General features: G+C 50.9%; 6 protein-coding genes and 1 pseudogene across 22 annotated transcripts; 5 read left to right on the forward strand and 2 right to left on the reverse strand.

Moving 5' to 3' along the window:
* Window positions 1–631: 631 nt before the first annotated feature.
* Window positions 632–5,563, forward strand: TEKT2 (tektin 2). 2 transcript variants are annotated; one of them, XM_053576546.1, is made up of 11 exons: window positions 632–799; window positions 1,506–1,693; window positions 2,089–2,214; window positions 2,388–2,593; window positions 3,635–3,778; window positions 3,860–3,974; window positions 4,148–4,255; window positions 4,384–4,527; window positions 4,696–4,775; window positions 4,894–5,035; window positions 5,236–5,563. In XM_053576546.1, exons 2-11 carry the CDS (start codon window positions 1,535–1,537, stop codon window positions 5,437–5,439), a joined length of 1,428 nt encoding a protein of 475 aa, XP_053432521.1. In that variant the 5' UTR covers window positions 632–799; window positions 1,506–1,534; the 3' UTR covers window positions 5,440–5,563. The 2 variants fall into 2 exon arrangements, with proteins under 2 accessions (XP_053432521.1, XP_053432522.1); XM_053576547.1 differs by lacking the exon at window positions 5,236–5,563 and having other exon boundaries at window positions 637–799; window positions 4,894–5,171.
* An 87-nt stretch (window positions 5,564–5,650) lies between these two features.
* Window positions 5,651–12,990, forward strand: ADPRS (ADP-ribosylserine hydrolase). 2 transcript variants are annotated; one of them, XM_053576549.1, is made up of 6 exons: window positions 5,651–5,929; window positions 10,366–10,462; window positions 10,715–10,922; window positions 11,065–11,183; window positions 11,516–11,616; window positions 12,167–12,990. In XM_053576549.1, the coding sequence occupies exons 1-6, from the start codon at window positions 5,713–5,715 to the stop codon at window positions 12,457–12,459; spliced, it is 1,035 nt and encodes a 344-aa protein (XP_053432524.1). In that variant the 5' UTR covers window positions 5,651–5,712; the 3' UTR covers window positions 12,460–12,990. The 2 variants fall into 2 exon arrangements, with proteins under 2 accessions (XP_053432524.1, XP_053432523.1); XM_053576548.1 differs by having other exon boundaries at window positions 5,654–5,929; window positions 10,999–11,183.
* A 1,179-nt stretch (window positions 12,991–14,169) lies between these two features.
* On the reverse strand, window positions 14,170–42,174 carry COL8A2 (collagen type VIII alpha 2 chain). Of its 4 annotated transcripts, none has more exons than XR_008376935.1 (5): window positions 42,068–42,174; window positions 32,715–32,759; window positions 18,906–19,102; window positions 15,746–18,340; window positions 14,170–14,325 (listed from the first exon to the last, which is right to left on the reverse strand). XR_008376935.1 is itself a non-coding variant. In XM_053576551.1 (5 exons), the coding sequence occupies exons 3-5, from the start codon at window positions 19,084–19,086 to the stop codon at window positions 15,888–15,890; spliced, it is 2,025 nt and encodes a 674-aa protein (XP_053432526.1). In that variant the 5' UTR covers window positions 19,087–19,102; window positions 32,715–32,759; window positions 42,068–42,174; the 3' UTR covers window positions 15,502–15,887. The 4 variants fall into 4 exon arrangements, 3 of the variants coding, with proteins under 3 accessions (XP_053432526.1, XP_053432527.1, XP_053432525.1); XM_053576551.1 differs by lacking the exon at window positions 14,170–14,325 and having other exon boundaries at window positions 15,502–15,908; window positions 16,518–18,340; XM_053576552.1 differs by lacking the exon at window positions 14,170–14,325 and having other exon boundaries at window positions 16,284–16,768; window positions 16,886–18,340.
* A 9,921-nt stretch (window positions 42,175–52,095) lies between these two features.
* Window positions 52,096–52,371, forward strand: LOC128574682 (ragulator complex protein LAMTOR5-like). The gene has a single exon (XM_053575540.1). It carries the CDS (start codon window positions 52,096–52,098, stop codon window positions 52,369–52,371), a length of 276 nt encoding a protein of 91 aa, XP_053431515.1.
* An 824-nt stretch (window positions 52,372–53,195) lies between these two features.
* On the reverse strand, window positions 53,196–74,436 carry TRAPPC3 (trafficking protein particle complex subunit 3). Of its 3 annotated transcripts, XM_053576389.1 has the most exons (6): window positions 66,483–66,647; window positions 63,457–63,571; window positions 56,367–56,464; window positions 56,016–56,115; window positions 54,399–54,581; window positions 53,196–53,937 (listed from the first exon to the last, which is right to left on the reverse strand). In XM_053576389.1, coding segments are annotated over exons 3-6 (405 nt in total). In that variant the 5' UTR covers window positions 56,369–56,464; window positions 63,457–63,571; window positions 66,483–66,647; the 3' UTR covers window positions 53,196–53,817. The 3 variants fall into 3 exon arrangements, with proteins under 3 accessions (XP_053432364.1, XP_053432365.1, XP_053432363.1); XM_053576390.1 differs by lacking the exons at window positions 63,457–63,571; window positions 66,483–66,647 and adding an exon at window positions 74,209–74,436; XM_053576388.1 differs by lacking the exon at window positions 63,457–63,571 and having other exon boundaries at window positions 66,483–66,677.
* LOC128575702 (uncharacterized) lies at window positions 60,045–60,165 on the forward strand (annotated as a pseudogene).
* On the forward strand, window positions 73,592–98,977 carry MAP7D1 (MAP7 domain containing 1). Of its 10 annotated transcripts, none has more exons than XM_053576360.1 (18): window positions 73,645–73,993; window positions 89,586–89,930; window positions 90,107–90,175; window positions 91,152–91,315; window positions 92,061–92,175; window positions 93,587–93,697; window positions 94,847–94,969; window positions 95,066–95,223; window positions 95,336–95,475; window positions 96,010–96,338; window positions 96,626–96,803; window positions 96,883–97,021; window positions 97,117–97,221; window positions 97,467–97,520; window positions 97,644–97,725; window positions 97,833–97,923; window positions 98,052–98,245; window positions 98,377–98,977. In XM_053576360.1, exons 1-18 carry the CDS (start codon window positions 73,948–73,950, stop codon window positions 98,385–98,387), a joined length of 2,454 nt encoding a protein of 817 aa, XP_053432335.1. In that variant the 5' UTR covers window positions 73,645–73,947; the 3' UTR covers window positions 98,388–98,977. The 10 variants fall into 10 exon arrangements, with proteins under 10 accessions (XP_053432338.1, XP_053432332.1, XP_053432335.1 ...); XM_053576361.1 differs by having other exon boundaries at window positions 73,647–73,993; window positions 95,330–95,475; window positions 96,653–96,803; XM_053576359.1 differs by having other exon boundaries at window positions 73,648–73,993; window positions 95,330–95,475.
* The last annotated feature ends 30,811 nt before the right edge of the window (window positions 98,978–129,788 follow it).

The raw sequence follows: 129,788 nt of genomic DNA on the forward strand, positions 1-129,788 counted from the left end.
GCTCAGGCTGGTCTCCTCAGGCTCCTCAGCTCAAGCGATCCTCCCACCTCGGATTCCCAAGTACTTGGGACACAGGCGTGAGCCCCAGCCCAAGCGCTTTGAGCTTTGAGGCACAAAGCCTGCAAGCGCTTGTGAACATACCAACGGCCCATCTCTCTGCATCTTCCAGCAGGTCTGGTAAGGGAGAGGTGGGCCGAGCTGAGCAAACCCTCCAGGCTTCCTTGTTTTTTGTTTTTCTATCATGTCGATGCACAACTCTTTTTTTTTTTTTTTTTTTTTGTAGAGACAGAGTCTCACTTTATGGCCCTCGGTAGAGTGCCGTGGCCTCACACAGCTCACAGCAACCTCCAACTCCTGGGCTTAAGCGATTCTCTTGCCTCAGCCTCCCGAGTAGCTGGGACTACAGGCGCCCGCCACAACGCCCAGCTATTTTTTGGTTGCAGTTTGGCCGGGGCCAGGTTTGAACCCGCAACCCTCGGTATATGGGGCCGGCGCCTTACCGACTGAGCCACAGGCGCCGCCCGATGCACAACTCTTATCAAAATAAAAATGTTAAATTTGTAAACCAAATGAATGGGCTACCCCACGCTCTCCTCCTCACGCACTCCCGCACTCTCGGCCAGCAGCCCCTCGCCTACCCTAGAGGCCTCTGCGGAGGTGGCCCAGGACGCCACGCTGGTCGCCGGACTCAGCCAGAAGGCCGGTCGTGACCGCGCGGGGAGCCGGGGTTGCCTAGCAACCGGGAGCGTTAAACAGAGGCGCCGGGAGACCGCCGCCCCGGTGCAGTCCGGGAAAGAAGGTAGGAAGGCCAGGGGAGGGCCAGGGAAGGCGGTAGGGGCTCCCGTGAGCGCTTCACCTCTCCCTCCCTCCTCGAGGCTTCCTGGGCACTAGGGCCCGGGGCATTGATATAAAACACAGATGATTTTCCTGCCGACGGCGGGCTTCGCGGGGAACCAGACTGACCCCAGCTCCTCCCACCCGGTCCCCTGCACGCCCGCGCCACCGCCTCCTACAGAAGGCGGAGGGAGGGAGCGCGATGACCACGTGGGGAGGAGACAGCGGGCCCCCCCTTCTCCCCGTGCCAACCCCATGCGCCTTGGAGAGAGAAGTGGGCTACTTCACTGAGACTCCCCATGGGGCCTGGCCCACAGAGTGGGAAGAGAAAGCTGAACTAGACTAGACGTGGTTGCTGAAAGTTTTGGGTGGAAACTGGATTAAGGGCTATGTTTCCTGCCAATTCCCCCACCCCAGGCATTTGGCACTACACATACGCCAAAGGACTGCATTAACACCTTTTATCTGCTCCAGGACCTGAAGGGTCCAGGGTTTTGTCCCTGCAGGTGGACGGGGTGGAGGAAACTCAGTTAATGCCTCACACAAAGTTGAGTAAAGCAAGGGCTGTTCCCAAGCAGACTTCTGGCAGGAAGGGCTCAGAGCAAAATGAGCCCGTCCTGCAGGGGGCAGGAGGAGAAGTTGTCTCCTGCAGCCTTGTTTTCCTTCTGCAGGTGGTGTGTTTGACCCTTCCAGTTCCTGCATGATGGCCACGCTGAGTGCCAAGCCCAGTCAGCGCTTCCGGCTGCCGGACTGGCACACCAATAGCCACCTGCTGTCCACCAATGCTGAGCGGCAGCGAGATGCCTCTCACCAAATCCGCCAGGAGGCCCGCGTCCTCCGGAACGAGACCAATAACCAGGTTTGGGGCAAGAGCCCAGTTGGGTGGGTGAAGGGCTAGCCCCTACCGCTGACCTCTTTTTTCTTTCTTTCTTTCTTTTTTTTTTTTTTTTTATTGAGACGGAGTCTCACTTTGTCACCTTCTGTAGGAAGGCCGTGGCATCATAGCTTACAGCAACCTCCAACTCTTGGGCTCAAGCAAATCTCTTGCCTCAGCCTGCATAGCAGCTGGGACTACAGGCGCCCACCATGGGATGGGCAGCTATTTCTTTTCTTTTCTTTTTTTTTTTGTCTTGTTTAGCAGGCCCAGGCAGTTTCAAACCTACCAGCCCCTGGAGCATGTGGCTGGCACCCTAACCATTGAGCTATGAGCGCCACCTCACTGACACCCTCTTTATCTGGCTCTGTCTTTTCCAGACCATTTGGGATGAATATGACAATAAAACTCGACTGGCAGAGAGGATCGATACTGTCAACCGGTGGAAGGAGATGCTGGACAAGTGTCTGACGGATTTAGATGCTGAGATCGATTCCCTGGCACAGGCAGGGAGCTAGAGCTGGGGGCCAGGAAACTCGGCTGCAAAGACCCACTCCTCCTTCCCCACTTCTGGATGGGGGTCATGAGTGGCAGGACAGTCACTGGCCCCTTGGCTAAAGTGGGGTAAGAGCTACTTCTGCGATGGCTCCACCAGCCTCCTGTGTCCTCTCTTTTCTAGATGAAGGAGTCAGCAGAGCAAAACCTGCAGGCCAAGAACCTGCCTCTGGATGTGGCCATTGAGTGTCTGACCCTGCGGGAGAGTCGGCGGGACATTGATGTGGTGAAGGACCCTGTGGAGGATGAGCTGCATAAAGAGGTGGAGGTCATTGAGGCCACCAAGAGGTCCTTGCAACAGAAGATCAGCCAGGCCTTCGAGCAGCTCTGGTAAGGGAGAGATGGGCCATTGGTATGTTCACAAGCACTTGCAGGCTTTGTGCCTCAAAAGGGGAACACAGCAGGGTGGTGCCTGTGGCTCAAGGAGTAGGGTGGCAGCCCCATATACCGAAGGTAGCAGGTTCAAACCTGGCCACAGCCAAAAACTGCAAAAAAAAAAAAAAGGGTGGGGGTGGGGAAACACAGGCATTATGGATAATGGTAACTGGCTTTTGTGCTACCAGTGACAGAAGCCATTGTGCCCATGACAGAAACTAGTGAGTGATTATAGTGCTTTTTCCACTGCCTAGACATAATCTCAGAGTACATCTCACACATAACCCTGCTCTAGGCATCCAGGATCAATGGACTGAAAGTGTAAGCGATAAAACCCATCGGCCAGCGCCCCTGAGTACCTTATTATATGTACATTGATAGGTAAAAATTGAAAAAGAGCAGATCAGAACCCTTGAGACCAAAGTGTCACAAAGGCAGCATTGTTTATTTTGAAACTTGGGTCCAAGTGGCTAAAATCTAAAGAATATTAGTGGGGATTTAGAGAGGGAGAGAGGTCTCCTATAGCTGGCCGAGGACAAGCTGGTTTCTACCAAGGACCACCAAACTGCTGTTTCCATCAAGACATCAAAGATGTTATCTTATTATGGGGCTGTCTTGGCAGGTTCTTCTTGTCAGAGTGTCAACATATTTCTTTCGGGTGAGTCTGTAATTGGGCCAGTGCAAGGACAAGCCTGAAGTATGTCTCTTTTATCTGAGTTATGTCCACCTATAACAATCTCACAGAATGGCTTTTCAAGATGGGGGTTGGCCAACCTAACATACATGTGAGTCTTTCTGCCCCCATAGGTATGTGTGAGCACTTGGCATCATCATTTGGTCTGTGGGAATCTCATCTTGATGTGCTGGTCTTTGTTTCAGTTGCAGCAGTTCCAGTGTCTTCTGCTGGGAAGAGTCACCCTAGCCTCCTCACCCCTCAGTGCCCTTTAGTCCAGTGAGGCCTGCATCCTGGGCCTGACTGAGTTTGCATTCTCCCAGCCTCCTGCAGGAAGTCCGCCAGCAGCTCAACTCTGACCATCGGGGCAAAATGGAGACACTGGAGATTGACAGAGGTTGTCTCTCTCTCAACCTCATGTCCCCAAACATCTCTCTGAAGATCAATCCCACACGTGTCCCCAGTGGGTAAGAGGAGTGTTCAGTCTGTCTCACCTCCTCCTTCCGTGGCCTATACCCTTAGGACCCATTATTTCCTGCCGCCTGCAGCTCCACCACACTCCAGCAGTGGGATGACTTCAGTCAGTTCAACAAGGACCGATCAGAGGCAGAGATGAAAGCAGCCATCGAGCTGAGGGAGGCTATCGCCCTGACTATTGCTGAGGTGACCATTAACCCCCCCAGCCAGCTCCACCTCCACCGCTAAGGGGTGCCCAAGTGCATACCCAGCCATTATTTTTTGTTCCTGGTTGACCAGGTGGCACCCTTCCCCTCATTTAAGCAACAACCCCATGTGACCATGTGCTTATACTCATACCCTCTCCTTGCCTTGCCTAGACCAACAATGAACTCGAAGCCCAGAGGGTCGCCACAGAATTTGCCTTCAGGAAACGGTTGCAGGAGATGGAGAAAGTGTACAATGAGCTCAAGTGGCAGGAGAAGAATGTGAGCCTTCTCCCTGGGCCTGGACTTGCTGCTGTGCCATGAGGCGCCAGATCCCTGGCCATGAAGCCCTGGAGTGGGTGCCCTGTGGTGAGTTCAGCTGGTGGATACAGTCACCCTGTCCCCTGCAGACCTTGGAGGAGATCGCTGAGCTGCAGGAGGACATCCGGCAGCTGGAGGAGGATCTGCGCAGAAAGTTACTGAGCTTGAAGCTGTCCCATACCCGGCTAGAGGCCAGAACCTACCGGCCCAACGTGGAACTCTGCCGGGACCAGGTGCGAGGGTGTCCCAGTGGGGCACGGGCCCCTTGCTAAAGTTCCCTCAGGATCACCCCCCAGTACACATTCCTGGTGGAGCAAGGGCACTGCCACAGGGCAGCACTCAGGTCTGGGGCAAAGGACTGCACAGCTGATCAGCACTCCACCCCAACCCCCTGCCTCCAGGCCCAGTATGGCCTCACCGATGAGGTTCACCAGTTAGAGGCAACCATTGCCAGCCTGAAGCAGAAGCTGGCACAAGCACAGTAGGTCTGGGGAGTGGGCAGGAGGGACAGGGAGAACGCCCTCCAGTGGAGCCTCTTGCTGCCTGCCGGTTCCCTGGCCTCATGCAGGGGTGGTGGGTTGTCAATGCCTCCTTCCCAGGGATGCACTGGACGCCCTGTACAAGCACCTGGCCCGGCTGCAGGCAGATATTGCCTGCAAGGCTAACTCCATGCTGCTGGACAGCAAGTGCATGGACACGCGACGCAAGCTGACCGTGCCTGCTGAGAAGTTTGTGCCTGAGGTAGACACCTTCACCCGCACTACAAACCGCACCTTGAGCCCTCTCAAAAGCTGCCAGCTGCAGCTGGCCTAGCCTTGGAGGGCTGAGGGCGGAGGGAAACTGAAGCTTGGGTGGGAAATGGAAGTGGCAGGAGAGACTAAGTCTAATAATAAATGTGCATGTTCTCAAACCACACTGTTTTTTGCTACTCCCACACGTAGCTCGCAGGAGGCAGAAGGTTCTTGAACTGCCCGCCTGTGTATGGAGGAGTAAAGATGAGAAACGTCATCGCACCAACCCCCACATTTCAAATCCGTTCCTTCACCCTCAGGGAACCCAGAGGCCTACAGCCCAAGGCTTTAGCAGTGGTGCCTCTACCTAGCTCTGCCCCTGCTCCAGCTGGCCCCTTTGGGGGAGAGGCCTAAGGGAAGTTGAGAGGAGGCCAGGATCACAGCGGGAGGTCATAGTGGGGGGGGGTGTCTGAGCCAGAATCGGGGACCCTTTAGTGGCTGTCCCACCCGCTTATGAAGGCTTTTCACGAGTGAGAACGGGGGGGCTGCGCAGCGCCTCCGGGCCGCTGGGGGCGCTGGGGGCCGGGGAGCGGGGCGCGGGCTCCAGGCCACTGGGAGGCGATGTGAGGTCGGAGAGGAGGGAAGCGGCGCCAGCGGCACCGGAAGTGGGGACTGGCCTGCGCGCGGATGGCTGCGGCTGCGGCGGTGATGACGGCTGCGGGCAGTGGCGGGGCCGGCGCGGCCCGTTCCCTCTCGCGCTTCCGAGGCTGCCTGGCTGGCGCGCTACTCGGGGACTGCGTGGGCGCCTTGTACGAGGCCCACGACACCGTCGACCTGACGTCAGTCCTGCGTCACGTCCAGAGCCTGGAGCCCGAGCCCGGCACGCCGGGGAGCGCGCGGACAGGTGGGCGCGGCCGGGCACACGAGGGGAGCTGGGTGGAGGGGACAGAGTCCGGGGTGTGAACTGGTCGGGCTCTGAGATGAGGCTGCTGAGGGCGGCGGGGCCAGAGCCGGAGCCTGATGACCCGGAGACTCCTCGGACTCGCGGGTCCAGGTCTGAACTACTTTTTACTCTTTCGCTCCGATCATTCACCTGCTCGGGACATGGCGACACCAGCGTCCCTACTGTGCAAGCCGGAAATCTGGGCGTTATTCTCTTGGATCGCGCCTGGTCCACTATACAGATGCCCTCGATTTATGATGGCGTAACCTCCCGATGAACCTGTAATAAGCTGAAAATACCTTAAGTCAAAAGTGCGTTTTCAACTTGCAGTGGTTTTTATCTGGACTTAGCCCCATCTTAAGTCGAGGAGCTTACTGAAGGCGTATTGTTTTAGCGCCATTGTAAAGTCAGAGATTTGTAAGTTGGACCATTGCAAGTCGGGAACCCTTTGTATATCCCTTACCTTGCAGATTTGACCTGTCTTATCCAGTTCTTTGGAGTCAGTACACACCAGGGAGTGCTCATCTCAAAGCATAAATCTCATTCGTCCTCCCTGGCATAAAACCTTGCTGTGATTTCACATTATCCTTAGGATAGAGCCAAATTCCTTAACACATCCTACCTGGCCCACTGCCCTCCTGTATCTGCGATTTCGTCTCATGCCACCCTTGGCCTTGCTTTCTGCTCTTTGCACCATACTTCCTGTAGCGCGGTTGTACCATGCTGCCCCTTGGCAGGAAAGCTAACTCCCTTTCCCTTTTCCTAACCTTGTGTAGTCATCTCATCACCCAGATCTCAGCTCAGGTGGCAGGTTTCAGGTCAAGCAGAGATATGAGTCTTCCTGGAGCCACAGTCAGAACCCTGGAAAACACCCATATTTAAGAGGATCACAGAGGAGGTTGTAAGAGAGCTCACAAAGGAAACAGTCTGATAGGAGGAGAAACAAGAGGTGTCATTTCAGGGAAGAATTTCAAGATGAAGATGCCAGTCCTTGATGTCATGCTATAGCGGAGGAAATCTGGACTTGGAAAAGCATTTTCAGTAGGTTAAGGAGATGGAAAATGAGAAAATAGTATGGTTTGGTATGAAGGGAAGGAGAGAGATGAGTTCTAGTTGTAAAGATAAGATGGAGGGATGGTTTTTAATTTCATTTTTGGTTTGATGTGAAGATGAGAAAAAAACATTATTTTAGGCTAAGAGGTGTTTTAGAACTTTTGGGTGCAAGGAACAGAAAGCCCAACGCAAAATGGCCCAAGTGAAAAGGGAATATAGTGGCTGACATAACTGAAAAGTCCAGAGATCGGTCTGGCTTCAAGCAGAGCTGAATCTGGGGACACAAATAATTTCCCCAAGGCTCTGTTCCTCTCTGTTGTTCAGATTTGCTTTCTTCTGGTTGGGCTTCACTCAGGCTGGCAGACCTTTCCTGTGGGATGGCCCCCAGAAGCTCCTAGTGAGGTGATGGCTCCCAGCTCAGCAACCCCAGCAGAGGAAGAGTTTCCCTTTGCAGCATTCCCCCCCAAAAGCCAAAATTGGGTCTCAGTGGCCTGGCCTAGGTCATATGTCCATCCCCAAACAAGGAAATAAAGGGTTCTATTTGATTGGGGCAGTAGTGGGGGTTAGCACCATGCCCTAGTCAGCTGCAATGAAAATGCAGAAAGGTGGTTGGTGGGGAGAGAGGGCACAGTGACCAAATGAAAAGAGAACAGATGCTGTTCCGCCACAGAGGGAGAGGTTGAGGATACAGGAGAGAAGGACAAAGTAGAGCAAAGTCCTGGACCTAGGGAGACTCCCTCCCTCTGAGGGGCACTGGGGGTGCAACTGCAGATAAGATAGCTGTTAGCTCCTCTTACTGGTGAAGGAGGAGGTAAGGGCCACCCAGGAGTGAAAAGGGAAGAGGAAAGCAGGGCTTGGGGATCTAGACCCTGCCAAGAGGGGTATAGTAACCATGCAAGAAATGGGAAAGGGGCTTCTTCAGGGGTCTGCTTCATTCTCTGTAAGGAGCTCTTCCACAAATAGGACTCTCCCTGGCAGGCTCAGAGCCCATCTGAGCATTCACAAATAAGCTGTATTTCAGCGTCAGAAGTGCCAGAGCATTCTGAGGAAAAGGAGGTGAGCAGCTGGAGGACGAGAGTGGACCTAGCAGGGAGGAACCTGATCCTGACCCCCACAATGGGGGGATGTGTAGGAAGGGGCTAGACAGGAAAGGCTTTGAATGGCAAGGCCTTGAATTTGGACCTTATCCTGAAGACAGTATAGTGCCATTTGAACAGGCAAGTGAGGTGAGGAAGGTGGTCATCTACTTTCAGGAGAAATTGTCAAGCATGTATAGATTGGATTGAAGGGTGGGACATGTGAAGGTCGTATTAAGACTGGAGCTGCAGGGGAGGCAGCCGACAGGGTTGGATGGTTTTCCTTCAGAAATCAGTGGGACATGGTGATTCATGGGGACATGAGTCAGAATAAAGAATTGCTGAGGAACCTGGGGCTGAAATTGTAGGGCTTCCCAAAAGCCTGGACAGGAATAAGAGACTGACTAAGCTCATTGCAGATGTGGTAACTTTAAAAAGAATGAGCATCTAGCTGGCACCTGTGGCTCAAAGGAGTAGGGCGCCAGCCCCATATGCTGGAGATGACAGGTTCAAACCCAGCCCCTGCCAGAAACTGCAAAAAAAAAAAAGAATGAGCATCGGGCGGTGCCTATGGCTCAGTGAGTAGGGTGCCGGCCCCATATACCAAGGGTGGTAGGTTCAAACCGAGCCCTGGCCAAACTGCAACAAAAAAATAGCCAGGCATTGTGGCAGGCACCTGTAGTCCCAGCTACTCCGGAGGCTGAGGCAAGAGAATCGCCTAAACCCAGGAGTTGGAGGTTGCTGTGAGCTGTGATGCTATGGGACTCTACTGAGGGTGATAGGATGACACTCTGTCTCTACAAAAAATAAATAATTAATTAATTAAAAAAAACAGAATGAGCATCAAACTAAAAAGCTTCTCCACAGCCAAGAACACAGTAAGTAAAGCAGACAGCCCTCAGAATGGGAGATGATATTTACAGGTTATGTCTCTGACAAAGGTTTAATAACCAGAATCCACAGAGAACTCAAACGTATTAGCAAGAAAAGAACAAGTGACCCCATCTCAGGGTGGGCAAGGGACTTGAAGAGAAACTTCTCTGAAGTAGATAGGCACACGGCCTACAGACATGAAAAAATGCTCATCATCCATAATCATCAGAGAAATGCAAATCAAAACTACTTTGAGATCTAACTAATCTAACTCCAATAAGATTAGCTCACATCACAAAATCCCAAAACCAGAGATGTTGGCGTGGATGTGGAGAAAAGGGAACACCGCTACACTGCTGTGGGAATGCAAACAAATACTTTCCTTTTGGAAAGATGTTTGGAGAACACTTAGCGATCTAAAAATAGACTTGCCATTCAGTCCTACAATTCCTCTACTAGGTATATATCCAGAAGACCAAAAATCACATTATAACAAAGATATTTGTACCAGAATGTTTATCGCAGCCCAATTCATAATTGCTAAGTCATGGAAGAAGCCCAAGTGCCCATCAACCCACGAATGGTTAATAAATTGTGGTATATGTACACCATGGAATATTATGCAGCCTTAAAGAAAGATGGAGACTTTACCTCTTTCATGTTTACATGGATGGAGCTGGAACATATTCTTCTTAGCAAAGTATCTCAAGAATTGGAGAAAAAGTATCCAATGTACTGCCCTACTATGAAACCAATTTACAGCTTTCATATGAAAGCTATAGCCCAATTATAGCCCAAGGAGAAGGGGAAAGGGGATAGGGAGGGGAGGGAGGGTACTTGGTGGGACCACACCTACAATGCATCTTACAACGGTAAATGTGAAAATTTACTGAGTGTAGAATATAAATGTCTTAACACAATAACTAAGAAAATGCCACAAAGGCTATGTTAAACAGTTTGATGAAAATATTTCAAATTGTATATAAAACCAGCACATGGTAACCCATGATTGCATTAATGCACACAGCTATGATTTAATTAAAAAAAAAAAAAAAGGAGGACAGCGCTTGTAGCTCAAGTGAGTTGGGCGCCGGCCCCATATGCCGAGGGTGGTGGGTTCAAACTTGGCCCTGGCCAAACTGCAACAAAAAATAGCCAGGCGTTATGGTGAGCACCTGTAGTCGGTGCCTGTAGTCAGCTACTCGGGAGGCTGAGGCAAGAGAATCACCTAAGCCCAAGAGCTGGAGGTTGCTGTAAGCTGTGATGCCGTAGCACTCTACTGAGGGCGACAAAGTGAAACTCTGCCTCTAAAAAAAAGAGGAAAAAAAAGAAATGAACAGATGCCTTCACCCTGGAGCCTTGCAGCTCACTCCCACCCCTGTCCTCTCCCCACAGAAGCACTGTACTACACAGATGACACAGCCATGGCCAGGGCCCTGGTGCAGTCCCTGCTAGCTAAGGAGGCCTTCGATGAGGTGGACATGGCTCACAGGTAAGGGGAGGTGGTCCTGGTAAGCAGAGTTATACCCCTTGACTAGAGGAATGTGTGCATGCCCAGGACCACCCCTCTTAGCAGGACCCTGTGTCTAAGGCTGACACAGCTTCCCAAACTAAAAATGACAGCACTGCTGGTACATCCTTAGATCCCTAAAACTTCCTCTTTTTCCATACCAGCCCAGTTTTCATTCCCAACTCTGAGAGGCATCTTTTGAACTCCAGTTCTATCTCCTTTTCCCTCCCCTAGATTTGCTCAGGAGTACAAGAAAGACCCTGACAGGGGGTATGGTGCTGGAGTGATCACTGTCTTCAAGAAGCTCCTCAACCCCAAGTGTCATGATGTCTATGAGCCTGCCCGGGCCCAGTTTAATGGAAAAGGCTCCTATGGGAATGGGGGTGCCATGCGGGTGGCTGGCATCTCTCTGGCCTATAATAGCATCCAGGACGTGCAGAAGGTATTTGAGGTGGACTGGCTTCTGGGCTTCCTCTTGTGAGCAGAGGTTCTGTAACAGCAGGTTTTCTTCTCCCTAGTTTGCTCGGCTCTCAGCCCAGCTGACACATGCCTCCTCCCTGGGTTACAATGGTGCCATCCTACAGGCCCTGGCTGTGCACCTGGCTTTGCAGGGTGAGTCTTCCAGTGAGCACTTCCTCGAGCAACTCCTGGGCCACATGGAGGAGCTGGAGGGTGATGCCCAGTCTGTCTTGGATGCCAGGGAGTGAGTATGGGGCTAGAGGTGTGTGGTGTGTGGGTGCAGGTGGTGGGATGGGGGCCCCTGGCATTGCAACAAGCTGAAACCTCTCTTCTTTAATTGCAGAACCTGGGGGGTGGGGTGGGTGGGAAGAAGCCCCTTTGCCTTGTCTTGTGTTTCAGGATTCTCAGAGTCCCAGACAACAAAATTACCTACTCACTCGCACAGTACCCTCCCACTTCTCAGGGCACACGTGTGGGCCATCAGCCTGACCACACCCCTGCTCACTGTCACGCACAGCCCCTGGCAGCTACACCCTGCTAACTTTGACCTCCCTAAATCTCTCCCCTAACCCACAGGCTGGGCATGGAGGAGCGTCCGTACTCCAGCCGCCTGAAGAAGATTGGAGAGCTTCTAGACCAGGACTCAGTGTCCAGAGAGGAAGTGGTGTCTGAACTAGGTGGGTGGACCTGCCTGATTTGTTCCCCCTTTTGTCCTTGAGGGTTGAGTCTTGGGCTCAGGTAGCTGGGGGCACGTGGAGTCATTTTGCCATGGCCATGCTCTGTAGATTCTTGGAAGGGTTGTGTAGGATCCTTGGCAGAGTCGTGAGTTCCCAGTCCTTCGGCCTTATGGAAAGGGACGCCAGCCACCAGGTAATGATGATAACAGATACTTACTGTACCTAGCACCTGTACTGGGCACTGTGCAGAGTGCTTACAGACATGATCTCACTTTGTCCTCACAACAGCCCCATGAAAGAGTTACTAACTTTATTCACTCTCTGCACTGAGTTGTCGAATCCAAGAGCAGGAATCTTAGTATTTAGGTAACTCCCCCAGTCACAGAGCCCTTATGTAGTGGAGTCAGGACTTGAACCCAGGTGGTCTCACTCTCAGCCTGTGATCTCAATCACAGACCTGACTGAAACTGAGGGTGTTGACTTATGGCAAACAGCAAGAAACCTAGGGCTCAGGGCACAAGGCAAGCCCCTGTCATTGGCTTCCCCACAGGGAATGGTATTGCTGCCTTTGAGTCTGTGCCCACTGCCATCTACTGCTTCCTGCGCTGCATGGAGCCGGACCCCGAGATCCCTTCTGCCTTCAACAGCCTCCAAAGGACTCTCATCTATTCCATCTCACTTGGTGGGGACACAGACACCATTGCCACCATGGCTGGAGCCATTGCTGGTGCCTACTATGGGATGGATCAGGTTCCAGAAAGCTGGCAGCAAAGCTGTGAAGGCTATGAGGAGACAGATGTCCTGGCCCAGAGCCTACACCGAGTCTTCCAGAAGAGTCTGTGAGGGCCACAGCTGCTGGGACTATGTCCCGTCTAGTGAGACCAGCTGCAGTTCAGACTGGAAACTCTGAAGCTCCTCAAGCTTGGCTCCCCTGCCTCAGTCTTCTTGTGTGGGATTGGGGTCTTCCTTGCGGGAGGTCATTGGAGCAGCAAGTGAGGGGCTGGTGCCTCCCTCATTCTGGGTCCTGGCTTGCTGCAGAGCTGTAGGGCATTCCCTGGCTCCTCAGTGGGACATGAGGGACCAGAGCAGTTTTGTTCTGGAGGAATACTTAGGGCATTTTCCTTTGTTATCTGGGACATGGGATTTGGGGAAGTGGAAATGATCTGCAGTAGCATCATTTCTCCCTGTTGCGTTTTAGCCAGTTTGCCAGCAAGCCTGCCCTTGAACTGGGCAGGGTACTTGAGCGACAGGTTTTGTGGATTGAGGGACAAGGACTTGCATCCAGCTGATGTAGTCCACACCACCCTTGTCTGTCGTGGAGCTTACTAACAGCTTCCAGCAGAAGTCATAGCAATAAATAGTTTTTGGTAAATCCCACCATTGTTTTCCTGTTTGTGTTCTGTGAATGAATCTGTCTCCCCTGGGAACTTGACCTTCTTGAGCTTAGTGCCTATCTGGGCTGCTTTTTCCTAGGAGCTGGGACCCCAAAGTAATGAGCTGCTACGTTGCCAGGCAAATTCCTCTCATTCTTCCAGCCAGCTGCATGTTCTGCCGGGTAGGGCAGAACAGGCATGGTTTGGTGACTCTTCCTGTTAGAAATCAAGCACAGTGGCCCAGGCAGCTAGGCCAAGTGCTTTGCCAGAGGCAGTGAGCAGGAACAAGCAGATTTTTCTGCTCTCAAAGCCTAACTTCTCCAAAGAGCCCAGCTCACACAGAAACAGGAACCCTGAAGGACCCCTTCTATCACCAGACTGCCAACCTGAGTCGGGAGGGCGTGCCATTGCAGGTGCCCTGGGTAGACTGCACGCCTCCTCTATCTTGGGGCTCAAAGGCCTTGCCCCACAAGGAAGTTTTTGCACAGCGTCCATTCTGAAGAAAGGAAAATTGAAAGGGAAGAAACACCTGTCCTAACACAGCCGGGACATTCTTTGAGCATCCTTCCAGCCTCAGTGGAAAGACAAGCATACACAGTCTGCAGCTGGCCTGAGGCTTGAAGACTGTTGGGCCACATTCAGCCAAGGTGGGGCTCTGCCAGGGGACTTTTCAGGGCATGGATCATTTCAGGTTGTCTACCCAGATACCAGAGCCAGGGACAGATTCTTGCTGCTGAGCATGGTGAGCAGTAAGCAGGTGCTTTCTGCCCAGGATAGCTCCCTCCAGCCCTGTCTTCAGCTTTAGGGCTGGTACTAGCCCAGCCCTCAGGAGCAAAGATTCATAATTTCATTCATAATTTGTATCAGATGTTGAAATTTGGCCTTTGGGGGCCTGAGCCAGCTGTCATGCTCCACTACCCCTGAGAGTTTATAGGAATGTTCCGTGAAGCGCGATCCGTCTCCCCCAGCTCCAGCCACTGCTTTCTTCTGGTTTCTTAAAATGGCTCTTGGCATTTGTTTGGTATACGGCCTCAGCAGCTTAGAGTGTCAAACATCTCTGATGCGGTGACAGAAACCTGGGCTGGGGAGCTGGCGAGGAATGTGTGCTCCCTGAGAGGGTGGGCACACAAGAGCCCCAGATGCCTTATGAAATCCAGAGCCTCGTTTCGGCACAGCACCATTTTATACAACAAATTTATTGAAGTTGTGTCAATACAGTCAATACGGTGGTTTTTCTTTTCAAAAAGAAGTCCCATTTTGTTTGATTCCCCAGTGCATTTTTCCCGAATCTTCTGTGACACAGGGCACATGATAAATATGTAGAGAACTAAGCTTCCTATACCAAGTAAGAAAAGAAGTTACTAATGGAAAACATTTAACCTTAATCTTTAAAAAATTAGGAATCAGAGTATAAAAATGCACAAGGTAATGTATTTTTCATAGTTAAATTCTGACATTGTTTATCAAAGCTGGTCAGTTAAGTGGACACCTGCAACTCAGATCCCATAAACATTTCAGAAACGCCAATCAGCCCTCCCTAAAGGCTTCAGGAATGAAATTTGGCAGAAGCTCAGCTCTGTGAAACAGCTTTTGGGGGGGCTCCCTGGTATCCTGCTTAGTCCCTTGTGTTCCTAGTGGGAGCCAATTAGTTTCTGTCAATCAAAACTTGTCCCTAACACATCAGATTCTAGTGGCTTTGACCCAAGGAAGTGAGTTGAGCAAAGGTATGGTTTGAAACACCAAGTTCTCTGGGGCATCAGGGGGTTAGAAATAATCAAGTGTCACTGGGGCAGATTTGGGCTTTCATTTCTCCTTTCGAAAGTTAAAGTTAATTAACAGCCTGCTCTGGAGAAGTGGTGGGCAGGGGTGGAGTTCTGCCAGTGAGCCTGAGGGAAGCACAGCTGAATGAGTCAACAGTCATCCTCTGTTTTCAACATGGACAGTCTGGGGACGGCCAGAGTTGGAGCAGTGCAACAAGGCCACATCTTGAGAGACCCTGGTTCATACTTGGTGGGCTGGCCTGGTCAGGGCTAAGGCAAGGCCTCTTGCCCCACTAGGCAAGAATGTCCACCATCCCCCAAACTGATCCTCTCAGCTTTACCAACTCAGCTTGAGCTAGGGAGTGAGGGATGGGGAGGGGGGGGGTCTGTCCCCTGCAGAGGAGCTCTGACTGGGGATAATGGCAGAAAGAGCCAGAGCCGACTCATTCCAGAGAGGCCTGTTGGCATCCTTTCTCTCAAAGCCTGGGCCTCCTGAGCCCTAATCCTGCTTAAAACAGGAAATTGGAACCAGAGGGTGGAAGAAGAGGAAGCCCCCACAGATTAACCCCTCTAGTATACACACCCACCCACCACATGGTTCTTATTAAGGAGAAGCAAGTGGGATGCTTCTCCAGCCCCGAGCTTGTGCGCACCTTGTTCAGAGAGCCAAACAAGAGGCTCTCTGCTTTGGGGATACCTGGGTTAGGGGTGACAAGCATCCCCTTACATTGTTGTATGAGAAAATCTGCCCCACTCTCCACAGGGCACACTTACGCTTGCTGATTATCAGCCCCGCCTCCTGCTGTCATCTGCACTACACACTACTAGACGCTTCAGAGAGTTTTATCTTTCAGGGCTGTGGCAGTCCCCTGCAGCCTATGCGGCTGCCCTCATGCCAGACCAAGCTGGAGCTGAAGGGGACAACCCTAGAGACAGGGATGGGTGTGCAGATCCACCGCCTGCCCAGGATGCATGCCCCGACCCCTCACAGACTACCTTCCATGGCTGCAGCTGAAGCCGTGCAAGGGAGGTGACCCCTTCCAGGAACATGCAGACAGCTACACAGCAGGCCTGATGCCACAGCATTGCCACTGGGGTTGCAGTCCTCACAGGGTGTCTACACTGGCCGCCTCGATGCTCACTCTCCTCTCCCTTTCCCCTGAAGGGAAACAAAAACTCCAGGGAACCCCACTGTCTTATGCTGTGGGACCTGGAGGAGCTGGGAGAGCCCCAGCTAAGGACTGTGAGGGAGGCCATGCCCCATTCCTTGAGCAAGTGCCATCTGGGGGCCAGCAGGAAGGGCTGTCCCCCAGGGGATGGGTGGCAGAGCTCAGCCTCCTCTCAGCTCCTTCAAGGCCCAGCAGAGTCCAGGACTCACACAGGTGGGCTACATGCCCTAGGGCCCTGCCTGTAGGCAGGGCAGGGATGGGGTGCAAGCCCAACACTGCATAGACATTTAGGGGAAAGGAACTCAGGCCAGCCCCTTCTGGTGACAATCTCAGCCTACACGTAGAGAAAGCAAGTCAGTCTCCTGGGGCCAAGGCCGTGGCCGCTCTGTGGCTGCCTTTGTTCATCCTGATTTTTTTTTTCTTTAAATGGAGATTCTTGGTAACTGAAAAGGTCACTCTACCACTAAAGAGGAGGAGGCCAGGGCAGCAGGGGCCCCCATGGGTTATGTGGGGCAGAGCAAGAATCCTGAAAAGGAAGAGTGGATGTACTCAGTGGAGTAGAGGCCATTGGCCTGGTCCGAGGGCATCTGTACCCAGACCTGGTCGTTGGGCCGCAGCTGGAGCACAGCCCCGCCAGATGCCTGGTCCAGGTAGCCCTTCTTGTACTCATCGTAGGTGTAGGTAGCTGGCACATTGTTCTTGTACAGGGCCACCCACACGTTGGTGCCCTTGACATGCACATGGTAAGCGAAGTAGTAGACGCCGCCCACAGGGCAGGTGAAGATGCCAGTGGCTGGGTTGTAGCCACTGTGGCCGTTGTAGAGAGTCCGGTCAAATTTAACAGGCATGCCTGATGCAGGGAAGGGCGAGGTGAGCACTGCGGTGAAGGCTGGCATGGCGTGGGCTGACAGCTCGCCCAACCCAAACTGAGGCTTGCCACCCTTGCCCAACACGGCACCCTCCACACCTCCATTGGGCAGGTGTAAGCCTGCGATGCCAGTCTCATCGAGGGTCCCAGGGGCGCCAGGGGGTCCAGGAGGCCCTGGAGGCCCAGGAGGGCCTGTGAGTCCTGGGGAGCCGGGGACCCCAGGGGGCCCCGTGGGTCCAACTGTGCCGGGTTCCCCCACTTTCCCCTCCCCAGGGGGCCCTGGCAGGCCAGGTTCACCCTTTAAGCCTGGCAGACCCTGGGGTCCAATAGGACCAGCTGGGCCCTGGAGTCCTGGGATTCCTGAGGGGCCCCTCAGGCCAGGCTGCCCAGGGAGCCCCAAGTCACCCTTCTGCCCCAGGGCCCCTGCCACCCCTGGTCCTCCAGGGCGGCCTGTGGAACCTGGCTCACCTTTGGGCCCAGTTGGTCCAGGGGGTCCATGGGCTCCAGGAAGTCCCCTCTCACCTGGGAGCCCAGGTTTCCCAGCCAGGCCACTAGGCCCCTGGTCACCCCGAAGTCCAGGTATTCCTGGGGGTCCTTCAGCCCCTGCCTCCCCCTTAGGTCCAGGCAGCCCACGTCTGCCAGGGAGCCCTGCAGAGCCAGGAAGTCCAGGGGGCCCACCAAGGCCCTGTGGGCCCTGCTCCCCTGGCTCCCCATCCTCACCTGGCTCACCCCTATCCCCCAAAAGCCCTGGGACCCCAGCTGGGCCCCTGTCCCCTTTGGGGCCTGGCAATCCTGGCATCCCATAGCCAGTGGGACCTATCAGCCCAGGGGGACCCCGGGCTCCTGGCTCCCCTTTTGCCCCTGCTGGGCCCTGTGGTCCTGGCACCCCTGCTGCCCCCGGCATCCCCACACCATCTACTCCAGCGGGTCCTTTAGGGCCCACAGCTCCTGGCTCCCCTCTGGGGCCCAGAACCCCAGGAGGCCCAGGCTCACCTTTGTCTCCGGGGGCCCCAGGAAGCCCATCCAAACCAGGTTTGCCTAAGCCAACTGGGCCAGGGAGGCCAGGAGGTCCAGGGGCACCCCCCTGCCCTGGTGGCCCAGGCAGCCCTGGCTGGCCCACTCCATTATCCCCCTTGAGGCCTCGATCGCCTGGGGGCCCAGGCTCCCCCTGGAGCCCTGGCTCCCCTGGGAACCCTGGGGGCCCTGGCACCCCTGGGGCACCTGGTTTTCCAGGAACAGTAATGCCTGAGGGGCCAGGTAAGCCAGGGGGCCCTGGAGGCCCATGGAGGCCCTGGTCCCCTCGTATTCCTGGCTCTCCCCGAGGCCCAGGCTGCCCTGGTGGTCCAACCTTGCCTGGGAGCCCTGGGGGACCAGACTTGCCCATCCGGGAGAAGCCAGGGGGGCCAGCAGGGCCAGGCAGCCCATGGAGCCCAGGCTTTCCAGTACCCGGTTTTCCTGGGAAGCCAGGAGGGCCAGGCGGGCCCCGAGGCCCAGGCTTCCCTGGGGGGCCGGGCTCTCCTTTCAGGTCCATTGGCAGCAACGGTAGAGGCATTTCTGAGAGAAAGAGAGAAGGAGGCAGTCAGGAGCCTGGACAGTGGAGACAGAGCACCATTCTACCCATCCCCTGCACTTGCTTCTGCTCATGAAGGCCACTCCCAGCTGCTCCTACGCCATGCCACCTGCTCTCATGGAAGGCGGAGTTTAGAGGTGGTCCAGCAGCCATCTTGGGGGCTATAAGGTCGTTACCAAGGGCCCCTAGCACCCAACCTACTCAGGCTGGGCCTTCCCCATGACCTTGGTATGACTGGGGCAGGGAGGGGGTTCTGGCCGGGGGAGAGGACGGAGTGGCCACTAGGTGGCATCAGCAGCCCACCGTAGAGACAGCTGGAGCAGGCCTATCCCCACCACCACCCTTGCCTCCACATTTACCTCCCTGCCCCTCCCTGCTTGGAAGACCCAAGGCCCCCTGGGTCATCAGAAAGTAAAGTGGAGATAGGAAGATCTTTGGTGGGGATTGAGGGGCTGCGTGGACCCCCAGTGAAATCTGATGGGGATCAAGGAGGCAGGAAGTTCAGCGGTTAGGAGCTGTTTGAGGCACTGTAAGGGGGGGAGCTCTCACCCAGGTACTGGCCCTTGCCCTCTCTGAAGGGCGGTCCCACAGGTCCCTTTTGCATGGGTTGCATGTACTTCACTGGGGCATAGCCTGCTCCCCCGCCACCAGCGGATGCCCTTGGCCCGCACCCCAGCAGCAGCAGCAGTAGCAGCAACAGCCAAGACCAGGGCAACAGAGACCCCCACATGATGTCCGTGGGCGTGCTGCAGGGAGGAACAGAGAGGGGTTGTCAAGCCAGCCCTTGGGTGGTTTGGCTTCAGGCCCAGGGCTCACAAAAAGATCAGAATTTAGATATTACACTTGATCTTGACCAAAAGGCTGAGAAGTGATTCAGAATTTAGATATTATTCACAGGCAATTCCCAAAGTTATAGAGGTCTGCAGAAGCTACCTCCCAAGCCTCTTGCGACCCTCCCAGTGGCTATCCATCCCCACCACCATCTCCCAGGCCTGGCCTTCCCAGGACAACAGCCTCCCCCAATCCAGTCACTCTGTACTGCCAGACATGCCTTCTAGAGTGCAATCTGACCTTCTCCGCTAAAACCCTTTGATGATAACATCCACTGCCCTTTGCTGGGCCAAGCTCTCTGCCAGGCTCCAACTGGGCTGAACTTTTTAGAGATATGAACTCACTTAATCCTTACAACATTTAAATTAGGTATTATTATTATCACCCCCATTTACCAGATGATAAAATAAAAGCAAAGGTCTCTAGGAAGCAGAACTGGGATTCTACTTAAGTCTGTCTGCCTCCATGTTGTCGATGCCCTTCTGGGCTGCCAGTGCCTTCAGGGTCAAGTTCAAGGTGCTTACACAGCATTCAAGCCCTTTCTAATCTACTCTGTGCCTATGTCTCCAGCCCTATCCTTCACCCCTTTCTTTGCCCTCCCCACCCCCACATCTACACCCTGTTTATAGCCCAGACCCCAGCGGGCTCGCTCTTCTGGAGCTTTGCATCTGCTGCTTCTCTGCTCCTCTTACATGCATCCCTCAAGGGAAGCTTCCCCAGGGAAGCTGTCAGCTCTTCCTCTATAAAGCCTCACTTCTTTGTGCCCTGACCTGACCTATCCCTGTGCCAGCACTGAGTTTGGCCCAGTAAACAGGGTGTACGTGGAGGAGCACTGGCTCTAGATCCAGATAGTCAGCCTGAGTCTCCCACTCAGCTCCTGGGGGAGCTGGGCAAGAGGTTTCTTTATCTGTAAAATGGGATCACTTGAACATGGGGGTGGCGCCTGTGGCTCAGTGAGTAGGGCGCCGGCCCCATATGCCGAGGGTGGAGGGTTCAAACCCAGCCCCGGCCAAACTGCAACAAAAAATAGCCGGGCATTGTGGCGGGCGCCTGTAGTCCCAGCTGCTAGGGAGGCTGAGGCAAGAGAATCGCTTAAGCCCAAGAGTTAGAGGTTGCTGTGAGCCGTGTGATGCCACGGCACTCTACCCGAGGGCAGTACAGTGAGACAAAAAAAAAAAAAAAAAGAAAAACTTGAACATGACTGCTGATGACAGCAATATTCTTTTTTTTTTTTTTTTTGAGACAGAGTCTCACTATGTCACCTACAATAGTGTTGTGGCATCACAGCTCACAGCAACCTCAAACTCTTGGACTTGGGTGGTGCCTGTGGCTCAGTGGGTAGGGTGCTGGCCCCATATACTGAGAGTGGCGGGTTTAAACTGCAACAAAAAAATAGCCAGGCATTGTGGCAGATGCCTGTAGTCCCAGCTACTTGGGAGGCTGAGGCAAGAGAATCGCCTAAGCCCAGGAGTTGGAGGTTGCTGTCAGCTGTGACGCCACGGCACTCTACCAAGGGTGATAAAGTGAGACTCTTGTCTCTACAAAAAAAAAAAGAAAAAAAAATACTCTTGGATTTAAGCAATTTTCTTGCCTCAGCCTTCTTAGTAGCTGGGACTACAGGCACCCTCCACAACGCCTGGCTATTTTTTGGTTGCAGTTGTCATTGTTGTTTAGCAGGCCCAGGCTGGATTCGAACCCACCAGCCCCAATGTATGTTACCGGCGCCCTACCCACTGAGCTACAGGCACCACCCAACAGCAATATTCTTTTTTTTTTTTTTTTAGAGATAGAGTCTCACTTCATCGCCCTCGGTAGAGTGCCGTGGCATCACACAGCTCACAGCAACCTCAACCTCCAACTCCTGGGCTTAGGTGATTCTCTTGCCTCAGCCTCCTGAGCAGCTGGGACTACAGGCGCCCACCACAACACCCAGCTATTTTTTTGTTGCAGTTTGGTCAGGCCAGGTTTGAACCCATCACCCTCGGTATATGGGGCCCGCACCCTATCCACTGAGCCACAGGTGCCGCCCCAGCAATATTCTTAATAGCCTAAAAAGTAGGGATGACCCAAATATCAATCAAGTGAAGAGTGGATAAATGAAGAGCCGTATATCCACACAATGGACTATTACTTGGCAATAAAAATGAATGAAATACAAGCATTCTAGTCCCAGCTACTTGGGAGATTGAAGGAGGAGGATCACTTGAGCCTAGAGTTTGAAAAGGCTAGCCTGGGCAACATAGTGAGACCCAATCTTCAATAAAAAATTAAAATTATAGGCTCGGCACCTGTGGCTCAAGCTGCTAAGGCGCCAGCCACATACACCTGAGCTGGCAGGTTCGAATCCAGCCCCGGCCCACCAAACAATGGCTGCAGCTAAAAAATAGCTGGGCGTTGTGGCGGGTGCCTGTAGTCCCAGCTACTTGGGAGGCAGAGGCAGGAGAATCACTTGAGCCCAGGAGTTGGAGATTGCTGTGAGCTGTGATGCCATGGCATTCTAACCAGGGCGACAGCTTGAGGCTCTGTCTCAAAAAGAAAAAAAATTCTAGACCAGGCACAGTGGCTCACTCCTATAGTCATAGCACTTTGGGGAGGCCAAGGCAGGTGGTTTGCCTGAGCTCAGGCGTTCTCGAGCAACCTGAGCAAAAGCAAGACATCCCCTCATATCCAACCTCCTCACCCCTGTCTCTACTAGAAATAGAAAAATTAACTGGGCATTGTGGCAGCACCTGTATTCCCAGCTCTTTGGGAGGCTGAAGCAGGAGGATCATTTGAGCCCAGGCTGACGCCGCCGCTGCACTCTACCCAGGGCGACAGAGAGAGACTCTGTCTTAACAACAACCGAAAAAGTAGCAGCTGAAGGGAATTGGGGTGATCAATAAGTTAAATATGTAAACTGAATTTATACGAATAGTCTATAAGTTCTAAATAAAGTTACTTGGAACAGAAAAAATAAATAAAAATTAAAAGAAATTTAAAATTATCATTTTTTACATTTTTTCAATAACCCAAGAATTTATTTTCGCCTTCTCTTTGTGAGAAACCTAATTCTTTTTTTTTTTTCAGTGTCACAAAACAATGTTTTATTTTCTTTAAATACTTTTTAGACAGGGTGCAGGATGGTCTCCTGGGCTCGGGCAACCCTCAGTAATGCTCATCCGTGCAGAAGGCTTATGGGTTGGGGTGGGGGAGACTGGCAGGTAACAGCAGAGGAGACCCAGGCCAGACCTGAGTGATGCTCAGGAGGTCGGAATGGCAGGCTGTTTGGGGGAATGACTGATGAGCGCATCTTTGTAAGTGGAAACAAGTTGCTCTGACGATGCCTTTCTCAAGCGGTGGAGAAACCTAATTCTTATCATCTGTTCTAAAACATTTACCTATTTGTGCAATTTTAGTACAGTTTCAGAATCACTAATCCATACTCCTGTGAGAAATACATTTGTTGTACAGATGACAGCATTTATGTACAATTCTTTTTGTCTTTAACATTATCCAGTCAAGATGGCTTTTTCCAACCACTTACATTAGTTGTTTCTTTCCCATACCCTTCAGTGACACTCCCTAACTCATTCCTACTACCCAGTTTCCACTCTCCCTTTCTTTGCATCCCTCTCCCAGGGGTTATCTTTGTCTCCACAGGTTACCAATCACTTTAGCTTCTGGTTTATGTTTCCCATGTTCATTTTGTGCAAATGACAGCATACTTGTGTATTGTCTTATGTCCACTTTCTTCCTACATAAGAGATAGACAGTAGAACCTAAGGGACGAGGCCTGCTGTGCTGCTACAGACACGTGATGCAAGTCATTTTTTACATTTTTTTAAGTTGGTTCCAAAGAAATTTAAATTTTTAAAAAGCAGTGAAGCACTGGTACATGTCACAATACAGACTGACCTTGAAGACCTTAAGCCAATGAAAGAAACCAAAGACGAAGGGCGCAGTGTGTGACTCCATATACATGCCCTGTCCAGAATAGGCAAACCCATGCAGACAGAAAGTAGACCAGGGGTTGCCTAAGGCCAGGAGGAGGAGGAAATAGGGAGTGACTGCTAATGGGAGCAGAGCTTCTTGTAAGGGTGATTAAAATGTTCTACAATTGGGGCGGCGCCTGTGGCTCAGTCGGTAGGGCGCCGGCCCCATGTACCGAGGGTGATGGGTTCAAACCCGGCCCCATGTACCGAGGGTGATGGGTTCAAACCCGGCCCCATGTACCGAGGGTGATGGGTTCAAACCCGGCCCCGGCTGAACTGCAACCAAAAAATAGCCGGGCGTTGTGGGGGGTGCCTGTAGTCCCAGCTACTCGGGAGGCTGAGGCAGGAGAATCGCTTAAGCCCAGGAGTTGGAGGTTGCTGTGAGCTGTGTGATGCCATCGCACTCTACCGAGGGCCATAAAGTGAGACTCTGTCTCTACAAAAAAAAAGCCAAACGAACAAAAAAAAAAATGTTCTACAATTGATTGAGGTAATGGTTGACAACTCTGTGCATGGAGTCGAAAACTATCGAATTGTACATTTAAATAGGCTGATTGCATGATGTGCGAATTATATCTCAATAGAGCTTGGAAGTTTGAGGGGGTTTTTGTTTGTTTTATTTTGTTTTTTGAGACAGGGTCTCATTCTGTCTGCAGTGCTGTGCCCTGACCATAGTTCAAGGCAGTCTCAAATTCCTGGGCTCAGGCAATTCTCCTGCCTCAGCCTCCCAAGTATGTGGGACTACAAGCTCATACCACCATGCCCAGCTAATTTTTAAATTTTTTTGTAGAGATAGGGTCTTCTTGTGTTGCCCAGGCTTGTCTTGAATTCCTGGGCTCAAGCAAGTCCTCTGGTCTTGGCCTCCCAACGTGCTGGGATTATAGGTATAAGCCATCATGCTCAGCCAAAGCTGTTTTGTTGTCGTTTGTTTGTTTGTTTGTTTTTGAGACAGAGTCTCACTGTCGCCCTGGGTAGAGTGCCATGGCATCATCATAGCTCACAGCAGCCTCAATTTCTTGGGCTCAGGCAATCCTCTTGCCTCACCCTGCCAAGTAGCTGGAACTACAGGCACTCACCCCAATGCCCAGCTAGTTTTTCTATCTTTTTAGTAGAGACAGAGGTCTCATTCTTGTTCAGACTGGTCTTGAACTCCCCAGCTCAAGCAATCCACCCACTTCAGCCTCCTCGGAGTGCTGGGATTACAGGCATGAGCCACTGTGCCCAGCCCAAAGCTGTTACTTTTTAAAGGTGGCTAAAAGCTGCTTCTCAGGGCTGCTGTGATAAGTACAGATATTATGACTGGCTCAGAGTGGGCTTCCATTATTTGAAAGAGGTTCTATTTGTCATTTTTCTCACCCAAACAAAGTCCCACTTCTCTTCACATCCCTGATCTGGGCTCCCTCACCCCACTCAGAGGTCTCTCTGCACCTGGGGGCAGGTAAGGTAGGGGGTGAGTTGTGGCATCTCAGGATGCATGTGGAGAGTAAAGCCCTCCCTGGGGCCAGGCTGGGTCTGACCTTCCTCCAAACTCAGGATCCTACAGATCTGCGCAGGAATGAATTGCAGGGCTCTAGGGAAGGTTCGTGGAGCTGCCAAGCCAGCTCTTGGGTTTGAATCTCAGCTCTGCCCTGACCCGTTCTGTAACCTCAGACAGACCCTTTAAACCTTAGAGGTTTAACCTCAAACTTTTAAGCTCCAGCATAATAGCAACATCCACTGCTTATCGGCCCTCTGTGCCAGGCAGTAATCCAGGCCTCAAAGGCCTCATCTCACTTTAATCCTCTCAAAGAACCTCTTAAAGCTCATGCAATTCTTACCCCCATTTTATAGGTGTAGAAATGGAAGATTAGACTGTAAGAATCTTGACTAGGACACATGACTCTCAAGTGTCAAAGCTGAGGCCCATCCAGAAGCTGCCCTCAGCACAGGCCTCCTGCCTTACCTTGCCCGGACTGATGCCAGGACTCAGCAAGGCTGCACTGCCCTACTGTTTACAGGTAATCCTCATACAAGCCTGCGAGGCATGTAATCCCTGCGTAGAGATGAAGAAATCAGAATGACGTTGCTTACAGACAGCACCATAGTCAGACTCCTAACCTGGCAGTCTGAGTCTTGACCCCCAGCGTCTGAGCACATACCATCCACCACCCTTGAGCAGGGCAGGGCCCTTCTGCACCGCCTGGTGGGAGGCAGGGGGATGGGGAGGGCAGAGTGTGGAGCAAAAACGGGGAGCTCCTGGCCCTGGGGAAACCCAGCCCTCTCCCCACAGTGGGGGATGGGCAGTGCTGGAGGGTCCAGCTTTGAGGGTGCTCAGGACAAGGCCTGCAGAGACACACAGGTGGACAGGACACCAAAGGAAGAGCTCCTGGTCTAGCCATGAGCCTGAGTGGGCCCCCTAGCAGGTTGCCCACCTTCCAGTCCTCCTTGGTGATGGAGGCCCTGCAGGAAACATCCCTTAACCACCCCCTGTGACTGCCTGAACTTGCCCCAACCTGGTCCCTCCCACCCCACTGTGTCCTCCCTGAAGGCAGGTTGAATGTCAGCACCCCAGAGTAGGTGTTTCCACCAGCTAGGGAAGTGTGAATGAAGCTCACAGTTCAAGGACCCCATTTCAGGCAGATGCCTTACACTCAGTATGTGACTTAATCCCCACAGTGTCCCAGGGCAAGAGGCTGGTGTACAGGTGAAGGCACCAAAACTCATGGCGGCAGAGCGCTGTGCACCAGGCAAGGGTGAGCTGGGTTTGCGCAGAGGTCTGTGAAGAGCCTGAGCTCTTAGTCGTGGGGAAGGCTGAGGAGAGAGGGCAGGCTGAAGAGCCAGACAGGGAGGGACAGGCCATCTGAGGGACTCTCCTCCAGCTCCCCCCGCCTGTGGGTTTGAGCAGGGCAAGCTCACCCTGGCTCTCAGAGCAGGAGGCTGGTTCGCTCCAGGCTGGTGCGGCTGAGGTGGAAGGGAGCGCAGTGGTGGGAAGGGTGTGCTGAGTCTGTCCGAGGGCTGCAAAGAAAAATGATGCCTCTGGAAGGGGACACCCTGGCAGCCCAGGTGGGGCAGCTCGTCCCCTACTCCACCACCATCAGAGCCACTGGGCACCTCTGAGCTTCTGCTTTCCGCTGTCAACCCTTCTGCCTCCCAGACAGGCGCACACAGGCGCACACACGTGGGCGCGCACTTGCCAGGCTCCCCGAGGCTCCCTGGCCTCCGCACATTTTGTTCCCAATGTTCGGGACACCTACTGGACGCCCGTGGGTCCCTGTCACAGCTCTTGCTCCACTGCTGTTCTCCTCCTCTCTCCCACATGCCCCAAGCACGGGGCTTGGCAGCCATCAGTGATTGTCCAGAACGTTTGGTGAACTCAATTCACCATCAGATTTAAAGAGCACACAACAAACTCACTGACTCTTTTTCTCAGACTTAGTTTTTGGCTTTTTTTTTTTTTGGCAGAGTCTCACTTGGTCTCCCTGGTTACAGTGCCGAGGTATTACAGCTCACAGCAACCTCAAACTTCTGAGCCCAAGTGATTCTCTTGCCTCAGCCTCCCCAGTAGCTGGACTACAGGAGCCTGCCATAATGCCCGGATAGTTTTCCTATTTTTATTTTTATTTATTTATTTATTTTTTTTTTGAGAGAGAGTCTCAAGCTGTTGCCCTGGGTAGACTGCCAGGCAGCATAGCTCACAGCAACATCTAACTCAGGCTCGAGTGATCCTCTTGCCTCGGTTTTTCTATTTTTAGTAGAGACAGGGTCTCACTCTTGCTCAGACTGGTCTCAAACTTATGAGCTCAAGGGATCCACCTGCCTCAGCCTCCAGAGTGCTGGGATTATAGGCATGAGCCACCATGCCTGGCCCTTTTCTCAGACTTTGAATAGATACGTTACCCACCACCAGGGATCCCCCTCCTCAGGCCAGAGGGCTCATCTGGGCTAGAATAGGAAGATGTGGGAACATTCAGCTGGCCTCAATCAAAGGACTTCAGCTCAGAATAATCCGCTCCAGAATAGAGGTGCAAAGGAAAAGACAATTCATTTGCTTCTTGTTCTCCCCATGGAGATGCTGGCCAAGCAGGGGTCAGAGGTCAGAAGAGGACTCTGAGGCTCAAGCTGGGCTCTGCACATGACTGGCTGTGTGGCCCTAGGCAAGACGTCACCCTCTCTGGTGACCTCTTGGGAAGGGAAGACAGGAAGGGTGCAGGGCTGGCAGGGGCACAGAGCCCGAGGTGGGCGCACCAGGAGGTGCTGATTCAGAGGATTGAGCAGTGGCAGCAGCAGGGTGGACGGGGTGTTTGGACAGCTGCAAGTCCTTAATAGGGATTTCCCCCCTTTTCAACAAATCCCCGTAAAACAGCATTTCGTCCAAGTCAGCGTTTTGTGGCAGCCCGGGCCTCCTCCCAGGGAGGCCGAGGAGACTGTCTGGGAGTGAGGAGTGCTCTAGGGTCTTTGAGATCCACGGGGGGCAGGTGGCCCCAGTGGAAAGACTTGGCATAAAGCAGACCCTTGTCCCCTGGAAACGCAGGCCAGGGAAGGGGCATCAACTAACAGTGACACTTCCTACAGGTCCCCTCTCTCAAAGGGTCCTGTGTCTAGGAGACTAGCAGAGGGGTCCCCAGCGGATCCCACGCAACTGAAAGGCCTTTCCACCCCCATCCCATTTCATAGATGCTCTCAGAGGTCCAGATGAAAGGGTGCCCGAAGGAGGAGCCCTGGGCCCCAGCCGCCCTGCCCCAGGTTCCCACTGGACCACAGCCCCCGCACCTGGGGCACTGGGGGGATGTACAGGGCCCTGCAAAGGCTCCTGTAGCTCCAAGCCCCCCACCCACCCCCAATGGGCGGCTGCAGATGAAGGAGCTGGGGAGCAGCCCCAGGGCCTGGCCAAACCACAGGTATGTTATGAGACGCTTCCTGTTGTGGAGACATTTCTGCGGATCAGATCGGCTGCCCTGTGCTCGCCCGCCTCTTGCCTGTCTCCTCACTCACCCAGCCCTGCCCTCCGTTCACTTCCCCATCTCTACCCGACTCCTCTTTCTCTCCCCTCCCCTCTCTCTGGCCATGCCTGTCACTTCAGCAGGTGAACAGCACTTCTTCCTGAGGTTCTCCCTATCAGGGGCCCAGCCCTGGGAGTCCCTAAGGCTCTCCTAGGTCCAGGCAGCCCCTGGACTCCCAGTCCAGCCCAGCTACTTACAAGCTGGGTGTTCTTGGGCAAGTGGCTTAACCTCTCTGAACTTCAGGGTCTTCCTCTGTAAAAGGATACATGAGATCACAAATCTGTCTAGGTATGCTGCCCTGTCCTGCTACCCTGACAGCAAGGAAGTTCTTCCTTCAGTCTAATGTCAATTCATCCTGTTGCCAAGCAACATCTTTCCTCCATCCCTTCAAAAAAAGCTCAGGTTACTTGCTTCCAAAGAACATAAGACTTTGTGAAATGATCTCCTAAAATCAACTTCTGGCCTTTTAGACATTTTCCCTGACCACTCCTGACACGAAACTGATCAGGAACCACAAAGCCTATTGAGGACTGAGACTGAGTTATAGATCGTGGCGAGGAGCAGAGGAACCTCCTTGCTCACCCACTGAGCATGACACCCACACCCAAATGCCCAGGCAGGCAGCTCCTCACTCTGCCCTCTCACCCCTTGAACCCTTCCTTGTGGTTCCCACTCTCCCTCCTTGAGAGGCTCCTCTTCAGATACCTCTCTGTTCCCTTCCTCTGCCCACTCTGCAGACCCAGACTTGCCCCAAGAAGCTGGCTCAGGCCTTGTCTCCTCTCTGGATATTTCTCCAGCAGTTTCCAGCTCTTACCAGTTCCCACCAGCTCCCACGGCTCAATCCTATCACCCAGGACTCCCACATCTATCTGCAGCTATGACTTTCCCCCTGAGCCTCAGACTCTTTGTTCAACTCTCAGCTGAGCGTTTTCACCTTTCCCTCAGCCACCCTACCCAAACTTTGGTCATTACCTTCTCCCTCAATACCTGCTTCTCTCCCACCCCCAGGTGCCCAGGCCAAAAATCTGAACATCACTTCTGACCCATCCACACAGGGATGTAAGAATTCTCTCTGCTACCTTGCCTTGGCACAATTAGGAAAGGCTGCCCTTCCTTTCAGCCAGCTCAGCCCCTGCTCATTGTCTTTCTTGAGTGCCCTTGTGTAGTAACCAACCTGCACAAGTAGCCATGGCATCCCTTTCCCCTCAAACCCTCAATTGAATCCTGTGGACTCTCTCCTCTATTTCTCTCACTTCTGTTCCTTTCCCTCCTTCCCCATAGCCTCTGCCCTAATACATACCTGTTACTCTCCCAAATATGGCCCAGTGCCTGGCACATCCCAGCTACTCAATAATGGTTTGCTAAATTGAATTGCCCAATCCTCTCTTGGACGAACAGCTTCTCCCTGTTTCTCTCAATATAACCTATATATTATAACCTATAACCTATATATAGGTTATATTGAGAGTGATGACTCTCAAACATTAGCCTATAACAGAATCATTGGGACAGTTTTATTTTATCTTTTTTTTTTGCAGTTTTTGGCCAGGGCTGGGTTTGAACCTGCCACCTCTGGCATATGGGACCGGCGCCCCACTCCCTTGAGCCACAGGTGCCACCCCATTGGGACAGTTTTAAACACAGGCTCCTGAGCCCCATCGTGACTCAGCAGGTGTGGTGTAGGACCCAATGTCTGCATCTCTAACAGGCTTCCAGGTGATGATGAGGCTGCCTGTGGCCCACGCTTTGACATAGCTCTGCCCACGACCCTCCTCTGCTCTGGCTTTTCCAGTGGCTCCCTAGTACCAACAGGATAAATTCCATGCTGTCCTGCAATTCACGTGGCTTCCTGGAGAAGGAAGCATGCTTTAGACTCCCTAGGATATGGACCAGTTAGAAAGGAGAAGTTCGGGAAGATGGAGAGATTGATGGTGAGCCCAGCAAAGCCCTGACGTCACAACTGGAGGAGACAGTCTGGGTCAAAGAGTTGTGTGTGTAAGGGGAAGGCTAAAAACCAGCTCAACGCAGGAGCCAGGTGGGTGTGCACTGCACCAGCCCGTGTCCCTTCCTCCGTGTCTCCGGGTTGAACCCGGGTCCGAACCCAGCGCTGTATTTCAGGAATCTCTCTGGGTGTCTCTCTCCTCCCATCTCTGTGACACCATCACATCTTACCACTCATCTCTGTGACTCTGTTTTTCTTCCTCTTTCCTCTCCCATGTCCTTGTGCTTAAATCCCTGAGTTCCAGTCTCTTTGAATCTCTAGCCGTTGGTCACTGGGCTGGACCCTTTGGAAGGCCAGCACTGACAGTCACACCTGCTCATGCTGACATCCGGTCTGGATCTGACCTCCCTAGATGATGCCTGAGCAGCCCCCAAGGTCTGAGCAGGGACGTGGGGGTGGAGGTCCAGTGCCCATGAGGTGAGCTCTCTGTCTGCTGAATCATTTTGAGATGACTTTTTTTGTTTGTTTGTTTTTGAAACAGTCTCACTCACTCTGTCACCCAGGCTACAGTGTTATGACATTAGCCAAGCTTACAGCAACCTCAGACTCCTGGGTTTAATTGATGCTCCTGCCTCAGCCTCCCAAGTAGCCAGGGCTACAGGTACCTGCCACAACACCCAGCTAATTTTTCTATTTTTAGCTCAGGCTGTTCTCTGGAAACAAACAAAGCTCAGGTATCCTCCTGCCTCAGCCTCCCAGGGTGCTAGGATTACAGGTGTGAGCCACCATGCCTGGCCCATTTTGAGACTTCTTAATCCCTCAAATTTAAATGTGTAGGTGAGAATTGCTCCAAAGCCAAAGAACTGCCTGGAATCTGGGAGTTGGGGGGTACAAGGAGGTAGCCAGGAAGCGGTAGGACTACCTGGGGGATAACTTCATCACCCAGGTTGATGGCAGGACAGGAGTGCTGTCCCCTGCCCTCCTTCTCTGTCTACCAGCCTTCAGTTCCACCCCAAAGTCCCAACATCTCTCACCCCTGTAAGTGAGGCTCTCAGACCACAGGGGCCTCAATTTCAGAAGCAGCAGTGGGAGGAGGCTTAAAGTCAGAGTTCAGCAGGCCCAGTGGGGCAGGAGATGGTGGAACAATCCAAGCTGAAAGCAGAGCCTGGACAAGAAAAACTGAGGGTTCCTGGGGGAGGCAAGCATCCAAGAGGCAGTGAACCTGTGGATCTGGAACTTAGGAAGGAGACATGCGGATAAATATGAGAGATAAAATATGGGTTCTTGGCAGTGTTGCTGCAGCCTGGACCAGGGCCACTGACTTATTCTTGTGGAATAGACCCATGTTTAGAGAGCAAAAGGAGCCCACCATGGCCCTGGGCTCTTCCTCCAGCACTCTAGGATTCAGACGCCCCAGACTTCTCACTGCCAACCTGTCCCTGCCTTTACCTGCGTGAGTCTCTGTGCCTGGATCGCCCTTTTCACCTTTCTCCTCCATGCAAACATTACATTCTTCATCTCAGACCCAATTCAAATGCCTCTTCCTCCAAGCAGCCTTCCCTGCCTCCCCAGCCAGAACAGCAGCTCCTCTTAGACACCCCCTGCATAACAGCATCCTTCCCCCACCCCCTGCTCAGCCCTGACTGAGGTTTGGACATCAGCTTGGGGACTCCAGGGACTCACTCCAGGTCCACCTCCACCTCCAGCCAGGGCCTCGAGGTGACCTATCAAAGGGCCACTTTCTCTCTGTGGCTCTTCCTCAGTCTTTCTCAGCTCTGGGCTAGAGAGGGCTGGACTGACCCTTCCTCTCTGCAGGTGACTGTGTCCATTTTCCAGGCCCCCAGCCTCTGCTTATCTCTGAGTCAAGATTCCCCACTACTCCCCTGGCAAGGAGCATCTTGGGGCAACAAGATATCTAGGAAGGTAAGAACAGCCAGGCAGGGGCAGATGAACCCGTAGAGGCCCAACAGTGAGCCAGTGAGCCGGGCCAGTACAACAATGCATCCCCAGGCAGGTGGCCAGGGGAGCTGGCCCTTCCCCATCAAGGGGCTTCGGCCTCAGCTTGTACCATTACTTGCTTCCCAGCAGAGGCCTTGAGCTTCTGGTAGGGACTGGACATCCGAGGGCCCCCCAGACCCAGCCACCCCTAGGCCTCAAGCCAGGGCAGGCAGAGCCTCCTCAGCCTCCAAACCCTCGCCTTCTGGTTCACATTTGCAGCCTTTTCCTGAGCGCCACCCGCTGCCCGCTGCCTCCCCACGCCTGCCAAGATTCCTAGGCCTCCACAGCTACCCTGTGTGGTGGCGGCAGCGGCAGCAGGAGGGGCTGGGCTGAGCAGGGAGGGGGCCCGGTGGGAGCGCAGCCAGGCCACTGCACCCAAGCTGGGCCAAGCAAACACAGCCTCGCCAAGGAGCCAGGCGAAATAGTTCACAAATGAGAAAAAGCTGCTTCCGAGTTGGGCCGGGGTTTTAAAACCCAGGCCTCAGGGAGCTGAGGTCACCTGCAAGAGGGGCTGAGCACAAGGACATCCTGGGCCTGGGAGGGGCTTTTGCTGCAGCAGGAGGAAGTGAGGTTAGACAGCAACAAGTACTGGCCTCATCCAGCCCAGGATACCAGAAAAACCCACCCCCTAGCTTACCTTTCAGGTCAGAGGGGCCTGCGAAGATCCCAGCAGAGGCAGGGCCTGAGGATGAATGAGAGAAACAGTGAGAAGAAATCAAGAGCTTGGTAAACCTCCCGCCTTGTCCTTCAGTGCCTGCTCTAGGCTTCTCACCAGGAGCCCCTACTGGAAGCTTGGCCTCAGCCTCAGCCCCTCTCCTCAGGTCCCTCCTCCCCTCAAGGAGCCAGAGCATATGCCCACATGCTGGGTGCCTGGCCCTCGCTTGATGGAGTTCCTCCTATCCTAGAGCCCCAGCTGAGGAAGGCCCTTCTGTGTGCCAGCATTCACACTGGGGAAGTCCCCACTAGTATGTTAGGCCCTGGTTTGGGGTGGCCCTTACTTTGGGTTAAGATCTCTGCTGGGGAAGCTCCCACTATAGGGGAGACCTAAGGCTTGGCCTTGGGACACAGAAATGGTTCAACCCCATCCCTGCCCTAAGGGAGCTGGGGGGCCTCAGACAAGTGGCCATCATACGGTGGGGAAAGATCTCTGGGCTGTGGGATCACAGAGCAGGGAGAACCACCTGCCCTTTAAGCTTCCCCAGAAGGCTTCCTGGAGGAAGGGGCACTGGACTTGGATCCTGAAGGATGAACAGGAGTCTGAACGGCAGACAAGGTAAGAAAAGGAATTTCAGGCAGGAGGAAGCTGCTTGGCCATCACAGGGAATGTTCAGAAGTGCTATAGGATTGGGGAGGACAAGCAGAAACAGAGAAGGCTGGGGCAACATGGCAAGGTACTTTGAATAACATGCTTGCATTTCTCTGGAAAGCAATGGGGAGCCACGGAAGGTTGTTGAGTGGGGGAGGTGATGTGGTCAGAGCCTTGGATAGCCAGGTCCCCATGATGCCAGGCTCTGTTAAAAGCCCTAGTCTAGATCCCCACAGCTATACACAGAGGAGCTGGGTCTGGAGTCTAGACTCAGATGTGACTCCTGGGTGGATGGGCAGGGGACATCCAGCCAGCCCACCTGGCAGGGAGGCCTGCCAGCAGCGTCACTTTCTCCCCCAGCTGCTTGCTCGCCTCTGCCTGCTCCCATGGAAACTCTGACATCCAACCCTGTCTCTAGCCGCACACCCAGCCAGATGCTGAAGCCAGCGGCTTCAGGCTCTTAGGCCTTCTCTCCAACTCAGCTAAGCCCTGCCTCCATCCCGCCACGCTGAACACCATGACCCCAGAGGTGGGTCACGAGGCCACTTTCTGAGGTCCCAGCCTGGCTGATGGAGCTTGGGAAGGAGGTCCTCCCGGCTCAGTTCAGCTTAACCCCAGCTTCTCAGGCCTCTCTCTCACCATGAGGCTCATGGAGGGGAAGTAACCTACATTGGCTCTCAGCTTTGAAGGATGAACACAGATTTAACTACTGGGTGATGGGGAGAGGTGATCAGTCCCAGGCCGAGGGAACAGCATGTGTAAAGGTATGAAGGTGTGAAAGCCCCAAACATAGTCAAGGGATGGAGAGAATTAAAACAAACAAACACATGAACTAATCATAATTAATATTACTTGTCACCTACTGTGTGCCAGGTACTGTTATGGGTACTCTCATGGGTTATCTCATTTAATCCTGACGACAACCCATTAACATGGTTACTTCAGCTTCCCTGTTTCCAGATAGGGATACTAAGGGACAGAGAGGTTAAGTAACTGGCCCAAGGTCACACAGTTCATGAGAAGTAAAGCCTGAATTTGAACCTTGGCTGTTGGCTCCAAAGCCTAAGCTCTTCACCCCTCCATGATATAGATGATTTGAAGTGAGAAGGCTGGGGTCAGACTGAGAAATACCTGTCAGGATCTGAAACCCAGACCCTGCCTAAAACTTGCCCCCCATCCCCTCCCCTGTGTGAATCCTTAACAACAATGGTCTCTACAGCATGAGTACACGGCATGGCTGGACACTCCAGGCATCGTTTTACCTCTTATAACCCCATAAGGCTGGAGATACTGTCCCAATTTACTGAGGAGCAGCACTGGGCCCAGAGAGGTCATATCCATTCTCCAACGTGATCAATCTAGGAAGTGAAGGAGGCAAGATCTGGACGTAAGTCTGCCCAGCCCCAAGATGGCTAAAGCCCTGTACACTTGGGCTTCCTGGAGGCCTCAGCCAACAGTCTGCTCCCTACTCTGCCCTGACCTGTCCTGCCTCAACCCAGACAGCACCAGGGACAGGCAAGGCTGGGAGAAGAATGGGCAGCTACTTATCAATGGCTTCAAAAGCCCCCTCTGGTGGACCAAGACCCCCTCAGTCCTACAAGATAGTAAGCTAAAGCCGGTGGGTGTGCCAGGGTGGGGCCCGAGTGCAATTCAATGGGACTCTGTTCTTAACCTCCTCCTAGATGCCTTTGTAATTCCTGGCTTTAGCCCTTCCCCTGGTGATGTCTCCCCTTCACACAGAGCTGTCAGCTAAATCCAAGACCAGATGTGGGAGGGATAGTCTGCCCCCCCTGCTCCCGCCAGCTTCTGAGAGCTATAGGGTCCCCAAGGCTGGCCAGGGCCCAAGGCCCCTTTCCCACTCCAGCTTTCCAAACTGAGGTGCTGAAGGCCTGGAGGTTAACAGTCAGCTCCTCCCAGAGGTGGGGCTACTGGAGAAGTCCTCATTTCTGAGTGCCCACTATAGGCAGGCCATGGGCTAAGAGTTTTGTTAAAAAATTATGTTGCCTCAGTCCTGGTGGCTCACACCTGTAATCCTAGCACTCCGGGGATGCCCAAGGGGGAGGATTGCTGAGGTGAGAAGTTGGAGACCAGTCTGAGCAAGAGTGAGACCCCGTTTCTACTAAAAATAGAAAACAAATAGCCTGGTGTGGTGGTACACACCTATAATCTCAGCTACTCAGGAGGCTGAGAGGGGAGGATGTCTTTGAGCCCAGGAGTTTGAGGTTGCAGTGATTTATGATTATACCACTGTACTCTGGCCTGGGCGTCAGAAACCCTGTCTCAAACAAAATAAAAGTCATGTTGGATTAAGAGAATTTCTGAGTGTTTCTCAGCCCTAATTCATACTAGCATATGACTTTCCCCATCTGTGCCTCTTCATCAATAAAATGGAACAATTTCTACATTAGAGAGCATTTTTCAGAATTAAGTTAATTTTGTGTAGTAGCAGCATGTGGCACACAGGAACAAGCACTTGATAAACGTTTTCTTTTTTTTTTAATTTTATTATTATTATTATTTTTTTTTTTTTTTGTAGTTTTTGGCCAGGGTTGGGTTTGAACCCACCACCTCTGGCATATGGGGACATGGGGACAGGCACCATCCTTTCTTTCTTTTTTCTTTTCTTTTTTTTTTTTTTTTAGAGACAGAGTCTCACTTTGTCCCCCTCAGTAGAGTGCTGTGGTGTCACAGTTCACAGCAACCTCCAACTCCTAGACTTAGGCGATTCTCTTGCCTCAGCCTCCTTAGTAGCTGGGACTACAGGTGCCAGCACAATGCCTGGCTATTTTTTTATTGTTGTTGCAGTTTGGCCGGGGCCAGGTTCCAACCCACCACCTTCAGTATATGGGCCCAGGGCCCCATCCGCTGAGCCACAGGCACCACTTTTCTTTCTTTTTTTTTTTTTTGTGGAGACAGAGTCTCACTTTACCGCCCTCGGTAGAGTGCCATGACGTCACAGGACTCACAGCAACCTCCATCTCTTGGGCTTCCGCCATTCTCCTGCCTCAGCCTCCCGAGCAGCTGGGACTATAGGCACCTGCCACAACGCCCGGCTATTTTTTTGTTGCAGTTCGGCCGGGGCTGGGTTTGATCCCGCCACCTTCAGTATATGGGGCTGGTGCCCTACTCACTGAGCCATAGGTGCCGCCCTTTTCTTATGTTTTTTTTTTAAGAAAAACAAGTTCTCTGGGTGGCACCTGTGGCTCAGTGAGTAGGGCACCGGCCCTATATACCAAGGGTGGCGGGTTTGAACCCGGCCCTGACCAAACTGCAACAACAACAATAAAAAATAACCGGGCATTGTGGCAGGTGCCTGTAGTCCCAGTTACTCGGGAGGCTGAGGTGAGAGAATCACCTAAGCCCAAGAACTGGAGGTTGCTGTGAGCTGTGACACCACGGCTCTCTACCAAGGGTGACAAAGTGAGACTCTGTCTCAAAAAAGAAAAAAAATAAGACAGGTTCTCACTCTGTCACCTACACTGGAGTGCAGTGGCGTGATCATAGCTCATCATAGCCTCCAACTCCTAGTTCAAAGCAATCCTCCTGCCTCAGCCTCCTGAGTAACTGGGACTACAGGAACACACCACACCCAGCTACCAGGTAATTTTTTTATTTTTTGTAGACATTGGGTCTCACTATATTGCTCAGGCTGGTCACAAACTCCAGGCCTCAGGCAATCCTCCTGCCTGGGCCTCCCAAAGCAGTGGGATTACAAGCATGAGCCACTGCACCCAGTACTATCTATAAATCTCATCACCATGACACCTCCCAACAGCCCTGTGAGTTTAGTATTATAAACACATTTTACAGATCAGAAACTGAGGCTCAGAGAGAAGTCATTTGCCCAAGTTCCCCCAGCTAGCCGGTGGACAACAGTCTCAGAGCTTGGACCCATGCTGAGTGAGTCCCAAGATGATGAGGACAAGCTTCCAGCTCCCAAGCTGAAGCACAGGGTGGAAGGGGGTGTCTTCCACACCCTGGGGCCCCACCTGTCTGACCCCCAAGGGCTCCACCCTCACCCCAGTCTTGCTGCACTGCAGGAGGGGTACTGCATTCCTGGCTAAGCGGCTGGATTTGCTGTGCTTGGGGAACTATGAAAAGAATGTTTGCCACGAGCTGAGCAGTGGTCGCCTGTCAGGGAGCATGGCCCAGAGAGCCCACGCAGAGCCTGGTGGCAGCCAGCACACTGGGAGGGAAGAAGGCTAGACTGAAGAGAGAACTTCCGGGTAGTGAGGGCTGTGGACACTGGATAGGGGTGGAGAAAAAAGAGTCTTCCTTCTCGGAGTTTTCAGGGGAGAAGAAGTGACCCTTCCACCCCATAATCTAGGTTTCTCCTTACCATAGACAGTAAGGAGAGCCAGGTCAACACTACTGGCCCATCTCATGGATAGGATTAGGGAGACTCAGAGGAAAACTCACCAGAGTTATACAGCAGCCAGGGGCAGAATTGAGACCAGAGGCAATGCCCCCAAGCTCAGATCCCTTCCTCACAGAGGCTGCCCTCCCCCATAGGACCCACCAGGGACCACCCAGTTCTCAATGAGATACTACTACAGAAAATACCACCCCAGCCCTCACTGCTCTGGGCTCTCCTTGGGCCTGCTATACCTCATGCTCCCTCACCTCCCCTAAAACACCACCTTGGGCTATGAACATGACTGGCACACATTGGATGCTGAGCAATTAAGATTTCACACCTTTCCCCACCAAGCCCTGGAGAGGGAAGCAGCCAGCAGGCCCAGGGGTAAGAACAGGAGCTGTGTGTCCTCACAGACCTGGGAGTGAATCCCAGCTCAGCACAGCAAATGGGCAGGTAATTGGCTTCTCTGCGTCTCCACATACCTCTCTGTTAAATGGGTGACTAATCCCTGCCTTGCAGAATTGTTACAAGATTAAATGAAATATGTGAATGTAGGTTAACCCTAATCTGACTTGGGGCACACTAAAAGCCCAATAAACTCTTTTTTTTTTTTGAGACAGAGTTTCATTCTGTTGCTCTGGGTAGAGTGCTGTAGCATCATAGCTCACAGCAACCTTAAACTGTTGCTCAAGCGATCCTCCTGCCTCAGCCTCTCAAGTAACAGGGACTATAGGTGCCCACCCCCATACCCGGCTAATTTTTCTATTTTTAGCAGAGACGGGGGCTCACTCTTGCTCAGGCTGGTCTCAAACTCATGAGCTCAAGCTGTGCACCCACCTCAGCCTCCCAGAGTGCTAGGATTACAGGCATGAGCCACTGCACCTGGCCCCCAAACTCTTACTGTTACCCCACCCTCGAAGGGAAAGAAAGAGAAATTAAAATCAGAGAACTTCAAGTGAGGAGGTTATCTCCACCCCAGATCCCTGCTGGGTCCTTCGAGGGAGGGCAGCCTCTGTGAGGAAGGGACCTGAGCCTAGGGTCTGGGCCTCTGGTCTCAATTCTGATCCTGGCTGCTGTGACCTCAAATGACTTCTTCTCTGAATCTGCATAATTCCTTTCTTGAGACAGACCAGTCACACCAGTCTGGCTCTCCCCAGGAGGCACTGACCACCCCCAGCACATACACCTGGACCCTTCTTCTGTGCTCCAAGAGCCAGGTATCCCACCCCATCTGGGCTGGATAGAGACAGTTACCCTTCAATTCAGAACTTTCCAAGAATCTGAATGGAACAAGGCCAGGTGGTCCCCAGTCTACTTCCAGTATCCAACCAGACAGGTGGCATGGACACTGATAAGAAGTTTGAGTAACTAGAGCATGGTAGCTCATGCCTGTAATCCCAGCATTGGAGAAACTGAGGCAGGAGTTCACAACCAGCCTGGGCAACACAACAAGACCCCTATCTCTAAAAAAAATAAGAAAAATTAGCGGAGCATGGTGGCACATGCCTGTAGTGCCAGCCACTTGGGAGACTGAGGTGGGAGTATCACTTTGAGGCCAGGAGTTCAAGGTTACAATGAGCTGTGATCAAACCACTGCATACTCCAGCTTGGCAAACAGGACAGGACCCTGTCTCAAACAAAAAGTCTAGGTGAAAGTTCTAGGTCTGCACCCCCCCATCACTCCTTGCCTCTCTGCAGGTGAAACAACCCCAGAGATACATATTAGCATTCTCATCACTATAGATGGGGAAACTGAGGCACGGGAGATGGGAAGTGCCAGGGAAGTCTGACTCCCAAGCCCAACTCTTCTCCACATGCTGCCTGCACTCAAGATCTGCTGTCCATACCCCACTCCCTCTGGAAATGCCCACAGAAGAGAGCAGGTCTGGAATTCTCTTGCTGGAAGCATGACTTGCCTGATGTCTGGTCCATGTGTGTAGACACATGGTCTCACATGCCCATTCATGGTCACATTCAGTTCCCAGTCATCTCAGCTTATCAGATCCCAAGGACAAACCCATATCTCCCTTGCACCTGCCTTCCCTGGGTCAAGCCGCAACCACCCAGTGCAAGGCTCCTGGTCCACCTCCTCACCCCCACAGCCAATCAGCTTTCTCCTCTCCATCTACTTCTTCCTTTCATCTCTATTGCAACCCCCTACTTCAGCCCCCACCACCTTTATCCTTAACCTCCACCCAGCTTCCTCCGTGGTCTCCCTGCTTCTAAGATCCCTCCTTTGCCCCTGCACCCATGAGCCGCCAGAGTGACTCCCAGATTGCCTCACTCTGCGGCTCACACCCTTTCTCTGGACAAGGCTTCAACATAGTGGAGTCCCTCCCACTCCCCGCTGTGATCCAACAGTGCCCTGTTACTGTTCCTGAGAAGACTCTGCAGCTTCCCCTCCACACCTCCGCACATTTGTTCCCTCAGCCTGGAACACCCTCCTGTCAAAGTTCTCATTATCCTTGAAAGCCGGAGCCAGAATCACTCCTGGGTACCCCCTTCCCTGCTCTGCATCTTGGTTTGCACGATGCCTCCTCCTTTGGGCCCCACCCAGCACCCTGAGACCACAGCTGCACCCCACGTGGGAGGCTGGTGTGCCTCTCTCCCTCTCCCCACCCCCAAAAATGTCTGTAAGTGCCTCAGGCCACAGGTGGAACCAGCTCATTTGAGGTCCCACTTGTGCTGCATGCCGGCCACTGGAGGGTCTGGAGCAGGCTTGGGGGGCCAGCAGGGCAGGAAAGGGGGGCTCTACCATCCTTTCTCTGGCTCAGGCAGGAGCAGGGGCGGTCATAGGGTACCAGGGCTCAGGCTGACAGCCCTGCTGCTGACAGACACGTTCACTTCCGTATTTTTTTCCCCTTCCTCTGAGCCAAAGCTCATTTTCACTGCGGTGGACAAAGTGAAACCTGAGTGAGACCCTGATGAGCATGTGAGTGTGAACGTATGTGTGTGCTGTCCTGTCTGAGTATGTCTGGCTGGGCCACGTGGGGCCTGCCATGTGTTTGCAGTTCTCTATGTGTGTGTGCGTGCGCGCGCGCTTAAGCGTGTCTGTCTGTGTTGTTTTAGCATTTGCGGTGGTGTGTGTTCAGTATTGGAGTATGTTTGTGTGTATCTAATGAACATTTGAGTCGGTGTGTGATTATTGTGCTCTCAGTAGGAGGGAAGCATAGCTGTGCGAAACTGTGAGTGTCTGTGGTTTGTTCTCATCATTTGGGGTGATGGTGTGTCCAAGGGTCTGTAGGTGTTCACCCGCCCGGTGGGAGGCCAGCAGGGGCATCTATGCCCTGACTGAGATTGCCAGTCCTCCATGGTGCCTCTACCCTGAGGCCCATCTGCCCAGCCATTGGGGATCAGTCTATCTTAGCTCGGTTCCCAGAAAGGGACCCCAGGCTGCCTGACCTTCCAGCCATCCCAGCTCCACAGCCGGAGACCCAGATCTTCCAAATGCCTACTCAGCTTCTGGAAGGTTGTCTTTGCTAAGGGCACTCTGAAGATCCCTGCCACCAGCCTTGGCAAGAGGCACAGGAGGAATGATTCTGGGTTGCCAGGTACCCTGTGTCAGGAACTTAGCCTGTTCTCACACACTGATGGTCTCTGTCTCTCTCACACATACACAAAATAAGCAAACCCAGAGGGCTCTGCTCTTCCCCAAGGGACATTTCCTGGGCCCCTCTAGCTGAACAGTGTTTCTCTACCTGGGGAGGCCCCAGGGTGGAGGCTGTTCTGAGGGCCTGGGACCCCAATCCCCCCTGCTGGGCAACGGTCCCCTCACTCCCTGCAGTTCTTATTGTAAAGGCCCAGAGAAGTGCCCAGCCTCTGGCAGGGACTTTCCTCAGAATGTCTCCAGTGGGGTAGGAGGGCCACCGGGGCACCTAGGGTAAAAGTGATTTGGGACAGAGGTAGAAAAACTGAGCGAGGTGGCCAGAAAATCGGAAACCACAAAGCGATGGGGAGAAAGGAGGGTGGGAGCTGAGGGGCTCTGAGGCCACCTCCTCCCTCCTCCGCCACCCGCGAAGGCAGCTTTGTTATTCCCATTCTACAGGTGGGAAGAGAAACTGGAGACGTGAAGTGACGCGCCCGGGGCCACATCGCCCAGAGCCACATGGTGGAGGACTCTACGGGGCACCGTCGGACGGGAGAGCCACCGCCTCTGGGAGACGAAGGGAAAGGGGGTCCTCATCTGGGATTGCGCCCGAACGCACGGGCTCCCCCATCCCAGCGTCCCCTGGCCAAGGACCCCATCGCGTCCCCACCTGGAGTCCGAGGCTCCGGCCCGTGGAGAGCCTGAGTCTGAACCCCGGGGCCCGCCTCCCCGCCTCACCTGCAGGCGCGGCCTCCGGGCGCCGATCCCGGCCCTCGAGGGCGGCCCGGGGCGGCGCGGCGGGGTCGTCGGGGTCCGCGCCGGCGGGGCTCCGCGTCGCTCTGCCGGCCGCCCCTCGCGGCTGCCGGAGTGGGCGGGCGGGGGAGCCGGCGGCGGGAGGGGCGCGGCGGGGCGGGGCCTCCACCCTCCTCTTTCCACAGCCACGGCCAAGGCCTGCGCCCCGCCCGGCCTCAGACAGCTGCCGCCCTCCCTGACACCCCCTGAGACCCGGTCCACGCACACACCCCGGGCAGCTTCCCCAGTCCATCCTCGCGCGTCCGGAGCCCGCGTCCGGGGCGCACAGGGGTTCCCCCAGACCCCGCCCGCCGGGGCAGCCTGCCGAGAGGAGAGGGACAGACTGAGGAGAGGGCAGCACAGGGTGGGCGTCCACAAATAGGGAGTCGGCAGCGGGGTTCTAACAAGGTGACCTTGGTGGGCTGAGCCGGGAGGACTCACAGGGCCCGGGGCAGGAGGGGCAGTCGCGATCCCACTCGTGGTCTCTAAGGAGGTGAGCCAGGGTCACGGAGGCAGCCAGGGCCCTGCTGTTGAAGCGGGTTAGACGCCGCCGTCATGGAAATGGGGTGCCACGGCAGACTGCAGTAGGGCATTGGCATGTCAGATCGGCACTTTAAAATGAGCCTCCTGACTGAAGGACATCGGATAAGGAGGCTGCCGTCCTCGCAGGGTCCAGCGAGATGGACGGCGAGGGTAAGATTGGGTGTGGGAGGAGCTGAGAAGGTGAAATAGACAGAATTTGGATGCCGAAGTGAGACGCCTGGAAGGAGGGAGGTCCCCAGGACAGCACCCAGGTTTCTGGTAAGGCCTGGGGTGGTGGATGCTGGAGGAGGATGGTTGGATGCATTGGGTTGGATCAGCCTATGGGACTTGGGTAGCTCCAGAAGGGAGGTTAATTAGTAGAATTAAAGGTTCTGGGCTAGAGATGAGGAGTCCCAGTGTGCAGATGAAACTGATGCTTTGGGTGAGGAGTGGGCCCAGGGAAACAGTACAGGCCCCTGCCAGCATCCAAAGGACTGCACAGGAGACTTGGTGTAGGGGGTCAGGGTCAGGAGAGCAGGCAAAGGCAGCGGAGTCCACAGGATAGAGGGTCACAGGTCACAGAAGAACGTTCTATGGGCTGGCAATTAAGGGTTGGTGGTTGGGGTGGGGGACAGGCACAGTAGCCAGACTGCAGTGGCTAAAAGAGCAGCCACAAAAGAGGAGGTGCAGGCAGCCAGAGCAGTGGGAAGTTTCGATGAACTGAGGCCAGGAGGGAGGGGTTGGGGTGAGGGTGAGTGTGTGTGTGCGCGCCACATGCAGCTGAGCCCTGCACAGGTCCGGGAAAGAAGCACGGGGGCGCAGGCGGCCTGTTTCTGGGTCAGCCCAACCCCCCCACCTCGTCCCCCTCCTGCAGACTGCCCTCCAAGGGCCTCCCACTTTGCTGTCCCCCTGCCAAGGTACACACCAGCACCGCCACTCCTCAATGGGGCCTCTCACCCTCACCCACCTTAGAACCTGGGCTCAGTCCATCCTACCCCTCAGAATTGGGGGTACTTTCAGGGGTCTTTGGATCTGGCCTCATGGCCTGAACTACGGGGGGGAGCCAGGCTGGGGCACTGTTTGAGGAAGGGGAAGGGGCCTGGTTGGCATGGTACCTAAGAGGAAACTGGCAGAGAGTAAGTAGCTAGGGCCTCCCTCAAAGCTGGTGTAGAAACCAGGCCCCACATGGGGGTGAGAGGGTTGAGTGTTCGGGAAGGGGACAGGCGCAGAGAGGGAATGAAAGCTATGTAGCAGGAACTGTAGGTCTACAGCAAAGACCCTGGAGTTAGAACTGGGTTCAAATCCAAATACCACCACTCACCAGCCACATGCCTTCAGGCAAATTACTTAACCTTCTGGTACCTCAGTTTCCCCAAATGAAAAGCTCTCATAGGCTTGCTGTGAGGATTATATTTTCCTTAATCCAGGTAGAGCATTTAGCTCTGTGTGAGCTGTTCTTAGAGAGGGGAGGGGAAGCTCAGTGAGGCAAGTGGGCAGGGAGGGGCACCCTGTTCCAGGGAAGGGGCTTCCACGGGTTTCACATGCACACACACTCAAACTCAAACTCAGTCGGTCCCCCACTTGCATCCCACCCCTAGGTCCCCTGACTCATTCCTTGCACTTTTCCTGAGGCCTCTGGGCCTGGTTCTGGAGCACACACTATTCCCAGCTTCTTCCTTTCTTCTCCCCATGCCCCATGCCTACGGGGTGGGGTGGGGAGGCTCCAGCCCCTTCTCCTTTCAACCAGCCCTGAGATGCCAAGTCTGGGTCTTGTCCCATTGCCAGGTCCTGTGTCCCTGGTGTTCACTGGCCATCAGGAGCCTTCCACACCCTCAGGAGGGCCTTAGCCGCCTATGAAACAGCTGTGCTGGCTCGGCGCCTGTGGCTCAAGCAACTAAGGTGCTAGCCACATATACCTGAGCTGGTGGGTTCAAATCCAGCCCAAGCCTGCCAAACAACAATTACGGCTGCAACCAAAAAATAGCTGAGCGTTGTGGTGGGTGCCTATAGTCCCAGCTACTTGGGAGGCGCTTGAGCCCAGGAGTTGGAGGTTGCTGTGAGCTGTAATGCCACGGTACTCTACCCAGGGCGACAGCTTGAGGCTCTGTCTCAAAAAAAAAAAAAAAGAAAGAAACAGCTGTGCCATGACCTGTGGCTGCTGCCTCCTTATCCACCAGCTATATGCTCAGAGGTCATGGACTCTTTCATGAAGGCTCACCTCCTAGCTAGGCCAGGCCAAACTCCAGGCAGTCTCCCTACCCAGTCTGTCAGAGGGCTTTACCTTTGGTCTGTCTCCAGTGGTATCTAGATGTCTGGGGATCATCTCTGCCTGTGGTAACCAGCTACATGGCCTTGGGCAAGTTGCTGGCCCTCTCTGGACTTCAGTTTCTTCAGCCACGAGAATCAGAGGCTAGCCAGCAAGGTCACATGGGTAAGAAGTGAATGAACAGAGAATTTGATCAAATCGAATTGACTCCCTAAGTCTTCCGCTTTTCACTGAGCTATAGTGCTTTGCTTTTTTTTTTTTTTTTTTTGAGACAGAGTCTTACCATGTCACCCTCGGTAGAGTGCTCTGGTGTTACAAGCTCACAGCAACCTCGAACTCTTGGGCTCAAGCAATTCTCTTGCCTCAGCCTCCCAAGTAGCTGGGACCTGCTACAATGCCTGGTTATGTTTTGTTGCAGTTGTCATGGTTGTTTAGCTGGCCCGGGTTGGGTTCTAACCCACCAGCCTTGGTGCACGTGGCTGGGCCATAACCACTGTGCTACTGGCCCTGAGCCTATAGGGCTTCTCTTAGAAGAGATAGTGAGCTCACTCTACCACGTGAGGACACAGAAGACAGACATCTGTAATCCAGGAAAAGAGCCTTCACTAAGAACCCAACTATGCCAGCACCCTGATCTAAGACTTCTTCATCTTCCAGAGCTATGAGAAATAAATGTTAAACCATAAAAAGAATAAATAAAATAAAAAGAAGGAGGAGAAAGAGGAGGAGAAGAGGAGGAGGAAAAGAAATAGTGAATAATAAAGGGCTTAATTCAAGCCTGTCACATAGTAATGGCTAATAAAAAGTGAACATGAGGCCAGGCCGGATGGCTCATGCCTGTAACCCTAGTATTCTGGGAGGCAAAGGCAGGCAGATTGCTTGAGGTCAGGAGTTTGAGATTAGCCTGAGCAAGAGCAAGACCACTTCTCTACTAAAAAGAAAAAAATTAGCCTGGCATCATAGTTTGTACCTATAGTCCTAGCGACTCTGGAGGCTGAGGCAGAAGGTTCACTTGAGCCTAGGAGTTGGTGTTTGCTGTGAGCTATGATGATGCCACTGCATTTTAGCCCAGCCAACAGAGGATGACTCCTAAAAAAAAAAAAAAAAAAAACTACTACAAATAATAATTGAACTTTTAATAAATATAGTAATCTTTATTACTGTTACCATTATTCTCCCATTCCTTTTAAAGTTCTATCTTCATCTCCCATTAAGAAAACCCTCTGGGCAGCGCCGACCATATGCACCCAGGGTGGCAGGCTCCAACCCAGCCCAGGCCAGCTAAATCTCAATGATAACTGCAATAAAAAAATAGCTGGGCATTGTGGCAGGCACCTATAGTCCCAGTTACTTGGGAGGCTGAGGCAAGAGAATCACTTGAGCCCAAGAGTTTGAGGTTGCTGTGAGCTGTGACACCACAGGACTCTACTGAGGGCAACATAGTGAGACTCTATCTCAAAAAAAAACCTCTGGGCTCCAACCACCGAAAGTTGAAGTGTATAAGGACCTGGATGGACCCTGCCCTTGCCAACCTTCTGTTCTGTCTGGCAAACTGAGGGGAGGGATGTTTGCACAGATGTGTGGCCCAGAATGTGCAAATAGTCGAGGTGGGGGGTGTGCTGGAAAATTCCTGCACCACCAGGGCTAGCCCCTAACTCCCCACATTTGCTATAGGACTGAACTAGTTTTGAGATTCCTAGGAAGTCCTTTCCTCTATCTAGCCCGCCTTCCTTCTTTTTTTTTTTTTTTTTGCAGTTTTTGGCTGGAGGCCGGGTTTGAACCCGCCACCTCCAATATATGGGGCCAGCACCCTACTCCTTTGGGCCACAGGTGCCACCCCTCTCCTTCCTTCTTTTGAGTTGCAAGGGGCCTCTCCTCTCCTCGGGGGCTAGGGAAATGGAGACCCTCCTATATAGCCCCCATAATTCTCCCCACTTCCACCCCAGGGGACCTCTCAACCCCATCCTCAAAAATCCCAGTAATGCAGTGGAAATTAGAGTTACCTTAAATATTCTAATCTTATAACAATTTTGCTTCAATCAACATCTAAATGTGACCACATGTGCCCAGACCACCCAGTGGCCTGGTTGGGGTGGGGAGGGAGTGGTGAACTCGGGGAGGGGGTGTGGAATGGAAGGCAGAGAGCTGCTCTGAGGCATGGGTCTAGTTCTGGAAGGGTTTCCTGCCCACACTGAGCAATCCTTCCTTCTTCACCTTCTCTGGGCAGCCCAGGGAGCACAGCAGGCCTTATACTCTCTTCAGAACAATGATACTGGGGGGTGGTGATGCTCCACTGGCAAGTGGAGGCCAGTGCTGGCTTCATGAGGGTTGCAAACGGCTCCTTACTCTCAAGGGCTTGTATCACGCTCTGCTGGGTTGTCTTAAAATTCCTAATAATTTCTGGCTGGGCATAGTGACTGATAAGTGTTATCCTAGCACTTTGGAAGGCTGAGGAGCATGAATTGCTTGAGGCCAGGAGATTGATACTAGCCTGAGCAAGATCAAGACCCTGTCTCTACAAAAAAATAGAGAAATTAGCCAGGCATAGTGGCATGCACCTGTAGTCCCAGCTACTCGGGAGATGGAGGCAAGAGAATTGCCCAAGAGTTTGAGGTTGCTGTGAGCTATGATGCCATGGTACTCTACCCAGGGCAACAGAGTGAGACTCTGTCCCCCCCCCCAAAAAAAGAGAGAGATTAGCTGGGGGTGGTGGCAGGCACCATAGTCCCAGCTAATTTCGAGGCTGAAACAGGGGCTCACTTGAGGCCAGGAGTTTGAAGTTGCAGTGAACTGTGACAATGCCACTGCACTCTAGCCTGGGTGACAAAGCAAAACCTTGTCTCAAAAGAAAAAAAAAAAATCAGGTGGGGTGCAGTGGCACACACTAGCAGTCTGGGAGGCTGAGGTAGGAGGATCCCTTGAGCTTAGGAATTTGAGACCAGCCTGAGCAAGATTAAGACCCTGTCTCTACTAAAAATAGAAAAACTAGCTGGGCATTGTGGCAGGTGCCTATAGTCCCAGCTACTTGGGAAATCGAGGCAAGATTGCTCAATCCTAAGAGTTTGAGGTTACTGTGAGCTATGACTCCATGGCACTCTACCCAGGGCAACAGAGTGAGATTATGTCTCAAAAAAAAAAAAAAAAAAGAAGAAGAAGAAGGAAGGAAGGAATGGAGGGAAGGAGGGAGGGAAGAAAGGAAATAAGGAAGAAAGAGAAGGAAAGAAAAGAAAAATAATAATTTCTGAACCAGGGGCTCTGCATTTTCATTTTGCATGAGTCCCATAAATTATATAGCTGTGTACCCCTCTCTATAGGTCTTTCCCACCCTACACTCACACTCTATCAATACCCAATCAATAGGCTTGGCGCCCGTAGCACAGTGGTTACAGCACCAGCCACATACACTGAGGGTGGCAGGTTCAAATCGGCCCTGGCCAGCTAAACAACTGCAACCAAAAAAAAAAAAAATATATCCGGGTGTTGTGGCAGGTGCCTATAGTCCCAGCTACTTGGGAGGCGAGGCAAGAGAATTGCTTAAGCCCAAGAGTTGAAGGTTACTGTGAGCTGTGATGCCACGGCAGTCTACCAAGGGAAATGTAGTGAGACTCTGTCTCAAAAAAAAAAAAAATACCCAATCAATAAACACTTATTAAGCACTGACTTTGCTTTGACAAGTTGTGCTACATGCTTGGGGATACAATGATGAACAACATAGACACACCCCAATTTCACAAAATTACCATCCCTGTACATTCAGACACTGACATATCCATACAGTCATTTTGCAAGACAGTTGCCCCAATAGCAATCATGTTGACCATAACTGCTAATTAGGGAATACTCAGCATATACCAGGAAATTTACATACATCATCTTATTTCATCTTCAAAACAGTGATCAAGGTAGGCATTATGATTCCCATTTTTCAGATGGAAAAACTGAGGCTCAGAAGTCAAATCATTTGTTTGGTGTCATATGGCTAATAATTAGCAGAGCCAGAATTTGCACTTGTCCCTCATTTTCAACCTCTCCCCCTGCCTTTCATTGAATTCAAAGGTTTCCCCTCTGACAGAAGCTCCTAGCAGGTTGGTGTGGAGGTCTAGGTCACCTCCATGTCTTCAGCATTTTTGTTAAAGGAAAGAATTCCCCCATAGACACTTTGCATTCCAAGGAATGCAAAGAAACAGACACACACTGAAACACAAAAACATAAGTAGAATACAATGTACTGGATGAGAACTTGGTGATCATGTACTGAATCTACCAGGTACTAGCTGTGCACCTCAGTGTCGTGGTTTGCAGATTGTGGCAGGGGTGTTGTGACTGCTAAATTAGAGCTGTATGTGAAGTGCTTAGACTTGTGAGGGTACATGGCCATTCCCAGTAAGAATTGGCCATGAATTGCTATGAATAGCATTCACTCACACCCACTCACATGTGCCCTAATGCCTGTGCAGACCATCCTCGCCCCTTCCCCCTTTAGCCTAGTTTAGCCGTAGATGCCCTCATGGTTGACACTCCAGGCCCCCAGAGCCAGGAGGAAAGAGCAGCTGCTTCTTTGCAACTCCCCGGGCTGTACCTGGGCCGGCCCAGGTGAGCTCCTTACCAGCTCCAGATCCCATCAGAGAAGGCTTCCTGGAGAGGCCTCCACCCAAACTGGGTAAGGGAGCCTCGCAGAGGCAGGAGAGTGCTGCCCTGTGCCCTGGCTCTCTCCATGGCTCCTTACAGCACCCCTTAACCTCTGCTAAAGTACTCTCCCACCACCCCCTTCCTCACAGTAGAAACTTTCCTCTCTCCTCCTGCCAGAGTGTAAATTGCCCCCAGGAATGCACTGAGTCCCACCACTCCCCTGGCAATGGCCTGCGGCTGTCCTAGGGTCAGGCCTGGCCCTACATCAAAGGCTGGGGATTGGTAATAGCAGGGCTCCTTGCCTGCCACCACACTCCACTCCATCCTTCTCCCCTCTCACCAGCCCTTTGGCTTCCAGGGACCAGCACATGGTAGCACTTAAGCTCTGGAGGATGCTTTCCTGCACTCCTACCCCCTACCAGCCACAATGAACTACTTGTTAGGAGACTATTTTAATTTTACTTAATGCAATTTCTGCTCCTGGGGCCTCTGTTGCCACCCACTTCTTGGACACAGATACCCAATACAAAGGTAAGGGATGCCAACCCCCTAGGAGAAGGTATAAACTGAATATGGAAATTTCACTGGTGTTGAGGAGGGTCTCAGGCAGGAATAAGTCTCTGTTACATCAGGGGAATGGGCTGGTGCTCTGGAACCCACTCAGGAAGTAAGGGTCGTTGGATGGGGAGGGCTCAGAGCTAGCTTGTACTGTGCAGGAGTCCAGCAGGAGAGTTTGGCGTATGTATGGGGCCAGATAACCTTGGCTAGTGCATTCTTCCAGTGCCCTGGCTTCAGTACCGCACACTTAGCCTGGCAGTCCTGTGAGCTTTGCTTTCAGGTCCCATAGGGGTAACTCAAGGAGGGGAGCACTTCCAGGCTCTGATCAACCTTTGACAATTTGTTCCATCAGGTGCATCTTCTAGCAAATTCTGAAAACTAGGGGTCCAATGGTCACTCTCCAGAACAGCATGGTAGTGAGCTGGAGACCTCTGGTGGCCAAAGGCTGCAAGACAGCTTTTCCTTAATGTCCCACCCAGCTAGCCCAAGGCTGAAAGGACACCAGCATGGACTCTTCCAGCCCCAGAACTCTGCCATGAGCCAGGCTCCATGGAAACCTTCCTCATCTGTCAGCCTTGCCCATACAGCCAGGGTCCCCTACCCCATCTTGCTGGGAGGGACTGATATAGCCTGGGGGGCTCAAAGTCACAGTAAGTCAATTACCTACAGGAAGTTAGGTTGCTGGGGCTGTTGTATGTTTGGCTCATTTGGGAAGGATGATGAGGTGCCATTCCACATTGCTCTGCAGCCCCAGTCCTTTCCCTTCTCTCAGCCTCTGGTGCATCACCCAATCCTGGGGCTGTCACTGAGAAAGTCACTGAGGGGGCTTTGTTTCCACAGTTCGCTAACCCAGCCATGTTGCCCAAATTTAACTCTGGGAGAGGAAATATCCAAAACCTCACTCCATATAAACTGCTGCTGGAAAGTAGGTTGTGCTACAGGGAGGAGAGGAAAAGTGAGGCCCCCCCTGGAGAAGGGAAAGGGTGGTGCAGCTTTTCTTTTTGGCTGAGTCCAGACACTACACAAACCTTTCCACATCTGGTCCTCAACATTCATTCCCTTAACCTTTTTCATTCATTCACTCAGACTCTGGTATGACAGGACCCCTGTCCTACACTGGTGCTAAGGATACAGCTGACCAAAATGGGGTACTTGCCCTTGGACTCTAGACAGGGGGTGGGTAAAAAGGCTCAGATAAGAATGGGATCCCAGGGCGGCGCCTGTGGCTCAAGGAGTAGGGCACCGGTCCCGGTCCCATATGCCATAGGTGGCGGGTTCAAACCCAGCCCCAGCCAAAAAAAAAAAAAAAAAGAATGGGATTCCCAGGCTCGGCGCCTGTGGCTCAAGCGGCTAAGGCACCAGCCACATACACCTGAGCTGGCAGGTTGAAATCCAGCCCAGGCCCACCAAACAGTGACAGCTGCAACCAAAAAATAGCCAGGCATTGTGGTGGGAGCCTGTGGTTCCAGCTACTTGGGAGGCAGAGGCAGGAGAATCACTTGAGCCCAGAAGTTGGAGGTTGCTGTGAGCTGTGATGGCACAGCACTCTACCCAGGGAGACAGCTTGAGGCTCTGTCTCAAACAAACAAACAAACAACAAAAAAAGAGAAGGGGATCCCAGTGCAGGATTGAACTTCCCTGTGCTTAGGGACACAAATGACCCTCCAGCTCTTCTCTTGGTGGCTTAACCCAGCTAGAGGAGGCAAATCTTGTGCAACCTGACCCCTACCACCCTATGGGTCTCAGAACCTTGGTGCTACCCTTGAACACACTTCAAACACAATCATTTATAACTGGTTCCCCTCATCTCAGGGCTGCCTCCTAACCTGGGGAAGGCCTGGGACCCTGTTTCCCTCCAACCACCTCAGTGTCTGGACAAGGCTGTCCCCAGGAACAATGCTACCAAATAGGGCCTGATAAGACCCTGACTCTGCCCTTAGAAAGCTATCCCAAGCTCTATAAGACTAGGAAAGGCGGACCGAAGTGGATGGCGGGTGGGATGGAGGTGATCTTGGAGCAGCACTTGGAGGACCCAATGAAGAATCCATCCATTGTTGGGAGTCCTGTGCACAGATTCACAAGACTTAATCTGGGCTGCCATGGGACCCTGTCAGATGAACATGCTGGAGTGGTATCTGTTCTAGCCCAGCAAGCAACTAAGTTAACCCCTGACCCCACTGACTTTCCCGTGGTGTGCCTAGAATCAGATAATGGGAACATTATGATCTGGAAATACGATGGCATCACAGTGGCGCTGCATAAAATGACCTTTTGACATCTCATACTAGTTCTCTAGAAGCCTTTCATAGGGACTCGATGCTATGTTGATGACCTTATAGAATTACTGAAATTCCAGCAGTTAGGCTATTCATTTAACTGACATTGGACACAACTCTATTTTAGAGTAAGTTGCTTTTTAATACTCTATGGACAGACCTATCAAGATATTAAATATTAGTAAGAAAGGATCATGTTTTTAAGCAGCAGGTCCAGGTCACTTTGTATATAGAATTTTGTTATGTTTAATAAATGTTTGGAAGAAAAAAAAAAAAAACTAGGAAAGGGAGCTGAAGGCCCATTTCCCTCCCTCCCCAAAGTGCTAGCCAGTCTTCAGAAGAGAAGCATTAAGAGTGTGGGCTTTGGGGTGGTACAGTTTTGAACACTAGCTTCTCCATGTACTACTGTATGACCTTGGGCAACTCGTGGCCTCCACTCTAAAAATGAAACAATTGTGAATTAGATGATGCACACAAAGCATTCAGTACGTGTCTAAGTGTTAAGTGCTCAATAAAGGATACCCCAATACCAGGGTTTACATGGTCTAAAGCCAAACCTTTCGACTTAGTAGCCAAGAGCCCAGGATAGCCATTTTAGGCAAGTCTGCTTCTAGGGTTTAGTGCAGATACTGGGGCCTAGTAACCAAAGGGATCTCAGTTGCTGTACTGGCTCCCAGTTTCACAGATTCTCTGGCTGTGGAGAGAAGCCATTGTTCGACTAGGTCAGAGAAAGGCAAGGCCCAGGAACCAACCTGGTCTCCTCACACCATTTGTAACAAAACTTCCAGGGCTGAGCAAAAAGAAAACAGGACATGATTGGGAATTCACTCAAGAATGTTGTCTTTATTGAAGAATTTGTAAGAAAAAGGATGGACCCTCTGTAAAAAGAAGAGATGTTGCCTCCAAACAGCAGGGAGGAATGAGACCTGGGTGGCTTCCCAGAAGTCAGTGTTTCTGGCATGACCGGCTCTCCTTTCCTGGTAAGCACTACAGCGTGTCACACTACAGCTAACAATTCCTATCCACCCCCTCCCAGCCCCTCCTCCTTGCACCCTACAACCTCGGATTCCCTATAGCCATTTGGCAATGGGTTGCTAAAGGCCCAAGGATTGCCTCTTGCCTCTTAATGGGGGTCAAAATGAGTTTTGCTTTGAAAAATTCAAACAGGAATGTAAAATGGTTCAGCTCTTTCTGGTCCAACCAAGGATGATTACCTCCACCCCCTGAAGGGAAAGGAAACAAAGAATTTCCCTCCTGAATGTGCACATGTGGGGTAAAGGGACAATATCAGTCTGCTCTTTATTAGCATGGAGAATGGAAACAAAGTTAGAGGAATATATAACATCCATATTGAAGAGTCACTGAGTTCTGGAGGGCAGAGAAAGCACAGAGGCTTGCTGGTTCCACTAAGTGCTCCTGTTGGCTATCCTCAAGTCCTGGGGTGGTCATTCCTCTCCAGCTGGAAGATTGTCCTCAATCCGCCTGATGAACCTCATCCGGATTTCTGTCACACCGTCTCCTTTCAGGGTATCTTGGACAAACTTGGCCTCTACAGCCATCTGGACCTGGAGGACAGTGGAAAAAGGAAGGGGCAGCTACCTAGCCACAGTCTCTGGGGAGCCACTGAGGATAGGGCTATAACTCATAGCAGCCCCAAAAAGGGGCTGGTTTCCCACAAGGACAGGATTGTCAATTCCAACATCCCCTTGCAGAAGACAGCGGCCCCCACCCATGACAAGAAACTTAAGCAAAGAACACCCAAGAATAAGACTATCACCAAATAAAACAATCTGAAAATAGATGTTCCTTGGTTTTGCAGGCTGACAGCACCATCTCCCAGCCTAGCAGACAGGATTGTCATCATGTAGAGATGTCTGACTTGGATCCTATGTCAGCAGCTCACCATCTCAGGCAGCAAAGCACTAGGGTGAGCTTGCAAAGGCCTTTCTTTTCTCTCTCTCATTCATTGATTTATCAAGCCCCTAACTACATTTCAGGTGTTCCAGAGGTAAAGAGAAGCACTTACCATCTCCAAGGCTCCCCGCAACACCCCACACAAGAGATTGGAATAAATAAGGGATGAGTGGTTATCAGGAAGTTCCACAAAGTCCACCAAGGGGTTATTTTCCAAAATGAGGGAGAATTCATCACCAGCTGGGCTCCAATTAGTAATGCTTGGAGTGATGCCCAAGTACATCTTGAACGCGACCTGTCAGGGGACATACAACAGCACTTTGGAGAAGAGCTGCAGGAACTGCATAACAGGGAAAATGACAGAACTGGCATAGGGGAAATAAGTAACCCAGAACAAAACCATGGTCTCTGTAAGATGATGAAGTTCCAGGGCAAAAAGGGAGATGCATCTATGTATGATAATGCACCCCTCTCCTTCAAAGCATCCTACAATTTTTTTTTTTTTTTTGTAGAGACAGAGTCTCACTTTGTGGCCCTCGGTAGAGTGCCGTGGCCTCACACAGCTCACAGCAACCTCCAGCTCCTGGGCTTAAGCGATTCTCCTGCCTCAGCCTCCCGAGTAGCTGGGACTACAGGCGCCCGCCACAACGCCCGGCTATTTTTTGGTTGCAGTTCGGCCGGGGCCGGGTTTGAACCCGCCACCCTCGGCATATGGGGTCGGCGCCTTACTGACTGAGCCATAGGTGCTGCCCAAAGCATCCTACAATTAATCAACAACTCACTGTTTGCCTACACTTCTCAGCAGAAAGGATCACTGATTTTCTGAGTGGTTGCCCCGAACCAGCACCTAAGTGCAAAGAGGCCCTGACCCGCTTCCCTGTCCCATCTGTGCTTCCTGAATCCACTTTCTTTTTTTTTTTTTTTTTTTGCAGTTTTTGGCTGGGGCTGGGTTTGAACCCGCCACCTCCAGCATATGGGGCCAGTGCCCTACTCCTTTGAGCCACAGGCACTGCCCATGAATCCACTTTCTTAAAAGTGAATATAGGACACTGGAGCAGAATTACTCTGAAGACATCCTTCCTTATCCACCTTCCTAATTCTAAACCCTCACAGAACTCTCGGCACTGTCAACCTCCTTTAAAGTTTGGGTGTGGCCCACATGCTTACAACACAAAGAACCAACCTTTAGGTAACTGACACCAGTTATATCATTTATTAATACATAATATAAAGCATTAATGTTAATAGTAAACCTTTATTTACTATATGCACAACACTACACTAACTGCATTCATTTTACCTGAATGCCCATGTCCATTAGTCATTTACTCCTTACAATAACCATGTGAGGTAGGAATTATTTTCTTCATTTTAAAGATGAGATGACTGGTTATTAAGGAAATTAAGAACCCAGACTAGTAAGTATTGGAGCCAGAATTTGAAGTGAGGTTTCTGAAACTGTATTCTCAATCCCTATACTGCTCTGCTACACCTTCACAGTGGAAGATATCTGCCTTTGATTTCAGTGGGCTTTAATCCACACGTAGGATCCTAATCAATCTCCCCTTTTTCATAATTATTCTATTCTCTAACTACCAGGAAGGCTTCTTTGGCCTAAAGAGCTGCCTAATCAGTCTTCTGGGAAATTAAAGGCCTCTCTAAGGAAGACAGTCAGCAGTCCCTCCCAACAGCAATCCTTCAGCACAGACAGGTGTCCGAGGATAATGACCTTGGCAATGACATCTGCAGTTTCCCGAAAGTCATGGCACCTCCCAACATTTGACCGTGCCAAGAAATCTTCAATCAGTCGGACTCCAATGTTATAGCCCCTGAGAAGGAAATTAAAAAACAGACTATTACGGGGCCTAAATATCTTATGTCTAAACATAAAGAAGGTCATTAGTGGTAAAAGAAAAATGAGAATCATCTCAAAACATATCAATAAATGAGCTCAATGGGAATTATACCCAAAATGTTGGCTAAGAAAGAAAGAGGACCCTGTTTGGGGCTCTGCAGGACAAATATAGACACAATGTGCTGGGGCCTCAGTCATGTTTCTCCTGCAAAGGAGTTCACTCACATTTTGTCCAGCTGTTTATTCACATCTTCATCATTTTCATAGTCCTTGCAAAGCTGGGTGACCAGAGCTCCATAGGTCAGAGTGAAGAGCTCAGAGCTCTAAAAGAGATTCAAAAGGCAGTCAGGACCAAGCAATATAAAAGAGAAAATGCGGTCAGAGTCTGTGTCCACCTTGATGCAACCATCGGGATTGGAAGGTCACCTGTGTCTGGAGAAAAAGAACATTATCCCTATGGAGTAATGAGGAAATCTGGCTCCCCAAGATCAATATGACAGGGCTGCAGCCAGGCTTACTGGCAGGGCTGTGATAGGTACTTTGGGCACTGAGCAATTACTCTCTAACACACCAAGGTGGATTTCTGCCAACCCAAGTTTCCACCACAGATGCCAAGACTAAAGCTCAGGTCACCAGAATCTGGTATGGGAGCAGTAATCATTCACTAGCTGTGAGAGACAGACCCAAAGTAGACATTTACAAACTAGACCTTGTGTGTTAGCAGGTGTGGCCAATGACAACCCCTGGTGTAGCATTAAACTGCATTCCCAAGACCTCACCCAAGAGCAGCAGAGGACCTAGGGGCCCAGTCCATGGGGAAAGGAGGAAACCCTACACAAAGTTCATTGCACTGATGACAACCCCTCTCCAAAATCACCAACATAAGAAAAAATAATGTTCCTCTTGACACACAGCGAAAATACTTCCAGGAAAGGGGGTGATGCTGAAAGGAATACAATCTTTTGTGTACTTGGAACACAATGCTGACCTGAACTAGTTTCTGTTACAACTGCTATTAAAATCACAGAAACTCATCTTGGCGCCTGTAGCTCAAGTGGCTAAGGTGCCAGCCACATACACCAGAGCTGGAAGGTTCAAATCCAGCCCAGGCCTCCAAACAACAATGACAACTACAACCAAAAAATAGCCGGGCATGTGGTGGGTGCCTGTACTCCCAGCTACTCGAGAGGCTGAGGCAAGAGAATCACTTAAGCCCAAGAGTTGGAGGTTGCTGTGAGCTGTGACACCATGGCACTCTACCCAGGGCAACAGCTTGAGGCTCTGTCCCAAAAAAAAAAAAAAAAAAAAATCACAGAAATGCTTTCTCAGAGAAAGAATCCTGTCACTTATGGACAAAGAAAGAGAATGCGATGTGGAAGGTGAGAGAAACTGACTAATACAAAGACTACCAAGTAAAAGCAACAGGCAGAGAGGAAAGGCATTACGAGTACCAAAGTGAGAAACACGTTAACAGTACATCTGGACAACGTATTCCCTCAGAAATAAGGCTACAGAATCAAGACTGCCACATGATTCCCTTCTGAGTGGAGGCTTGTCAGACTTGGAACACAATTAACAGTACTTTTCTTTTTTTTCTGAGACAGTTTCACTCTATTGCCCAGGCTAGAGTGCCATGGCATCAGCCTAGCTCACAGAAACCTTAAACTCCTGGGTTCAGCCTGCCTCAGTCTCCCAAGTAGCTGGGACAACAGCCTACCATAACGCCTGGCTAATTTTCCTATTTTTTTGAGAGACAGAGTCTTACATTATGGCCCTCGGTAGAGTGCCGTGGCATCACAACTCACAGCAACCTCCAGCTCTTCGGCTTAGGCAATTCTCTTGCCTCAGCCTCCCGAGCAGCTGGGAATACAGGTGCCCGCCACAATGCCCGGCTATTTTTTGTTGCAGTTTGGCTGGGGTTGGGTTTGAACCCGCTAACCTCAGTATATGGGGCCGGTGCCCTACCCACTGAGCCACAAACGCTGCCCCTAATTTTCCTATTGTTAGTAAAGCTGTGGTCTTCCTCTTGCTGGTCTTGAACTGGTCTGGTCTCCAACTCCTGAGCTCAAGTGATCTCTGCCCACCTTGGCCTCCCAGAGTGTTAGGATTACAGGTATGCACCACCACATCTGACCGAAGTACCTTTTTGTCTTCAACTCTTCTGGGGAAGAAAGTCCAAGAAAGGTTAAGGCCCAGGCTCTCAGAACCCAGTGCTCCCCACCTCATACCCATGGCCTGCAAGAATAACAATTTGAATGCCTTTTGCTTACAAACCTCATTCTACTCTTTATCATCTCATTTTCCATCTCATAACTCAGTGAAGCAGAAAGGGAAGGAATTAATCCCACTTTAGAGATTAGAAAACAGAAACCCACAATGGTTAAATAATTTGCTAATTATTGACAGAAAGTCTAGCCTGGGCAAAGGCAAGAGCCCAATCTCTACTAAAAAAAAACATACAATAGGGCGGCACCTGTGGCTCACCAAGTAGGGCACGGGCCCATATACCAAGGGTGGTGGGTTCAAATCCAGCCCCGGCCAAACTGCAACAACAATAACAAAAAAACAGCCAGGCATTGTGGCAGACGCCTGTAGTCCCAGTTACTCGGGAGGCTGAGGCAAGAGAATCACCTAAGCCCAAAAAGCTGGAGGTTGCTGTGTTATGCCACAGCACTCACCTGTGGGTGGTACAGTGAGACTCTGTCTCTACAAAAAAAAAAAAAAAAAGACAAAGGGTGGCGCCTGTGGCTCAAAGGAGTAGGCCGCCAGCCCTGTATACTGGAGGTGGAGGGTTCAAACCTGGCCCTAGCCAAAAACTGCAAAAAAAACCAAATAAACAAATAAAGACAAAAAGCAATTTGGGGGGACAAAAAACAAAGGTTTTCAAGCCAATGGTCATTTTATCCAATGTTCCCCACAACTGTATATTAATAGGCCCCCCTCAATAAAAACAGAAACAAAAAGAAAAAAATCCCCCCCAAACTTAGCTGCACTAGAGTAAAAGAAAATCAGTTTCAGGAGGGCCTTTGAACTCAACTAAAACAGTCATCTCAGGTTGTCTCCAAGAGACTATTTACCAAATATGGCAATTAAGGGGAAGCTATTAAGGAGAGGATTTATTTGTTAGTCAAGTCAAGGGCTTGGCACACGAATGCCTTGGGCATGAATGGATGGAGACAATCCAGCAGTTACCAGTCCAGGGAGTTGGCATCACTGCATTAAATCAGGAGAACTTTCTTTCCATTATTAATGAGCCCTTGGATGGAGACGCCAAGAGCCTCAGCCCACCACAATACCAAATAACATGCAAATCATGATGTTATCAAGTACCTTACACATGCGGCTGCTCTCAACTTACCAATAAGAAAAATCAAGGTCCTGGACAGATTTGCCAATGATCCCAGAATCAATTTGCCTGGGATCTGGGAATGGGATCCCTGACCCAGGCTCTCCATATCCTCTCTCTCTCTTTTTTTTTTTTTTATTAAATCATAGCTGTGTACATTAATGCCATCATGGGGCACCATACACTGGTTTTATATACCATTTGACATATTTTCATCACACTAGTTAACACAGCCTTCCTGGCATTTTCTTAGTTATTGTGTTAAGACATTTATATTCTACATTTACTGTTTCACATGTACCCTTGTAAGATGCACCATCCCATATCCTCTCTCTTTTTTTTTTCTTTTTTTTTTTGTGGTTTTTGGCCAGGGCTAGGTTTGAACCCACCACCTCCGGCATATGGGACCGGCGCCCTACTCCTTGAGTCACAGGCGCCGCCTCCCATATCCTCTCTTAATTTGTGAGTCTGTTTCCATCTTAAGTATAACCCAAGCCTATTTGAAACAGTGAGCAATATTAAATATATAACTTAAAGGTCTTCAAACTTTATTAAAAATAGAAGTGGGGGACACAACTCTTGTCCTGGTGTGCTAGAGTCCTCGAAGAGAATCTGCTGGTCTTGATTCACTGGCAGGGGCAATCAGTGCCCCTGTTAGTGCCCAGATCAGTAACATTCCCTCCCTGGGTTTTAGAAAGTGGGTTGGCAGGAATCTTTTCTTATACCCAGGGGAGTTGGTACCTGCTGTAGAGTATTGTAAATTCTTTTGTTTTTTCTTCTAATAAATAAAAAAAAATAAAAAATAAAAAATAAAAATAGAAGTGGGGGGGCGGTGCCTGTGGCTCAGTCGGTAAGGCGCCGGCCTCATATACCAAGGGTGACGGGTTCAAACCCAGCCCCAGCCAAACTGTAACCAAAAAATAGCCGGGCGTTGTGGCGCGCGCCTGTAGTCCCAGCTACTCGGGAGGCTGAGGCAAGAGAATCACTTAAGCCCAGGAGTTGGAGGTTGCTGTGAGCTGTGTGAGGCCACAGCACTCTACGGAGGGCCATAAAGTGAGACTCTGTCTCTACAAAAAAAAAAAAAAAATAGAAGTGTGGGACCAGGCACAGTGGCTCATGCCTGTAATCCCAGCACTCTGGGAGGCTAAGGTGGGTGTACTGCTTGAGCTCAGGAGTCTAAGGCCAGCCTGAACGAGAGTGAGACCCTGTCTCTAAAAACAGCTTGTGTTGTAGAGGGCACCTATAGCCCCAGAACTTAAGAGGCTGAGACAAGAGGATCATTGAGCCTAAGAGTTCGAGGTTGCTGTGAACTATGATGCCATGGCACTCTACCACAGGCAACAGAGTGAGACTGTCTCCAAAAAAAGAAAAGTTAACAGTAAAATGTGTCATGCCAATCACAAGGATGTCAGGAGGATCTAATGAGATAATGGATCCAAAGATGCTTTGCAGACAAGAAACCATAGAATTATAGCAGCTACATCAACATGATCTCCAAGTACTTTAGGCACAGTAAATTAAATCACACTCTACACTCAGGTGAGCCACCACTCCACAGCTTTCTGAATGCCTTTCAGATAGTGCCCCAAATAAAACACTAAACTTCCTTAAAAGGTGATCTTTAGAGTTAATGCTCCAAGACTCATACGGTTTTTGTCAAAGCAGATAATTGAATGTGAATAACCTCTAGCACAGTGGTTCTCAACCTTCCTAATGCCAAGACCCTTTAATACACTTCCTCCTGTTGTGGATTCATAATAGTAGCAAAATTACAGTTATGAAGTAGCAATGAAAATAATTTTATGGTTGGGGGTTACCACAACATGAGGAACTGTATTAAAAGGGTCACGGCATTAGGAAGGTTGAGAACCACTGCCTAGCAGCTAGGAAAGAAGGCTCAGTAACAAAAGTTGATGCAAGGCAGCGCCTATGGCTCAGTGGGTAGGGCGCTGGCCCCATATACCGAGGGTGGTGGGTTCAAACCCAGCTCCAATCAAACTGCAAAAAAAAAATAGCTGGGCATTGTGGCGGGTGCCTGTAGTCCCAGCTACTCGGGAGGCTGAGGCAAAAGAATTGCCTAAGCCCAGGAGTTGGAGGTTGCTGTGAGCTGTGATGCCTCAGTACTCACCAAGGACAATAAAGTAAGACTGTCTCTACAAAAAACAAAAGCTGATGCACCCCTCTCTCTTACCCTCCAGCCTCCTGTCATGGAAGCCCTAAGTACTGCTACTTAAGTAGTAACTTGCCTACGCTCTGGAGATTGGACACTGGGGTTGCATTACAGTAACACAACATAAAAGAAGGGTAGGCCTCATCATCTATGGGATTGAAGAGCCAACCACCATCCAGACACATGCACACTAATAGCTTTACTAACAAGGACATCAGCTGACAGAGAGTGTCAACTATGTTCTAGGTACCCTGTTAACACTGCTAGCTTCATACTCATTTTCTCAATTAATCCTCAGAACTCCATAATACAGGTACTATTCTTACCTCCTTTATTTGTTCAAAAAAAAAACAGATAGTGAAGTTGATACTTAGAACAGTGCAAATACATACCCAAAGTCACATAGCAAGTAAGTGGTGAAACCAGGACCCAGTCCCAGCAGTATATCCCTGAGTGTGTGTATTTCTGTCACCTTCACAGACTATGTGCTTCTCAAAGTTAAGGACTAGGACTTCATCTCTGCAGTCCCATAGCACTTTGCATACAGTTGGGATTCAGGAAGAGTGTACTGGACAAATGGGCTATTTCTGTTTGCACAGACTAGAAGCAGAGATCTAGTTTCTCTGGCACATGAACCATTTAGATCTTGGAAGGCTTAAATGGAACACAGTCATTAGCAGGTTAGGCTGAGTAGAAAGAGGGCTACTACAGGGGTAGACTCCTCCAGCGGGGAGAGAAGCAGGGAATGTCAAAAACTACTGGCCACAAAGATCGGGTGACAAGCCCTGAGTAGGCACCAGTAGAAAGTGAAGGAAATGATGAACTCAAACTTTCATTTCATTCATTCATTCAACCAATGATTGCCTAGTACCAGGCATCGTTCTGGTAGAGAACTGGAGCATTAAACAAAACAAATCCCTGTCTTCAAGGAGTTTACATTTTCGTGGGGGGATGAAAATAAACAAGTTAACATATAATTTGTAATGAAATATCATATTAAATGAAATGGTCAGTGCTATGAAGAAAACCAGCCTAGAGTAAGAAGATAGAGAGCTAGTCAGGTGATCAGGGAAAGCCTCTCTGCAGAGGTGACATTTGAGTAACCATGACTACAGTGAGGAGTAGGCTAGGTGACTATCTGGTGAAAGGGAGCTCCAGTAAGGGACTACAGCAGTTTCAACAGCCTTGAGGACAGGAGTACTCTGCTGCCCTTCCTTAATTACCTCACTTCACTGAAGTGAACACTGGGAGGTTGGAGTGGGCTCTGCAGGTTCCTCCTAAAGTGGTATTAAAGATTTCAACATTGGGGGTGGTGCCAGCCCCATATACCGAGGGTGGCAAGTTCGAACCTGGCCCCGGCCAGACTCCAACAAAAAATAGCCGGGCGTTGTGGCGGGCACCTGTCGTCCCAGCTACTCGGGAGGCTGAGGCAAGAGAATCGCCTAAGCCCAGGAGTTGGAGGTCACTGTGAGCTGTGTGATGCACTCTACGGAGGGTGATAAAGTGAAACTCTGTCTCTATTTTTTTTTTTTTCTTCAGTTTTTGGCTGGGGCCAGAGCTGTGCCAGAGTTTGAACCCGCCACCTCCAGTATATGCGGCTGGCATCCTGCTCCTTGAGCCACAAGGACCGCCTGAGACTCTGTCTCTAAAAAAAAAAAAAAAACTGGGCCCAGCACCCATAGCTCAGTGGTTAGGGCACCAGCCACATACATCAAGGCTGATGGGTTCAAATCCGGCCCAGCATGCTAAATAACAATGACAACTACAACAAAAAAATAGCTGGGGGTTGTGGTGGGTACCTGTAGTCCCAGCTACTTGGGAGGTAGAGGCAGGAGAATTGCTTGAGCCCAGGAGTTGGAGGTTGCTGTGAGCTGTGATGCCACGGCACTCTACCCAGGGTGACAGCTTGAGGCTCTGTCTCAAAAAAAAAAAAAAAACTAAGCATAAAGACCTCTCTGCATGTATCACAGGAAAAGGAGGAGGAAACAAACATTTACCATGACCCTCACATTTTACACCATCTCATTTAATCTTAGGTAGGCATTACTGTCTCATTTTATGGATAAAGAAACTGAAGGGTAACCAAGTAAGCCAAAATTCCAAACACTGTCCATGTCCCCTACATGACACTATTTCCTGTATTTCCTAGCAAAACAGTCTCTCTCTCTCTTTTAAGAGACAGAGTCTCATTTTGTCACCCTCAGTTATCACAGCTCACAGTAACCTCCAGCTCTTAGGCTTAGGTGATTCTCTTGCTTCAGCCTCCCGAGTAGCTGGGACTACAGGCGCCTGCCACAACGCCCGGCTATTTTTCTTTTGTTGTTGCAGTTTGGCCTGGGCCGGGTTTGAACCCACTTCCCTTGGTATATGGAGCCGGCACCCTATTCATTGAGCTCCAGGCGCTGCCCAATTGAGCCCCAGGCACTACCCAATAGTCTCTTCTTTTAAACTCCTGGTATTTCCTCCAAAACAGATATTCTTTTTTTTTTTTTTTTTGAGACAGTCTCATTTTGTTACACTTGGTAGACTGCCGTGGTGTCATAGCTCACAGCAACCTCAAACTCCTGGGCCCCGGGCTCAAGCAATCCTCTTGCTTCAGCCTTGCAAGTAGCTGGGGTTACAGGTGCCCAACATAATGCCTGGCTATTTTTAGAGACAAGGTCTCACTTTTGCTCAGGGTGTTCTCAAACTCATGAGCTCAAGCAATCTACCTCCCTCAATCTCCCAGAATGTCAGGATTACAAGTGTGAGCCACTGTGCTGGCAAAACAGGAATCCTTGATCTGTAATCCACAAAGTATCTTCAGATACTTCACACACATACCCCCAAAAATGTAGGTGAATTATTTGTGAAAATGTCTATTTATTATTTACTAATAAGGATACTAATTGACACTGAGTGTCTACTGTGTTGTGTGGATGCACTGTTACACTGCTAGCTCAATATGTATCGTCTCAATCCTCAAAGTAACCCCATAATATTATTGTGTACTTTATTTTTTTTAAAATGTGGGGTGGCGCCTGTGGCTCAGTTGTTAGGGTGCCGGCCCCATATACCGAGGGTGGCGGGTTCAAACATGGCCCCGGCTGAACTGCAACCAAAAAATAGCCGGGCGTTGTGGCGGGCGCCTGTAGTCCCAGCTACTTGGGAGGCTGAGGCAAGAGAATGGCTTAAGCCCAGGAGTTGGAGGTTGCTGTGAGCTGTGTGATGCCATGGCACTCTACCGAGGGCCATAAAGTGAGACTGTCTCTGCAAAAAAAAAAATAAATAAACAAACAAACAAAAAAAATGATGGTGTGGCAGCGCCTGTGGCTCAAAGGGGTAGGGCGCTGGCCCCATATGCCGGAGGTGGCAGGTTCAAACCCAGCCCTGGCCAAAAACCGCAAAAAAAAAAAAAAGATGGTGAAGTTTATATTCAGAACAATGCAGAAACTTGCCCAATGTCACACAGCAAGTAAGTGGTGAAACCAGGCCTCAGTCCCATGCAGCAACACCCCCTGCCTTGTGTACATTTCTGTCTCACTATTTATGTTTGTCCCATAATTGATATGTCAGGGGAGAAGATCCACAGTTATCATCAGCTTTTCAAAGGGGGTCTAAGAGAAAAGGTTAAGCAGGACACTGGAGTAACAAGGCTTCCAGCAGCTTATTTGGGGGGAATGTTTCTGGTGTAAGATGCAAAGGTGTGAGGGGAGTGTGATCATCCCCTCTAGAGCAGTGTGTCAACAGAGGGTCCTTGATCTGCCTAGCATGAAACCTCAGATACTCAAGTTTTTTAATTCAGAAACAAAAACACAGCATGGGCAATTCTGGAAAATGACAATGCCAAAGAAAAGGAACACTAGCCAGGAAGGCTTCTTGGTTCTGAGAAAAATAACCTTAGTCTCCAGCCCCCATCCTTAGCCCAACTTTACGGACCATATCGTGTCCTAGTAGTCCCAGAATAAGAAAGGAGCTGCATGGGTGGCGGGTTCAAACCCGGCCTCAGCCGAACTGCAACCAAAAAATAGCCGGGCGTTGTGGCGGGCGCCTATAGTCCCAGCTACTCGGGAGGCTGAGGCAAGAGAATCGCTTAAGCCCAGGAGTTGGAGGTTGCTGTGAGCTGTGTGAGGCCACGGCACTCTACTGAGGGCCATAAAGTGAGACTCTGTCTCAACAAAAAAAAAAAAAGAAAGAAAGGAGCTGCCTTCTCAGTTCTCTCCCGTAAGAGAACTGCTCACTGCTTCCTCTGACCCACCTCTTATTTATTGCATTGAATAAGAAGCTCCTTTCTGGAAAGACCAGCATCTCTCACAATGCCCATGCCACAGTGTGAGAGACAGTACAGCCTAACATTCTGAAGCATCAGCTTTACAGTTAGAGACATGACTTCAAATCCTAGCTCTTTCTAGGCGTAAACCAGAGCAAGGCAAGTAAGCTCTGTGAGCCGTAAAACAGTGATAACATCCACCTAACAGGGTTACTCTGAGGATTAAATGAGACACTGTAAATACGTAAAGTGCCTGGCCCGGTGCCTGACACACGGTAAAGGACAATAACGGCTAGTTACTGTTATTTATTATCGAGTTTTTTTGTTGGCCTAGTACAGCCGCACTCAGGCCTCGGGGGCGGGGTCTCCTCGGGAAAGTGGTCCCTGGGGGACTACTCCAGAGATCCTTCTACCTGCCTGAGGCCTGGGACGACCCTGGAGTGAGCCACCAAGAGGCTTCCCCCAAGCCAGAGCACACAGGAAGGTGCTTTCCCAGTCGCGCCTCGCGCTCCGAGCCAGGCCCCTTCCCCCTACTCAATTCCGCCCCGCCCGCCGAGGTCACGCGCTCCAAGTTACCATTTTCTTGCTCTCGGCGCCACGATTCGCTTGCCTCGACATGGTGCCGACCGCGCCGCGCCGCCCCGCCTCGCCTCGCCTCGTCTTGCCTAGCTACAGGTTCGCTCGGCGACCCCTTCAGACGCCGCTCGATTTAGCCACTGCCCCTCACCCTTCGAACTGACCGGCACAGATTCAACGCGCCTGCGCGGCCTGCCGCGGGGCACCACGGGACCCGTGGTCCGGCCGACGAGGGTAATTCCCGCCCAACAAACGTTGGACTACAACACCCAACAGCCCCTTTGACAAGCAACGCCTCTTAGCTCAGTGAAACTACAACTCCCGGCGTACTCCGCGAGTACGGACTCTTAAGAGCCTGGCTTCCCTCTGGACTGCATTCTGGCCGCTGGGTGGCGTCTGCAGCCTTCAATAAACTTGTTACCATCCGTACGCTTCCCTTCCTCTCTCCTGCCTTCCTCTCTCTGCCCTCTCTCCCGCCTCAGAAATGGTCCTCGAGTTCCTCTCTAGTATGATTGGTCTCTCTTTCGAGCTAGCCTCTTCCGCTGTTGCAGTTCAGCGCCAGAGGTTCCCAAGATGTCCCAGAAAATTAGCAACGACTCTCACATAGATCTGGCTTCTTCGTTATACGAATATTTAATGGCCATCTACTATGTGCCAAGCATTCGCTAGCGGCTTTCTCTTCAAATGACCATCTGTTACCATACCCCAAATGCAGCCAGCTCCTGCATACGTAACCACCTGTGGCCACGTGAAGAAATATGCAGTCAAAAAAGTTCCAGTCTCTATCTTTTCCCTCCTTTAGAGTAGCTACAATTCCAGGTTCTCAGAAAAGAAAGATCCCCAACTGTGCAGGCAGTCTTGAGTTCTAATTCCAGCTTTGCCATTTTAGGCAAATTGCTGGATGTCTCTCAGTTGTCGTGAAGCTTGGTGAAATGTGCTTGCCAGAGCCCTGGGCACATAAAACGCACAAAGTAAACGTGTACTCCCTTCCAGCCACCCTCTAAAAACAGTCCAACAAACAAGCTCTAGAAGCACCAGGGGAACACACTGGCTGAACCCTCACCCATCGCAAAGGGGAAATCCTATGGTTCCTGACCACAGCTCTTTGGTTTCAGCTCCAGCCCTTTCTCCTTAGCTGGTCAACTCTGAGGGCACTGGCCTGGGAGGTCCCTGAGCACCCTCTCCTCACTAAGGCCTGGTAGCCTGACTCTGCGGCAGCTGCATTCTAGCTCCTCAGCCTTCACCATGACAACCTGTCCAGAAATGAGCCACCAGAGTAGGGAGGGCTGGGAGAGCCCAGGCTGCTCTGGCTGAAAGCCAGTGCGCAGGGTTCCCCCAGTCTCTCCCTCGGGGTGCAGGACCAATCATCATTATCCCTTTCTCCCTGTGCGGTAGACATTCTGGGACTACCCTAGAGGCAATGACCCCTGACTCCTCCTCCTGTATTATGCCTGAGGATAGGGTAGGTTGAGGAGGAGCCAAGGGCTCTTTGAAGGAACATGAGAGTTGGTTGTGGTGGGGGGAGCAGGAGTCAGCTAGCCCCAGAGGCCAGCCCAGCTACAGAAGAGCCTCCTGGGTTCCCAGGAGAGAGGACAGCTGAGGTGAAAGCTGCAGTTGGCCGGTCTGTCTGTCGGTCTGGGCTCCTCCCTGCCGCCTGCCCTTGGCTGCCCACAGAAACCTGAGTCACAGTCACAGCCAGCCGACGGACCGCACCCAGCCTGCTGACAGGCAGGGCAGCTCTGGAGAGAATGGAGGTGGAGCCTCTCCCTGCCCATCTCAAAGCCTCTGAGATTTTTCCCCTCTCTGACTGTGATTTCTCCTCTTGGTATCTCTCTCTCTGAGATGGGTCCTTGCAGTGTCATCAGTTCTGAATTAAGGAACAGAGTAGAGTCCATCTCAGGTTGATCTATATGGTCACTTCCTTGCTCAGATGGGTGCTTAAAAGCTTAGACAGCTGCTCCAAGGGTTTTCAGTACAGTTTCCATTATTCTCAAATCCCAAGCCCTCTCCACCACCTCCAGGGACTAGGACATTTAGAAACACCAGGCACCCCTTTCCATCCTCAACTCCTTCTCCCTAGAACTCAGGGATAGACAACTTCCCATCCCTATCAGGGGCTCTAGACAAAGACATCCTCTAACAACCCAAAGGGTTGAACCTAGTTAATCCTGAGTTCCTTTCTGTTTCCAACACTCTCTTTTCCTCTCCCTCTCCAACAGCTGGAGGGGAAGAGGCAGCAAGGACCTGGCCCACCCCCAGCCCTAGGGTGTAGGCCCTAGAGGCTAAGCCTCCCTAATTAAAGCCCTGCGGTTAGAGACCTCTTCTCACCATAGCACCTTCAGGGTTGGGTGGGAGTGACAATCTGGTGTTAGTTCTCTCTGCTGCCCCCCCTTCCTGTCCCCACCATGAGGCCCCTCCCACTTCCTGCAGTACTTTGTGGGTGTGGAGGCAGCATCCAGGCCCTCCTTCCAGAGATTCATATTTCTGTGTGATTTCCTTCACCTCTCCATCAGGTTCATCCTGGATCCTGCCCTACCAAGCCTAGGAGGGTATAAATGCTCTTGCTCATGCCCTGCTCTAGGGGATCAGGACAGGGTCGTTCTTCTGATCCCCATTCTGTGACCTGCTCCCAGCCCCCACTCAACCCCATGATGACACTCAGGCCTGTTTCTGTGGAGGAGGAGGGGCCTGCCCTGTGCCCCAAGGGAGGCAACAGAGTTCTCTGCCCCTTCCCAAAGACAGCAGTGCAGAGCACTGCTATTTGGGGGTTCAGCCTCTGACGTCCCAAATGCCCTACTTGCTCCCTCCCTGGGATGTCTAATAATCGTGAAGCCATGTGGAGCCCCATGTACTGTTACCCAGTCACAAAGTCAGAGACACTCACTCTCAACCCTTTTGGTCACTGGGGCCTGGGATCTGCCCGAGATTCTGGCCAGTTAGGAGGAGAATGGAGAGGAGCCCACTTCCGCTGTCTACTCGACTACATAGATCACAGAACTTGTGAGTTCTTCCAGCACCCTGTCAGCCACTTCCCAATCGTCTGCTCCCTGTGGACGTATTAGCCATGCAGGAAGCTTTTGGGACTGACCAGGAGAATTATCCCTCAAGTTGCTTACCTCCCAGATGCCCTGCAGGTCCCCAGCACCAGCATCTTGGCGAGGGGAGCAAGTTCCTTGGGGGGAGGTGCAAGTGCCTCCACTCTCAGTGTAGAGAAAGGTTCCTCAACCTTAGTAATATTGACATTTTATACCTGATAAATCTTGGTTGTGGGGGGTGGTCCTGTGCAACATAGGATGTTAAGGGGCATCCCTGGCACTAGATGCCAGTAGCACCCTTAATGGTGACAACCAAATCATCTCTAAACATTGCCAAATGTCCCTGGGGGGCAAAATTCATTGATTGAAAACCAGTGATGTAGCTAATACCACATAGCCTCTCTTTGGTGAGCTTCCCAAAGTCAATCCCAGATAGACACAATAGATTTCCAGTTCTAAAGCACTACTCACGCTTCCCCTGCTGAAGAACCCCATGATTTTTTTTTTTTTTGAGACAGAGTCTCATTCTGTTGCCCTCAGTAGAATGCTGTGGTGTCACAGCTCACAGCACCCTCAAACTCTTGGGCTGAAGTGATCCTTTTGCCTCAGCCTCCCAAGTAGCTGGGACTACAGGCACCCATAACAGTGCGGGGCTATTTTTTAGAAATGTGATCTCACTTTTGCTCAAGCTGGTCTCAAACTCCTGAGCTCAACTAGTTCACCTTCCTCAGCTTCCCAGAGTGCTAGGATTACAGGCATGAGCCACCACACCTGGCCAGAACCCCATGATCTTCAATAGCTCCCCTTTTTCTACATTTCTAAGCCAATTGCATTCAAGTCTTCCATATGGACTATCCCTGGCCTATCTTTTTATGTACGTACGTATGTATGTATTTATTTATTAAGACAATGTCTCACTCTATTGCCCAGGCTAGAGTGCCATGGCATGTGCCATGGCATCAGCCTAGCTCAGAGCAACCTCAAACTCCTGGGTTCAAGTGATCCTCATGCCTCAGCCTCCCAAGTAGCTGAGACTACAGGCACCTGCCACAATGCCCAGCTAATTTTTCTTTTCTATTTTTTTTTGCAGTTTTTGGCAGGGGCTGGGTTTGAACCCGCCACCTCCGGCATATGGGGCCAGTGCCCTACCCCTTTGAGCCACAGGCACCGCCCTAATTTTTCTATTTTTAATAGAGATGGGGTCTCCCTCTTGTTCCGGCTGGTCTCAAACTCCTGAGCTCAAGCGATTCTCCTCCCTCAGCCTCTCAGAGCACTAGGATTACAGTTGTGAGCCACTGTGGCTGGCCTATCTTTTCATTTTTGGCTACCAACAGCCCTCCACTCTTCTTTTTTTTTTTTTTTTTTTGTGGTTTTTGGCTGGGGCTGGGTTTGAACCTGCCACTTCCGGCATATGGGACCGGCACCTTACTCTTTGAGCCACAGGTGCTGCCCAACATTTTCTTTTTTTTTTTTTTTTTGGCCAGGGCTGGGTTTGAACCCGCCACCTCCGGCATATGGGACTGGTGCCCTACTCCCTGAGCCACAGGCGCCACCCCACTCTTTTTTTTTTTTTAAGAGACAGAGTCTCGGGTGGCGCCTGTGGCTCAGTGAGTAGGGCGCCAGCCCCATATGCCGAGGGTGGCGGGTTCAAACCTGGCCCCGGCCAAACTGCAACAAAAAAAATAGCCGTGCGTTGTGGCGGGCGCCTGTAGTCCCAGCTGCTCGGGAGGCTGAGGCAAGAGAATCGCGTAAGCCCAAGTGTTAGAGGTTGCTGTGAGCCGTGTGATGCCACGGCGCTCTACCCGAGGGTGGTACAGTGAGACTCTGTCTCTACAAAAAAAGAGAGAGTCTCATTTTGTAACCCTCGGTAGAGTGCTATGGCATCACAGCTCACAGCAACCTCCAACTCCTGGGCTTAGGTGATTCTCTTGCCTCAGCCTCCTAAGTAGCTGAGACTACAGGTGCCTGCCACAACGCCCAACTATTTTTTTGTTGCAGTTTGGTGGGAGCCAGGTTCGAACCTGCCATCCTCAGTATATCAGGCCAGCACCCTACCCACTGAGCTACAGGCACTGCCTGCCCCTCCACTCATCTTGAGCTCTAGTCAATGTGGGTATCTTGCTATTCCTATTGACCCATCTTTATCCCTGCAGTAACTTCAAGACCTGGAGAGGGAGATGGGGGAAGAAACATCCCAGAAGGCTCTCCTGTTGAGTTCTAGTCCTGAATTCTCCTGAGTCTAGTCACTACCTGGCTCAGAGTGGGCCTGTCCAACTCTGGAAGAGGCAGTCCCAGAGGCCTCTGACCTCACAAAGGACCATCAAGGGCTCCATCATCCACATGATTCCCCATCATCACCCTGCAGATGGGATGGCTGACAACAAAAGACAGGGGATCTGTTCCTCATCCTAATCTGCTGTTACTTTTTTTTTTTTTGTAGAGACAGAGTTTCACTTTATCGCCCTCAGTAGAGTGCCCTGGCGTCACACAGCTCACAGCAACCTCCAACTCCTGGCCTTAGGCGATTCTCCTGCCTCAGCCTCCTGAGTAGCTGGGACTACAGGTGCCTGCCACAACGCCCGGCTATTTTTTTGTTGCAGTTTGGCCAGGGTTGGGTTTGAACCCGCCACTCTCCGTATATGGGGCCGGCGCCCTGCTCGCTGAGCCACAGGCGCCACCCCTCTGTTGTTACTTTTGAAGTTCCCTGATCATCAAAGCTGTATTCATCATACTTATCTATCGAGCACTTCTGTGCTTAGCACTTGATCTGCATTGCCTTAATCTTTACAAACATCCCATGATATCTCATGACACAATTATTTTCCTGATTTTATAAGTGAGCCAATTGGGTTTTAGAAAAATTAAGTCACTGCTCAAGGTTACAAGCTCCACTTGGAGGTCTTTTATCATCATCCTTTTCTAATTCTTTTTTCTTGTTGGCTAATGAGGACACTTTTCCTTCCCTAAGTCTTACAAAGAGGGTTCAAGCTCTTTGCTACTCACATCTCCTAGGACAGGCTGCTTCCAGGTTTCAGGAGACCTAGTCCCTTTTGTTCCCCACCCTCTCCCTCCAAATGGTTGCTTTCTGGAGCTGCTAAAAGGAAGGAGGCACTGGCGGGAAAGAAGGACAGAGGGATAGCATCTCCCTGGGCCTAATCTCTGGACAAAGAACTAGAGAACTGACCTTCTAGAGGTCAGGAGAAAGAGCAAGGCCTAGCTGCCCCTTCTTCTTCCTCCCCCTCTGCAGCAGCACCACAATCGATCCACCTTCCCAGCAAGCTTTATCCTCTGCCCCAGGTTGGGCCTGACTTGGCTTGACTCAGCTGGCACCAACAAGGGGGATTGGAGGTCCACTCCAGAGAGCTTCGAAGCAAGCTACTTTGGAGAGGGGAGTCAGGGGCTCATCATCACTCCACTCATCCGTAGACCATTGGGAGAAGACCCAGGGAGATTGGTGGGTCGTCAGGGAAAAGGTGGGGTGGGGGATGTTCAGGGCCAAGACCACCCAGTTTGGAGCCAGGAGGGCCCCAGCAGATTAGAGACCTGGGTAAAGCAGCTGTGCAGGGCTGTAATTACCCCAGAAGAGCTGGGAAGACACTAACCATGGGATGCTGGAGGAAGGGCGGCAGCAAGGCTCCCAGACCTCTCCTCATCCCAGCCCTCACCAGGGAAGAGACAGCTTAGTAGCCCTTTGAGGGGTCTCCCGGTGACCTTCCTTCAGGCTTCCCGTGTCCCCCCGAACAGTTTTGTTTGAGGTGGGTTCAGGCGAGAATTTAGACTTGAAGATACCGTCTCAGCTCCAGACCCAGAGCCCCCAAGCTCCAGGGTAGGTCTGGGGACTCCCAGCCTCGATCCCCCACTCCCCCAGTCCCAGCTGCGGGTGAGTCACCCCAGCGCTCCCTACATAGTCCTTTCGCGCTGTGGCGCATACCAATGTGCAGCCGCGGGGGGAAGCAGCTCGGCCGGCGTCCTCCCAGAACCGTAGTGCCCACTCCGCTGTGGCCACAGAAGAGACATCAGGAGACTCCTAAAACTAAGCTGCAGGGGTGGGGCGAGACGGGCGGCACGAGCGTGCGGCTGCTCTGTCCTCGGGCGCTGTGTGGGCGGCCACCCCCGCCTCGTACTTGGTATGCGCCAGCGGAGAGGCAAGGCCCAGCCCGGGCGGTACAATAGGGTTGGGCCGAGGCACGGACTGGGCCGGCGCCGGACAAGGAGCAGGATCGCTGCTGCAGCCGACAGGCACTAGACAGCCGGAGACTCCGAGCCTCGCAGTCTACCAGTCTCGACCTTCCCCGCAGCGCCCCTGCCTCCGAGTCGTTGCCCGCCGGGTCGGGCTGGGCGTGATGCGCCGCGGGACCCCTGTCCTGGCCGCTGGCCGCCGCCGCCGTCGCCGCTGAGACCCCCCCAAGACCCTTAGTGACGCCGCAGACATGGAGAGCGGCCCGCATGTGGAGCTGGGTCCGGGCTCACCCCCAGGTATGCCGGGAGCCACGCAGAGGCGAGATGGGGGGAGGTCGAGGGCCTCTGGGAGCCGAGGATGAAGCCGGCCTCTGGGCCGGGATCCCTCCCCCGCCGCGCCCTCTGACCACTGGGAAGTTTAAAAATAAAGGCTGCGGCGGCGGCCGCGGCTCTGGGCTACCGACGCATCTTCTGACAGCTGCCCCCTCCCCCACTCCTGGCGCCGCACTCACTGGGCATCGAGATCGGCGGGGACCCTGCTTGGGAGTTTGGTGCGGTGACCCGTCAGCCTCAGCTTAGTGCCATCTCTGCTTCCCCGCCTCCACCTCCCTTCCTGATCCACTTCAGGCCCGGAAGATCCTCTTCTACAGAGCTGGAGCTTCTGTCCCCTTTCCCATCCCCGGAAGGCACGTGTGACCCCAGCCTGAATGTGTGTTGGGGTCGGGGATCTCAGGCTTGACGCCGTGCATGCCGAAGCCTAGGCCTTAGTGCCCTCACGCCCAGGCCCTGGCCCAGACCTCGCCCCCACCCCATCCGTCCAGCTGCCGCGCAAAGGGCCTGTTGCTGCAGCGGGCCGGGAGGGGAGGGGAGGGGAGGGGAGAGGGAGGTCTCTAGCGGCGGCTGCCAAGTAACCCGCCGGATAAAGGCGAGGGGGAGGGGGAGGCGGCATTGTTTGGGGCGAGGGCGGGAGCTGGGGAGTGGGCCGTCTCCCCTGCAACCGGGCCTACTCCAGAGCCCTGCCAGCCCAGCCCGACTTGGCAAGGGGGGGACAAAAGTAAATCTGCTTGTCCTGCCGCCCTCCTTCCTAGCCTCTCTGGGCCTGAATCTCACTGGAGTATGAGGTAAAAAGGCTCGAGGCCGGGGCTCTCTCCAGGGACCTGCCACATCATTCCCCAGCCTGAGGCTCGCTCTGTCTATTCTGTCTGTCTCTTTCTCTCCCTCCTCACACCCCAGACCATCACCAAAGCTGTTCTCCCCTCCCCTCACTCCAACTACCAGTGCCCAGGACTTCTGCAAATCCCACTGGGATCTGGGAGCAGCTGATGAGGGGGTGGGACCCGTTTCTGGTCCGGCCTGGTGTTGGCGGGAGGCAATTTCTTTCTTCCTAGAAGGGGAGGGGTTCTGTTCCCACTGATTCAGGAGGGAGGTGGCCTCATCCCCACACCCCCATGGAGTCCCTGAACCTAATCCTGTCACCTCCCTGTCCTCTGGGGTGTGGGCCCAGAATGAAACAGTGTTTGTGGGTGCGGAAAGCCCAGGATAAGGTGGGGCTGCCTGACTGTGGGTGGGCTCCTCCCGATGCCACAGTGGGTGCTTCCTTGGGAATTAGTGGGTGTAGGAGCTGGAGTTCACTGAGGGGCAGCTCCCATCAGACTGGTGAGTTTTGGGGGATGGTGCAGGCTGTGTTGGGAACAAGGGTACCTGGGTCTGTCTTGGCTCAGCTGAGACTGAGAGCAGACACCCAGGGAGGACCAGCCTGGGTCCACCCATCTGCTTACTGACCATCTCCACCTGAGGGTCCCTGCCACTGGTGGCGTGTATGCAGAGGCCTGAATAGGGGTGGTGACTGGGATGTAGAGGAACTGAGCCGTGGCTAGTTTATAATTAGGGCACTTGGATGGGATGCCTGGACTGATTTGAGGGGGGTGCTTGGCTGTTCTGGAGGTCTGGGTGGGGTGGGGGTACTGTACGTATACAGAGTCATAGATGGAGAAGACTCATCTGTGCACAGCAGTCGGTGTGAGAACCTGGATCAGGATGGTGGCTGGTCCCCACACAGTGAGGAGTTGAAGGTGTCAGGAGTCCCCTGTGAGGCAAGCATGTGAGAGTTTGAGGCCTGGCTCCCAGAACCCAAGTGCAAGTGATGTGATCTACTCTCTGCCCCTTTGAGTTCCTTTTGCTCACTTGCACCCTGGGCATTAACAGGAGGCAGCATGCAGTCGGGGGACAAGTGTGGTACCCTCTCTTGGGTTAGAAGACCTGGATGGAATCACAGCCATTTACTGGTTACTGGCCTGGAGCAAGTGACTTACCTCTCAGAGCCACGATTTCTGTCCCTGGAAAATGGGAGTAGTTTTATCAACCTTGTGGGGTTAATGTAAGGGTTAGTGATGATGTAACTAAAAGAACCTGGCACACAGACACCAGACACCTGCAATAAACTGTTATTACCATTGTTGTGGTTATGCTCCTTGCAACTGGTGCCAACAGGGAGGTAGGAAATATGGGGGAGGATGGGAGGGAGCAGGAATTGGGAGTCAGTTTAAGAGTATAGACTCTGGAATCAAACAGCTTAAGTCTCTGCTTCATAACTTACTGCAGCTAAGTCCCTTAGCCTAAGGCTTATGTTTTCCCATCTATAAAATGAGAATAATAATAGAAATTACCTCATTGAGACATTGAGATCATTAAATTAGATGAACATATAAAACACTTAGCCTAGACCCTGGCATGTATTTAGCGTTCAATGAACATCGACTTTTTTTGGAACAGAGAGGACCCTGTACCTCTGTGGGGCAGTGGGAGTGGAGAGAAGACCCAAGAAATGGGTGCAACCTGCTATCCAGCACATCTGTGATGTGTGAATGGCGGAGAAGCGAATCAAACAGAGTCCCTACCCTTGGTGAGCTCCTAACCCAGTGTGGAAGAAAGATCTGTTCACTGCAGGGAAATCGGGTATAATGGTGGTACAGTGGGGCAGTGGGCTTTGCGTGTGGAAGGCTTCCCAGAGGAGGAAGCATTTGAGGTGGATCAGAAAGGATGAGTAGAAGTTGGTGAGACAAACAATGGACTATGCATATGGCAGGCAGCCTGTCTGGCATCTCCTACTGACAGCTTCCCAGTCCCTCTGTGAGCTGGTGGGCCCAATAATGAGGCCTCTAATGAGCCCCTAATGTGCAGTCACGCATATGCAAATGAGGAGGAAGGGGCACTGGGCCAGTTCAGCCCCAGTCTCCCCAGGATGGTGGGGCAGGGCTGAGGGAAGGGGGTAGGTAGGGACTGAAAGCAAAACTTAGACTAGAGTGGCACCTTGTCCTTAGGGTAGGTCTCGGGGGTCTATCCAAGGCTGAAAGGTGGGTGACAAACAGCTGGGAACCATGTCCTTGGGTCCCTGCTGGGCCTTAGGGCTAGGGAGGGAGCCAACCAGCGAGACCTAGATAATGCAGCTTTGTTGGCTGGTGGTAGCTCTGCCTGGCACCCTGGGGCACAGCCTTCAGTGTTTCCTCCAGCACCTCTCAGCTGCAGCTCTGCCCTGAGGGGAGCAGAGAGCATGGCAGGGGATAGGAACACACTTCTGCCACCCCCATTAGTACTTCTACTGGTTGTAGGTGGGGAAGATGTGGGCCAGGTATAGACTCTCTGGTGAATCAAGGTGTCTCCCGTGTATTATTTTCTACTCTTACTTATTAAGAGCCTTCTTTGTGCCAGGCACAATCCTCAGCATGTCATGCCATTGTCTCATTTGTTCTTCACAACAATCCCAAGAGGAGGGACTAGTGTTATTCCCATTTCACAGATGAGGCTTAGAGAGATGAAGTCACTTGCCTAAAGTCACACAGCTAGGAACTGGCAGAGGCAGGATTTGAACCCAGGTCTGTCAGACTCAAAAGTCTGTGCACTAAACCTCTGTAACAAATTATCGTGGCCCAAGCTAGCCAGTGACAGGATCTGGCCTGCTTCCCTTCTATGACTGGTCTCTGTGGGCCTCTTGGTCTTGGGGACCCCGTGATCCTTTCTGTAGCAGGAAGAGGTAGAGCCAGCAGAGCCCTGGATCCCCTGTGAATCCTGCCAGGTTAGAGTCTAAGCACGTTGGACCAGAAGGAGACCCTAGACCAACGGTCCTCAACTTTCCTAATGCCATGAGCCGTTAATACAGTTCCTGTGGGTCACGACCCACAGGTTAAGAACAGCTGCCTTAGACCCAGGTGGTTGCAACAGTCCAGCTGTGGCCCATCTCCAGGCCTTGGCCTAAGCCTTGGCCTCTGCTCTCAGCATCTGGGCAACAGCATGGGCAGCCCTGCTGGGGCTGAGGGAAGGACGTGGTGGGGCCCTGGCTGCGGGATGGGGTCATTTCCTGCCGCCTAAAATAACAGGAAGTGGGTGCTCCTGATTGGAGGTTGGGAACAATGGCCGCCAGCCGGGCCAGAGAGCTGCTTCAGGTCTGCAGTCTCAGTTGGGTTCGCGGCTTTATCACTCTCAGAAGCCCACGGCTTGGCCCCAGTGCCCTTGCTGCTCAGCTGCTGGGGCAGGCTGCCCACTTCCCAGTGCACTCGCTCAGAGCTGGCTTAGGTCCCTCCAGGCCGGGAGTAATGCTGCCCCCTAAGGGTCCTCCTGTCCCAACCCCACAGTTAGGCATCCCCCAGGGTTGTACTTTCTTCACATCCCCTATTCTTCCAGCCCAGTTCTCTCCAGAAAGAAAGGAAACCCAGGAGCCTGTCCCCAGTGGATAGCAGACTGAGGATAAAGACTGCCACACTAATTTGGGTCCAAACCCTAGCCTTGCTACTCACCAGCTGTGTGGCTTAAACAAGTATCTTAATTTCTCTGAATCTGCTTCATTTCTAAAATGGGGTAATAATATCTACTTCATAGGATTTTGGCAAAGATTAAATGAACTAAAGAGTTTAAAGTGTTTAGCTGTGCCTGACAAAAGCATTAGCTGCTGCAGTTAATCGGACTTTCCCTAGCCCAGGTAAAGAAGTGCCCAGAAAGGGCAGGGCGGAAGTGACCTGGATGAGGCTGTATAAATCTATGGGGATATTGTGTCTCTGTGTGCTTGTATGTGTCTCTGAGGCTTTATCTGAACCTCAGGAGGTGCCTGGCAGTGTGTGTGTGTGTCAGGATATATGGAGAGTTCTGAATCCCAGCAAAGTCTATATCCTGTGTGTGAGACAGAGAAAAAAAGGAACGTCTTGTCTCCTGCCATTGTGTGGGCTCAGTCTGTATTGTCGGCTTGTTCTCTCTCGCTCTGTTGTGTGTCTTTGCCTTCTGCCTGCCTCCCCATCTTCATTTGTCTTGTCTCGTGTTGCTAGGGCTCTTGCTAGAGATGTTGATTTCTGTCCTGTCTCTTCCCTTGCCCCCCCCCACTCCCTGCCCTGCATGCTGTCTGTGCACCACCCCCCAGTCTCACCTGGGCACTCCCCTGCTCTGCCCCTGGAGGTGGGCCACTCTCCCCCACCTCTTGCCCAGGTGCCTCACTTCCTGCCTCCTGGTGGCCAGCCTGGGCAGGAACCTGCCTTCCCTGCATTCCTGCACTCTGAGCTCAGTGCCTTGCTTGCCCCACCTGCACCCTTCAGTTTGCAGAGGAAACCTCCCTGGGGGAACCACCGAATCACTTCCTTCTTCAGGAAATGGGCAGGAGCCTCAGGGAGGGGTGATGTGACCACCTACCAGAATTAGTGTGACATAAGGGTTTTGTCATCAGACAACCCTGGGCTCAAATTGAACTTCTGACACTGACATGAACAATCCACTTACCTGAGTAACAGCTTTCTAACCTGTGAAATGGGGGCCATCCATAGTACCTTCCCTTTAGAGTGCTCATAAGAATTAAATGAGATGGGCAGCTCCTGTGGTTCAATGGGTAGGGCGCCGGCCCCATATACCATGGGTGGTGGGTTCAAATCCAGCCCCGGCCAAACTGCAACAACAACAACAACAAAAATTAGCCAGGCATTGTGGCGGGCACCTGTAGTCCCAGCTACTCAGGAGGCTGAGGCAAGAGAATCACCTAAGCCCAGGAGTTGGAGGTTGCTGTGAGCTGTGTGACGCCACGGCACTCTACTGAGAGCGATAAAATGAGACCCTGTCTCTCTAAAAAAAAAAAAGAATTAAATGAGATAACAGTATATGGTACAGCTTCAGTAAATTATTTTGTTTCCCTTCTTGGGCTTCAGAGTTGACAGGGGACACACAGACCTCTGACATAATCACATTTAAGGCAGGGGTGTCTTAACCTTTTTTTTCCCCTCTGCCACACATTAGAACAGTGGTTCTCAACCTGTGGATTGCGACCCCTTTGGGGGTCGAATGACTCTTTCATGGGTCGCCTAAATACATCCTGCATATTAGATATTTATGTTACAATTCATAACAGTAGCAAAATTACAGTTATGAAGTAACAACAAAAATAATTTTATAATTGGGGGTCACCACAACATGAGGAACTGTATTAAAGGGTCACGGCATTGGGAAGATTGAGAACCACTGCATTAGAATAAGAGTTTTCTTGGGCCACACATTAAATGCATAACACTAAGATCCCTGTGTACTTTTTGTGATATTCTTGGGCCACACATTAAATGCATAACACTAAGATACCTGTGTACTTTTTGTGATACCTGACACCACGGATAAGCAAAAAAAGTCCTCACAAAATCAGCATGCAGTGGGCCGCAGATTGACATCCCTGATTTAGGGTTTAGAGAAACTGAGCTTTAGAGCAGCTGGGGGTCTATGTGCTAACTAGACACACCCATCTACCCCTTAGATAGTCATCAAATAGAACTACTTTGTGCCAAGTAGGTGTGTAAAATACTCTGAAGCTGCTAAAGGGACTAAGACCCAATCTCTTTTCTTTTCTTTTTTTTTTTTTTTTTGCAGTTTTTGGCCAGGGCTGGGCTTGAACCCACCACCTCTGGCATATGGGACCAGCGCCTTACTCCTCTGAGCTACAGGCGCTGCCCCCAATCTCTTTTCTTAATGAACTCTGACACAGAACTCTCACTCAGGCAAACAAAAAAGTTAGACTGAGTTATCAGTGCTATGAGAGGAATACTTGGCCAGCAGGAGCTGTTGGGGTGAGAGGAGGGAGAAATGAAAGGAAAGGTCTGCCAGCTCCCAGAGGGCAGAGATGGGGAGTTAGCACCTGAGACATGTGGCAGCCCCTCTTGAGGAACTTGGCCCTGATCTTTCTGTAGACCCTAGGTGCAATCCCTCCTAGGGCTCTTGGGAAAACAGAACCGAACCAGCTCTTGCACCTTTGCCCTGCTAATGCTCTTTGTGCCAAGAAATAAATACAAACTATCTGTCTCTTATCCAGTTCTTAGCAAATACTTCTGGTAAATATCAGGGTAGCAAAATAAAACTGGCATTGGGTAAAACCTCACAATCTGGCATCAACCAACAATCAGATAAAATTAAGTAGCCAAAGGATCATATTTGATGATTGAAAATAGGAATAATCAGAGATAGAGTAACATACTGCATAATTAGCCAAAGAATTAATTTCACTTAGTATGATTTATTGCAGATAACACTATCCCAATGACATTTTGTCAGGGTTGCCATAATTCTGAAGAAAATATTTTTATTCAGATTCAATAGTTTGCCAGGTTGCAAGAGGAGTTCCAAATGTTCTGTTTCCCTCTTAAGAAGTTTTTCTTGTTGCACTGCTTGGGTAAACACTCATTTTTATTAACTTCTACCTGAGTGGCTTAGTCCAGGAGGCCACCCAAACCCTTGAGAAAGAGTTCTTTTGCATCCCTTCAAATATTTGTCCCTTTGCAATAAATTGCCAAATGGAGCTACTTTTTGCTCTTTTTTAAGAAAGGGATTCTTGCTCCGTTGCCAGGCTGGAGTAGAGTAGCAGTGTCATTGCTCATTTGATCTACTCATTAAAAGAGTAAAAATCTCCTTCCATGTAAACCTACTTTAGGCTAGGGTGGCTTCATAGTATAATACTTTATTCTCACTCAACAGAATTTTGTGACTGTATCTATATACTTGGCACTGTAGTAGCTGCTGGTGATGCAGTGGTGAGAAAAGCACACGTGGCCCCACCCTGGCAGGGTTTCCTCAGTCTAGGAGGGGGCTGACAATAGCTAAAGAACCACTCAAGGCTGGGTGCTGTAGCTCAGTGGTTAGGGCGCTGGCCAACTGCTCCAGGGCTGATGGGTTCAAACCCAGCCTGGGCCTACTAAAAAAAAAGAAAGAAAGAAAATAGCTGGGTGTTGTGGCAGGTGCCTGTAGTCCCAGCTACTAGGGAGGCTGAGACAAGAGAATGGCTTGAGCCCAAGAGTTTGAGGTTGCTGTGAGCTATGATGCCACGCACTCTACCAAGGGTGACAAAGTGACAATAAAAAAAAAGAAAGAGAAAGGAAAGGAAAGGAAGAGAAGAAAGGGAAGAAAGAAAGAAAGGAAGGAAGGAAGAATGGAAAGAAAAGAGGAAGGAAAGAACCAGTTGGAAGACTGAGGCAAAAAGATCACTAGAGCCCAGGAGTTTGAGGTCGCTGTGAACTTATGATGCCACAGCACTCTATCAATGGTGACAAACAGACTATCTCAAAAAAAAAAAAAAAAGCAATTGCTAAGAACCACAAAATAACAGGGGCAGGGCTCTAAACAAAGGCACATGAAGCCATGATTGTATATAATGAAAGAGTTTATCCTGATCAGACAAGCTAGGGAAAGTTTCCCTGATGAGCTACGATCTGAAGTGTAAATAGGAATTAAGTAAGAAAAGAGGAAAGAATATGTGCAAAGGCCCTGTGGCATGAGGGAGTGTGGATGGTTCTCAGTATTAATAGAAGGTTGATGTGGCTTAAGTTCGGAGAGCAAGTGGGGAGAGAAGCAAGAGGTGGGGGAAAGGGTCTTCAGACTGTACTGAACTAGTAGGTTGGGTTCAAGAATTTTGTCTTTATCTTCAGAGCAATGGGAAGCCACTGAGAGGTTTCAGATAGTGAAAAGTACCATGATCAAATTTACATTTACTCCGGCTGCTCAGTGGAGCACAGAGTGGAGAAGGATGGGGTGGAGCAATGGGAGGACTTTGTGGTCATCCAGTTAAGAGAGATGATAATGATGATGATGATGATATCTGCCAGGGTGGAGTTCATTCATTTCTTCCTTCAACAAATAGGTTATAGAGCACCTATGTCCATGCTGTGTTGGGACCAGAGATAGACCAGCTAACAGACAAAAATTTGTGCCCTTGCCTCGGTACCCATAGCTTAGTGGTTAGGGTGCTGGCACCATGCAATGGGGCTGGCAAGTTCGAACCTGGCCCAGGTCTGCTAAACAATGACTACAAAAAAAAAAAAAAAATAGCTGAGTGTTGTGGCAAGTGCTGTAGTCCCAGCTACTTGGGAGGCTGAGGCAAGAAAATCGCTTAAGCCCAGGAGTTTGAGGTTGCTGTGAACGGCACGGCTCTCTACCAAGGGCATGATAGAGAGGCTCTATCTCAAAAAAAAAAATGTAAATAGCTGGGCATTGTGGTGGGCGCCTGTAGTCCCAGCTACTTGGGAGGCTGAGGCAAGAGAATCGCTTAAGCCCAGGAGTTGGAGGTTGCTGTGAGCTGTGTGATGCCATGGCACTCTACCTAGGGCCATAAAGTGAAACTCTGTCTCTACAAAAAAAAAAAAAAAGTGTGTGCCCTATCTCATAGAGATTATGTTCTAGTGGTAGAAAACAGTGTTAAAATGTGTTAATGCTTATGGAGGAAATAAAAGTTGGAAAAGAAAAAAATACAATCGAAAAAAAAAATACAGTTGGAAAAGGGAAGGAGACTGTGGTTTATAGTTTTAAATAGGAGGTCCGGGAAGTGACATCTAAGTAAAGACCTGGAGGGGAACAGGGAACGAAGCATATAGAATCTAGGGGCAGAGAATTCCTGACGACGGCAAGCTATTGCTGAGCCCTGAGGCAGGAGCCTGCCCGGCACCCTGAAGGCACAGTGGCTGGAGGACACAGCAGGAAAGGAGAGGAGATGAGGTCTGTGAGGTCAGGATCCTGGGGAGCCTGGTAGGCCATTGCAATGACTTTGGTGAGATGGGAGTCTTTGGAAGATTATCAGAGGGGTAATGTGATCTGAATTTTTATTTTATTTTATAAGACAGAATCTCACTCAGTCACCCTGGGGTAGAATGCTGTGGTGACATAGCTCACAGCAACCTCAAACTCCTGGGCTCAAGCAATCCTCTTGCCTCAGCCTCCCAAGTAGCTGAGACTACAGGCACCCGCCACAACGCCCAGCTAGTTTTTATTTTTATTTTTTTATTTTTATTTTTTGTAGAGACAGTCTCACTTTACGCCTTTGGTAGAGTGCCATGACGTCACAGGACTCACAGCAACCTCCAGCTCTTGGACTTCCGCGATTCTCCTGCCTTAGCCTCCCGAGCAGCTGGGACTACAGGTGCCCACCACAACGCCCGGCTGCTTTTTGGTTGCAGTTCAGCCTGGGCTGGGTTTGAACCCGCCACCCTCGGTATATGGGGCCGGTGCCCTACTCACTGAGCCACAGGTGCCACCCGCTAGTTTTTATTTTTATTTTTTTTGGATGGTGGCGTTTCAGATCATTTTTATTTTCTTCTTTGTAATTTCCATATTGTATGAATGCTTTATAATAAACATATTTTAACTTTATAGTCATAAAGATTGTTTAATGTATTAAAAATCTCTAAAGCAAAATCAGAATTTAAAAATTTTGATCCTTTTATTTTGAAATACAAAGTCATCATAAATGTACAGAAAAGAAGGATGGAGGGAAATACACCAAAATATAATATGTACATAATTTGAGAGTTAGAATTATGAGTGGTTTTTTTTCCTCATTTTGCTCCAATGAACGTCACTTTTATAATCAGTAGTTTTTCTATTTGTAGTAGAGATAGGGTCTCGCTCTTGTTCAAGTTCGTCTTGAACTCCTGAGCTGAAGCAATCCACCTACCTCAGCCTCCCAGAGTTCTAGGATTACAGGTGTGAGCCACCGTGCCCAGCCTGATCTGAATTATATATATATATTTTGTAAAGACAGAGTCTCACTTTATCACCCTCAGTAGAGTGCCGTGACATCACACAGGTCACAGCAACCTCCAGTTCCTGGGCTTAGGCGATTCTCTTGCCTCAGCCTCCTGAGTAGCTGGGACTACAGGTGCTCGCCACAACGCCCGGCTATTTTTTTGTTGCAATTTGGCTGGGGCCGGGTTTGAACCCTCCACCCTTGGTATATGGGGCCGGCGCCCCACCCACTGAGCCACAGGCGCCATCCCTGATCTGAATTATTTTTAAACAGAATCACTCTGGCTACTGTGTTGAGAAAGCCCAAAAGAGAGTAAAGAATGGGAGCAGAGAGTCTCATTTTGGGACTGATAGTAAAACTTTGACCAGGGAGACAGAAATAGAGATCATGAGAAGTGATTGAATTGAGAGGATTTTTTTTTTCTTTTTTTGAGACAGATTCTCACTATGTCACCCTCAGTAGAGTGCCATGGCATCATCATAGCTCACAGCAACCTCAAATTCTTGGGCTCAAGAGATCCTCTTGCCTCCACCTCCCAAGTAGTAGCTGGGACTACAGGCACCTGACCCAAGGGCCTACCAGTTTTTCTGTTTTTAGTAGAGACAGGGTCTCACTCTTGCTCAGGCTGGTCTTGAACTCCTGAGCTCAAGAAATCCACGCACCTCAGCTTCCGAGAGTGCTAGGATTACAGGGGTGAGCCACCATGCTCGGCTTCAAAAGGATTTTTTAGTGAGGGATATGAGGTAAGACAAGAGTTTGAAATGACTCCAAGGCCTGAAAAACTGGAAGATGGGGTTGCCAGTAACTGAGATGGGGAGACTGGGAGAAGAGTAGGCTTTTGGGGAACAATAAGGAGCCCAGTTTGGGATATATTAAATTGGGGGCATCTGTAAGAACCCAGACGTGTCGAGTAGGCAGTTGCATGAGCGAAACTGGACCTCAAGGGAGAGGTCTGGGCCAGAGACACAAATTTGATTGTTGTCAGCAGAGTGATGATACTTAAAGCTGTGAGTCTGGATGAGGTCACTGAGGGAGTGAATGTAGACAGGAAAGAGATGAGGTCCTCAGGCACTGCAGCATTGAGAGTTAGGAAGTTTAGGTGGCATCAGCAGAGAAGGCTGAGAAGTCACAACCAGTAAGGTGGAAGGAAAACCAGGAGAATGTGTTGTCTCCAAAGTCGAGTGAAGGGAGTGTTTCAAGGAGCATCCGAGATTAACTGCAGCAATTGTAGCTAATAGGTCAGGTGAATGAGGGCTGAAAACTGGCTGCTGTATTTAGCAGCGTGGAGGTCACTGAGGAGAGTGATGTTGCAAAGCAGTGGGGGCAAAGACCTGGGCAAACTGCATGCTTCCAGCAGAGATGGGGAGAAGTGAACACATTCTTTGAGGGCAGGTACTCCTTACTTACCATCTGAACCAACAACTCAGTACAGGAACTGTGGCTTAGACAGGTTCAGATCTTGCACGAGTCTAGAGTTGAGATCCTCACTCAGGCCTGTCTGGCTCTGAAGCCTCTGACCTTCCTGCTCCACTGCATCTGATGCTTCGGGTGCAGGTGTTTTCCAGCTTCACTCCTCTTCCTCCTGCCGACCTCCCTTCGCATTGCTAGTCTGGACCCAGTTGGGAATTCATTGTCTTACCTGGTGGGTGTGATTTGCCTAGGTGTAGACAAATACCCACCTACTGGTTTTCCTTGCAACACCTATAGCACGCACAGATGCTTGGAGAATGGCAATACGCAGGCCTCACCCTCTGCCTTTAAGCTTAGTACTTAAACACACCCAGGCTTTGGCCTCAGACAGTCTTGGGTTCAAGTCCTGACTCTGCCACGGCCTAGTTTTATGACCTGGGGCAAATCACTTAGCTGGGCGAGCCTTGATTGCCTCATTTGTATAGTGGGGACAGGAATCCCTGCTTTTCATCACTGTGAGAATGCAAGTGCATCACTTGGTTAGTGAGGAAGTGAGCATTCACTAAATGGTTGCCACTAGTTTTTTGACCACTGGAGTTAGTAAAGGAGTTTACAGCTGAGTGGGAAATACAGTGCAATGACTAGGCAGCCGTCTTGTGCTGGTCTGAGGAGAGCTGGGTGGTTGGTATGGAACATAGGGGAGGAGTTGCTAGGGAGACAGGACCTCAGCTGGGGCTCTTGCCTGGAGCCCAGGAAGCTGGAAGGGAAGGAATGAGGGGAAATAGTGTGAATCTCAGGTAGTGTCATTGTATAAAAGCTATTCTGTCACAGTTGCTAGGGAGACAGGACCTCAGCTGGGGCTCTTGCCTGGAGCCCAGGAAGCTGGAAGGGAAGGAATGAGGGGAAATAGTGTGAACCTCAGGTAGTGTCATTGTATAAAAGCTATTCTGTCATACTCCGTCATACTACCTTCACAGAGGCAGGGGGTGGAATAGGAAGTAGCATGGGTTGTGGCAACGGCCATGGGATCCAAGTCCAGGGCCCTTCACTTACCGGCTGAGTGACCTCAAATTACTTCATGTAACCTCTTTTGGCTTTACTGTCCTCACCTGTATAAAAGAGATATTTATGGGACCTCCTTCATAAGTATTATCAATGAGGAGTAAAACTAATATGTGTAAAAATGCTTTGCATAAAGGAAGCTCTTACTAAATATACAAAAGTCAATGGTTATTACTACTACTAACATGCATCACAATACAGTGAGACAGGTAAAATCTGTATTCTATAGAAGAGGACCCTCTATTGCACAGAGAGGTCTGTAACTGGCCCAAGGTCACACAGTTAGTGTGGACGCCAGAATTCATACTCAAATAGTCTGGCTTCAGAGCCTAAACCAACCATTAGACTCCCTGAAGAAGGTGCTGAAAGTTCTAAAGGCAGCCCCTCAGAGGGTGCCTCCTCACCCTTGGGGATGGGGAGTTTGCACATCCTGAGCTGGGAAATAGAGTGGCAATGACTAGGCAGCCGTCTTGTCATGGTATGAGATCTGGATGGGTGAGAGTTCTCAGAACAGAGGATTTTGTTTGGTGGAGGCACCTGGTAAGAGCGAAAAGTGCTTCCTTGGATGTCCCTCCCCACAGAGCCAGGCACTGCTCCCTAAGCTCAGCTTGGTGGCTGTGTTCCCACTGGTCCCCTCAATGCCTGGAGGGTAGCCACAGATGACCCCAGGGCTCAACATGCAGAGGCTTCTCTTTGGGAGACCTGAGCACTTCATAAAACCAACATGGAAGGGGAGGGAAGTGTTTGGATTATGCCAAGCACGTTACTGACATCCCTACAAGCTTGGGCCCATTATCTCCACTTTACAAATATCAAAGCTGAGGCTAAGAGAGGTTGAATGGCTTGTCCCGGGTTATCTGCAGGGGAAGCAAATGTTTTTTGGGGTGGTGAAGTCAGAATCGGGCTCTCGGCTCAGCACCCCGTAGGTCAGTAAGTAGGGTGCCAGCCATATACACAGAGGCTGGTGGGTTCAAGCCTGGCCTGGGCCTGCTAAACAATAATGACAACTGCAACCAAAAAATAGCTGGCATTGTGAGGGGCACCTGTGGTCCCAGCTGCTTGAGGCAAGAGAATAACTTAAGCCTGAGAGTTTGAGGTTGCTGTGAGCTATGATGCCACCGCACTCTACCCAGAGTGACAGCTTGAGACTGTTTCAAAAAAAAAGAAAGAAAAGGTGGTGTCTATGGCTCAAAGGAGTAGGGCGCCGACTCCATATGCTGGAGGTGGTGGGTTCAAACCCAGCCCTGGCCAAAAACTGCAAAAAAAGAAGAAAGGAAAAAGAACCAGGTTCTCACTCTTCAGTGAGTGACCCCGAAGCCTGTCTTTCAACTGCCCCACAATGTACATGTGGACATATGAGTATATGCCAAATCGTGCGGCTTCCTTGCTTGGCACTTTTGTGTCTTTTGCAGGGTTCTTGGAATATTCATGTCCTCAAAGAAGAAATCTGGGTGTGACTGGGGGAAAAACAGATTACAAAGTAGATGTAGCTGGTTGCCTGCACCTTTGGGATCTTAGAAACAGAGCGTCCCATTAGAGGCTATATTTATGTCCTTGCTCTTGGTCAGTCCCTGGCCCCATCTGTGAACTAGGCCTTGTACTGGGTACTGTGCCCCAGAGATAAAGCAGAAAGGTGAGGGGGGCAGACATGGAAACAAATCATTTCTATGTGGTGCACCGGTAAGTGCTACAAACTTCTGAGTTTTTCCAACACACCCTGCTCCTTTCTGCCCTTTGCATATGCTCTTCTCTTTGCTTTGCCAACTCAGCTTGGTTGTTACTTCTTCAGGAAGCCCCACAAGTGTAGATTAACTATCTTTGTTGTTAAATACTACGCCCCCAGACATAGTATTTATTCTCTACTGTAATTGCCTAGCTATTTGTCTGTCTGCCCTGCTAGAGGGTGAGCTCCACAGAGACAGGGATCATGGCTATTTTCTCACTATTATATCTTAGTACCTAGAACAGGGCCTCGCACATAGAGAGGACTCAATAAACACATGTGAATGAGGGGCGGCACCTGTGGCTCAGTCGGTAGGGCACCAGCCCCATATACGAGGGTGGCGGGTTCAAACCCGGCCCCGGCCAAACTGCAACCAAAAAATAGCCGGGCGTTGTGGCGGGCACCTGCAGTCCCAGCTACTCGGGAGGCTGAGGCAAGAGAATCGCTTAAGCCCAGGAGTTGGAGGTTGCTGTGAGCTGTGTGAGGCCACGGCACTCTACCGAGGGCCACAAAGTGAGACTCTGTCTCTACAAAAAAAAAAAATAATAATAAATAAATAAATAAAAACCCACATGTGAATGAATGAAAAGTCAGTTGGACAAGAGAGATAGCCATGTGTTGAACTGATGACACAGATGTACTGTCTGACCCTTTCTCCTCTCTTCTTGGTCTTTCAGCCGTGGTAGCCAGGACCCCACTGGAGCCGAGACCTTCTCCAGAAGGGGACCCTTCCCCACCACCTCCTCCAATGTCAGCCCTGGTCCCAGACACTCCCCCGGACACCCCTCCTGCCATGAAGAATGCCACTAGCCCTAAGCAGATTCCACTGGAACCAGAGAGCCCCCCAGGGCAGGTCATGCCTAGGCCAGCCCCTCCACAAGAAGAGTCCCCTTCCTCAGAAGCAAAGAGCAGGGGACCCACTCCACCAGCCATAGGCCCACGGGATGCCAGGCCTCCTCGAAGGAGCAGCCAGCCATCCCCAACAGCAGTGCCAACCTCTGACAGCCCTCCTACCAAGCAAGGTATCTGTGATGCTCCTAGTCCTGAGCCTAAACCCCTTGGCTCAGGGTCTTAGCCCTGGATGATAACCCTGGAGGGAATCTTCTTTGCCCTGGAGGAGATGTGGAAAGGATGGAAGGCCCTCAGGCTGACTCCTGTTTGGAGAGCCTTTTGACCTGTTCTTGTTCCCTCTGTTAAGATGTGAAGAAGGCAGGAGAGAGACACAAGCTAGCAAAGGAGCGGCGAGAAGAGCGGGCCAAGTACTTGGGTGAGTGAGTGGGAAGCTGCATCATCTTGTCATCATCATCACCATTACCATCCTTTTTTTTTTTTTAAACAAAGTTTCACTCTGTCGCCCTTGGTAGAGCGCCAGGGCATCATAGTTTACAGCAACTTCAAACTCCTGTGCTCAAGTGATCCTCTTGCCTTAGCTTCCCAAGTAGCTAGGACTACAGGCATCCACCACAACACCCGGCTAATTTTTCTATTTCTTTTTTTTTTTTTTTTTTGGTTTTTGGCCAGGGCTAGGTTTGAACCCGCCACCTCTGGCATATGGGACCGGCGCCCTACTCCTTGAGCCACAGGCGCCGCCCTAATTTTTCTATTTCTTTCTTTCTTTCTTTCTTTTTCTGTAGAGACATGGTCTCACTCTTGCTCAGGCTGGTCTCAAACTCCTGAGGTCAAGCAATCCACCTGCCTCAGCCTCACAGAGTGCTAGGATTTTTACAGGCATGAGCCACCACACCCAGCTATCATCAACATCCATTAATAATACTGACATTTCTGAAACATTTAATTATGTGTGCTGTGCTAAGAGCAGTGCACACATTATCTCATTTAATCCTCTCATTTTGAGGAGGAAACAGAGGCTCAGAGGGATGAAATCATTTGCCTAAGCCACACAGCCAGTGGAGTGGCTGAGAATCAGACTCACAAGCTCCATCTCACCCAAGAGCTGATGTTCTTAATCACCATATGTGGAATCTGCCCCCCCCAAGTCAGAAGGGGAACTCACACTAAAACACTCATTTCTCCTTCAGTCCTAAGAGACCATGAGGCTAAAGGGGGAGAATTAGCCTCCCCTGGGGCCTGTCTTCAGGAAGCTCTTCAATTTAAAGGAGGTGTCTGAGAGTGGAAGCTCCTCAGCAGGCAGGAGGAAGACCCACCAAAGGGGGGGTAAACGGGATGGCCACTTGGAGGTGAAGCAGAGCCCTTCCCACACCACTGGAATCCTTTTCCCACAGCCGCCAAGAAGGCAGTGTGGCTGGAGAAGGAAGAGAAGGCCAAGGTACTGCGGGAGAAGCAGCTCCAGGAGCGGAGGAGGCGGCTGGAGGAGCAGCGGCTTAAAGCTGAGCAACGCCGTGCAGCCCTGGAGGAGCGGCAGCGGCAGAAGCTTGAGAAAAACAAGGTGCGCGATGGGTCTGTACAGATCTCTGTACCTGTGTGCCCACACATCTATATGCTGGTGAAGTGGATATGCACATCTGTGTTCATGCCTGTGTTACCTGTGTCTGCATGGTCCTATCTGTGTTCACATATACAGTCGTGTTCTGTGTTATAATATGTGGGCATCTGTGCAACTGCAGACACATCTGCTTCCGTGTGTGGCTGTAGGCCCCTGTGACTATGCTGTCCATACCTGTAATTGTATACATGCCCCGTGTGTCTATGTATGTACGCGCATATGTGTTTGTGTAAGTGTGCCTAGCTGTGTCACATGGATAAAGCCCTGGCTTGGGCACTGATGAGGAAATGAAGGAAATGGTGGCTTGGCTCTACCTGGGAGTTTCGGGCTGAATGGAAAACATAGCCCCGAAGTCAAGATTCTTAGTGCCATCAGGTAAATGGCCTTGCCTAGGAGTCGCAGGCAGGGGATGGCCCAGCCAGCCCGTCCTCAGAAAAGCAACTCATACACCCAGGAAATGACTCAAGAACAGTGAAAACTTCCAAGAACAAATCAAAAGGAATCTGTTGCACATGGTCCTTAATCATAGCAAAGATTCAGTAACCTTGGTTACCTGCAATGAGTCAGGAAAAGCTTCCAGGGGAAGGGAGGGGAGGAAGCATTGTCATAAGAGGGAGAAGGGCCTCTATCCCAGGTATGATGAATGTTCTGAGCCCAGATCTCTCTCCTCCACCCCCTACTCCCCCAGGAGCGCTATGAAGCAGCCATCCAGCGGTCAGTGAAGAAGACATGGGCTGAAATCCGGCAGCAGCGCTGGTCCTGGGCAGGGGCCCTGCACCATAGCTCCCCAGGACACAAGACCAGTGAGTGGGCTGGACAAGCTGGTGGGTAGGTGGGGCAGACTGGGATCTGGCAAGTGGGGGAAGGAAACAAGGAGCTGACAACTCCAGGCAGCAGGTGTGCCTTGCTTCATGTCACTTGTGACTTCTAGAATAGTCTAACCAAATAGTAAACCAAATTGTCCCTTTCCTAGGACTTCCACTATCAAATCAGAGATGGATTGTCTCCATTTGGTTTTCTCTTCAAACCTCTGTCATTTTAGGATTAGCTATCTTTTCTCTGTCAGTTATTATTAGTTGATGATATGTACAAATGAACTTTAATGCCCAGCAGACACTGGATATGTAAAGAAAACTGTCATTCCTTGTCTTGGAAGGTAGATTTTTGTCTCTGAGTTTTCTTCACATAGGGCCATCATGGATTTGGTCTGATTCTTTGCTGGCATGTATGTACCACTGTGTTTGGATGTCTTTAAGCAATGGCAAGGTTCGGTATTACGTGCTGAATATCTTTTGTTATATGTGCCCATGGATCTGTGCAATGTGTGTCTTAATGTGTTTGTCTTGGTGTGTTTGTGGCTTGTGTACCCACCTCAGTGAAGTTTCCTAAATCAGGTACACCTGGGTTCCAGCACTGGTACTTGACCAGGGCTTGACCTTTAACTTCTCACCATCTCCCTTTCTTCATCTATAAAATGGGGATAAGAATACTATTCGCCTCCAAAGTTGTAGATAGATGTTTAGAGGTAACGTGTGTCTGTGTGTGGTGCCCAGCACAGTGCCTGGCACAAGCTAAGCATCAACAAACGTTAGCTGTTACAAATGTCACAATTAGGTTGCTTCGACGTGTTTGTGCCTGGTGTGCATCCGGGTCTGTTGATGTGTTTCTGTATCTGTGCATGTCTGCACACATATGTGCATGCTTAAGTATCAGCCACTCTATATGCTTGTGTCTGCATGTTTTTGTCTTTGCGTCTCTAGATGAATATGTGGATTTGTGCAAGTGACTGTAACTGTGTGGGTTCTTCAGTATAGAAACATCTTTGTATTTGTCCCAGTATGTGAGTGTTGTATCCATAGTGCCTTGGCTGGGCAATGTCAGCAAGTGCCAGCGCTGGGTGGTTGTGGGGAGGGGTTGCAGCACCCAGCCCTAGGGAATGGCTTCCTTTAGTCTGGCCAGGAAGGCTGTAGTTTCTCTAGTTTTACTCACCTCTTCCCTCTGTTCCTTCTCCGTCGGCTCCCCCAACCCAGGTTGTCTCTGGTCATCTACCCCAACCCTCCCTCCCCCAGGGCCAAGGCTGCCTCCTCATCCTCATCCTAGCCTGCCCACTCTTCCCTCTCCCACGCTGCCCTTGGAGCATTCTGCATGGAAGGCCTCAGTGCCCCCCTGGCTCCTGTCTGGCCCGGCCCTAATGCCGTGTCTTTTCCCCTCCAGGTGGGAGCAGGTGCTCCGTGTCGGCAGTAAACCTGCCCAAACACGTGGACTCTATAATCAACAAGCGGCTCTCAAAGTCCTCTGCCACGCTCTGGAACTCCCCCAGTAGAAGTAAGAGAAGGCCCAGCCCTGCCCCCTCCAGAGCCCCTTGTAGCCCCCACCAAGCCTCCTCCTCAGCAAGAACACCAAGTCTCTGGAGCCCTCACATATTCCTGGTCCCCACCCTTACTCTACCTTTTCTGGGGTTCTGTGCCCCTTGGGGGAGCCGGCATTTGGGTCTGGACCCTGAGGACAGAGTTGTGCCCTGTAGGAGAGAACAGAGACAAAGACAATGCTTGAGATTGCAGAAAGCCTGACAGAGGGCCTCAAGAGTAAATTTGGGGTAGTGGCTGGGGTGGGAATGGGCAGGCAGCCTATCTCCAACCACAGCCAGCTGGCCTGGGCGAACCTTAGGTGGATGGCATTGCCCCCATGTGCCAGACTGGCCTGAGTGCTTGTTCTGGCTCCACCCTGGAGGGCCCATGTAATCCTGCCCTCTCTGGCTTCAGAGCCCCAGCCATGGCCTTGGCTGGTTCGAGTTGTGGCCAACCAGGGTGGCACATCCCCTGCATTCCCACCATGCCCTGGTGCTCACATGTGAAAGAACCATGGTGGGAGTTATTTATAAGTTTCTCTGGCTTTTATTTGGTTGCTCTGTTGCCTAGCAACCAAATCAGCTGCTGCACCAACCCCACCTGACTGAGACTTAAAAATAACCCAGCAGCTGAAGGGCCAGTGCAGGGCGGCCTAGGGCAGGCAGCCCTCCCTAGTAGCCTGTCTCTGGCACAGGCCTTCTAAAGGCTGGATCATAGGGGCTCAGGGACCCTCACTGTCCCAAATTCATGACAGCTTGCCTCCCCCAGGCCAGCCCTCTGAAAGGAAGGGCAGGGTCCTTCCTGGGAACGCGGGACAGGGCAATTTGGTCTTCCACTAAATCCTGGATGGCTCCTTCCTATTCACACAGTTCAGAGCCCTTTCACCTGGGGAGGGTGGTAGGAGGGGACGCTCAAGTGATGACCAATATTGCCCTGGGAAGTGTCTTGTTGCCTGGTTCAGCGTGGAGGTGCAGATCTCAGGGAGAACAAATGTGTTTGGCACCTGATTGGGGGAAGAGTCCTCCCAGGTGAGACTTCTTGGGCTTGGCAAGATGGTCCTTGCTCTGCCCTTATGCCTCTGCCTGCCTCCTCTGGTGACCCGCTTCACCTGGCGTTCTCCCTCTAGATCGAAGCCTGCAGCTGAGCGCATGGGAGAGCAGCATCGTGGATCGTCTGATGACGCCCACCCTCTCCTTCCTGGCTCGGAGTCGTAGCGCGGTCACACTGCCCCGAAACGGCCGTGACCAGGGTAGGGGCGGCGACTCTGGGAGAGCCCTCACGCCGGGCCGGGCAAGGGCGAGCCTGACGCCCCGGCCACAGCCCGACCGCACTCATCCCTCCCCAGCCGTGCCAGTGTGCCCGCGCTCGGCCTCTGCAAGCCCCCTGACGCCGCCGTGCAGCGCCCCGCGAAGTGCGCACCGCTGCGCCCCCGTCGGGGAGCGCCGCAAGCCCAGCGCTGGGGGCAGCCCCGCTCCGGTCCGCCGGCGGCCAGAGGCCTCACCCGTAAGTGGCCGCGCAGGTGGGGACTGGCATCCCGGGCCTGGGGAGAGCGGGCGCTGCTGACCTCTGTTCTCCCCTCCCGGCTGGCTGCCGTCCCTCTCCCTGCCAGGTGCAGAAAAAGGAGAAAAAGGATAAGGAGCGGGAAAATGAGAAGGAGAAGAGCGCCCTAGCCCGGGAGCGCAGCCTCAAGAAGCGCCAGTCGCTGCCCGCCACCCCGCGCCCTCGCCTTTCCTCCAGCGCTGCCTCTGAGCTCAGGTGGGTGGAGGGCGGGGAGAGAGGACCCGACCTCGCCAGGCCGTTCATCCATTCCTTCATTTATTCACAGACCGTTGTTGAGCTCTCACCCCTAGAACTAAAGTGTCTTGAGGGCAGATTTTCTCTTTTCCTTTATGTATGTGTATTTTGTTTTGAGTGTTTGGATTACTGAAGTACTCCAGCACCTAAAACAGTGCCTGGCACCTGGTAAGCACTAAGCAAATATCTGCCAAATGAATGGACCTGGCAGGTAGTGTTCCAGGTGCTGAAGATAAACTTTGGTGAACTAAAGCAGGCCCAGTTTTTGCTTTTATTAAGCTTATAGGCTAATGGGAAGGGGAACAGATATTAATCAAAGAATCTCACAAATGAGTATGTAATTACAAACTGGGATATATGCCTAGGGAAAGGATATGGTTTTGTGAGAGCATATAGAGGGGTGCTGACCTAGCCTGGGGGGAGGGTACACTTCCCTGAGGAAGTGACTTGCTCAGAGCACATGCCCTCCAGCCTAACCCTTCCCTTTTCTCTTAGCCCCAAATCCAAGGCCCGGCCATCCTCTCCCTCCACTTCCTGGCATAGGCCTGCCTCCCCCTGCCCCAGTCCAGGGCCAGGCCATGCTCTGCCTCCAAAACCACCATCCCCTCGAGGAACCACAGCAGCACACAAGGGTCGGGTTCGCAGGAAGGATGAAGCAAAGGAGAGTGTGAGTGTGGCAGGGCCTGAGGACAAGAACCACAGCAAGAGCAAGGCCAGCAATGAGAAGGAGCCCACAGCCCCAGTTTCACCAGCACCCTCGCCTGTGCCCTCACCCACCCCAGCCCTGCCCCAGAAGGAGCAGCCCACAGCAGACAGCCCTGCAGGTGGGAACAAAGAGAGGGGTAGGTGGAGGGGAGAAGCCAGCTCTGGCTGTATAGGGGGAGGTGGTCGCAGTGTGAGCCACCAGAGATGCCTGGGACTGGGTGTGGGTGACAAGAGGAGGAGACTTGTCCTGGGGAGCTCCAGGCCCAGAACATAGGCCACCCTACATTGATGGCAGGAATTCAGTAGGTGGGTCACCCTGAGGTCCAGGAGAGTAGGGGGCATTGCAAGGGTAGTGGAGGTGCCTGTGTGGGTGTGTGCTGACTCCTGGTCCTGGATCCCCCTCCAGATATTGCTCTCTTGACCTCACCCCCAGCCCCTGCTCCCCCGGTGACCCCTAGCAAACCAATGGCCGGCACCACAGACCGGGAGGAAGCTACTCGGCTCCTAGCTGAGAAGCGGCGCCAGGCCCGGGAGCAGCGGGAGCGCGAGGAACAGGAGCGGAGGCTACAGGCCGAAAGGGACAAGTGAGTGTCCTCCACCCGCCCGGGGCTGAGGGGGCCTTTAAGGGGGACCGAGCTACAGCCGAGTTTCCTCTGTCCCCAGGCGAATGCGAGAGGAGCAGCTGGCTCGGGAGGCAGAGGCCCGGGCGGAGCGGGAGGCTGAGGCCCGGAGGCGGGAGGAGCAGGAGACGCGAGAGAAGGCGCAGGCCGAGCAGGAGCAGCAGGAGCGGATGCAGAAGCAGGTGCCCCGGCGGGCGGGCGGGAGCCGGCTGGCGCGGGTGCCTCGCCGGGATGAGGCGGGAGTCGCGGGCTCAACGCTCACGGGAGTCTTTGGCAGAAAGAGGAGGCTGAAGCTCGGTCGCGGGAAGAAGCGGAGCGGCAGCGCCTGGAGCGGGAAAAGCACTTTCAGCGAGAGGAACAGGAGCGGCAAGAGCGCAAAAAGGTGGGCGGGCCCTGGGCGAGGTGGGCGGGGCCAGCTTCTGGGCTTGGGCGGGGCTCTGGTTCCTGGGGCTAATGAGGCCGGGGCGGGAGGGGCAGTAGGCTGAGCCATTGGCCCAGAAGTTGCTGGGGCAGGTTCTCTCCTGGCAGGGAAAAGGTTGCTATGAACTGGTAGGACCAGGGTCTGGCTGGTGGGAGGTTTAGGATGAAGGTGGGGCGGGAGCCTTACTGTTGGGGGCCTCCATACAGCGTCTGGAGGAGATAATGAAGAGGACTCGGAAGTCAGAAGCTGCTGAAACCAAGGTCAGGATCCCAGACTGCATCGGTGGGGGTGGGGGTGGAGAAAGGAGACTGCGGATGCTGTGGGGAGGCTGCTGAGGGCCAGACTGAGGGAGAAGATTCCGCACCACTGTTGGCTGGGTCCAGATATCCCTGGAGCCTGACTGCTTTTCCTCTTCAAAGCAGAAGCAGGATAGAAAGGAGGCCACTGCCAACAGTTTCACCCCAGGTAAAGAAAGACCCTGTTCCGCTCACCTCCTTCCCTATGCCACTCTCGTCCTCCAACCTTGTCCCTTGAGCCAGCCCCTGCCTGATGCTGTTTCTTCCTTGTGCTAGACCCTGCCAAAGTAGTAGAAGCACGGCCCTCAGGACTGCAGAAGGAAGCTGTGCAGAAAGAGGAGCCAGCCCTCCAGGAGCCCCAGTGGAGGTACCAGCTCCCAATCCCAGGGACCCTGAGCAGGACCCTGAGCAGCAGGCGGGCTCCTGCTGGAGCTGTGGGGTGGCCTGGGCCTTATGGGGAGGTGCGCTGCTTATCATTGGCCCCTGCATCTACAGCCTGCCTAGCAAGGAGCTGCCAGGGCCTCTGGTGAATGGCCTGCAGCCTCTCCCTGCACACCAGGAGAATGGCTTTTCCTCCAAGGGACCCTCTGGGGACAAGAGTCTGGGCAGAGCACCAGAGGCACTCCTGCCCTTTGCAGAGGCAGAAGCCTTCCTCAAGAAAGCTGTGGTACAGCCCCCACAGGTCACAGGTAGGTGCTTCCTGGATCCTACGCATCCCTCCCAGCCACCATCCCTGGACTCCCCACCCTTCCCTCTCTTCTAGCTGTTCGAGAAGTCCTCTCCTGTTCTGCCCTGACTGTCTCCCCCCACCTTTCCCCAGAAGTCCTTTAACAGAAGTTGCCTTGGATCCAGGCACAGCTGTGAGAGCTCCTCTGCATCATCTACCAGGATGTCTAGAGGAGAAAGAGGCAGAACAAAGATGGAAGTGGCCTGAGCCCCTGGGGGTGGGTCCTCTCTATTGTTTTTTAATCTGCACCTTATAGACGGATGTCTCTTTGGCTGGAGCCAGACCCTGCCCCTCAATGCATTTGTGTGCTCACTTGCGCGGACATCCCCTTTTCCCCATACACACATACACTCACAGCCTCTCTGGCCTACTCCTTGGGAAAGGCCATCTGTAGTATTTGCCTTGGTTTGGTGGGGTACAGAGGATGTGAATACTGTAAATAGCTTGTGCTCAGACTTCTCTGCGTGGAGAGGGTGGGTACAGGAGGCAGACCCTCCCCTCCAGGTTCCCTGGGAAGATCTAACTCTCTCTATTTAACTGTAAGAGGGGGAACCCAGGTCTGGGGCTGTGGGGCACCTTGGGCCACAGGATTCTGGTTGCTTCAGGGGTACCCATGCCCTCACCCTCGCCTGGAATCAGTGTTATTGCATCTGATCAACCATCTCCAGAAATAAAGTGAGAATAATTCTGCCAATCCTGTCTGTTCTTGGAGCTGCTGGTGGAGCTGGGAGCAGGTGGCCTCCTGAGTTCCAAAAAGAACTGAAGAAGTCTATGGCCTAGGATCTTTACCCCTACCCAGTGGTACCAGTCCTGTACTCCCAGCCCTAGGGTCAAATGAATTCGTTCATTTATTCATTCATCAGATACTGTTTGCATCAACTGTACCAGACAGTGGGCTACACACTGGCGATGCAATAGTAGGAAGAAATGTAGGCTCTGTCCTTGTAGAGTTTACAGTCCAGTGCGTGTGTGTCACAGACTCAATAGTCATTCCCATCACTGCTTCCTCATTCCAGACAGAATCCTGATTTGTTCAGGTAGCCATCTGCCTCTTAGATGCCACCCTGTGCCTCAGTGGAGGTGGAGCCCAGCTTCAGGGGTGAATCATGATTGTGATGAGCCAAAAATAATGGTCCCTATCACCCCATGAGTGATTTGTTGGGGCATGGGCTCGTGGCATGGAGGAACACCTCCTGGGGGTATCTTCCTCATTTTTTTATTGAGACAGAGTCTCAAGCTCACTCTGAGTAGAGCACTGTGGCATTATAGCTCACAGCAACTTCCAACTCTTGGGCTCAAGCGATCCTCTTGCCTCAGTTTTTATATTTTTAGTAGAGATGGGGTCTCGCTTTTTGCTTGAACTCATGAGCTCAAGCAATCCACCTGCCTCGGCCTTCAAGAGTGGTATGATTACAGGTCTAAGCCACTGTACCAGGCCCAGCTTCCTCACTTTTGAAAAGAAGCACGTGTAAAAAAGAAAGAAAAAGAAAAGAAGCACATGTGGGTGCAGGCCCCATATACCAAGCAAGGGTGGCAGGTTCGAATCCAGTCCTGGCCAAACTGCAACAAAAAAATGGCCGAGCATTGTGGCGGGTGCCTGTAGTCCCAGCTACTCGGGAGGCTGAGGCAAGAGAATCGCCTAAGCCCAAGAGCTGGAGGTTGCTGTGAGCTGTGACACCATGGCACTCTACCGAGGGCGACATAGTAAAACTCTGTCTCCAAAAAAAAAGAAGCAGTGCGGGGCTCAGCACCTATAGCTCAGTGGCTAGGGCGCCAGCCATATACACTGGGGCTGGCTTCTTCGAACCCAGCCCAGGCCTGCCAAACAAGGACAACTACAAAAAAAAAATTGCTGGGTGTTGTGGCGGGCACCTGTAGTCCCAGCTAACTGAGAGACTGAGGCAAGAGAATTGCTTGAGCCCAAGAGTTTGAGGTTGCTGTGAGCTGCGATGCCACGGCACTCTACCAAGGGCAACGTAGTGAGACTCTTGTCTCAAAGAAAAAAAAGAGAAAGAAAGAAAAGAAATGTTGGCCAGGCACAGTGGCTCATGCCTGTAATCCTAGCACTCTGAGAGGCTGAGGTGGGCGGATTGCTTGAGCTCACGATTTCAAGACCAGCCTGAGCAAAAATCGAGACCTCCATCTCTACTAAAAATAGGAAAACTGGGGCAGCGTCTGTGGCTCAGTAGGGTGCTGGCCCCATAAACCGAGGATGGTGGGTTCAAACCCAGCCCCGGCTGAACTGCAACAAAATAGAAAAACTGAGGCAAGAGGTTTGCTTGAGTCCAAGAGTTGGAGGTTGCTGAGAGCTATGAAGCCACCGCACTCTACCCAGGGTGACAGCTTGAGACTCTGTCTCAAAAAATAAAGAAGCATTGTTGACACTTGACCTAAGGGATGAGGAGGAATCAGCTCTGTGAAAAGTCAGAAGAGGAGTTGCAGGTGGAAAGATGGCATGCAGGTGGTCCCAGAGGAGTAGAGCAGTGTTGCTGGGGCTTTGGGAACAATAAGGAGAGAAGCTAAGAGGGGTTGGAGATGTGGGCAAGGGCCAGGTCTCAGCAAGTTGGGGTAAGGAGAGACAGGAAGGGACTCCAGCTCCCTGCCCTCTCCTTTGTGAAAGCTCGGTTACGCACTGAGCTTGGCCACCAGCTCATATTCACACTGAGGCACATGTATATTTCCTGGAAGGGTGGTACCTTCTGAATACTCTTGTGGGGGAATCATTTACTCATTTATTCAATCTATAAATTGCCTGGAGAGCACAAGCTAAGCATCAGAGGGATGGGAGATGGTAAGCAAAAACCAGACACAGAAAGAAGCTCCTGGAGCCTCCTGGTGGGTTATTAATCAAATAATTGCACAAATAAATGTAAAAATAGAGGCTTAGCGCCTGTAGCTCAAGCAGCTAAGGCACCAGCCACATACACCTGAGCTGGTGAATTCGAATCTAGCCCAGGTCCGCCAAACAACCATGACGGCTGCAACCAAAAAATAGCCCGGCATTGTGGCGGGCACCTGTAGTCCCAGCTACTTGGGAGGCGAAGGCAGGAGAATCACTTGAGCCCAGGAGTTGGAGGTTGCTGTGAGCTTTGATGCCACAGGACTCTACCCAGGGTGACAAGCTTGAGGCTCTGTCTCAAAAAAAAATGTAAAAATAGAAAATGTGATAAGTGGGCTCGGCGCCCATAGCACAGTGGTTAAGGCACCAGCCACATACACCGAGGTTGATGGGTTAAAAACCGGCCCGGGCCAGCTAAACAAAAATGACAACCTCAACAACAACAACAACAAAAATAGTTGGGCATTGTGGCGGGCACTTGTAGTCCCAGCTACTTGGAAGGTTGAGGCAAGTGAATCACTTGAGCCCAAGAGTTTGAGGTTGCTGTGAGCTGTGACGTGACGGCACTCTACCAAGGGCAACATAGTGAGACTGTCTCAAAAAAAAAAAAAAAAAGAAAGAAAATGTGATAAGTGCTATGAAGGTGAATATAGGGAGCAGTAAGAGCATAGGCAGGGGTCCTGGTAAGATACCCTTGAGTAAATGGTGTTTAATCTGAGGTCTGATGGTGTGTAGCTGCTGACTGGGCCAAGTCAGGAAGATAAAAGAGAGGGACAAGCACTTTTCAGATAAGGGGAAAACCACATGCAGAGGCTCTGCCCAGAAGGAGGACTGTAAGCAGAGCTGAAGGAGTCTGTTTTTGCTCACCCCAGTACAGCCACTTGGTATTTGTTGAGTTATGAAAGATCCGTTGAGGAGGTGGAGCTTGGCATGAGGTGAGCCGGACCATGTAAGGCCTTGTAACGCTATGGTCAGGAGATTGGATTTTATCCAAGGGCCATGGGAAGCCAGTGATGGCAGTTCAACAGTGGTAGAAGATGGTGCCATGATCAGATTGGTAGTTTTTTTGTTTTTGTTTTTGTTTTTTTCTTTTCTTTTCTTTTTTTTTTTTGAGACAGAGGCTCCCTCTGTCGCCCTTGGTTGAGTGCCACGGCATCACAGCTCACAGCAACCTCTACCTCCTGGGCTTCAGTGATTCTCTTGCCTCAGCCTCCCAAGCAGCTGGGACTACAGGTGCCTGCCACAACACCTGGCCATTTTTTGTTGCAGTTGCCACTGCTATTTTAGCTAGCCGGGGCGAGAATTGAACCTGCCACCTTCAGGTATATGGGGCCAGTGCCCACTGAGCCACAGGCGCCTCCCTATTTTTTTTGAGACAAAGATTCACTATGTCACCTTCAGTACAGTGCCATGGTGTCACAGCTTACAGCAACCTCAAACTCTTTGGCTTAAGCAATTCTCTTGCTTCAGCCTCCCAAGTAGCTGGGACTACAGGCGCCCACTACAACACCCGGCTATTTTTAAGTTGTAGTTGTCATTGTTGTTTGGTGGGGCCGGGCTGGATTCCAACCCACCAGCTCTGGTGTATGTGGCTGGTGCCCAATCCACTTGAGCTACAGGCGCTGAGCCACGAGCTGGAGATTTTCAAATGAGCAAAAATATACATAGTCCTTATCCTCAGAGAGCCTTATTTATTTGTATTTATTTTTTTTTAGAGACATAGTCTCACTTTGTCACCCTTGGTAGAGTGCTGTAGCGTCACAGCTCACAGCAACATCCAGCTCTTGGACTTAGGCAATTCTCTTGCCTCAGCCTCCTGAGTAGCTGGGACTACAGACGCGTGCCACAATGCCCAGCTACTCAAAGAGCCTTACTAATAATTAATTAAATAATATTACAAAACAATCTAATAACTGCAACTGAGAAGTATATGTTGAATAATGAAGGAGAAGTATATGACGTTAAAAGAATGAATAATAAGGGAATCTAACCTAGTCAGGGAGATCAAGGAAGGTATTGATCCCTCTCTCAGGGAAAATGAGAAAATAATACTGAGAAATCAGTGCTGGAGCCAAGATCTAAAGGAGTAAGAGTTAAGGCAGAGGGGTGAGATTCCAGGCTTTGGAAACAGCACACGCAAAGGCCCTGTGGTGAGCACAGCCAGTGTATCTGGAACTTAGTGACAGGGAGTATGGTGCCAGATCACATAGAACCTGTGAACCATGCTAAGAGTTTGATCTTTATTAAGAGAGCACTGGTGGGCGGCACCTGTGGCTCAAAGGAGTAGGGCGCCAGCCCTTATACCTTAAGTGGTGGGTTCAAACAGCCAAAAACTGAAAAAAAAGAGCACTGGGATGGTATTGAAAGCTTTCAGCAGATGGGTGACATAGTCAGATTAACAATTTGAAAGGTTACCAGGATTACCACCTGGAAAGGGATGGGGAAAGGGGGAGAAGAGTAATAGTGAGGCGTCCAGAAAGGAGCACCCATCCTGATGATAGATGGTGGGCACTTAGCCCAGTGAGTGCTGGAAACTGAGAGGGTAAAAAGATGGATTGGACATGGGGAGTAAAAAAGAGAGGTATGGGGCGGTGCCTGTGGCTCAAAGGAGTAGGGCGCCAGCCCCATATGCCAGAGATGGTGGGTTCAAACCCAGCTCTGGCCAAAAACTGAAAAAAAAAAAAAAAAAAAAGAGAGAGAGAGAGAGAGGTATTTAGATGGTTCCAAGCCTCCCAGGACAAAAAACTGGAAAGAACTAGGAGCACACACTAGAGAGGGGACTCTGGAAGAGAGCCAGGTTTAGGAGGACAGGCCATGAGTTTAACTTGGCACTCATAGGACAAGGATTTATTTTACAGGTGCTCAGGGAAGGGTCTGATCCTAAACCCTGGGAGGGAAGAGCCTCGAAGGAAGGCGGCAAGAACTCAGGGGAAGTTCTAGGGGGGAGCAGGCTTCAGGAGCCTGACACAGCAGGGCTCTTTCGGGAAGTCCAGGGGCAGGGCAGGGTTTGGAAGAGCTGCAGGAGGCTGGCCTCCAGGTCTGATTTCCTGGTTTCCCTGCCGGAGACTTAGGAATGTCCGGCCTGGCCTGTTCTGGCCCAAGTGAGTCTGAGAAAAATGGAGGTGGAGGCAGGGGCCCTTTTCCTAGCTCTGCCCTTTCTCCAATAGGGCCAGACAAGGCAGGGCCAGAAGGAGACGACAAAATGCCCTTTCCTCCTCCTCCCTCCATCCCAGTCGCCAACGCCAACACTCCAGAGCTCCAGCTCTCTTACAACACTCCGCCCCCCCATACACCCTTTCTTTACCAGGACTCCCCAGCTCCACTGGTGTGTGTCCCTCTGATGTCCCTCTGGAGGAGCCCTCTCAAAGCAACATTCACTCCTACCCCTAACCCTGTGCCTAGCTTCCCCATGAGCAGCTATCTGGCGTCCCCTGGTGGCTCAATGCCCACATTGGCATGACAGGAGATCTGAGTTGCTGGGACCACTCTTGACAGAACAGACACAGGGCTGTGGCCAATGTCCTGGACAAGAGGTCAGAAAATGTGTGCTCTCCACTGGGCTTGGCCAATGACTCACTGTGTAACTGCGGCAATTTCCCTGACCTCTGTGAGCTTCAATTTTCTCATCTGCAAATTAGGGCTAGTGATATGGGTAAGGCATTCCTGAACTAACACAGAGAATAAAAGAGGCTTAATTCCAAGGCCTTTCCCCACTTGAGGGACCATGACATCCTGGGGCAACTCAACAACACCTCCTGTGTACTACCAGTCACTTCCCAAATCCACTCCACTCTGGGATGACCATATTGGACATGCCCCAATGTGGCCAGAACATTGAGTGCTAATTGATTACCAAGACTTTTACCTTCAGTGTCTAGAGATGGAGGAGACATATCATTATGATACAATGTGAGTTCAGTGACAGAACTAGGCACAGGGCGCTCTTGGAATTTAAAGGACAAATATTTGATCCAGATTCAAGGGGCAGAGGGAAAAGTGTCAGAGGGAAGCTTCGGTAGGTTATACCTGAGAATGTCCTTTGAATTAAGAGTGTAGAATAGGGCGGTGCCTGTGGCTCAAGGAGTAGGGCACTGGTCCCATATGCCGGAGGTGGCGGGTTCAAACCTAGCCCCGGCCAAAAACCAAAATAAATAAATAAATAAATAAAAACTACACAAAAATAACAAAAAAAAAAGAGTGTAGAATATGAATGCCTCCAAAGAGGCAATCCCTGTCACTCCCCTCTGGTCCACATTGTCCAGGTCAAATCCCAGTATTGCAGGGCCTACCAAGGGGAGGATGACAGGCTGCCTGGGTATAGGCAGTAAAAGTAAAAGGCACTGACTGTAGGGCGGTGCCTGTGGCTCAGTGAGTAGGGCGCCGGCCCCATATACCGAGGGTGGCGGGTTCAAACCCAGCCCCGGCCAAACTGCAACCAAAAAATAGCCGGGCGTTGTGGCGGGCACCTGTAGTCCCAGCTGCTCGGGAGGCTGAGGCAAGAGAATCACGTAAGCCCAAGAGCTGGAGGTTGCTGTGAGCCGTGTGACGCCACGGCACTCTACCGAGGGTGGTACAATGAGACTCTGTCTCTACAAAAAAAAAAAAAGGCACTGACTGTAGAAAATTTAAGAACAAAAATAGCCGGGCGTTGTGGCGGGCGCCTATAGTCCCAGCTACTCGGGAGGCTGAGGCAAGAGAATCGCTTAAGCCCAGGAGTTGGAGGTTGCTGTGAGCTGTGTGAGGCCACGGCACTCTACCGAGGGCCATAAAGTGAGACTCTGTCTCTACAAAAAAAAAAAAAAAAAAGAACAAAAATAAACATTTTACTGAAAGTAAAAGTCAGTTTACCTTTTACTATTAGCTTGTGCTGTCATTTTAAATAATGTCAATTAAAAAATACTTCTCTCTGCCTGGTATGGTGGGTCACACCTATAATCCTAGCTCTTTGGGAGGCTGAGGCAGGCGTATTGCTTGAGCTCAGGAGTTTGAGACCAGCCTGAGCAAGAGCAAGACCCTATCTCTACTAAAAATAGGAAAATAATCTTGGCATCATGATGGGTGCTTATAGTCCCAGCTACATGGGAGGCTGAAGCAGGAGGATTGCTTGATCCTAGGAGTCTGAGGTTGCCGCAAGCTATGATGATGCCACTGCACTCTACCCAGGGTGACAGAGTGAGACTCTGTCTCAAAAAAAAAAATAAATTACATACACACACACATTTATTCCTCCCTGAAAAAAAATATTGTATTGATCTGTGTTCTAAATAATGGCTCTAGTTATTGTTGAGTTTTAGTAATGTATATGTAAGTTTCAAATTCGTACAAATTTATCACAGTTGTCCCTTGGCATCCTCACGGGTTTGGTTTCAAGATCCTGTGGATATCCAAAACTACAGATATTCAAGATATCCACTGATATAAAATGGTGTGGTATTTATATATACCTATACACGTCCTCCTATATACTTTAAATCATCTCTAGATTACTTATAATACTTAATACAATGTAAATACTATGTAAATAGTTGTTATCCTGTATTGCTTTTTAAATTTGTATTATTATTCTTTTTTTTAAATTTTTTATTGTTGGGGATTCATTGAGGTATTATTATTCTTTTTGAGACAGGGTCTTGCTGTCTTGCCCAGTCTATAGTGCAATGGTGTCATCATAGCTCACTGAAACTCAGGCTCCTGAGTAGCTGGGTCTACAAGTACATACCATCAATGCCCAGCTATATTTGTATTATTTTTTACTGTTGTGTTGTTAATTTTTGTTTAAATATCCTTATTTTATTGAATCTGACGAAGAACCTATGGATACAGAGGACCAACTGGGCTTAGCTTGTAAAAAACATTCTGTTCTACATAGACATTAATTGGGAGAAATCCCAGTTGTGTAATAGGCCCCTTGACACACACTCAGCTATACACTTTCATTTTGAAAGTCATTTCTTAATAGTTTGGAATCATTCAAGTTTGCTTTGAGCTCAGCCGGTGTCTCCAATTTTATGACACAGCATATTCCTGAGATTAAACAGTCATTTCAGAATAAACAATGATGGCACAGTGATTGCTAAGGTGAAGAAGCAAAAGTTATTTCAAGTCTATCATTCTATGTGACCACTGTGCTAATCTAAAACTTACATATATATTATTACAACTCATGGGGGGAGTTGGGAGAGAGGGGAGGGATGAAAACCTACAGTGTATATTATTCTTTTTTTTTTTTCTTTTTTAAGACAGTCTGACTGTATTGCCCCAGGCTAGAGTGCTGTGGCTTCATAGCTCATAGCAACCTCAAACTCTGGGCTAAAGCAATCCTCTTGTTACAGCCTCCCAAGTAGCTGGGACTAGAGATGCCCACCACGACACTTGGCTAATTTTTCTATTTTTAGCAGAGATGAGATTTCGCTCTTACTCAGGCTGGTCTCAAACTCCTGAGCTCAAGCAATCCACTTGTCTTGGCCTCCCGGAGTGCTAGGATTACAGGCGTGAGCCACCACACCTGGGCAATGTACACTATTCTGGTGATCAGTACACTGAAAGCCCTGAGTTCAGCATTATAGAATTCATCTTTGTAACAAAAAACACGTGTACCTCCCTAAATCTATTGAACATAAAAGAAAACAAAACACAAAAATCTTCAGTGGTGGGGGCGGCACCTGTGGCTCAAAGGAGTAGGGCCCCAGACCCATATGTCAGAGGTGGCGGGTTCAAACCCAGCCCCGGCCAAAAACTGCAAAAAAAAACTTCAGCGGTGGCCTGGCACAATTGGTCATGCCTGTAATCCCGGCACTTTGAAAAGCTAAGGCAAGAAGGTCACTTGAGTCAGGACAGAGTGAGACCCTATCTCTTAAAAAAAAACAAAAAAACACGGGTGGTGGGCGGCACCTGTGGCTCAGTGAGTAGGGCGCCGGCCTCATATGCTGAGGGTGGCGGGTTCAAACCCAGCCCCGGCCAAACTGCAACAAAAAATAGCCGGGCGTTGTGGCGGGCGCCTGTAGTCCCAGCTGCTTGGGAGGCTGAGGCAAGAGAATCGCGTAAGCCCAAGAGTTAGAGGTTGCTGTGAGCCATGTGACGCCACGGCACTCTACCAGAGGCGGTACAGTGAGACTCTGTCTCTACAAAAAAAAACACGGGTGGTGCCTGTGGCTCAGTGAGTAGGGCGCCAGCCCCATATACTGAGGGTGGTGGGTTCAAACACAGCCCCTGCCAAACTGTAACAAAAAATAATGGGGTGTTGTGGCAGGCACCTGTGGTCCCAGCTACTCAGGAGGCTGAAGCAAGAGAATCACCTAAGCCCAAGAGCTGGAGGTTGCTGTGAGTTGTGACACCACAGCACTCTATCGAGGATGACAAAGTGAGATTCTGTCTCTGGAAAAACAACACACACACACTGATGACACCACTGCAGTCCAGCCTCAGCAGCACAGCAAGACCCAGGTCAGGTACAGTGGCTCACACCTGTAATCCTAGCACTCTGGGAGGCTGAAGCAGGTGATTGCTTTAGCTCAGGAGTTTAAGACCAGCCTGAGCAAGGTTGAGACCCCCACCTCTACTAAAAATAGAAAAAAATTAGGTAGGTGTTATGGCAGGGTGTCTATAGACCCAGTTACTTGGGAAGCTGAGGCAGGAGGATCAAACCCAGGAGTTTGAGGTTGCTGTGAGCTAGGCTGGTTCCAGGGCACTTTAGTCTGGGCAACAGAGTGAGACTCTGTCTCAGAAAACAAACAAACAAACAACAACACAATGACCACAGCAAGACTCTGTCTAAAAAAAAAAAAAAAGGAAAAAAGAAAAAGAAATAACTGCTGCATCCAATGTAATGAAGCTATACCCCTGTTTTCTTCTAAGATAGCGGTTCTCTTGGGCGGTGCCTGTGGCTCAGTGGGTAGGGCACCGGCCCCATATACCAAGGGTGGCGGGTTCAAACCCAGCCTGGCCAACTGCAACAAAAAAATTTCTGGGCGTTGTGGCGGGTGCCTGTGGCCCCAGCTACTGGGGAGGTTGAAGCAAGAGAATCACCTAAGCCCAGGAGTTGGAGGTTGCTGTGAGCTGTGTGACATCATGGCACTCTACTGAGGGCAATAAAGACACTGACTTAAAAAAAAAAAAATTAAGGCACTAAGTCTTTTTTTTTTTTTTTGTAGAGACAGAGTCTCACTTTATGGCCCTTGGTAGAGTGCCGTGGCCTCACACAGCTCACAGCAACCTCCAATTCCTGGGCTTAAGCGATTCTCTTGCCTCAGCCTCCCGAGTAGCTGGGACTACAGGCGCCCGCCACAACGCCCGGCTATTTTTTTTTTTTTGGTTGCAGTTTGGCCGAGGCCGGGCTTGAACCCACCACCCTCAGCATATGGGGCTGGCGCCCTACCAACTGAGCCACAGGTGCCGCCCGGCACTAAGTATTTTTAAGAAAACATAATCAATGGGCGGCGCCTGTGGCTCAGTCGGGAAGGCACCGGCCCCATATACCGAGGGTTCAAACCCGGCCCCGGGCAAACTGCAACCAAAAAATAGCCGGGCGTTGTGGCGGGTGCCTGTAGTCCCAGCTACTCAGGAGGCTGAGGCAAGAGAATCGCTTAAGCCCAGGAGTTGGAGGTTGCTGTGAGCTGTGTGATGCCATGGCACTCTACCGAGGGCCATAAAGTGAGACTCTGTCTCTACAAAAAAAAAAAAAAAGAAAACATAATCAAGAGCAAGATTCAGGGTGGCACCTGTGGCTCAAAGGAGTGGGGCACCAGCCCCATGTACCAGAGGTGGCGGGTTCGAACCTGACCCTGGCCAAAAACTGCAAAAAAAATAAATAAATAAAAAGAGCAAGATTCAGCCCGCACTACCAACCAGTTTTGCAACTTTGTCTTTACATACAGGTAATCCTCACGTTTGACCATCGGAATCATGGTCCCTCTCATTCATAATTCTGAAGTTAATCACATCCTTTCCCGGCTATCTGGTGTGGTTAAGAGTTTGGATCTGTCTCAATAAATAAATAAATAAATAAATAAATAAAATGAAGAAGCTTCTGTCAAAAAAAAATGTTTGGATCTGGAGCTGGACTGCTGGGACTAAAACCCTGGCTCTGGCACTTAGTAGCTGTGTAATCTTGTTTATTGTACATAACTTTCTGTTCCCTCGTCTGAAATTATAAGAGACAAGATGCAGACCTCACAGATTTGTTGTGAGGAATCGGTAAGTTAATGCATAAAAAACTTAGAAAAGTGTCTGGCACTTAGTAAGTGCTCAGTAAAGACTAGATAGCATTGGGCAGTGCATGTGGCTCAAGGAGTAGGGCACTGGCCCCATATATTGGAGGTGGCAGGTTCAAACCTGGCCCCGTCCAAAAACTGCAAAAAAAAGACTAGGTAGCATTCATTTTATTTTATTTTATTTTATTGAGACAGAGCCTCAAGCTGTTGCCCTGGGTAGAGTGCCTTGGCATCACAGCTCACCGCAACCTCGAACTCCTGGGCTCATGCGATTCTCCTGCCTCTGTCTCCCAAATAGCTGGGACTACAGGTGCCTGTCACAGTGCCCAGCTATTTTTTGGTTGCAGCCGCGGTTGTTTGGTAGGCCTGGGCTGGATCTGAACCCGCCAGCTCAGATGTATGTGGCTGGTGCCTTAGCCACTTGAGCCACAGGCGCTGAGCCTAGACAGCATTTTTATGGCCATCTTTATGCTGATGGCTCCCAAGTAAGAATCTCCAGTCCAGGCCTCATTCCTGAGGTTGGCAGTCTGCATATCTATTGGCTAGATGTGTTGGCTTAGATCTGGTGACTATGATCAACTCAACAAGTCCAAAACTGAATGCAGAAACTGCTTTCCAGAGATTATCATAGGAAGCCACCAGTCCCCTAAGCCTGAGAAGTCACCCTCATCCCTGCCTCACCTCTGAAACATCTCAGACTCTGTCCCCAGTGCCTTTGCTGGGATGGCAGAAATGCTGCTGTCATTTCTGCCATCCCAGCCAGAGAAGTAAGATCTTCTCCAATCTAGTCTCTGCACAACAGCCACACACCTATCCAGGACACACCCCTGTTTAAATCCCTCCCAGGCCTTCTCCTCACTCTCATTGCTCTGTTTATTAAAGGAACACCCTGTAGAGTGACTTCCTGAGGCCTCCCAGCCCTATGGGTCTCACACTCTTCCTCTCTCCTCCATGTTTCCATCACCCTGGACTTGTGCCTTCTCTCTGAGTCTCAGGGCCTTTGCACAAGCTATTCTTTCTGCCTGGGACACTCTCCTCTACTTGCCCCAAGTTAGTTGACTATTCAAATAATCACAAATATCCCTTCTTCCAGTAGGCCTCCTTTGACCCATTTTCTTTTCTTTCTTTTTTTTTGGCCAGGGCTGGGCTTGAACCCACCACCTCTGGCATATGGGGCCAGCGCCCTACTCCTTGAGCCACAGGCACCATCCTCTTTGACCCATTTTCTATACCTTCCCTAGCACAACAAACACCCCACTATAACTATCTGCTAAATCCTCCTCTGCCAAAGGTGAGTCACAGAGCAGGAACGTTTCCGTTTTGTTCACCACCGTGTCCTTCCTGGCTGGTGGCTTGCAGTAGGCGCAGCCTGTGTGACTGACAGAGAGAAACATGAGCGAGACTATGGAAGCCAGAAGAATCAGGGAGAGCTGGGGAGACTAGTAGGCAGGAAGGGTTTCTGCATGCGGTGTGAGGCAGGCAGGGATGCTGCTGGTTGTCCTGGGGCAGGGCAGGAATCAGGGACGACGTATCCTGATGAGCTGGGAAGCTCGTTCTTCTGCCCAGTTTTAAGTTGGCAGGTTACATGACTGGAGGTGAGGCACTGGCTGGCGAGGGCAAGACTGGGGTCAGGAAAATAGTTACAAGGCCATGATAATAGAAAGTCTCTGGAAGAAAACATTGAATGCTGCAGAAGAGATCTGGGTGGCCAGCAGACAGGGGTGGAAGAGATGTTTCCTGGCATGCTCTCTTGTACCTAAAGAATTTTGAAACATATGACTGTTATTTTGTCAAAAAATCATTTTAAACAGTGAACAGAAGGGGTATGTTGCAGCAATCTGGGCAGGATGGGGTATCCACAATACTTGACTTTTCTTTTTTCTTTTGAGACAGAGCCTCAAGCTGTCACCCTGGGTAGAGTGCTATGGCATCATAGCTCACAGCAACCTCCAACTCCTGGGCTTCAGCGATTCTCTTGCCTCAGTCTTCCAAGTAGCTGGGACCACAGGTCCTGCCACAACACCCAGCCATTTATTTATTTATTTTTGGTTGTAGCCATCATTGTTGTTTGGCAGGCCAGGGCTGGATTCAAACCCACCAGCTCTGGTGTATGTGGCTGGCACCTTAGCCACTTGAGCCACAGGCGCCGAGCCTTGACTTTTTTCTTTGAGACAGAGCCTCAAGCTGTGTGGCATCACAGCTCACAGCAACCTCCAACTCTCGGGCTCAAGCGACTCTCCTGCCTCCGCCTCCCAAGTAGCTGGGAATTCAGGCACCTGCCACACCTGGCTATTTTTTGGTTGCAGCCATCATTGTTGTTTGGTGGGAAAGGGCTGGATTCAAACCCACCAGCTCAGGTGCATGTGGCTGGCGCCCTAGCTGCTTGAGCCACAGGTGCTGAGCCAATTTTTTTTTTTTTAATGCCAATTCCTTAAAGAAAGTGAGAAAACTGGGTGGCGCCTGTGGCTCAGTGAGTAGGGTGCTGGCCCCATAACCCGAAGGTGGAGGGTTCAAACCTGGCCCCAGCCAAACTGCAACAAAAAATAGCCGGGCGTTGTGGCGGGTGCCTGTAGTCCCAGCTGCTCAGGAGGCTGAGGCAAGAGAACCGCCTAAGCCCAAGAACTGGAGGTTGCTATGAGCTGTGACACCACAGCACTCTACCGAGGGTGACAAAGTGAAACTCTGTCTCTAAAAAAAAAAAGAAAATAAGAAAACTGTCTGGAAAAGCGTGATCTAAAAAAAAAAAAAAAAGGCCTAGGTGTGGTAGCTCACTTTTGTAATCCTAGCACTCTAGAGACCAAGTCAGTGGATTGCTTGAGCTCAGGAGTTTAAGACCAGCCCAAGGGCGGCGCCTGTGGCTCAGTGAGTAGGGTGCCGGCCCCATATGCCGAGGGTGGCGGGTTCAAACCCAGTCCCAGCCAAACTGCAACAAAAAAATAGCCGGGCGTTGTGGTGGGCACCTGTAGTCCCAGCTGCTCAGGAGGCTGAGACAAGAGAATCGCATAAACCCAAGAGTTAGAGGTTGCTGTGAGCCGTGTGACGCCACAGCACTCTACCTGAGGGCGGTACAGTGAGACTCTGTCTGTACAAAAAAAAAAAGAAAAAGACCAGCCTGAGCAAGAGCAAGACCCCATCTCTACTAAAAATAGAAAAAAACAGCTTTAGCCAGGCATGGTTGTGCATGCCTGTAGTCCCAGTTACTTGGGAGGCTGAGGCAAGAGGATTGCTTAAATCCAGGAATTTGAGGCTGCTGTGAGCTACGATGATGCCATGGCAGTCTACCCAGGACAACAGAGCAAGACTGGGTCTGACAAAGTAAATCAATCAATCAATAAAAAGAAAACAAAAAGAAAGAAAAGAAAATGAGAAAATCTATAAAAGCAGAAATAATAAAAATAGAACCCTCTGAAGTTCTCCCTTCCCAAAAGTGAGGAGCACCTAAAACTACTAGAAAATAACCTGGGGGAGGCTTATCCCTGGGTAGGGCTGCTAAAACACAGGGCCCCTGTTAAGAGAGGGTTTCAGAAAACCAGTAAATAATATTTTTATATAACTATGTTCCAAATATGGTATATTTGTTTATTTATTTATTATTAATTTTTTTATTAAATCATAGCTGTGTACATTGATATGATCATGGGGCATCATTCACTAGCTTCACAGACCATTTACCAAGTTTCACATATACCCTTGTAAGATGCACCGCTGGTGTAATCCCACCAATCCCCTTCCCTCTACTCACCTCCCCCCTCCCTATTTATTTTTTTTTTGTAGAGACAGAGTCTCACTTTATGGCCCTCGGTAGAGTTCCGTGTCCTCACACAGCTCACAGCAACCTCCAACTCCTGGGCTTAAGCGATTCTCTTGCCTCAGCCTCCCGAGTAGCTGGGACCACAGGCGCCTGCCACAACGCCCGGCTATTTTTTGGTTGCAGTTTGGCCGGGGCCGGGTTTGAACCCGCCACCCTCGGTATATGGGGCCGGCGCCTTACCGACTAAACCACAGGCGCTGCCCCCAAATATGGTATATTTAATATTTACATTAAATAATTGTTTACATAAAACTCAAATTGAGGGTGGGGCCTGTGGCTGAAAGGAGTAGGGCACTGGCCCCATATACCTGAGGTGGTGGGTTCAAACCCGGCCCTGGGGCAAAAAAATAAAACAAAAAAACAAACTCAAATTGAACTGGGCATCCTGTATTTTATCTGGCATAGCTACCCTCTGGCTTTTCTCCTTCCTTTACCTATGCTGCTGGTCCCTGCCACAATTTTCACCTTCAATCCTCATTTGAATGAATTTTTTTTTTTTTTGAGACAGAGTTTTACTATGTTGCCCTTGGTAGAGTACGAGGTGGTGTCACAGCTCACAGCAACCTCAAATTCTTGGGCTTAAGCCATTCTCTTGCCTCAGCCTCCCAAGTAGCTGGGACTATAGGCGCCCGCCACAACACCTGGCTATTTTTTGTTGCAGTTTGGCCAAGGCCAGGTTCGAACCTGCCACCCTCGGTATATGTGGCCGGCACCCTACCCACTGAGCCACAGGGGCCACCCATTGAAATGTTTTTTACTTTTTATTTTATAAGTCCCTTGAGTTTGTTTTAAAAATTGCTATCAAATGGGGCAGCGCCTGTGGCTCAAGGAGTAGGGCGCCGGTCCCATATGCCGGAGGTGGCAGGTTCAAACCCAGCCCAGGCCAAAAACCACAAAAAAAAAAAAAAATTGCTATCAAGACTGTCATACAGGCTTGGTGCCTGCGGCTCAAGCAGCTAAGACGCTAGCCACGTACACCTGAGCTGGCGGGTTCAAATCCAGCCCTGGCCTGCCAAACAACAATGACGGCTGCAACCAAAAAATAGCCGGGTGTTGTGGCAGGTGCCTGTAGTCCCAGCTATTTGGGAGGCAGAGGCAGGAGAATCGCTTGAGCCCAGGAGTTGGAGGTTGCTGTGAGCTGTGATGGCATGGCACTCTCCCCAGGGTGACAGCTTGAGGCTCTGTCTCAAAAAAAAAAGACTTTCATACAGTTTCATGTCCCTGGCCTGACACCAGGCCCACCCCAAGCACATAGCAGCCTAGGCCACCAGGAGTTGCCAGATGAAGTGTATATGGGAGGCAGCTTTGGCCCCAGGCACAGAGGTCTGAATCCTGGGTCCTAGGGATAGGCTCTGGAAATTGGATCTGGACACTGAGCACTGGGTTCCGATATAAGAAACCATGTCCTGCCTCTGGGTCCTGAAAACCAGGACCAGGACAGAGGCCACAGGTTCCTGGTGTCCAGGCAGAGGGGACTGGGCTCAGTGGCAGTCATGAGCCTGGTGTCACTTGCTGCCAAGGGCAGGGCTGGGGGTGAGAAGCTGCCCAGCCCCCAGTTGTTTTGTAACAGGTGCTGGACTGGGCCAGAGGAGAAATTTAAGCTGGGGGTGGGGTGAGGAAGAAGGGGTCAGTAGGCAGGGCAAGGGCACGTGGGCAGGCTGGCTTGATCCCAGGCCCTGGGGGGAGAAGGGTGTGCTGGATTTCTAGGCCTCTCAGTGGGAGCCAGTAGGGACAGCAGGGCCTCAGGAGCAAGGCTAGGATGAGTGGGGAGAACAGGGGCCTCCCAGGCCCATCTTTGCACCCTCCCCCTTCATCAGCCTCCTGGCCTGGCTCCCAGGCTGAGGCAGCTGGAGTGATTAGTGTGGGAGCAGGAGTAGAGTGCCAAAGGCTCGTCTCATGTCTCAGAACACAAGGATCCAGCCAGAGTGGATGGCACCACTGAGTGAGAAACGGAGACCAAGAGATAAACAGAAACAGCACCAAAGAGACAGACTAGGGAAGCAGAGCGAGGGGCAAAACAGGAGCTCAAAGGCCCAGAGAGTGTTGGGGGGATGGAGGGAGCAAGAGCTGCAGGGCAAGAGTGCCTTTTCTCTGCGTCTTCCCAGACTCTCCTCTGTGTCCCTGTCCTGGGTTTCTCAGCCTCAGCACTGCTGACATTTGGGAAGGAGAATTCTGGGATGTGGAGGGTTGTCCTGTGCGTTGTAGGATGTTTACCAACCCCTCTTGGCTTCTACCCACAAGATGACTAGTGGCATACTTACCCTGCCCCCATTGTTATGACAACCAAAAATGTCTCCAGATATTCCCAGATATTCCTTGGAAAGGGATTGCCTCCAGTTGAGAACCTTCCCTGTGCCCCAGGTTGATTTATGTTCTTGAGAAGAGGCTGCCCCTGTGTGTCTGGCTCATCTCGCTGTTAGCCCCTTGCCCCAGCATGGCTGCAACTGCCCTAATTGGGAAGCTGGCAAAACCAGGAGAGCTGCAGAAACGGAGTGGGGTGTCTCAGGGTGTCCCTGCTTTCATGGAGCTTTTCTTCCCTTTCTTTCTCTTTTTTTTGGTGGTTTTTTTTTTTGTGGGGGCGGGGCCGGATTTGAATTCCCCCCACTCCTGGTATATGGGGCCGGTGCCCTACTCCTTGAGCCACAGCTGCCGCCCCCTTTCTTTCTTTCTCTTTCCTTTTTTTTTGAAACAGAGTCTCACTATGTCACCCTCAGTAGAGTGTCATGGCATCATAGCTCACAGCAACCTCAAACTCTTGGACTTAAGCGATTCTCCTGCCTCAGTTTCCCAAGGAGCTGGGACTACAGATGCCCACCACAATGCCCGGCTATTTTTTTGTTGTAGTTGTCATTGTTGTTTAGCAGGCCCAGGCCAGGTTTGAACCCACCAGTCCTGGTTTATGTGGCGGTGCCCTAACCACTAAGCCATGGGTGCTGAGCCAACAACCTCAAACTCTTGGGCTCAAGCGATCCTCTTGCCTCATTTTTAGTAGAGATGGGGGTCTCTTGCTTGGGCTGATCTCAAACTAATGAGCTCAGGCAATCCACAAGCCTCAGCCTCCCAGTGCTGGGATTACAGGCATGAGCCACTGTGCCTGGCTTAGAGTTTCTTTCTTTTTCTTTTTTAATTTTTTTTGAGACAGAGTCTCACTATGTTGCCCTCGGTAGACTGCCATAGTGTCGTAGTGTCACAGTTCACAGCAACCTCAAACTCTTGGGCTTAAGCGATTCTCTTGCCTCAGCTGGGACTACAGGTGCCCACCATAACGCCCAGCTATGTTTTGGTTGCAGTTGTCATTATTATTTATCAGGCCTGGGCTGGGTTCGAACTTGCCACCTTCAGTATACATGGCCAGCATCCTACTCACTGAGCTACAGGCATGGAGCCTGGAGCTTCTTTCTTTTTTTTTTTCTGTAGAGACAGAGTCTCACTTTATGGCCCTCGGTAGAGTGCCGTGGCCTCACACAGCTCACAGCAACCTCCAACTCCTGGGCTTAAGCGATTCTCTTGCCTCAGCCTCCCAAGTAGCTGGGACTACAGGCACCCGCCACAATGCCCGGCTATTTTTTGGTTGCAGTTTGGCCGGGGCCGGGTTTGAACCCGCCACCCTTGGTATATGGGGCCAGCGCCTTACCGACTGAGCCACAGGCGTCGCCCAGGAGCTTCTTTCTTATTCTATCCAGAAGGTATGCTTGGAGACTGGCTAGGTGAGTGGGTGTGCACTCTTGTCTCTAAGGGAGGAGGGGGAGATGAGGTCCCAAGTGTGTCTAGAAAAGATACTTGTAGCAAGTATCCATTTGGAAAGGGCAGTAAGAAATGTCCCATTTATGGGTTTCTCTAAATAAGATAGATTATCTGCTCCAAAAACCCTCTGCTAGGCTGGTTGGCTGGTGAGAAATTCAATCACAGTTGTAAATTGGGTACCTCTACCCAGTGGTGTGCTGGTAAATACTTAGAAGTAACTTGCTGGAAAAGCTGTGTTAGGGAGGGACTTGATTTGTAACATTTGCCAATGGCCTTGATGTAAATCCTCCTACCATGGTCAATTTCAAGCTAGGGAGTGAGTAGCAGCACACATTGTGCAGGGGTCTGTAACACAGACTCAAACAGCCTCAAGACATGAGCATAGATAGTAATAAAACAGGAAAATAGGCCAGGGGTCATGGCTCATGCCTTTAATCCTCGCACTCTAGGAGGGTGAGGAGGGTGGATCCCTTGAGCTCAGGAGTTCCACCCCAGCCTGAGGGAGAGCAAGACCCCTCTCTAATAAAACAGAAAAACTGGCCGGGCACAGTGGCTCACCTCTATAATCCTAGCACTTTGGAAGGCCGAGGCAGGTAGGTTGCTTGAGTTTAGGAGTTCCAGACCAGTCTGAGCAAGAGTGAGACACGGTCTCTACTAAATATAGAAAAACTGAGGCAAGAAGATCCCTTGAGCCCAAGAGTTGGAGGTTGCTGTGAGCTATAATGATGCAATGGCATTCTACCCAGGGTGACAGCTTGAGATTCTGTCTCAAAATAAATAAGTAAATAAAATGAAATAATAAAATAAATAAAAATAGATAAACTAGACTGATGTTGTGGAGGGTGCCTATAGTCCCAGTAACTCAGGAGGCTAAGGTAGGAGGATCCATTTGAGCCCAGGAGTTTTGAGTTTGCTGTGAGCTATGACGCTATAGCACTCTACCCAGTGTGATAGAATGAGACTCTGTCTTAGAAAAAAAAGAAATGTAGTAAAATAATGAGGACATGACGCACTTTGAGTGTCATTGTTTTTTTTTTTTTTTTTTTTTTGAGACAGAGCCTCAAGCTGTTGCCCTAGGTACAGTGCCGTGGCATCACAGCTCACAGCAACCTCCAACTCCTGGGCTCAAGCGATTCTCCTGCCTCTACCTCCCAAGTAGCTGGGACTACAGGTGCCCGCCACAATGCCCAGCTATTTTTTGGTTGCAGCCGTCATTGTTGTTTGGCCTGGGCTGGATTTGAACCCGCCAGCTCAGGTGTATGTGGCTGGCACCTTAGCCGATTGAGCCACAGGTGCTGAACCGAGTGTCATTGTTTTTGAATACACATTATTTCATTGTAAGGTTATATTTGAAATTTTCTTATATGTGTGTAAGACAGACTCACTCTGTTGTCTGGCTTGAGTGTAGTGGCTTCATCACATCATAGCTCACTGCAGCCTCAACTTCTGGGCTCAAGGGGTTCTCTTGTCTCAGCTTCCAGAGTAGGTGGTACTATAGGCAGTCACTACCATGTTTGGCTAATTTTTCTTTTTTCTTTTTTTGCAGTTTTTGGCAGGGGCAGGATTTGAACCCACCACCTCTGGCAAATGGGGCTGGCACCCTACTCCTTTGAGCCACAGGCACCGCCCTTTTCTTTTTTTTGAGACCGAATCTCACTCTGTTGCCCAGGCTAGAGTGCCATGGTATCAACCTAGCTCACAGCAACCTCAAACTCCTGGGTTCAAGCAGTCCTCTGCCTCATCCTCCCCAGCAGCTGTGACTATAGGTGGGTGCCTTCATACCCAGCTAACTTTTTATTTTTTATAGAGAAAGGGTTATTCTCTTGTTCAGGCTGGTCTTGAGAACTCCTGACTTCAAGTGATCCTCCTGCCTTGGCCTCCCAGGGTGTTGGGATTACAGGCTTGAGGCACTGCACTCACGCTTAGACTTCGATCAACTGATTCTTTTTTTTTGGCCGAGGCTAGGTTTGAACCCACCACCTCCGGCATATGGGACCGGTGCCCTACTCCTTGAGCCACAGGTGCTGCCCGATCAACTGATTCTTAACCTCCTGAGTCTGCTAGGTCTTAGCCACAAGGGTCTTTTGCTGTTACTCCCAAGACCACGCACACACAAACCACTCTTAGCTCTCACACACGCATTCCCCTCCTTGCAAACAGCAAATCTGCAGGCCCTTCAGACGTGCTGGGAAATCGGAGTGGGGGTAGTGCAAAGTCAGTAGTATTCAAGGAAAGACAACAGCAGCAGCAAAGAAACCCAGACCCTATTGCTTTCTCAGGCTTGGGAAAACTCATCAACCCTTCTCTGATGGGCACACTTCCGCCACTGTGAGCTGGGAGTCCTAAGCTGGGAGTAACCCAGCACAGTAACCAGCTACTGAATCCTGGCCTTAGTAAACAAAAGCCCTGGCTAGGGGATGTCTTCTGGTGCCTGGCAACCTCTGCTTTTGGCTTGGCAACCCCAAAGCCTTTAACAACCTCAGTCCCCACCCCCAGGCAGGAAGGAGGAAACATACCCACAGCAAGGAGACAAAAATGCAAATTACAGCCTCAATATGTTTCTCTGCTGTATCTGTGGTGGCAACAACAAGCTGAGGCGCTAAACAAAAGGAGAGATTCTGGCTAGACTTCAAGAAAGACTTCCTGGCCTACCTGGAGGAAGACTAGACACAGGAACTGTAAGGGTAAGTCGTCCCCTCCCCCGTCCACCTGGGCTGCCCAAGGGACTACTGAAAGCTGACATGCCTCCAGTATGCTCATGTAACTTCTTCCAGTGGCTCCCTACTGCTTCAGCATGAAGTCCTATTAATAGCTGAGTTTCCGGACCTTGTTAGGTAGGAGTTGTCATTATTTTACAGATGAGAAAACTGAGGCTCAGGGAGGATAAGTCAGTTACCACCCAAGAATATCTTAAAGCTTAGTGATATTGAACTTTTTCTCTTTAGGCAAGATAAAAAGTTTTCCAAACTCAGCACTACTGATATGTGTGTATATATGTGTGTGTGTACAGCAACTTTAAACTCCGGGGCTCAAGCATTCCTCCTGCCTTAGCCTCCTAAATAGCTGGGACTACAGGTGTCCACCACAATGCCCAGCTGCAGACTTTCAATTTTTAGGCAATTTACCCTGTTTGCCTCCCAGAGAGCTAGGATTTCAGGCCTGAGCCACTGTGCCAGCAGCACTATTGATATTTTCATTAGGTTGTTCTTTGTTGTGAGGGACTGTCCTGTGCACTGTTGGATGTTTAGCAGCATCCTTGGCCTCTACCCAATAGTAATATCCCTCCCCTCCCCAGAGTTGTAACAAACAAAAATGAATCCAGACATTGCCAAACATCCTCTGAGGGACAGAATTGTCCCTGGTTGAGAAACGAGTTAGACCAAAGATAAAAAAGCACCTACTTCAATAAAGGCATTCTTAGGCATAAACAAAATGTACCAGAAGTAGCTTTGGGGAGATAGATTGGTGAGGTCCAGGCTCCTGCTTCTGATACATAGTCTGGTTAGGGAGGTGGGTTTAAGGTCCCAATCTGAGTCAGGAGCAGGGCCTGTGGTTGTCTTCTGAGGCCTGATGCTTTGACTTTCTGAGGAAAGCTTTGCAGGGACCCAGGACTATGAAAGTAGGCCCCAAGGGTGTTACCTGTGGCTCAGTGGGTAGGGCACCAGCCTCATATACCGAGGGTGGCAGGTTTGAACCCAGCCCCAGCCAAACTGCAACTAAAAGTAGCTGGGTGTTGTGGCGGGCGTCTGTGGTCCCAGCTACTGGGGAGGCTGAGACAAGAGAATCGCCGAAGCTCAGGAGCTGGAGGTTGCTGTAAGCTGTGATGGCATAGCACTCTACCAAGGGCAATAAAGTGAGACTCTGTCTCTACAAAAAAAAAAAATAGAAAAGTTAAGCATTGTCGTGGGCACCTGTACTCTCGGCTACTCAAGAGGCTGAGGCAGGAGGATTGCTTGAACCCAGGAGTTTGAGGTTGCTGTGAGTTAGGCTGAGGCCACAGCACTGTAACCTGGGGCAACATAGTGAGACTGTGTCTCAAAAAAAAAAAAATAGCTGGGCGTTGTGGCAGGCGCCGGTAGTCCCAGCTACTTGGGAGGCAGAGGCAGAAGAATCGCTTAAGCCCAAGAGTTGGAGGTTGCTGTGAGCTGTGACACCATGGCACTCTACCCAGGGCAACAGCTTGAGGCTCTGTCTCAAAAAAAAAAAAACTTTTATAGCAATGAAGCTATAACTTTATGTCTGTTGAATCTAATAACAAAAATTGCATTTGTAGGTCTTTTTAAATTTCATTTTTCTAGTAAGCCATTTTTATTACATTTTATAAAAGACTCAGTCTGTGATAGATTGGAAATTAAAAACAAATAAAAAGGGGCGGTGCCTGTGGCTCAGTCGGTAAGGCGCCGGCCCCATATACCGAGGGTGGCGGGTTCAAACCTGGGCCCGGCCAAACTGCAACCAAAAAATAGCCGGGCGTTGTAGCGGGTGCCTGTAGTCCCAGTTACTTGGGAGGCTGAGGCAAGAGAATCGCCTTAAGCCCAGGAGTTGGAGGTTGCTGTGAGCTGTGTGAGGCCACAGCACTCTACCGAGGGCCATAAAGTGAGACTCTGTCTCTACAAAAAAAAAAACAAAAAACGGTGCCTGTGGCTCAAAGGAGTAGGGCACCGGCCCCATATGCCAGAGGTGGCAGGTTCATACCCAGCCCCGGCCAAAAAAACAAACAAACAAACAAATAAAAAGGATCCTGGTCTTTCATCATACTTTGAGAAGCACTGTTCTAAAACCATCTCTTAACCCTCACTACACATTAGAATCCCCTGGGTTGGGCCCGGCATGATGGCTCATGCCTTTAATCATAGCACTCTGGGAAGCCAAGGCAGGAGGCTCGCTTGAGGCCAGGAGTTTAAGGTTGTAATGAGCTGTGAATACCCAACTGCACTCTAGCTTGGGTGACAGAGCTCAAAAAAATCTCAAAAAGGGTGGCGCCTATGGCTCAAAGGGGTAGGGCGCCAGCCCCATATGCCGGAGGTGGTGGGTTCAAACCCAGCCCCAGCCAGAAACTGCAAAAAAAAAAAAAAAAAAAAAAAAAATCTCAAAAAATTAAAATAGGCTAGGTACAGTGGCTCACGCCTATAATTCTAGCTAGCACTGGCGAGGCCAAGTGGGAGGATAGCTTGAGCTCAGGAGTTCAAGACCAGCCTGAACAAGAGTGAGACCCTGTCTCTGCTAAAGATAAGAAAAACTAGCCAGGTGTTATGGTGAGCACCTATAGTCTCAGCTGCATGTGTGGGAGGCTGAGGCAGGAGGACTGTTTAAACCCAGGAGTTTGAAGTTGTTGTGAGCTAGACTAAGGGCACAGCACTCTAGCCTGGACAACAAAACGAGACTCTGTCTCAAAAAAAAAAAGAAAGGTTTTCCTGGGTTGGTATTTTTAAAATGTCATTATTGGGCCCGCCTCCCATACATACTAAATGAATCAGAATCTGGAAAGTGAGGCACGAACATGGACATTTTTAGAAAATCCTCAGGTGAGGCGGCGCCTGTGGCTCAGTGAGTAGGGTGCCGGCCCCATATACCGAGGGTGGCGGGTTCAAACCCGGCCCCGGCCAAACTGCAACCAAAAGAAAAATAGCTGGGCGTTGTGGCGGGCGCCTGTAGTCCCAGCTACTCGGGAGGCTGAGGCAAGAGAATCGCTTAAGCCCAGGAGTTGGAGGTTGCTGTGAGCTGTGTGAGGCCACAGCACTCTACCAAGGGCCATAAAGTGAGACTCTGTCTCTACAAAAAAAAAAAAATAATAAGAAAATCCTCAGGTGGTTTAATATATAGATAGGTGAAGAATCTCGGCTTTACAGAAGTGTCAGTTTTGGAAACAAAAGGATGAGAACCTTTGGAATGGTTCCCAAACTTGCCTGCACATTGGAATCACCTAAGGAAACTTCAAAAAATAGTCATGCTGGCTGGGCGCAGTGGCTCACACCTATAATCCTAGCACTCTGGGAGGCCAAGGTGGCCAATTTCAGACCAGTCTGAGCAAAAGCAAGACCCTGTCTCTGCTAAAATAGAAAATCTGAGGCAAGAGGATTGCTTGAAGCTGGGCGTGGTGGCTCATACCTGTAATCCCAGAGCTTGGGAGGCTGAGGTGGGTGGATTGCTTGAGCTCACAAGTTTGAGACCAGCCTGAGCAAGAGCCAGACACTGTCTCCCAAAAATAGCCGGCACTGTGGCGGCCACCTGTAGTCCCAGCTACTTGGGAGCCTGAGGCAAGAGAATCGCTTAAGCCCAAGAGTGTAAGGTTGCTGTGAGCTATGATGCCACTGCACTCTACCGAAGGTGACTAGTGAGACTCCGTCTCAAAAAAAAAAAACAAACCAAACATAGGGTGGTGCCTGTGGCTCAGTGGGTAGGGCGCTGGACCCGTATATCAAGGATGGCGGGTTCTAACCCGGCTCTGGCCAAACTGTAACAAAAAATAGCAAGGCATTGTGGTGGGCACCTGTAGTCCAAGCTACTCAGGAGGGTGAGGCAAGAGAGTCGCCTAAGCCCAGGAGTTGGAGGTTGCTGTGAGCTGTGATGCCACAGCACTCTACCAAGGGCAATAAAATGACACTCTGTCTCTTAAAAAAAAAAAAAAAGTAATGCCTGGGTCCCATCTCCCAGAGACTGTGATTTACCTGGTTTGGGATGTGGACTGGATGTTGGAAATTTGTTTTGGAGCAGGAGGAATGAGGTCTTGTTATATAGCCCAGGTTGGTCTCAAACTCTTGGCCTCAAGTGATCCTCCTGCCTCAGTAATCTCACCATGCAGCCAGGATTAAAATTCCAACACCACTCAGGCAGTGTCTCAAACCTATAGTCCTAGCATTCTGGGAGGCCACAGTGGGTGGATTGACTAAGCTCAGGAGTTTAAGAACAGCCTGAGCAAGATCAAAACCCCGTCTTTACTAAAATTGGAAAAATTAGCTGAGCATTGTGGCGGTGCCTGTAATCTCAGCTACTTGGGAGGCTGACACAGGAGAATCACCTGAATGCCTAAATTTGAGGTTGCTGTGAGCTATGATGCCATGACACTCTAGCCTGGGACAGTAGAGTGAGACTCTGTTCTGTTATTTTATTTTATTTTATTTTAATTTATTTATTTTGAGACAGAGTCTCACTTTGTCACCCTCAGTAGAGTGCTCTGGTGTCATAGCTCACAGCAAATTCAAACTCTTGGGCTCAAACAATTCTCTTGTCTCAGCCTCCCAAGTAGCTGGGACTACAGGAGTCCACCACAATATATAATACACACACACACACACACACACACACATATATATATATTTTGAGACAGAGTCTCACTATGTTGCCCTCGGTGGAGTGCTGTGGAATCACAGCTCACAGCAACCTCAAACTCTTGGGCTCAAGCGAGTCTCTTGCCTCATCCTCCCAAGTAGCTGGGACTACAGCACTTGCCACAACACCCAGCTATTTTTTTGTTGTTGTTGCAGTTGTCATTATTGTTTTAGCTGGCCCAGGCTGGGTTTGAACCCGCCAACCCAGCTATTATTTTAGAGACAGGGTCTTGCTCTTGCTCAGGCTGGTCTTGAACTCCTGACCTCAAACATTCTACCCCACCTTGGCCTCCTACAGTGCTAGGATTATAGGCGCGAGCCACTGCACCCAAAAATGAAATAAAATAAATAAAATAAAGTAAAATTCCAACGCCCGCCTGACTGGGTGTTGGGATTTTAAAAACATTCTGAGATGGCAGGTGGCACCTGTGGCTCAGTGACTAGGGCGCTGGCCCCATATACCGAGGGTGGCAGGTTCGAACCTAGCCCCGGCCAAACTACAACAAAAAATAGCCGGGCGTTGTGGCTGGTGCCTATAGTCCCAGCTACTTGGGAGGCTGAGGCAAAAGAATTGCCTAAGCCCAAGTGCTGTGAGCTGTGACGCCACAGCACTCTACTGAGGGTGACAAAGTGAGACTCTGTCTCTAAAAAAAAAAAAAATCTTGAGATGCTTCCGGTGTCCAGACAAGTTTGGGGTGCATCAGAGTAGAATATTCCCTAATGGTAGATATTGGCAGACTGTCAAAGGAGTGCTCATCTCCTGCTGAAGCTCAGCAATTAAGGACCTCCTATTGCCGATGATTAACAGCAAAACAAGCCACTGTTACCTTGACCAGAATGTTGGGTTTGCTTCTGGAAAGCAGAGATGGAGGTAGTGTGAGCAACAGCACCGGCACCTGCCCCTCTCATTCACACGGCCCTGTAGGCTGACAGCATCAGACAGTGGTGGCGGCCACAGCCTCTTTTGGTTTCCCTCCCCACCTCCCTTCCATCCCTGAGAGCTTCTTGTACACAGTTCTTACAGCTTCTCTCTGTTAGCCATGACTCCAGCATAGAAGTGACAGAAACCCAACCCAAACCAGCTCATTTGTGGGTTCATGGCTTGGAAAAGTCCAGAGGGGTTAACTTCAGGCATGACTGAATCCAAGAGCTCAACTGCTTTACCTGGGACTATGTCTTTATGGACTTACGGCTCTGCTCCCCAGCTCTGTTAGCTTCATTCTCAGGAAGGATCTCTTCAAACAGTGGCAAAGATGACCTGGGCCTCAGACTTCATTCCCTCTGCTCTCCTGGTTTGAGCTGTCTGCCCATCACTGTGGCTGAGGAAATGAAATATGCTGGGCTGGGCGCTGTGGCTCATGCCTGTAATCCTAGGACTCTGGGGGCTGAGGCGGGTGGATTGCTTGAGCTCATGAATTCAAGACCAACCCGAGCAAAATTGGAGACTCCCTCTCTACTAAAAATAGAAAAATTGAGGCAAGAGCATCACTTGAGCTTAAGAATTGGAGGTTGCTGTGAGCTATGATGCTATAGCACTCTACCCAGGGCGACAGCTTGAGAGTCTGTCTACAAACAAAAAAGAAATGAAATATGCTGATCAGCCAGTCACCTGCTGATAATCTCAGAGGATTATCAGAGTGCTGTGACCAGAAGAGGAAGAGTAGAAGGATGCTAAGCACACAGAGTGACAGGTGGCCACTCTTTGCTTCCAGGTTAGCAGAGTGATGTGAAGTGAGAAATTAGTCTGAAGAATGCAGAGTAGGTGTTGGAATACTCCTGAAGGAGGGAGGTGCTGACCAACAAGATAGGCCTTTGACAGGTGGTGTTCTGGGGAGGACAGGCATGAACAGGCTCCAGGAGGCAGGAAGCCCAGGGTATGTTCAAGACAGGCACATGTGATGGGAGCAGTGGGTATGAAGGAGTCAAGGCTGGCAAGACATGGATGATTAACAGCAAAACAAGCCAGAGGGTGAAAGGTCTTGGGCCCGTCCTCCACTGTAAGGGCAATAGAGAACCTTTGAAGGTGAAGGTGAACCTGGAGAGATAGTCAGAGGTTAGACCATGCAGGGCCTTGTAGACTCCATTGAGGGTTAAAGGTTTGATCCTGAGGGTGCTGGAGCTAGGGAACGACACAATTACAATTGTATTTGAGGCAGCACCCCTAGTTCAGTGGGTAGGACGCCAGCCACTTACACCAAGGCTGGCGGGTTGGAACCCAGCCCAGGCCTGCTGATACAACAATGACAACTGCAACAATAACAACAAAAATAGCTGGGCGTTGTGACAGGTGCCTGTAATCCTAGCTACTTGGGAGGCCGAGGCAAGAGAATCGCTTAAGGCCAAAAGTTTGAGATTGCTGTGAGCTATGACGTCATGGCACTCTAACAAGGGCTACAGCTTGACACTGTCTCAAAAAAAAAAAAAAAATTAGAATTATACTTGAGAAACAGTAGTCTGACTACCTTTGGAGAATGGCCTGTATGGAGAGAGGACGGAGGCAGGGAGGCCTGGGAAGAGAGCTTATCATAGCCAATACTTCGTATGCTTCATTCTGGCCCAGACACTATTCTAAGCATGTTAAATATTTAAGACGTGAAGGGAAAAAAAAAAAAAAGACATGTGAAGGGGGCCTGGGATAGTGGTTGCTCATGCCTAGCACTCTGGGAGGGTGAGTCAGGTGGACTGTCTGAGCTCAGAAGTTCAATCAGTCTGAGCAAGAGCGAGACCCTGTCTCTGCTAAAAATAGAAAACTAGGCTCATCTCCCATAGCTCAGTGAGTAGGGTGCCGGCCACATACACTGGGGCTAGTGGTTCAAGCCCAGCCTGGGCCTGCTAAACAATGACAACTGCAACCAAAAAACAGCTGGACGTTGTTCTGGGTGCCTGTAGTCCCAGCTACTCTGGAGGTTGAGGCAAGAGAATCGCTTAAGCCTAAGAATTTGAGTTTGCTGTGAGTTGTGACGTCATAGCACTCTACCGAGGGTGACATACTGAGACTCTGTCTCAAAAAAAGAAAAAATAAAAATAAAATAAAATAAATAAATAAGTAAATAATAATAGAAAACTAGCTAGGAATCATGGCGGGTGCCTGTGGTCCCAGCTACTCAGTAGGCTGAGGCAGGAGGTTTTCTTGAGCACAAGAGTTTGAGGTTGCCGTGAGTTATGATGATGCCACAGTACTCTACCCAGGCCAATGACGTGAGACCCTGTCTCGAAAAAAAAAAAAAAAAAAAAATGGCCAGGTGCCGTGGCTCATTCCTGTAATCCCAGCACTTGGGAGGCTGAGGTGGGTGGATTGTCTGAGCTCACAGGTTTGAGACCAGCCTGAGCCAGAGACCTCACCTCTAAAAATAGCAGGGCATGGGCGGCGCCTGTGGCTCAAAGGAGTAGGACGCCAGCCCTATATACCAGAGGTGGCGGGTTCAAACCTGGCCCTGGCCAAAAATTGCAAAAAAAAAAAAAAAAGGCTAGGCATTGCGGCTGGCACCTGTAGTCTTTTTTTTTTTTTTTTTGTAGAGACAGAGTCTCGCTTTACTGCCCTCGGTAGAGTGCCGTGGCGTCACACGGCTCACAGCAACCTCCAGCTCTTGGGCTTACGTGATTCTCTTGCCTCAGCCTCCAGAGCAGGTGGGATTACAGGTCCACAACGCCCGGCTAATTATTTTTTATTGCAGTTTGGCCAAGGGCTGGGTTTGAACCCGCCACCCTCGGCATATGGGGCCGGCGCCCTACTCACTGAGCCACAGGTGCCGCCCCGACATCTGTAGTCTTAAACCCAGGAGTTTGAGGTTGCTGTGAGCTATGACATCACAGCACTCTACTGAGGGTGACAAAGTGAGATTCTGTCTCAAAATAAATAAATAAATAAATAAAAATAAAGACTTGTGAAGGCCTGAAACAGGGTAGGAGATTTAACAGACATTCTGGGGGCAGAATACACTGTGACTGATTTGATGTGGTGGATGAGTAGAAGGAAGGAACCAGGATTCCTCTGGGATTGTGAACCTCAGTGATCAGAAGAATAGCGGAACCCCCAACAGAAATAGTGAAGGAAGAACTAAGAAAAGTCCACACGCATCACTGCCAATCCTCCTACCATCAGGCTTTAGGAAGACAACAAACTAGTTGTTGCCTTGCAGGAGCTGGCTGTCTGCAGGAGGCACAGGCCTGTGAGGGGTAGTTTCAGCATGCCGCGGTGCACATGGTGAGACTTGTATAAGCAGAATATGGTTGGGAGGCAGCACACAGCTGCTCAAGGCAGAAACCTGGGGGTTAACCTGGATTCCTCCCTTCCTCTCAGCCATTCCATCACCAAGACCAGTAGATTTGATCGCCTAAATTTTTTTTCTTTGGAAACAGAGTCTCACTCTGTAATCCTAGGATTGAGTGTCCTGAGTCATGATAGCTCACAGCAACCTCTGTCTCTTGTACTCAAGCAATCCTCTTGCCTCACCCTCCCGTGTAGCTGAGACTACAGATGTCCACCATAATTCCCAGTAGTTTTCCTATTTTGAGTAGAGATGGGGTCTCGCTGTTGCTTAGGCTGGTCTGGAACTCCTGAGTTCAAGCAATCC

Source organism: Nycticebus coucang, chromosome 22 (assembly GCF_027406575.1).
Source record: "Nycticebus coucang isolate mNycCou1 chromosome 22, mNycCou1.pri, whole genome shotgun sequence".
In the NCBI taxonomy this organism is placed as follows: domain Eukaryota; kingdom Metazoa; phylum Chordata; class Mammalia; order Primates; family Lorisidae; genus Nycticebus; species Nycticebus coucang.

Excerpts from the sequence above, each read along its gene's own strand:
- ADPRS (XM_053576548.1), top strand. The coding sequence starts at position 5,713 with ATGGCTGCGGCTGCGGCGGTGATGACGGCTGCGGGCAGTGGCGGGGCC. Across the intron at positions 11,184-11,515 it reads TCTGTCTTGGATGCCAGGGA|GCTGGGCATGGAGGAGCGTC; the intron begins GTGAGTATGGGG and ends CCTAACCCACAG. Across the intron at positions 11,617-12,166 it reads GGAAGTGGTGTCTGAACTAG|GGAATGGTATTGCTGCCTTT; the intron begins GTGGGTGGACCT and ends GCTTCCCCACAG.
- TEKT2 (XM_053576546.1), top strand. The coding sequence starts at position 1,535 with ATGATGGCCACGCTGAGTGCCAAGCCCAGTCAGCGCTTCCGGCTGCCG. Across the intron at positions 2,594-3,634 it reads CAGGCCTTCGAGCAGCTCTG|CCTCCTGCAGGAAGTCCGCC; the intron begins GTAAGGGAGAGA and ends GCATTCTCCCAG. Across the intron at positions 4,528-4,695 it reads TGGAACTCTGCCGGGACCAG|GCCCAGTATGGCCTCACCGA; the intron begins GTGCGAGGGTGT and ends CCCTGCCTCCAG.
- MAP7D1 (XM_053576357.1), top strand. The coding sequence starts at position 73,948 with ATGGAGAGCGGCCCGCATGTGGAGCTGGGTCCGGGCTCACCCCCAG. Across the intron at positions 90,176-91,151 it reads AGAGCGGGCCAAGTACTTGG|CCGCCAAGAAGGCAGTGTGG; the intron begins GTGAGTGAGTGG and ends CTTTTCCCACAG. Across the intron at positions 96,804-96,882 it reads CTACAGGCCGAAAGGGACAA|GCGAATGCGAGAGGAGCAGC; the intron begins GTGAGTGTCCTC and ends CTCTGTCCCCAG.
- COL8A2 (XM_053576550.1), bottom strand. The coding sequence starts at position 19,086 with ATGTGGGGGTCTCTGTTGCCCTGGTCTTGGCTGTTGCTGCTACTGCTG. Across the intron at positions 18,341-18,905 it reads GGGCAAGGGCCAGTACCTGG|AAATGCCTCTACCGTTGCTG; the intron begins GTGAGAGCTCCC and ends TCTTTCTCTCAG.
- LOC128574682 (XM_053575540.1), top strand. The coding sequence starts at position 52,096 with ATGGAGGTGATCTTGGAGCAGCACTTGGAGGACCCAATGAAGAATCCA.
- TRAPPC3 (XM_053576388.1), bottom strand. The coding sequence starts at position 66,524 with ATGTCGAGGCAAGCGAATCGTGGCGCCGAGAGCAAGAAAATG. Across the intron at positions 56,465-66,482 it reads GCGCCGAGAGCAAGAAAATG|AGCTCTGAGCTCTTCACTCT; the intron begins GTAACTTGGAGC and ends AATCTCTTTTAG. Across the intron at positions 53,938-54,398 it reads TGCGGGGAGCCTTGGAGATG|GTCCAGATGGCTGTAGAGGC; the intron begins GTAAGTGCTTCT and ends ACTGTCCTCCAG.